The 125,280-nt window shown below is 37.6% G+C and overlaps 2 protein-coding genes and 2 long non-coding RNA genes across 5 annotated transcripts; 3 read left to right on the plus strand and 1 right to left on the minus strand.

The window, feature by feature from the left end:
• Positions 1-3,543: 3,543 nt before the first annotated feature.
• On the plus strand, positions 3,544-75,817 carry LOC134804951 (uncharacterized). The gene is made up of 2 exons (XR_010146210.1): positions 3,544-3,586; positions 75,463-75,817. It is a non-coding gene; the product is annotated as an uncharacterized LOC134804951 (long non-coding RNA).
• On the minus strand, positions 12,795-90,549 carry LOC134804810 (ecdysone-induced protein 78C). Of its 2 annotated transcripts, XM_063778064.1 has the most exons (9): positions 90,464-90,549; positions 73,413-73,456; positions 48,665-48,786; positions 47,814-47,955; positions 19,606-19,882; positions 17,720-17,894; positions 17,163-17,276; positions 14,019-14,198; positions 12,795-13,392 (listed from the first exon to the last, which is right to left on the minus strand). In XM_063778064.1, exons 1-9 carry the CDS (start codon positions 90,523-90,525, stop codon positions 13,111-13,113), a joined length of 1,398 nt encoding a protein of 465 aa, XP_063634134.1. In that variant the 5' UTR covers positions 90,526-90,549; the 3' UTR covers positions 12,795-13,110. The 2 variants fall into 2 exon arrangements, with proteins under 2 accessions (XP_063634134.1, XP_063634132.1); XM_063778062.1 differs by lacking the exons at positions 73,413-73,456; positions 90,464-90,549 and adding an exon at positions 60,306-60,575 and having other exon boundaries at positions 12,796-13,392.
• LOC134804942 (uncharacterized) lies at positions 33,709-35,140 on the plus strand. The gene is made up of 4 exons (XR_010146202.1): positions 33,709-33,805; positions 34,168-34,258; positions 34,497-34,580; positions 35,012-35,140. It is a non-coding gene; the product is annotated as an uncharacterized LOC134804942 (long non-coding RNA).
• Positions 90,550-103,777: 13,228 nt separating the features above from the next.
• On the plus strand, positions 103,778-122,245 carry LOC134805314 (GATOR complex protein NPRL2-like). Its single transcript, XM_063778632.1, has 9 exons — positions 103,778-104,198; positions 104,464-104,555; positions 113,229-113,385; positions 113,888-113,999; positions 114,824-115,074; positions 116,289-116,399; positions 117,084-117,218; positions 117,638-117,798; positions 120,555-122,245. The coding sequence occupies exons 1-9, from the start codon at positions 104,094-104,096 to the stop codon at positions 120,742-120,744; spliced, it is 1,314 nt and encodes a 437-aa protein (XP_063634702.1). The 5' UTR covers positions 103,778-104,093; the 3' UTR covers positions 120,745-122,245.
• The last annotated feature ends 3,035 nt before the right edge of the window (positions 122,246-125,280 follow it).

The following is a 125,280-nucleotide window of genomic DNA, read 5'->3' on the forward strand; positions in this document are numbered from 1 at the left end:
CTACGGCCCGTTTGCCCCACATACACTTTATTGCAATCGTCACAGGTAAGCTTATAAACTCCAGACTTTTTCTCATTCTCGATCTTATCTTTGCCATTGCAAAGCTTTGAGTGCAAAGTATTATTTGTCTTAAAGGCCACAGGAATGTCGTTAGACTTCAAAATTTTGTAAATTGCATCAGACAACTTGCCAACATAAGTTATGCTCGCTTTATATTTTTTAATCGGTTCAGAGGATCGTGCCGCATACAACATAGTGTTGACCATACTATTCCGCTTTTTCCTGATGATACCATCCACAACAGACTTATCGTAACCATTCGAAACTGCTAAGTGATAAATATTATTTAATTCAATCTGATAGTGTTCATCAGAAAGAGGCACAGTCAACATTCTATGCACATAACAATGAAAAGCAGCCAACTTATGCTGCCACGGATGCGTGGAAGAAGCCGGGATAACTGTATCGGTATGTGTAGGCTTACGGTAAATTTTGAACTGATGCCTGTTGTTTACTTTAGTGATTGTTAAATCTAGAAAATTCAAAGAGTTGTCTTGCTCTAGTTCCTTTTTAAACTTAATTTTTGGATGCTTACCATTAATTTCAGCAATAAATGCATCCAGCAGGCCCATACTACCCGTCCAACAAATAATCAAATCATCCACGTATCTAAAATAGTATAATATATTATTGTTGCCCACAATATGCTGGTTCTCAAAATGGTCCATAAAAATATCAGCCATTAAAGGACTTAATGGTGCCAAAAATTAACCAACATGCCAAATAAAGGGGAGTAATGGTTTATAAGTTAAAAAAATATAATTATTTTTAACAAAATTCTATAATTGTTGCAAAATTGTTGTTATTATCGAAATTGACAGCAAATTAACATCGTTAACAAAAATAATCAAACATAACTTAATATTTAAATTTGGAAACAAGTAATGTCATCCACCAATGAATGTGGTCCAAAAAATGGTCAACCCTAGGAGTAGGCGAAATTTGGCAACAAGATGGACGCAAAGTACCCTCACCAATGTTTTATCCAATTGTGACTTCTAAACGTAAGCTAGCCATTAAATAATAGTTTCATATGAAAAAGAAATAGTTATAGGATATAATCATGTAAAAAGTTTATCATTACCGGGTCCAAATCCCCGTTTAAAACTGAAGTTAAAACACTGGTTCCAAAAAACGTGTGGTCAGTGTCACGAAAAACCTCACTAAAGGTCAACTGTGTGAAATTAGCCGCAGATTGTTCGAAGAATGTTGACACCCGTAAGAAATACTTTGTATTTAGCAGTTTTATGTAAGGCTTACATTAGAAACATTTTGTTAATGGCAACTTATGTCAAACTAGACGAAAATAGGTAGCGCAGGCAAAGATACGAAACTCTACGGTAGTTATAGTAAATAATATACTACGCATCTTTCGGCCACACTGGATCACAAACGTTCTTCATATAAAAAGTTAATATTAAATAACAATATAACTTTTGTATGTTTGAAATCTGAGCCAAGCCTTAAACTTAAAATTAAAAGCGTCAACACACGATTAAGTTCGAAGGAAATAAAGAAAGCTGTCCATAAGTTGTTTGGGGTATTACTTAATGGTATTGACCAATATTGTAACTCTATTTTGATATCTTGGTTTGGCCAATGGCACCAATTCAAGGCCTATTGACTTCCTTGGAATGACGTGACCCTTCATAATTGTACATGTGTGCTCCGTTCCTAGAGGAAGATTGCCAGTAATTACCATAAAAATATTTTACTACAGCAACATTGCTAGAACTGGCTTTGTCTATACGATTTCTAGGAACAAATCCAATTATTTTATCAAATATATTTTGATTAGTATTTTATGAAGTAGTCGAAGTCATATGTAAATTATTATCTATTTCAGTTTGTCTTTGTCTATGTTCATAAAATCTATGAAGGGTAGACGTGCCTCTACCCTCCATGATAAAATTAAAAAAAATCTTTGTCAATAGGCCTCTTTGATAGGCCTTGATTTGGGTCTGGCCGGTAAGAACATAGGCAAGACAAAAGTCTGTAATGTCAATGCTGTCATTAAAGTCATTTAACGCAAAAATATCAGTTTTCATATAAAACGATTTATTCACTTGAAATATATTTATTTACCTATTAATTTTAAAATAAAAACTATTCATATGTACGAGCAACATATCTAAATACGTCTTCGCACAGACTTAGTTAAATTTAAACCGCTGTAGTAAACCAGAAACAGCGATAATTTCAAGGTAAGAAATACATATATTAATCTTTAAATAAAAATGAGCGTACTAATTGCCAAATTCAAATATAATAATTTAATCTAATTATCCCCGTAAGTCCCGCGGACGCTATATCGCGTCCGAAATTTTAATCAAAATTCATCATAGATGTAAAACCTCACAATGTTTAAGCTGGTAAATTTAGACCCGGTAGCAATTAGCGACGTTAGTAATTAGGCAGTTAGATTATATTGTTTAATTTGTGACTGTTTTGTTTTAGAGAGGGAATCAGCAGATGGCTTGAGCGTGAGATAACACTATAATCCTGGGCCGTCATATGATTTCTTGGAAAAAGCTCAAAGGGCACGTATCTGCCGCATATCCAGACTAGTACCCCGGTGACCAAGAACGCTGCGCGGAGTTGTGAAGCAGAAAATGTCCGATAACCGGATAGATGTAATAACAACTTGTAACCATTTGCCATATCAATGTATGTATTCATATGTATTGCTCCTAACATATATACAGTAATCCTAATAGGAATGAAAATATTTATATCTTAATATACTTTTTTGTTACCTTTTATATTTGACGAATTTCTAAATATAGTACCTAATCATTACCTTTTAACGTATTTTTTAATTTATTTGTGATATGCTAATTTAAGAGCGCATCAACGTGCACATTAGCGCCGCTGCTAAATAATCGTGATTATTTAAATTTAATTCGTAAAAACTAGTGCCTACGTCAAATCATGGGATTAGTTGTCAAGCGGACCCCAGGCTCCCATGAGCCGTGGCAAAATGCCGGGATAACGCGAGGAAGAAGGAAGAAGGAGGAATGACAGGTATTTAAAAAAGGGGGCCGCTACGGACTGTATTGTGTATTTAAGTATCTTTTGAATACATCAAACTACTTTTTATGTTACTGGATTCGTCAATCTACGCGTCCAAAGTTAAAACGGCCGTTTTTGTTTCGAGCTCATAGATCGGCGAATCCAGCAACATAAAAACTAGTTTGGTGTATTCAAAAGGTACTTAAATACACAATACAGTCAGTAGCGGCCCACTTTTTGAAATACCTGTCGCTAAATTTAAATAATCACGATTATTTAGCAGTGGCGCTAGTGTGCACGTTGATGGGCTCTTAAAAACCTGACCCCAACAAAAAAGAAAAAATACAAAAAGAAATTCCCTCTCCGGGATTCGAACCCAGGACCATTAGCTTCCTGAACAGGCGGGTATTACTGCCAATACCCGCTAGGCTAAACGGGTTGTCAATTCTAATTACAATGGTATCCCACCAGAGCGCTAGTAGTATAAACGAACTTTTGAAAGGGACATTTTTTTGTATGGAGTTATCGTTCTTCTCCTAGTGAGTATTATATTCTTTGCACCAATTTCAAACATCAGTTGCAAGAACATACCTACTTAAATACCCATGGTTTGAGAGCCGGCCGCAAAATTTCGTACCAACTTGATACCGCTATGAAATGCAATGGTTTCCCATAAAAGTGATGTCAGCTCTTCTACCACTTAGAAATAATATTTTATTTTACGAGTATCCTTACCGAACTCGATTTTGTTTTGTTTAAGGTTTAATTTTTCCATATTTAGTTATATTATAAGCCTTGTTATAAGGGGCACAGTATTCCGCAGGACTTCATTCATGCCTGGCCAAAACAATCACGTTACTAAAAAGTAACGCGTTCCGTTCTGGTCTTCATCAGCAGTTCCATTTCATCAAATGACACCTTTTTGAACGCCAATACTTGATGAAAATACGAAAATCGCTATATGTAGCCCTAGGAACCAATATGGAACTATAGACTTGTAAACAAAATAATAATTTTCCAAATCGGTTCTGAAATGACGGAGTTCTTTCTGAGGTAACATACATACAAAATAAACGGTCGAATTGATAATCTCCTTTTCTAGAAGTCTGATAAAAGTTATCATTCGATTGATCATGTCACCACAAACCTATGGACGCCCTAAATTTATTTAAGTAGGATTTGTCGCCATTCCGCGGAGCTAGAGATGGGTGACTGGGGTGGGCCCCAACTACCTAGGACCGGAGGTAGTTTAATATATGCAAAGAGAATAGATAGTATAGAGGGCTATTGCCAAAGTAAATTTATTAGTCACGGTACATTTACTGCCATCTATCGACACACGATTAAAACTTAAAATAAAATTGAAAATGTATAAATTAATCAAAATATGTATATGGATAAATGATTTTTAATTTTTATTGTTCCATACTGACCCATGTTTTTTCACTGATATGTGTTAAAATTGTTAAATATCAAACGGTGTCGTCGACGCCATCTAGCCGAGAATAGGCCAAAAGGTATGACGCCATCTATTCGAGAATGACTTTTTCTTGATTTCCGAGGCACGTTTTTTTCTTAGACTTTATTTATCTTATACGGAGTTACACATATCTTTGATATAAGTAAATAATTTAATTTGTTCCGTAGCCTCACCAGCCCATAACGCATAATATTAAAGCTGTATTTTCGCGCAAAGTCCAAAACCAAACTGGATTTTCGATGGCTGTTACAGCTGTTTTGAGTGGTTGTCTGGTAGAGAAGAGTTGTACAGTCACCTGCAATATGTGCCTCTTCGAAGCCCGCATACATATGTGACACGCTCTTATGGCTCTACAAACAAGATCGTGTCAGATATTTTTGCGGCCTTCGTCGTGTCACATATTATTGCAGGTGACTGTACTCCTGTAAATGTTTGTAAATAGTTGAGTGAAAGTATGAACTCTGGATATTAGAGAATATTATAATCTGGATATAATTTGCAAGACATGCGGCTACATCAAGTTTAATTTAGTATGTACGACATTAACTCCCTCAAGTATATAGGTACTATAACTAACTAAGCAATGTTCTTATCACTATCATTATTAATAAACTCTACATTTCATAATGAGACAAAAAGTATTTGATGCATACAAAATATGTGTCTTATTTTTTTATTCGATCCAGCCGCGCTAGCACATGATTGGCGCGACAGTATCTCGCGGCGAGATATACTACCCGTCTTTTTCTAACTATGTTACTAAAAGAGGGACGGGTAGTCTATCTCGCCGCGAAATACTGTCGCGCCTATCATGTGCTTGGCCTACTGGGTTACTTACTGGGATACATTCTGCTAGTCAATTACATTCTCATAGTACCTATTTTGGCGGAGATTTAAGGCTATTAGATATACACGGTGTTTTTTTTAAACTCCGTTAATTTCGGGGTATGGCTAATAAGTAGGTACAGTCAGCCGCAGAAGTTGCTAAGCGGCCGAGGTGTTCAGAATTACTTTGACACGCTCTAATTCTCTTAACAATAAAGTCGCGTTAAGATCATTTTGAACACCTGGCTCGCTTAGCAACTTCTGCTGCTGACTGTACCATCGCCCACACCACTGTTAACTGTCCATCGGTGGACCTTGTGCCTTTGGTAATAAGGTCCACCGATTACAGTTAACAATGTTGCTGTTTGTACCTACATTTAAAGAAACTGAATGGCATAGTTAAGTTTTTTTTCGTATTATGTAATTAATAGCATTGTTGTAACACGGGCATTATGTTTAAATCCACCAAACAATTGAAAACTATTACATATCAATGACATTTTGGATATCGATCGACCAAGAGTACTTGCGTTTAGTAGCAAAATATGTATAAACTAAACACTAATCAATATTTAAACAGGCTCTACGGCAAGTGTACACGCTCGTAATAGGGGCCTTATCAGATAAAAAAATAATCCTTGATTATCTCCAAAATGGATTTTATTAGAATACCGGTTTCAATGATAAAGTTACTTAATCAGGAATGCACCCTTGAAATTAACGGACTTTAAAAACAAACACCTTGTCTTGTATAGAGTTAAATCAAGCGATTTTGATTGAAGTGTTATTTTAAACTATGAAATTATGACGTATTAAAAATAACACTTGCACAGTCTATAAGTACCTACTACAAAACCGCTGCCAACTTAGCTAGGTGCAACTTTACAACTGCACAAAAAAACGTTTAAAAACAATACATCAAAATCTCAGCAAGTTATGCGAGTGTCCCAGTACCGAGTCTACCTACATAATAAATATATTTATGTTAGTTAAAGTCTATAGATAGTCACCTTATTTTTTATGTAATAAAATTTGTTACTAAAACTAGATTCACAATAATTTATATACAATACATCATGTAGGTACATGCATAATCTATTTGAACAATGTGACCTAATAGGTATTATGATCCAAAAATACATACTTTTTAAAATATTTTTTATTTATGACAACCATATACCAAACATATACAGTATATATGTATAATATTAACCCTACATTTAACGAAACTTTAATAGTAACCATTATACTTATCGATAGAGGCACCACTACGACTACATAATATAAACAACTCGTCATTTCCAGACCCTTATTTCGTGACTTTTTGAATTGATATTACCTCCGAGTACTTAGTTGATTCATTTATTGAGAGAAAATGTACCTGTATGTACTTACTTGTACCTATATCTACCTACGTATGGAGTTTGAACAATTTATTTTATTTCTACTTATTGATATTTACCATAATCTTTGCACCGCTCAGCCGTGATTATAGGTACCTACACTGTTATATATATGATATTCACATCTGCACATGATCATATATATAAAGTATATTGCTTAGGCTGTACAGATAGTGTTTAGTCATTGAGCCTAAAACAAGTCTTTGCCATTTTATAAAGTTCCAATGTACAATTAAATATTTAAGTTTTCTAAGTGTAGAATCTGGACTACATTAACAACACGTGCCAAAAGGACCTGCAATATTGTCAAGCTTGACTTATTGTAGCTATACCTACCTAGCTATAGTAGCTATTAACTATAAATGAAAGGGGTCCAGGTCCAGATACTCATGGCAAGAAGAGATCAGATGACTTGATGAATTTGGCATTCGAAATTATTAAAGTTTAAGTGACTTTCATAACGAAGATCATGCAGCTATAATTTTACCTTGATGGTACTTCGCAATATTTGGCCAATAATGGGCTGTCCATAAATTACGTCATCGATTTTTGACGATTTTTGACCCCCCCCCCTACAATCATCCGAAAATCATGCTTCGAATGACCCCGTTTCCTCCTACGTTATGCTACCATCATCCGATGTCCAGACCCCCCCTCCCCCCCTAATTTGAAATGACGTAATTTATGAATAGCCCCATAGTGAAAACAATTTAAAACTTAGTGTCGGTAAATAGCGGAAAAATTTAAACGTATCTTAGACGGGTTATTACTTAAGCCCCATTTAGACGGATAAAGAACTTGCATGCGATTTTCGTTACATTGCGCTATTTTGTCAATCGACTGAATTCATTGTACTCTGTAGGTAGTTATCAATGTATCAAATAGGTACCTATTGCATGGATGTTCTCGCACCGTGCAAATAAAGCTTTATGCTTTCAGAAAAAAAACGAAATAATAATAGCGAATCAAACAGCTATTATATGTCGGTTATTTGTTTGCGTTTCGGTGTTAGATAATAAGAATGTAAATATTAGACCTCGTAGTGGTATCTCGTAATGGAAAATAACATAGGTGTAGATGTACCTACAGTCAGCAAAGCTATTAGCAAATAGGTTTGCTTGCTGTACATACAGCGTTGATCAGTCTCAAGGTCGAGATCGAATTTGAAATCATACTAATCCTAAAGTATTCTTTCTATTGCACCTCAGGTTTTTAAAGCCAACTAGGCGCCTATTCTAATATATTATTTTTCTTAAAATATCAAGTAGGTAGGTACTTATGTAATTAATTTGTCTACATTTAACTTCTTAAGTCTGGTCAATAAAATCAAAGTAACTACCTATCTACCTAGTTATTTACATTTTTGTGCCTATTGCAAGGTGACTAAACATAAAAAGGTAGATAGGTAGTACGTACTTGACTGTCGCGCCATCACGTAGGTATAATAGTGGTAAGTATGTTACACAGGAAAACCAGTTCTAACATTTACTTCATTGCGCGAAAAGCGGTAGGTATATATAATAAAACGAATTTTCGTAAATAACACACGGTTGGTGTGCGTGTCGTATGTTCCACCTTATGAATTTCGGTTACAAACCAATTATTTATTGACATTTGTGACCAAAGGTTTGTGAGGTATAAAATTATTTCAGCACTAATAATAGGTAGCTTACGTTATATAAGCTTTGTCATAAGGAGCTTGTAAGTTTTACAAGTAGGTACATAACTATATAAGTATCATATGAAGTTCTGTTTTAGATGCCTATATTTTTTTTCTTCAAATTTCTAGTCTTAAAGCCACTCACAACTTTATTCTTATTTTAGTACATACCTACATAGTTAAAAATTAAAGTCAGAGGGTAGGTAATTTATCAAGTATACAGGGTGTGGCCTGTAATAAGAGCAAAAAATCAAACTGGAGATTCCTTGGAGTAGGTACCTACCCAAAGTTACCACCAAGTGGTCCCGATGGTTCAAAATTCTTAATTTAGGAGAAATTTTAATTTAAAGTCAAGTTTAGCAAGCAATGGATTTTCACATTGCGTTACGGTCGCTTATCTGGCGTAACGTAAGATGTCATGGTACCGGGACGTCTTGGTACGCGCCTTTTAGTACAATTAATTTTAAAAATGAATACAGAGAAAAGTAGCTCTTATTATTAGGAAATCAGAACTCATTCAATGTGCAATGACACGTTATGTTTTGTTGACAAACTCAAAAAAACTTTTTTTTCTATGTAATGGAAACAGTTTTTAAAATAATTTAATTTCGTAATAAAAACCTCCATAAAACACTTAACTTCATTACCTACCTATTTGAAAAATGCTTTGAACTTTGTCAATATTGACAACTGTCAAGCGAATGCACAACAATTATTTATGTAATCCAATCTTATTTATGATTGAATTACATGATTGAACGGTGGAGCCAGAAGACGTTCAAACCAAGCTGTTGCACCGCAAACGATTTCCCGATAGGAGGCATACTGACAGTGACATCGTCAACGTTGAACGTAGTGCCACGTTTGCGGGACAACGAGCCTGCCTGTGCCCGGGGCCCGGGACGGCGGTGCAGCCTATCAGCCAGCGTGCAGGCGGTGATATTCGAGTCAGTTGCTGGCGGTATACCAGAGAATACTCCGCAATTTTGGACAACTACCAGTACCAATAAATCAAAACTATGTGTATTCTATTGATCTGACCCAGAAGTCGATTAGAGGAGAAAAAGTACCTCATACATAATGAAGTCATTTGATAAAATAAGGATACTTAATGATACATCACATCGAAAAAAGAAAAAGCACAAAAGCAATCTATCGGGCAAGATTATGAATGGAAACTGAAAAGTGTTATTCTTATAAATTTGTTAGATGTGTTAATGTAAGTACTTGTGTTATGTAGTTGTTTATGATTAATAAACGCAGTAACTATACGTGTTTGTTCATTATTTTTTTCTTGGTGATGTAATTATTTACATGAAGCGAAAGATGTAGAGGGATATGCTTAGTAGGGTGGGTCACTTGTGTATGGAGAAAAAAAAAGTATTAGTTATCCTTCGGGCACAGTTACAAAAAGTTGCGTAATAATGCCAATATACAGTATTTTAAATTATTCTGTAATCGGAATTCATTTTCTGCCTCCGGATCCATTTCAAAGTTTTCGTATAAATATTATTATATTTTGTATGGTCTGCGGAGTATATTTATGTATCGTCTCTTTATTCAAACTTTAGCTAAAAAGCTTATACCATTATTAGCTCGAAATAGCATGGTAAAGGTTTAGAGCCAATAAATAAATAAAAAAATACTCAAAAAGAAACATTTTTTTTTCATAATGTCCATACATTTAACAAAAACTTTGACTACAATCCGGAGGCAGTAAAATTAAAGCTAAAAATAAAATAAAAATACGTGCAATAATTAATTACCAAATGGCACCTTTTTTTAATTGTGCCCCCTATTAAATTAAAAAAAAGGAAAAATGACCCACCCTAATGCTTAGCCCAATTTCCATCGATGGGCAACTAATCACTATGTGCGATCAGTACAAGTATCTGGGTAGTATGATGCACCATTCTGGGAATGTGGATGCAACATTCAACACCGAATAGCCGCAGCTTGGCTAAAATGGCGAGAAGTGACTGGTGTTACGTGTGACAGAAGAGTGCCGGTCAAACTCAAGGAGGGTCTGGTATACAAAAGTATACTAAGGCCGGTTCTTATGTATGGCAGCGAGACGTGGGCATCGACTCAAAGACACGTAAGTCGCCGAGATGAAGATGCTGAGGTGGATGTGCGGCGTTACCAGGCGTGACAGAATCCATAACGAGTACGTACAAGGAAGCGTAGGCGTGCGCGACATCGCCGATAAAATGCAGGAGAGCAGGCTGCGATGGTATGGTCACGTAAAAAGAAGGCCTTCTGACTACGTAGGAAATTTGGCACAACAACAACTTTCCATTACAGGTCGAAGATCTAGTAGGGCAGACCCAGAACAAGATGGAAGGATGTAGTGCTAAAGGACATGAGTGACTGCAAGTTATCCGAGCACGATGTCGTGGACAGGGCGAAGCGGAGAAGCGGTTAAGCAGGAGAGCTGACCCCACCACCATGTGAGAATAAATAGCTAGGAAGAGAGAGATAGACGTAGCTACGACCTGGTCAAAGTGATCTTTGTATGAGAAATAAAGCTTTCCATTTCAAAAACTTCTTGGAAACTTTCACTTTCCACAACTTCCACATCTGTAGGTACTGTACATGGCTCTAAAGCGACCAACTAACCAAATTGGTTGGCCGTTCTTTAGTGTTATCGAAGGTACTTTATCACGGAAAAGAACAGAAGGCCGAGCTAAGATGCCAATCGTTTGCGCTTGTAGCGAACGAAACGGTTATCTCTCTCTATCAGACGTCGATATTAGTGCGACAGCGAGAGAGAGAGAGAGAGAGAGAGACATTAGCGTGTCGTTCACTACGGCGCAAACGATTGGCATCTTGGCTAAGCACCCTGTACATATTTAGTACTTTGCTACAACAAGTACGTTGCGTTTTATTATAAGTAAAGTTCATAATACTTCTTTTCATTACGCACAGACTCTACCACTATTTTCTGGAGTGCGTCGCCTTTCAAAAAGTTCATAATTATTGTATTAAACCTTCACAGTCACAAGACATAAACCACGCATTGCAAATTTTTTAGGGATTGTTTACTCTATTCCTACATACATCACAATGTACGTCAAGTTGCAAAATCAAAATAAAGCAAAATACAAATAATAAAATTTATTAGGAATTAATCAGTTATGCACGTGAAATATGTAACATGATATTAACGAAACAAGAGTAAATGTTAACCGAGCTTTATTTTCAACTCAGAGCTACGAATGTGGGTGCACCAAATTGATTCTGATTGTGACCGTACGCCGTGTACATACAGCCAGATGAATTAGCTGTGAAATTCTTCGTTCGTTTTGAGACTTTTGAGAAGGCCCTACACCTAGTATTGCACATGTCGATGTCGTGTCGGAGCGGAGTCAAACGGAGAACAGGTTGTACCGTCGTTCGTAGTCGTTGTCGTTGAAAGGAAACATTCTCACAAAATTTTAAAAGTGCAAGTTATCTCGTGAATCGTGAAGTTATCCAGTAAGATTGGCATAATTATTATCAGTGATTTTATAAAAGTGCGCATTTTTTGTTGGAACTGCTTAATAAACAGCTCAAGTTACTTTATAGCATCTCATTTCGCCCTTTTGCCCGTAAGGTCCATTTGATAAGAAAACTGTTAAGTAATGTTGAAAGATGTGACTATTTAATTAGAATTGCATATGCTTATAAAGCAATATTGATGTATTTAATAAGTTTTTCAATATTATTGAAAACGATCGTAAACGTCAATGTCAAGTATTCCGACTGGACACATAATGTCTGCAGTACATTGCTGGGTCGATTAATTTTGTTAGAAAATAATCAAAGATTTTTTTTCATTTTAATTAATTGAAACTATTTGGTCTTAATTCCTAACTAGTTAAAGGGTGTGTACTTTAATTTTTTGCTCTTATTACAGGCTACACCCTGTATAAACAATTTAAATGGCCAAATGCGCGCCGGAATATATTTTTAGTTTTTGAACGATCAAATATCAAATGTTCGTGTCGGTGGATAGGACTTGATTATGCTCTTCGTGGCCGGTTTTTAGGGTTCCTTACCCAAAGGGTAAAAATAAACTCAAAAAAAAAATGCTAGAAATAATAGGTACACTATTTTCTTTGGGCAGTCGTGTAAAAACGGACCCTATTACTAAGACACCAATGTCGGTCTGTCTGTCTGTCACCAGGCTATATCTCATGAACCGTGATAGCTAGACAGTTGAAATTTTCACAGATGATGTATTTCTGTTACCGCTATAACAACAAATACTAAAAAGTACGGAACCCTCGGTGGGCGAGTCCGACTCGCACTTGTCCGGTTTTTATTAAATAGTATCTTTAAATGTAGTATGATAATGCTGATTGTAGTCTGTTACAAATTACCTACACACGTTGTGAGCGGAATTTAGACTGAAAGAAAATAAAAGTAGGTAATGCTTGAGTACCTACCTAATTTTAATTTTTCACATATCTTTGCCTCAGGGTGGTATTGACACTGTCCAATTTCTTTGTCCAATATGTATTTTGTCTCACAATTTGCTTAATAAGAGAGTGAATCGTAATAACATTAGACCAAGATATTGGACAGGTGGAATACCACCCTTAGACACTACGCTCACCGTATGCCCCCTCCCCTAAATGCTAATATACTCGTAATGTGAAGTCGTTCATTCGGATGGTGATCGATGTTCAACCCTGTAATTGCGTGACCGAGGCGGTGCCTTGTCCGGCGGGCGGCGAGGCGGCGGCGGCGGGCGCGGCGGCCTCGGCGCGTTCGGCGTCGCCTGCCTCGTCGTCCTCACTCTTGGGGATGTCGAAGATCTCGGAGAAGAGCGCGGGCAGCACGAGGCGCGGCCAGTGCGCGCGGCACCACGCCAGCAGCTCGTGGTGGCGCAGCCCTAGTGCCTGCACGTCGCGCGTGGCCGCGCCCAGCGCCTCGGCTCGCGCGCTGCCCCCGACTGATCCCGTCACCTGCGACAACCATGCGATACATTCAGTGTGTTTACTATACACGTCGCTCGTACACTCTGCAACATATGCTGTGCTGCAGCATAATAAAGCGTTATTATTCTAAGATCCAGATAAGTCATTTATGGTATTTTGTTAAAATACAACAGCCCCGCTTGTAGTATTGACTCCGCGTCGAGCAGGCTAGTTAGAATACCTTTAGAACTTCCTTTGCTCGAGAAAAATTATGAATGGCCACTTAAAGGACCAGCATGTGTTCGAGGAAACTTTATATACCTATAGTTCGTTTTTTTTTAGCATTAGAAAGAACTTCGCAGAAGTAAGCCTGTGGTTCCAAATCCGGCACTTTTAGCGGTAATAATTTGAAGTAAATTATAATTATGTATTGACCATGCTACATTAGATAATTCAATAATTATTAACAATTAAAGAGCCTGATAAAAACTGCACGCTTGCTTCTGTGGAGTTCTTTCTAATGCTAAAAAAAAACGAACTATATATATATATATATATATATATATATATATATATATATATATATATATATACATGGTAAGACGCAGGCGACGCAGTTCACGCAGCGCTGCATGAACTGCGTCGACTGCGTCTCAGCATACGCTTAGCCTTACGGTGTGGTGTAGAGCGTCGGCGAGCGCGCGGTGCAGCGCGCTGACACGCTCGGGCTCGCTGAGGCCGGCGCGCGCGGGGTTGAGCAGCAGCGCGCCCGTGAACAGCGCCAGCTCCTCCTCCGTCAGCTGCACCGCCGACACGTCACGCACGTAGCGCAGCGCCCCCGTCGAGAAGGCCACCTTACAACATTTACATAAAATAAGATAGTCTATACAATTACACTAGTAACCTATACAATTATAATATCACTTTTTATTAGTGATAAGACCGCCTGTTGTTTACCTATGCTTGTATTTCTGTTTTCTTTTTAACCGACTTCCAAATCTAAAAGGAGGAGGTTATCAATTCGGTTGTATGTTTATTTATTTTTTATTTTTTATGTTTGTTACTCCATATCTCCGTCATTACTAGACCGATTTTGAAAATTCTTTTTTTGATTGTATGTATATGCATACAGGTTGGTCCCGTTTTTGTCAAAATCCAGTTCTGATGATGAGATCCATGAGGAATCGAGGGAACTCCTCAAATCTTAAAGGCATACATATAGTGATTTTTGTGTTTTTATCAACAAATCAAGCATATACATTCAAAAACGTGACATTTGATGAAGTGGAACAGCTGATTATGATCATAATGGAACTCTTCAAGGACGCATAGTTCACGCTTGGCGATTTTTCCTCTTCGTTATGTTTGTTAAGCAAGTTAGGTTTTTAAGCCATATTTATGTCAAGCTCAATCAAGTTCTGAATATGGGATCCATGAGGAATCGAGGGAACTCCTCAAATCTTAAAGGCATATATGTACGTATAGAATTTTCTGTATTTTCATCATAAAATAAAGCATTAACATTAAAAACTGTCGCATTTGATGAAGTGGAACTGCTGATGATGATCAGAACAGAACTCTTCAACGACGCATAGAACACGTTTGGTGATTTCGAATTTCGATTTGGACTTGGACTGGGACCCGCACTCGGATCCAGATCCGGACTCGTACCCGGATCCGGTTCGGACCCGGACCCGGACCTGGACTCGGACTCGGACCTGGACTCGGACCCGGACTCGGACTCAGACCCCCGGACCTTGACCCGGAAAACCACTATGATACCTAAAGTAAATAAACCACTATGATTACCTACCATAAAATGTAGGTATAAAGTATGATGATGCCAAACCCCTCCCGCTCAAACCCCCGTACACCGCACCGCATGCGCCGTTAAGTGGGTTAGGTTAGGTTATTTGAACTGCGATCCTCACAGAACCGAACAAAAGTGGGTTAGGTTATGTTAGAACTGCGAGCAGTGGCGTAGCTAGGGGGGGGCGGCCCGCATCCAGGTATCCAGGGTATAAAAAAAAACAAAAATTTGATACAATTCTAGCGATTGACAGGGCAAGCTATGATGGCGCCATCTGCTAAAAACTTCCACCGGCCAATCCCGTTGACAAAAAAAAAGTTAAATTTTATTTTTTGGTGACAGTGTTAAACACGTACAAGAAATCGAAAAGCAAATTTTTTGGGCGAAATTGGCGTAAATTCTTTCACTTTAGTTTTCTTATTTTGGCCTCAGAAATGTTTGGTTAAAATCTCTCGGGTTCCTCGTGGCCCGTGGGTACCTGGTATGTAACAATAATATGTTGGCGCCTCGTAGGTTTTTTTTTATTCAGAAAGGTTTTTTTTATTATGTGATTATTTCTGTAATTGAGAAACTATGTCACTGTTTTTAATTGGGTGACTCCGAACCACTCTAGACTATTTGAAATTCATTGTGAATTGGAATTTTACAGAATCTTTTACAAATCTCGCACTCGGCAAAAAAAGTTTTTAATTTTTTTAAATAAAAAATTTTTTGTATATCTCTCACGGGACAATGATGACTTGGACCTTTAGGAGGCGTGCGCGGAGCCCAGGCCAACACATAGATGCCCTTGTGATACTTATGAAATGTGGGTTACACCGAGCGGATGCTGTCCTTGCCCGTGTCATATTAGAACGCGCGCAGAGGCAGCACCCGCCAGGGGTGGACTATTGAGAGTTCATGGAATCTAAAATGAAAGCAATAGAGTATACTTGTGAGCTATGCAATATTTAACATAAATTACTATTACTTTTTTAAATAATTATATTTAAAAATTTTGATTGAATTTTGGGGTGACACCCACAATTTCCGCCCCGGGTGCCACCCATTCTAGCTACGCCACTGACTGCGAGCCATACAGAAACGAAATGCTACTAGAAAAGTGGGTGGTTTTACCTCATTTTCTACATAGCGCACCATCTACAATAATCGTTCAGCGGGCCCCATAGACGTCGGTTTTTTTTTCTTAAATTATGTATTGTCTTCTTTTGTTGAGGTGTGCAATAAAGACTAGGTATTTGTATTGTATTGTATAATTTTATTGTCAATTATACTAATGGCTCTGTAAGCTGCAGACCTTACTAATCCCCATGGGTAGGTACACAAAAGCTGACTCCATTTATTGGGTTATTCCCACTAGTTACCACCAAGTTCTTACCAGTGGTAACTACTGGGAATTTTTTTCCCACCTTTTACCACTGGTAACTACTGGGAAAAAAAGTGCCACTAATTACCACCAACTCGGCTTGGTGGAATAAAAATTCCCGGTAGGCACCACCAAGCCGAGTTGGTGGTAATTAGTGGGTATTTTTTTTCCCAGTAGTTACCACTGGTAAAAGGTGGGATTTTTTTTTCTTACTAGTTACCACCAAAATATTGTTAGAATTCAATACTAATAAAAACAGTATAGTATAAATGTAGCGTGCTGTAATGAATAATTATGTGTCAGTTAGTTATTCAGTAAACTGCTTTAAAAGTGTTAAAAAATATTAAAACAGTTTTACCGGTATAAGTGTAAAAACTAAAATAGCTCTTCTATTATGTAGTTACCACCAAGCCGAGTTGGTGGTAACTAGTGGGATTTTTTTTCCCAGTAGTTACCAGTGGTAAAAGGTGGGAAAATAATTCCCAGTAGTTACCACTGGTAAGAACTTGGTGGTAATTAGTGGGAATAACCCCATTTATTTTATCGATATTGCTCACAAAATTTCGAAGTTAGATACGTAGGTATACGCCTAACTTCTTATGATTCAACAATTATTTCTTAAAATCAGAATGAATTACATACGTCATATACTATATCCAGTTGGCTCTGAGTAATGGTAGTGCCATCATCGAACACGATACAATCTGGGGTCGACAACCGGGTCACCCTCGACAGCCACACCTCGAAGAACCCCAGCTGAAACATTATACATCTTATTAGGGTCTACTACATGCCTACGCCAGCACAAAACTGAACCTACCTACTGTTAAGTTATAGGTGAGATCTTGCTAATTAAGCATTAAGCATGTGTGGTTTCTTAAATTATTCTTTCTGCTTCCCTACAATAGAACTATAGTTAAGCTGGAAAAAGCTCGGCCCCCCGGATATTTTGGGCTCTTAACCAGGGTTTTCCGAAATCCTAGTCTGATGATATGCAGCTTTTTAGGGTTCCGTACCAAAAGGTACAAAAGGAACCCAGTGGGGGGGGGGGGGGGTGTAAGGTATTTCATCTGTCCAATATCTTTGTGATACGACAGGGGTGAGTGGAATAAACGAGTGGAGGCCTTTGCCCAGCAATGGGACATAAAAAAACATAATAAGGTAACGGCTGAGAGGAAGTAGTACTGAGAGGTAGTTACCTTGATTAGGATGAGCTGGTCGTCCTGTGGCAGCGTATGGAAGCCGGGCAGGCGCTTGGCGAACTCGACGACCTGCTGGACGGCGGGCGTCATGCGCAGCGCCACGTGTTGCCACAGCGCGGCGCGCGCGTCCGTCGCGCGGTCCGTCGTCGACGACGCCGCCTCCTCGCCGCCACTGCCTGCCCCAACATATTCCGACCATCACCCATCATTCAATTGTCAACATCAAGAGTCTCCAAACTTTTTGACCAGAGGGCTCTGCGCGTAAAATGAAAGCTTGGATTTAATGCAACTTTAAATGCAAACTTCTCTTGCGCAGAACCTGGGCTATAACCGCGAAAATCTTTCTCTGTTAAGTTAGGTAAGGTGCTCGACATGCCAATGCCCAATAGATGACACCCTGCTGTCACCTCTATGGGCAATGACTTTTCAGTTTCAAGATGACATGTACTGGGACCACGTCGAGCACCAGTATTACCACCTTACTCTAATTACGCCTTCATTGGAGTAAAAGAGAGGTACCCGCAATTTGCGAATTTCGGATTTCGCGGTAGGCCCCTTGGCCGTACTTTGGAGAAACTTGCCTTAAGGCTAAATCACGATGCTAAATACTTATTCTGTGATTTAGGCGAAATACCAAGTTCCCAATAAAATACCTAGTTTCAAAATGCAGTAATATTGTTTCTTTAGTTTTGTTACTTTTGTTTGATCATTGAATAAACATCATATCAGACATTAAATATCTTGGTCGGGCATTGTGTCAAAATAATACATTTTTTTCGGAGACATTTAATTTACCGTTTATTGTTGGTCTTTGGTAGGTAGGTAGGTTTATTATGCGAGTTATGCTCTTACTCGTACTAGTTCTATTTAGTTATTTAAAAGTGCAATAAGTATTAAAAACAACAATAACTAAATGCACAAGTATTTTAAGCATTGGTAGCAACATTTTGCCAAGTGCACCATACAAACGTTAAATTTTTTGAGTCTTATATGTACACACAATCACAATATAATCAAAAATGTCTACCTACTCTATTCTCTAATGTTATAATACCAGTAGAGTTACGTTTTTGAATGTTAAGCACATAATATAATGATACTTATATCTATTAAGTAGTTTTAACACCCCTTAAGACGAAAGTGGTGGACCCGCGCGAAATCGCTTTTCATACTAAACGTACTTAGTCCTCATTTTACTCACTGCATATTAATATTATAGATAATATTTAGACACAATTTGTTGTATATCAACCACAGCTATGCCCCTTCGTTTGATTTTTATTCGAATTATTAATTATTACAAGAGTTAGTAGTATTTTAAAATTTGTATGAAACCTGTTTTTCGCTCCTAATTTCTACAATAAACAAAAAATCGAAATAAGTCACACTTAGAGGCATAGCTATGGTTGATATAAGTACATCAAATATTATAAAAATATTTTCCATTCTGTCAAAATCCAGAGAGGAAAATGGGGACTACGTTTGTATGAAGAAACAGGCGTCCCCTTTCCTCTTAACCCTTTGTATGCCGTGTCCGGATACCGTCCTTTCCTTTCATCCTCCTCGTTCGTCCTTTGTATCCGTCCAGTCCGTTTGGAATAACAAATCAAGGTTATTCTTTCAATACAGATTTAATGACAAGATATACGAAAGGTTAAGGGGGGTATTTAATTATTACGTTTCCTTCTACTATGGGGAACGGGAACTAAAAGTTATGATCCAACTCAAGTCTCAATTTCAATGCCCTAGTTTATATTCGGAAGGTTCAACATAAATATTATTTATAAATACTAATACGCCTACTGGTTTTGCATACCAATTGAGTTTGTAAGAATGTTTTCTGTAGTATGTAGGTAGGTAGGTAGCACCCTAGTAGTAGGCACTTGCCTTCGTTGTCGGAGTCGTCGACGTGTAGCAAGATGGCCCGTGGGGTGAGCGAGCGGCGCAGCTCCTCGGTGTAGGAGTTGTTGGTGCGGTGCGCGGCCGTCACCATCTTGGCCAGCTCCTTGGCCACGCCGTGCCGCAGGCTGTTCCCGTCCATCTCCTCTAGGCCCGCGATGGGAACGACCCCCGACGCGGGCAGATTTCTGCTCAGGTCGGGCATGCTATCGGTGCTTACCACTTCCCTGGGCCTTTTCGGTACTCTGCCGTACCTCACTGCTGGGGAGTGAGCTCTCATTAGATACGAATAAGCCAGTAGACCTACACAAAATAATTACATATTGGAGTTGGTTTCAACTAATTTTATATATGCAGGTATCAATCACGCGTACCAAAATACTACTCAAGTTACGAAATAAGTAAAGAGCTAATACTTAATTAATATATTTCTCTGAGGGTTTGATTGAGTTGGGAGCGTATGTAGTAACTTCGATTGTAACTAGGTATTAAATAAGATGTATTTAAACACATCATAGCCGTTTTACGTACTTAGGTATAATAATGAGAGACACTAACGATTCGTGTAAATGCGCCTGATAAACTGCGTGATTCAGTTGTATTAGAGCTCTCCTTTTCAATTGGTAAATAGGTGCGAAGATAGGCCGAAGCCCAGTAATTCAAATCGGAAGGGAAGGGAGAGAAAATACGGTGCATGCGAAAGCGAAAACGGGATGCATTTTATTGGCGACACGCCGTAAATAAAAAAGGGACAGTCGCCATCAGATATATCGGAGCGGCCAAGGCGCTCACAAATATCTGAACACGCCTCTATTGTCAAGGCGCTAGAGTGCATGTTTAGATATTTTGAGCACCTCGGCCGCTCCGATATATCTGATGGCGACTGTACCTACTTATTTCAAAATGCGAGGCATGATGTGTGGATAAGCTCTATGAAATGGCGTCATTGCCATTGGGTAAAGGTAGACGGCGTGCAATTCTATGTCTTTAATTTGATTGGATTAGGGGATTATATTATGTTATAGTTAAGTTATATTTAAAATCAATAATAAGGTAAACGGCCCCTAGTTCGTGTTAGTACGTTATTTCGTTAGTTTTGTTTCTGGCACAAATAATAAGGAATTCAAAATTTTTTATTCAAATTATACATATGAAAAAAATCTGTATTATTTAATCTCTTCAATAAAATAATAACCAATAGTTTAGTGATTAAACTGAGAGTAATACGACGGTCGAAACTGTCAGACGGCCGCGAACAGCTGTGTTGTATGCGTGCACTTTTTTTAGGCGTAAGGTGCGCGCTCTCATTTGTTAAGCTTATAGGAAGGAAAAGCTAAACCCATTCGAATAAAAGATTTTGGGAGTGTTTTTGTGGGTTCCTTAGTAATTGATTTGATAAGAAAAAAGATTAAATATATGCATAGAAATACCTTAAAATTATTTTACGTGTGTCTCCTATTTCGTGCCACTATCGAATCAAGGATTTTCTAGATACATTTTGAGTGTTTTTTTTTTTTTGGAAAAGATACGATTATTTAAACAAAAGGTTAATGGCATATAAACAATCATACAAAAATAACTTAAATATATAATAATTAGAAATATTAAAATATTTTAATCTAAAAGACTTCCGCGAATTGTACCGGGTGCAAAGGTGCGCATCACACTTGCCGCATTACCACGTTGGATAGCGATGGCCAGCCTTTGCACCAGGTACGAACCCGCGCGAGCATCAGAGGTCCTCTCCCTAATTCTATGTCCCACCTCCCTTATAAAAGCTATGCTTGTTTTTAAATATAACAACGTTGATAATAAAAAAAAAATTAGAAAACAATTAATGTATTTCATGAAGTTTCGTATGAGCGAAATTCGGTATATGTTTTTTTCACTAGAATTCTCATAAAACGAGTTCCAATGTGACCCGAGTTAAAAAATTTAAGGTATATTCCACGTATATTCTCATATTAACTACTATCACAATTTTATTTATAATTCAATTTATTTGATTTATTTTTGTGTATGTTTATATTTAACGTATAAGATAGTTAATTTTTTTTGTAAATATTTTTTTTTTATATTTATTTTTAATATATTTTTTATTTATATAGTTCGGCTTTTATTCAAGTATTAAAGTACCCATATGGTTTACAAAGTCTTAATTTAACCATTAATTTAATTAATGACGACGAGTAAGTACAAAAAACTTTAAGCTAGCTCTCAATTTAACATTTTTTTTTTATATTATTTTTAATTTGACCTTACAAAAACTCGTAAGTAAGTAAGACCGTTAAATATTACAATGATTATCAGCAAATTATCACCAATTACTCTAAGAAAACTTTATTCCGAAACAGGGGACACGAATTCACGAACTTAGGAGCTGAGCTAAATTTGTATCACGAAATGGGAGCCAAATAAGAGGTTCACGAAAAAATTCATATACAAAAAAAATGACAACTAAAACCCTATAGTTTATACATTAATTTATTAACAAAGAACTAATATAACTTACTCAAGGTATTGATCAAGCTTTCAAGGTATTGATATGCTTAGTAATATTTAAAAAAAATATACAAACTCTCAAGAGCCTTGACCTGCCGAAACAGGGGCCCTTTACCTTATCTAGTTTATATTTCCTTTTCAATTTCCGTGCTTTTACATGTCTATATTGTATTAATGCAGGTATTCAGATTCTTTATTCAGACAAACCCTAGGTATACGTTTACAGCTGCGGGATGCCAAGACACTTATACTGTTAATACATAGTCAGTATCATAAACATGTATACTGCATGTATAAGTGTAAATCTTAGTACTTATAATAGGGCTAATATAACTTATCGGCTAGGACCAATGATATTATAACTAAAGATAGGTTATAGGCGTTCCAAAATAGAAGCGCTTACCTTGTACAAATTGTACAATTTGCCTTTAGTCGCGCCCAGGCGGCTCAGGCAAGCGAGAAATGTGCACGCGCTAACGAGCACACCGAAAGAGAAAGAGACAAGCATATGTTTAACAACGAGTATGACAAGATGAATGGAATGCGAAAATTAATCAAAATTTCACCATATTCACAGAAGTCAGGAATTACCAAATGTGTTCATGTCCAATTAGTTAGTTCCATGATTCTATCCATTCATATTCATTTTCAGGGTTCCGTACCCAAAGGGTAAAACGGGACCCTATTACTAAGACTCTGCTGTCCGTCCGTCCGTCTGTCACCAGGCTGTATCTCACGAACCGTGAAGCTAGACAGTTGAAATTTTCACAGATGATGTATTTCTGTTGCCGCTATAACAACAAATACTAAAAAGTACGGAACCGTCGGTGGGCGAGTCCGACTCGCACTTGTCCGGTTTTATTTAATATACGAGTCGTATAAGTCGTTTATCGCTAGGCATAACATCGTTGGAATATCGCACACTAGGCATGAGAATCGGATTCAAGTTCAAGGTCGCCACTAAGTTTAGAAATTGCCAATATTGCTGTCTGGCCTAGTTAAAGAGTTGTAGTTAGTTGCATGCCATCCATGGTCCCAGAGGTTCGAATCCCGGTACGCATATTCTGTATAATTTTATTAGATTTAATGGGGCATTTTTCGTTCTTGTTCGAGTACTTACTTAATTATAATGTAGCTTGTCTTAACGAACCTCTAGGCGAGTAAAACAGGGGCTGTGTGGAAATAAAATTCGAGCACCTAATGCCACAATGTTACATCTTAAAACCTTACTGTAGGCATATAAAAACGAAGGTGTATCTATTTTATGTCAATTCGTTGCAGAAGTCTGCAAATGTTATTTATTATGTTGCGTGGATAACGAAAAAAGGAGAAAATGAAAACGTAACTTTTAACAAGCCAAACTCTCATCTTCCGCAGTGTAATATTAATATTTTGAAATAAACAACAACCATATCTAGTTTGGTCTAAGAATGATTTCTTCCGTTCAATCATAGACATAAAAACATCAAAGTCAAAGACAAACTAAACATACTCTATATCTCCCTTTTCAACATAAAGTAAAATAATAAAATATAAAGGTTAAAGAATTAAATAGTACACATATAATCGATGAGATGCCTAATAGGAGGTGTAACATCTCTGTCAGATCTTCTGAGAGGCATTGGAAGAGCAGGTACTTCGGGAGCGTAGGTTCATATCCTACCGACTGCGCCATGTAATATTAAGATTTGAAATAAACAACAACCATATCTAGTTTGGTTGGTCTAACAATGATTTATTCTTCCGTTCAATCATAGACATAAAAGTCTAAGACAAACTAAACATACTCTACACGCAGTATCTGTTGCACAATCAATACAATCATGGTTAACAATAAACTAGCTAGGTACAATAGGTAGTCTTGAAAAATAGCACCCTGCCCTCTGCGCTGTGTGGGACGGATACTGTAACTCCCCCCTTTACTTATCTACCTAACCTACCTTAATATAAACACCCCCCTTTAGATTTACCCTTAAAATATGGCCATGTGATCGTCTAGCTAGTGGTTAGGACCCCTTGAAGTGAACCGCGGTAACCTCAAATTCTTTAATGAGTATCAGCTAAATTTTGGACTCTGACTTTATTTATTATTACCTAGATTTTGAGAACAGATATTTATGGTAATAAATATAATTATTTATGGAAGTAAGAAATAACCTAAAGAAAATTATTCAGAGAAATAGAAAATTATTCAGAATTTATTAGTGCAACGTAAATGATGGTGTAAATTTACTATGATGTATTTAAGTATTACAGCATATATGATGATATAAATATATAAAAATGTTGTTGGTAAAATCCTGCCACACCTATTAAGCTTCCGGGATAACATAGAAGCAGCACTCCTGAGATAAGCTCTTTTACACCCTAGCATTTCAAGGTTAATTATAATTAACTATCATCTTCTAAACGATGTGTGATTTAATCACACGCGCTGCTCCGTACGCCCGATGCAGGTCTGGAAGCTCTTAGTCCGATTTGCAAGTATTAATCGGAACACCTACCCTACCAGTTTAGCCAGACGGGCTATGACCAACACTTCGTAACCTAAACGCACCTAGATGATGAAAAGAAGTGTCAAAGTATCCATCAATCATCATAATTACTTATCTTTTTTATATTCAAAAGCTAGGGATGCTAATCCCATAGTCCCATTCCCCAAAGCTGATAATCTAGACAGAATTCCTAGTTCTCTAGATGTATAAACGAAGCACCGAGTTTATTTGTTAACTATTATGTTTAGTAGAGGTTGAAATTGAGTATTCACTCAATAAATCCTTTGTATTGCTCTTGCCTGACAAAGGTTCCCTAAAACAAACCGTTCTTGAATCCCAGAATAGTCTGCGTTCCTAAATCCAGATTGATAATTAAGAGTTTATGTTGTAAATACCTGATTTTATTACTCAGTACCTCGTTCCTACACCAGACAACCAGAAATGAAAAGTAGAAATAAAATTTTATAGAAGCACTAATTCTTTCGCCATATAAATGAGAAATTAGAAAGATTTAGGCAGTTAAACTCTTTACCTTTTAAACACACATATTTTAGGATTAAGAAACCATATTTTAAAACCCTTAAAGATAAATATATATCAACCGTTTCAAATTTATAGACCCTAACTAATAAAGAACGTTAATAGACATCAAACAAGTGTGTGATTCTACCCTAATCCTACCCTTTGTCCCTAATCTAGTATATTCAAAGCATAGTTCGTTCTTACCATCGACCTAATGCTTTGTAATATACGCAAGTGTAGTCCCTACGAGAGGCTGTAAAGTTCGGCAGGCGAGACCGATAAGGCAACCTACAGGCCAGTGTATTTGACTCCCTCCTTATCGCCCGCGGGCATGGTGGATAAGAATAAGTCGCCCTATTCCGTGTATATAAGTGGATCAGTACCCTAGCACACACACGCACTAATCACGAGGGAAACTCTGCCACAACAAAGACTAAGTGTAATATCAGTCACGACAGAAGTCTGTCCCTGCAACCAGCACTAGCATGAACCGGAGCACCGAAATATATAAATAAATTTAATAGGAGACCTAGTCTCAATTACTGTCAACTTCAGTGGGCCCAGATTACTCCGGATGACGCGCACGTGACGTCCCCACATCCATCTAAACAGCTGGGCCTTGAGACTAGTGAGATAATTCGTCTCTTATGTTGATATAAAAGAGACGCCAAGTCCTCTCAAACTTGGAGCAATAGACTCCTAACCATCCAATCCTTTGGCACCGTTAGGCGGAGTGAATGGTTAGCTGGACAAACTGTCAGTCCAAACAATGATCTGGCTTTTAAAATAGCAAAAATACCCCATAGAAAAACACTAAAATAACTAAGTTATCACTAAATTAAACTAGCTCAACAGAAAAGTGAAATTCCCTTAAACACTGTCATCTATATTTAACGTTACGAGAATTTCTTCCCGCAAAACCAAACACAGACACTATTCCTAGCCCCGGCTATGCATTGACATTGTCCCTGCATAACATGACGGCACTTAGAACACACAGCGTAGAGAAAACTTCACAATAACTAAAAACCCACACATGGCAGTAAAGAATCTCCACAACAGTCTAAACTTAGCGTTACGACAATTAAAATCCCCGCAAAACCAAGCACAGACACAAATTCTAAGTTTAAATTCACTAGGATCATTCCAAGTAAAAACAAACACAGAAAAAGTCGCGGAGAAACTTCACCTCCCCGCACTACGTTACACCCGAAAACCAGAGTCACTGCTAGCCCGGTCGAAGAATGAATGCCCCTCCCAACGCTCCGCACCGGCCTTTTATACCTTTTACTATGGCGACTGAATGGCGACATAACGGCGACATAACGGCGACTGAGCGGCGACTGAGCGGCGACTGAGCGGCGACTGAGTGGCGACTGAGTGGCGACTGAATGGCGACTGAGTGGCGACTGAATGGCGACTGAATAGCGACTGAATGGCGACTGAATGGCGACTGAGTGGCGACTGAATGGCGACTGAATGGCGACTGAGTGGCGACTGAATGGCGACATAACGGCGACTGAATGGCGACTGAACGGCGACTGAATGGCGACATAACGGCGACTGAATGGCGACTGAGAGGCGACTGAATCAAAACAAAGATACTGGCGACTGAGTGGCGACTGAATGGCGACTGAGCGGCGACTGAATGGCGACTGAATGGCGACTGAACGGCGACTGAATGGCGACATAACGGCGACTGAATGGCGACTGAACGGCGACTGAATGGCGACATAACGGCGACTGAATGGCGACTGAGTGGCGACTGAATCAAAACAAAGATACTGGCGACTGAGTGGCGACTGAATGGCGACTGAATGGCGACTGAGCGGCGACTGAATGGCGACTGAGCGGCGACTGAGTGGCGACTGAATGGCGACTGAATGGCGACTGAGTGGCGACTGAATGGCGACATAACGGCGACTGAATGGCGACTGAACGGCGACTGAACGGCGACTGAATGGCGACTGAATCAAAACAAAGATACTGGCGACTGAGTGGCGACTGAATGGCGACTGAATGGCGACTGAGCGGCGACTGAATGGCGACTGAGCGGCGACTGAGTGGCGACTGAATGGCGACTGAATGGCGACTGAGTGGCGACTGAATGGCGACATAACGGCGACTGAGTGGCGACTGAATGGCGACTGAATGGCGACTGAGTGGCGACTGAATGGCGACATAACGGCGACTGAATGGCGACTGAATGGCGACATAACGGCGACTGAATGGCGACTGAACGGCTACTGAATGGCGACATAACGGCGACATAACAGCGACATACTGGCGACATAATGGCGACATAACGGTGACATATTGGCGACATATTGGCGACATAACGGCGACATAATAGCGACATAACGGCGACATAATAGCGACATAACGGCGACATAACGGCGACATAACGGCGACATAATGGCATAAACACTATTCCAAAAGTACCAGGATGCCAGAATTGCAGAAGAGGTCGTTTGCCTCGGGCGGGTAACCGACAACTGGTGTCTTATTGAGACAAACGTTTACCAAAAGTACCAGGATACCAGAACTGAGGAAGATGTCATTAACCTCGTGGCGTGTAACAAGGTTCGATTCAAGAAGAAAGATCATAAGTTACAGGTTGTTTACTGAACCATATGTCCTAAATATTAACGTTCATTATTGCTTACTTCAGAGTATAAATCATGTCCTTTTTACTCACGCAGTTTAGAGAAAGACGGAGCTATTTTTAATGACATCTACGCACACATTCATAGGCAGTAGTCGAGTAGTCAGTTGGAGTAGACTAAATTACGATAAAAGGGAACGTTCGAAAACTCATCGCGTACGAATTTGTAAGCATTATTTTACTTTGAGATATTTTTAGTTTACTTCTGAAAAACGTTCCTGTATTGAAGTTTTTTTATGTTTATTAGTATCTAATATATTATTTAAGACATCCAGAATTTAGAGAATTAATTATTTTAATATTTTTATTTATCTTATGAATTTTTAGATTGTATGTTTCGAAATTGTACTAGAGCATCAGCGTAACGGAACGTTGAGCTGTCTTCATCAGTTTTATTGTCAACGTCAATACCAATTTGTTGTTGATTATTTCCTGAGGGTTTATTTTGTTTATTTCTAAGTTAAAATAGAGAATAAAAAAAAAGAAAGACACGTGATAAGTATTATGGATTACCATGGAATTGCTTCAAGTTTCAATTGTTAGAATATTCGATGGAATCATTAATGAAATATGCGACTGAAGAGGTCTTTAGTTTTACAAGGTATTTCCTTTTATTTTCTGTGTTTCAATGAAAAAGGTGGTTAATACTAGGCAATAGGCATACGACTAGTCACAGTTCGCCCCCGATTTAAGTGTTTTATGAATTACTACAGTAATTTGTAAAAGACTTCAATCTACTCTAGATTAGTCGGATATATCCCCCCTTTTCTAAACGTGTAGTGTGTGTCTCAATACTAAGTGACCGCTAATGACTCAGCTCTGAAATTAGTTCATCAGAATTCCGTCAATGAACCATGACAACTTTTTCCCCAGTCACCTCGCTCCACCAAAGATATTAGGTTGTGAATCTAATAGGCTACTAGTTAACCCGTCCTTGCCAGCTCAACCCGGCCGCGTCGAGTATTACTCTTGTCTCTACCCGAATTGCGCCGTACACTTCCGTAGAAGAGCATCTGATGAGACGGCAAAAACTCCCAGGCGAAACGAAGAGACCTTTAATTTTTATAAGTACGAAGCTTTCAAGTTCCATTGCCAAAATTCGAACCAATTTCATTGCCTTATCACCCTCAACCACGTTTTCTTGGCGCGTGTCTCATACTTGAATAAAATATACCGACCTTTAAGTTTGTTTGGGTGTGTATTTTTTTTTATATATAAACAAACTTAAAATTGACATAAGTAAATACCCCAATATGGTATGATAAAGATATTTTTGTTTAAAAAAAAAAATACCAAAATAAACAAAATATTTGCTTATTATTATTATACCTCATATTGAAAGCAACATAAGATATGTAATTGTATCTAATTAACCTCTTGAAAAGAGCCTCGTCCTTTTAGACGCTCACGGCCCTTAAAATATGTCGAGTGTCAGATATATCTCACCCAATATGAGTGTGTGGGTTTCGTAAGGGTCTTATTACCTTGTGTAGTACTAGCCATAAAAACCTACCCTTGTGAATGGGTCGAAATTTTAACCTACCGATAAGATTTTTCTGGCTAGTTGTGTATCCCGTTCCCTCTCCAGTTTGTTCCCCTGCAAATACCGACAAATCTAGTTTGATTACCCTCCAGCCTTTGTCTATCTGTATCAATCCGTTCTTTCCAAAAAGGTACACCAATCAACTTGACATCCGTCATCTCATATCATACATCTCTTTCATAAATCACCACAAAGTCATAACTATAAATACTCAATGCACACACATTTTCATTCCTCCTCTGTTACACTTTCACACTGATTTCTACAGACAGCCAACGCGTCGATTAGTAATCAAAATGAGAATATATAAATTTATATTTATAGCCACATAATCATTTAAAAAAAATTACTCATTTTGACCTAACCCCATACTAGCCCAACATTTCTAGATGATTCCCACATGATTTTAAAATCCCTCAATTTTCCAATTAATATATATTATTTTATGTTTATTTATTTATTTAATAACTACTAGTTAAAAACACTTGACTAGGTATTAAAATCAAATGATACGCACATAAAGGAAAATTTGCACCTTTGTTGTTAGATTTTATGATAACGCTCCGCGATATATTTTTCTATAATTCCTATCTTTCGCTCACATACTGTCGTTCAACGCGCAGCATCGAAAACCTACTATGCAATAAACCACCGCGGAAGTATACAGACAAAGAAGAGTCGAACTTGAAACGCGCTTAACCATTCCGCTGCCAAACCATGGCAGTTCACACGGCTGCTTGTAACGTCTAACTATTGCTCATAACCGTACATTGTATAGCCTTTAAACGACCTTAATCTCACTACCCCAAAACCCAGGCACAGCCACGAATATATAAAAAACTGACCTAAAGCGATTATGCGATTAATACATTTAAAACCATAATGATTGACTCTACTTGTACGTTGTTTTTATATAATTAGCCCATTGGCCAGCCAAAATAATGCAAACATGCTCTCAAATAAATAAAAATAAAATTTATAAGACATTTATAATGATGATGATAAATCAAAAATTATAGTAGTGACGAATCATAAAGTATAGTAACATAAATGCTGCAAAACATATTTATATAGTTTTTTTTAAATTTTATAAAATTATTATCCGTTTTAATGCATTTTTACCAGCCTATTTACACTATAAAACACACACCGTTTGACTTAATGTACCTATAAAAAAAATCCGAATCATAATATTATTAGCCATGATATTCAAATTACTATTGTGAGATGTACTAACTCGTTTATGCACTGTTAGTGTTAGTGCTTAAAAATGGAGGCCTAGGCACCCTAAAACATGCCGCGCGAGTGATTAAAAATACGTGAGTGAACATCTAGGTATTTTAAGAACTAAGTACCCAGGTGCTCCTAATACAAATACAACTGCATTGGAAGGGTTAGGTAGGTAATGAATCCATCTTTGATATAAAGAGTAAGTAGGTAAGTATTTGTCTAAACATTGAGCAACAATTAGTTTGTGTAAATAATTAAAAAAAAAATAGCCTACTGAACATAAGTTTATTCATAACTCCAGTTTATTTTATAACGCTACTCGTAGATACATATCCAAAATAAATTTATTTATGCATAGTTTTTAAGAATTTTGTAAGCAAACAGACCACAGGACTAAAATAAATAAAATAAAATAAAGTTCTAAAGGGATCCTAAATATATTAATAACCTTGCAAACCTGTTTAATAAATTAAAACGAATTATTAAAAAAAAACTAATAAAAAAAAACTTATTTGCTCGCCGGGATTCGAACCCACTCCACGTTCAAGTAATCTTCATACATTTGTCCACCTTGATATCCACTAGACCACGGGAGAGTTTCAAGTGACGACAAATTTAACAATGGCTTTCATAACAAAGTGTTTTATTGTTTTGTTTTATTTTTCATGTGTTTTTCGCACTAAATGACTAACAAAGAATTTTATTTATCACATGAAAACCATGTAATATAATGCAAATACCTATGTATATACCTACGAACACATTATTATGGAATCCATTGAAAACGTGTTACTAACCGAATTCCATTTAGAAAAATCAAGAAAGCATGTGATTATACTCATATTGAAACGCTTGAAAGATCTGAACGTCAATTTAGTATTATTTCATATAATGTAAACAAGCTATAATGCGTTTTATATACTAACATATCCTACAATTGTTCTAGGCTTGCCAAAATTTCTACTCACGTGTTTATTTGTTGAACGCACGTTTCTTGCAGATGAATACTATTTTCACCACTTTATCACGTCACTAATTTCACCCACTACACTATTCTACTAATTCAATATGGATTTACTACAGAAAACTACATGATTTTTGTTATTTGTTTTCAAAATGCACTCGTTACTTGCGTCCGCAAAATGCACGTAAAACTAACCATTTCTCGCTCAAATACACATTTGCACTCAATTATGGACCTTTTCCTGGTTAGTATCTATATTTATTTTTGCTTTAAACACTGTCCATTCTATTTTATCACTTCTTAATAACATAAATATTTCCGTCCAAACCAAAGTTGTTTCGTTTACGAAACCGCAATATTTTATTTTAACACGTTTTGACCAGACAACATGGCCCCGGTTTGTTGATATGCACTTAAACTAAACGTCACAATGATTTTCATTTATCTCACATAAAGATTTCCATTATTAAACCATCTACAGTCTCATTTTACGATTAGAATAGGATCCTATAGAAATGCGAATAAATTTAACTATAACTCTTCAATAATTGTTTTTGTAAGTAGCAACACCATTACGATTGTCATCCATTATCTTCCGATTCTATGATCTTCCGTCATAGATGGTAGAATCCTATAGACGTGCTATACTCGCGCGTCCGTGAGGGACAAATCATACGCAACTACACGAGACCGTAACAAGGACAACCAATAATAGCGCTTTCGCTGCCACTCCTACTGAAAGATACGTAAGACTGTCCCGTTCTGTCACCTAGTGATGGGCTACCATTACCATCGCTATCTATTGATTTTTGCAATTATTATCAATACTAAACGAAATCGTTCGTGTGAACAAGTTTTTACGCATAGACAAAATACTAATAACCAACCAATTTACAATCGCGTACAAGACAAGCGGCGAGACGAGCCGCGAAACAAGACACGGAACGAGAGTGTAAACGGGTGCGCGTGCGTCCATGCAATGCGACAAAATCAAAAACACATTCTAATACTCCCGACAACATACCAAGCACAACCCACTCAATTTGGTCGGGTTCTTAGTACGACTTCTTAAGTAACAATTCCGATAGGTGGCGTGAATAACTAAGTGGTTTTGAATAACTATTCGAGACTGAATTATAAACGTTCAACAGTGAAACATGAGTGAAACGAAATTTTGTCTTTGGCAAATTATAACTGCTGTCATTTTTAGATTATGCTTATTTTTTGAAACGTAATTAATTTATCCTTAATACAAGTAAACTAATCGTGATGTTAATGATTAAAATTACTTCAGTTTCCGGTGACATTTTGATCAAATACCTAAACATCTGACAATCGCTCAAAACATGCTCAGAACAAAATTAAAACGCCATTTTGAATACAAGCTATTGCCTTTGTTTCACAATGATTTCCTACAGTAAAATACCACGACGCAAGCTTTACCCGATGTAGCGAGTAAGGATTGCCTCCAAGAATGCCCTAATGGTTTCCAAAATATAGCCCCTTGAAGAATTTACTATAAAACGAATGAAGTGAAAGTTCTGTTTCGTCGCCGCATGGCTGACCTTTTCTCAGCTTGCGTCTTCTATTTTTCTGTGAACCTAGTGCCCATAACTATGACCTAGTGTTTGAACTATCTAGTACAAAGGATGCGTAATGAGTCTAGCTGTCGATAGTGCGAATGGAATGGACTTAAATGTGGAAACTGTTGCTTTGAGCAAGGTAAGATTTTATTCTTTTTCCTTCATTAAACAAGTTGCTCCTATTTAAAAACTGTTTTGCTTATTAGAATATCAACTAGTGAAAAGTAATTGATCACAAATTGACCTATCTATCAATAAATCTGCGTTCTATTTGGTCTTATCGAATACAGACAAACATTAAGGTTTCCCTAATTTCATATCATTACGCTTGTAATGTTTTTACCTAATGTAGTGAGTTGCCTTATTTTTATTCTTTGTTCAGCAACAAAACACATTTTTTTCTGCAAAACTTGAAAGTGATCAAAGTAAAAATCAGTATTAAAGGAATGACATGTTGATTTTTGATTTTATGCTGTCTGTCTAATGTAGTATCTGTTCTTCACTACATGTTTGTTTTCTGCTGCAATAAGATTTACAAAGTATATTTGATTTTTCAGCAAGCTGACAACTTTATTAGAATGAACCCCGGTATACATATATCGTTATCGAAAGAAAAGAAGTTGAAATTTTGCTGCGAAGACTCCCTTGCTATTTTCGATGAATCAAAACAACTGTGAAACGTAAGTATGATATTTCTACTATTAGACATTTACTCACTGGTTTGACCATACTGCTTTTGGAATTTGAAAAATGTTGTCGCTCTAAAAAGATGACCCGGGTCAATTTCTTTCGGAAATACTAGCTTCCTAAATTTGGAAGTGCAACATATTATAAAAATCATAATTATATGATAATGTCAACTAAAAATAAACAGGATTTCTTGGATGGTAATAAAAATTTGTTAATAAATATGTATTTTCTTTACAAAAGGATCCCGCAGTCTTCTGGTAAATTTAATACAATTTGTGGGCCTAACCCTAGATCTGTCATAAATATTCCTCTTTTTGCAATACATCTTACAATATATGCTGTTATTTTTCAGCAACCGAAACCCAATACCTAGTTGTCAGTGAGCGGAGCAAATTTCCATTGATGCCCTCATGGGTTCTTCCGAGCCTTTCAACAGTCCCCTAGTAAGTATAACACACCCATGCTACTAAAAAGCTACTGTAACATATTCATATGTACCTAGAAAAACAAACTTCAAAATTTTTCATCGCTCTCAAAAATAAAATAAAAATTGATTTTATTTTTATCTTGACTGTAAAGACCCTACTTGTACTAAATAATAAACACTTTTAATGAGACTTATGAATAGGTTCTCTTAAATATACCCTACTTTAGCTAACTTTTATACTTTATCAATTTCAGAGTTCCCGGAGAAATGGCATCGCTCCGCAGTAACAATATGCCTGCCTTCAATGTACATCTATAGACTGTCTCCAGTCATGACAGGTATTTTATTTCATTATATAAATACCAAACTTATCATAAGCTATAAAAACTCTTAACTTATGTCTGACTCTAATATTTCAAAATAATGAGCGCAGAGGTTCCGGATGAAAGATCAGAGATATGAAAACTGCCATTAACCTTACATCCTATTATGATTTTGTTGACTAAGTAACTTAATCTAGCTTATTTGTGACCTCACTTTATGGAAATGTGCCCTATAAGGCAAAGATTCTCAAACTTTTTTGGATTTTGAAGAATTTAAGTACTGTCTAGTCTACTTTTGTGAAACCTAATATTTCCTATGAGTGTATTTGACAATAAAATAATGACGCGCCCCCTCTAATGAATGACTGTTGATATTTTACTACTATTACTGTACTTATTCAACTCTTTTCTCTGAAGTTTCCTAATACTTGCCTAATTTATTCCAGGCTACCAAGAACCTCTGACTTCAATACTTCAACACTCCTGTTTGATGGCCGTATCTCAAGAATTTGCTGCTAAGGTCGCTCTAGTCTTCAATTAATACAAGAAAGAAAATAGCAAACGTGTTGCAGAGCTTAGGTACTAGCGTGCTAGCTTACCGACTAAGTATTACTTGATCGCAATCAGAATACAATAAAAAGTATCATCAGCAGAACTGTACTGTAATCCTAAGTTAACAGGCTACCTTCATACTACAAATATGTCTTTGTATGCACGCTGTTCGTCCAACTAATTGGCGTGTTGCATTTCTCAATTGATTTTCATGAAGTTATTTGAGCGGCTTAAATAATAACAATAAGGTACACAAGGCAGCTCGCAGGAGTCCTTGTAAATAATAGTAATAACTATAACCAGTAAACTATACATATCTCAGCGCTGTTCTCGATAAATGTTGTGACTCTTAGGGTTCCGTACTGAAAAATATGTAGTTAAACTTTCATACAAATGTGTATGTTCTACTTATGCTCCAATAGTGATTGCAGCATGTACTATTACTCTTTTCTTAACCTAAATATCTATAAATTGGTCTAAAAATAGTCTTAACATACGATTTCCTATTCAAATCCAAGCTCATGCATACATATATGCTCATTTTTCTTATCCTACAGTAGCAAATGTATGATGTTTTCGTACATTAATGAAATTTAAGCTTATTACTGGCATGTGTGGTTGTCATTCGGACCCACACGTGAAGCAAATAAAACCTAACAGAATTATCTGTAATATCTGTTTCTTACTCTTACTCTATGATCGACAGGCCTATCCAGGACCGTACATACATATTATGCAATCTGTAACTTAACTAGTTTATTATAGTGACAGCTTATCAGTAAACAAAGCATGTAACAAAGATGGAACTCCAATGTTATCTATCACACACGAGTACCTAGCTATTTATTTTTTATGATATAGAGGGCAAAATAACAGACAAATTACCCGGTGGTGAATGATTACTGTTCCCTCGCATAACCAGAGTGGTTGCAAATGCATTGCCGACATTTAAGATGGGAGAATATGAAAGTTGTGAAATACGCCCCCAGTGGCTTAGTATTCCTGCGTGTAAATGAACAATTACACGCCCCCATAATTTAACAACTAATGTATATATTTGTAATACGCCCCCGGTTCTTTAATATTTCAAGAAAGCCTACGTGAAATGAACAATTTCACGCCCCCATGATTTATCGACTAAAGTACATGTTCTTACACAACTAGATATCTTATCTGACCACATCCTAGGCTAACTTAGGTAAACTAATCTTATCTCTAGACTATGGTAACAGCCTCCTAACCCAAATTATAGTAACCCTGCCTACAAATGCTGCCTGGCAAAGGCCGTCTACCACGAATATGAGTTTCCAAGTCATGGACATTATTTGTTAATCTAAGTATGTATTTATCTATACAAGTATGTACTGCGCCGCCTAGTACCAGCAGTACAAGTTTTGCCTAGCCCCAGGCCAAATTGATATGTGAAAGATTGTCTCTAGAATATTTATTTATTTATTATTGGTACCTGCAATGAAGCTAATTTCTTAATAAATGTATGACAGGAGATAAATAAGACTGATTGTTTTCGCTTAAAATAAGCGTTAATAAGTGCTAATGTTATACTACATAGGGTTTAATTTAGTAACTTTATTTTTCAGATATCAAAGACGCAAGAAGATGGATCATTAGTAGTGATGACAAACATCTTAAGCTGAGGAATATGAAAGTAAATCCCTAATTACGGCGCGCAGAGAACGAGTAAAAAAATGTAGTACCAAACTCGTCAAGAGATGGCGCCACCTCCGAGATAGAACGCGCCAACGATGTGTCAACGTAGAATCTTGATATCCGAGATGCAAATTACTAATCGTTTTTAAATGTTAGGAGAACATTAATGCTTGGTTGGCTGCATAAGTGCATACCCCTGCTGAGGTCTCAGCAGCTACGCACAAGTTATCAGTAATTGTACATAGTTAGTGTTTTAATAAATAAGCCGACTGATATAATTACGTTCTTTTCGTCTGCGGATAGATAACCCTTACTACAGTGGAATAGTAATAATTTTTCTTTGCGTACATAGTAACTATTGAACAATAAACTTAATGTTTCATGACTTTTATTTAAGACCTTTCTACGTGTACATAATAACTATTGAATAATAAAATGAATGCTTTATGACTTTTATTTAAACCATAATAAAAACAGAGTCCAAAATCAAGTGTACCCATTCCATTTCACGCCAGCAAAATGTAGCCTGGAAGGCTACTTTTACATACATATACCTTGAAGAACCGTAGTAACCCAGGTAAACTACATCCTGCGTCACGGTTTCACCAAAATGTAACTCCCCCCTTACTTATCTACCTAACCTACCTTAATATAAACACCCCCCTTTAGATTTACCCTTAAAATATGGCCATGTGATCGTCTAGCTAGTGGTTAGGACCCCTTGAAGTGAACCGCGGTAACCTCAAATTCTTTAATGAGTATCAGCTAAATTTTGGACTCTGACTTTATTTATTATTACCTAGATTTTGAGAACAGATATTTATGGTAATAAATATAATTATTTATGGAAGTAAGAAATAACCTAAAGAAAATTATTCAGAGAAATAGAAAATTATTCAGAATTTATTAGTGCAACGTAAATGATGGTGTAAATTTACTATGATGTATTTAAGTATTACAGCATATATGATGATATAAATATATAAAAATGTTGTTGGTAAAATCCTGCCACACCTATTAAGCTTCCGGGATAACATAGAAGCAGCACTCCTGAGATAAGCTCTTTTACACCCTAGCATTTCAAGGTTAATTATAATTAACTATCATCTTCTAAACGATGTGTGATTTAATCACACGCGCTGCTCCGTACGCCCGATGCAGGTCTGGAAGCTCTTAGTCCGATTTGCAAGTATTAATCGGAACACCTACCCTACCAGTTTAGCCAGACGGGCTATGACCAACACTTCGTAACCTAAACGCACCTAGATGATGAAAAGAAGTGTCAAAGTATCCATCAATCATCATAATTACTTATCTTTTTTATATTCAAAAGCTAGGGATGCTAATCCCATAGTCCCATTCCCCAAAGCTGATAATCTAGACAGAATTCCTAGTTCTCTAGATGTATAAACGAAGCACCGAGTTTATTTGTTAACTATTATGTTTAGTAGAGGTTGAAATTGAGTATTCACTCAATAAATCCTTTGTATTGCTCTTGCCTGACAAAGGTTCCCTAAAACAAACCGTTCTTGAATCCCAGAATAGTCTGCGTTCCTAAATCCAGATTGATAATTAAGAGTTTATGTTGTAAATACCTGATTTTATTACTCAGTACCTCGTTCCTACACCAGACAACCAGAAATGAAAAGTAGAAATAAAATTTTATAGAAGCACTAATTCTTTCGCCATATAAATGAGAAATTAGAAAGATTTAGGCAGTTAAACTCTTTACCTTTTAAACACACATATTTTAGGATTAAGAAACCATATTTTAAAACCCTTAAAGATAAATATATATCAACCGTTTCAAATTTATAGACCCTAACTAATAAAGAACGTTAATAGACATCAAACAAGTGTGTGATTCTACCCTAATCCTACCCTTTGTCCCTAATCTAGTATATTCAAAGCATAGTTCGTTCTTACCATCGACCTAATGCTTTGTAATATACGCAAGTGTAGTCCCTACGAGAGGCTGTAAAGTTCGGCAGGCGAGACCGATAAGGCAACCTACAGGCCAGTGTATTTGACTCCCTCCTTATCGCCCGCGGGCATGGTGGATAAGAATAAGTCGCCCTATTCCGTGTATATAAGTGGATCAGTACCCTAGCACACACACGCACTAATCACGAGGGAAACTCTGCCACAACAAAGACTAAGTGTAATATCAGTCACGACAGAAGTCTGTCCCTGCAACCAGCACTAGCATGAACCGGAGCACCGAAATATATAAATAAATTTAATAGGAGACCTAGTCTCAATTACTGTCAACTTCAGTGGGCCCAGATTACTCCGGATGACGCGCACGTGACGTCCCCACATCCATCTAAACAGCTGGGCCTTGAGACTAGTGAGATAATTCGTCTCTTATGTTGATATAAAAGAGACGCCAAGTCCTCTCAAACTTGGAGCAATAGACTCCTAACCATCCAATCCTTTGGCACCGTTAGGCGGAGTGAATGGTTAGCTGGACAAACTGTCAGTCCAAACAATGATCTGGCTTTTAAAATAGCAAAAATACCCCATAGAAAAACACTAAAATAACTAAGTTATCACTAAATTAAACTAGCTCAACAGAAAAGTGAAATTCCCTTAAACACTGTCATCTATATTTAACGTTACGAGAATTTCTTCCCGCAAAACCAAACACAGACACTATTCCTAGCCCCGGCTATGCATTGACATTGTCCCTGCATAACATGACGGCACTTAGAACACACAGCGTAGAGAAAACTTCACAATAACTAAAAACCCACACATGGCAGTAAAGAATCTCCACAACAGTCTAAACTTAGCGTTACGACAATTAAAATCCCCGCAAAACCAAGCACAGACACAAATTCTAAGTTTAAATTCACTAGGATCATTCCAAGTAAAAACAAACACAGAAAAAGTCGCGGAGAAACTTCACCTCCCCGCACTACGTTACACCCGAAAACCAGAGTCACTGCTAGCCCGGTCGAAGAATGAATGCCCCTCCCAACGCTCCGCACCGGCCTTTTATACCTTTTACTATGGCGACTGAATGGCGACATAACGGCGACATAACGGCGACTGAGCGGCGACTGAGCGGCGACTGAGCGGCGACTGAGTGGCGACTGAGTGGCGACTGAATGGCGACTGAGTGGCGACTGAATGGCGACTGAATAGCGACTGAATGGCGACTGAATGGCGACTGAGTGGCGACTGAATGGCGACTGAATGGCGACTGAGTGGCGACTGAATGGCGACATAACGGCGACTGAATGGCGACTGAACGGCGACTGAATGGCGACATAACGGCGACTGAATGGCGACTGAGAGGCGACTGAATCAAAACAAAGATACTGGCGACTGAGTGGCGACTGAATGGCGACTGAGCGGCGACTGAATGGCGACTGAATGGCGACTGAACGGCGACTGAATGGCGACATAACGGCGACTGAATGGCGACTGAACGGCGACTGAATGGCGACATAACGGCGACTGAATGGCGACTGAGTGGCGACTGAATCAAAACAAAGATACTGGCGACTGAGTGGCGACTGAATGGCGACTGAATGGCGACTGAGCGGCGACTGAATGGCGACTGAGCGGCGACTGAGTGGCGACTGAATGGCGACTGAATGGCGACTGAGTGGCGACATAATGGCGACATAACGGCGACTGAATGGCGACTGAACGGCGACTGAACGGCGACTGAATGGCGACTGAATCAAAACAAAGATACTGGCGACTGAGTGGCGACTGAATGGCGACTGAATGGCGACTGAGCGGCGACTGAATGGCGACTGAGCGGCGACTGAGTGGCGACTGAATGGCGACTGAATGGCGACTGAGTGGCGACTGAATGGCGACATAACGGCGACTGAGTGGCGACTGAATGGCGACTGAATGGCGACTGAGTGGCGACTGAATGGCGACATAACGGCGACTGAATGGCGACTGAATGGCGACATAACGGCGACTGAATGGCGACTGAACGGCTACTGAATGGCGACATAACGGCGACATAACAGCGACATACTGGCGACATAATGGCGACATAACGGTGACATATTGGCGACATATTGGCGACATAACGGCGACATAATAGCGACATAACGGCGACATAATAGCGACATAACGGCGACATAACGGCGACATAACGGCGACATAATGGCATAAACACTATTCCAAAAGTACCAGGATGCCAGAATTGCAGAAGAGGTCGTTTGCCTCGGGCGGGTAACCGACAACTGGTGTCTTATTGAGACAAACGTTTACCAAAAGTACCAGGATACCAGAACTGAGGAAGATGTCATTAACCTCGTGGCGTGTAACAAGGTTCGATTCAAGAAGAAAGATCATAAGTTACAGGTTGTTTACTGAACCATATGTCCTAAATATTAACGTTCATTATTGCTTACTTCAGAGTATAAATCATGTCCTTTTTACTCACGCAGTTTAGAGAAAGACGGAGCTATTTTTAATGACATCTACGCACACATTCATAGGCAGTAGTCGAGTAGTCAGTTGGAGTAGACTAAATTACGATAAAAGGGAACGTTCGAAAACTCATCGCGTACGAATTTGTAAGCATTATTTTACTTTGAGATATTTTTAGTTTACTTCTGAAAAACGTTCCTGTATTGAAGTTTTTTTATGTTTATTAGTATCTAATATATTATTTAAGACATCCAGAATTTAGAGAATTAATTATTTTAATATTTTTATTTATCTTATGAATTTTTAGATTGTATGTTTCGAAATTGTACTAGAGCATCAGCGTAACGGAACGTTGAGCTGTCTTCATCAGTTTTATTGTCAACGTCAATACCAATTTGTTGTTGATTATTTCCTGAGGGTTTATTTTGTTTATTTCTAAGTTAAAATAGAGAATAAAAAAAAAGAAAGACACGTGATAAGTATTATGGATTACCATGGAATTGCTTCAAGTTTCAATTGTTAGAATATTCGATGGAATCATTAATGAAATATGCGACTGAAGAGGTCTTTAGTTTTACAAGGTATTTCCTTTTATTTTCTGTGTTTCAATGAAAAAGGTGGTTAATACTAGGCAATAGGCATACGACTAGTCACAATACTCCCGAGAAAACTTCATTTTTAAAATCGAGGGTCATAAGTAAGTCCGAACATTAATTTAGACAGCGAAATTGGATTACTTTACAGGGGAGAGCGAGGCACCATTGATCACTTTACAGGGGAGAGCGAGGCACCATTGATCACTTTACAGGGGAGAGCGAGGCACCATTGATCATTTTACAGGGGAGAGCGAGGCACCATTGATCACTTTTTCTTGTAAGAGCTGCGGTTCGGCCATTTTAACTTAAGGATGACTCACGCTAGACCGGGCCGTGCCCGGGCCGGGGCGTCCGACATGTCAGTTTCTATGACGGCTGATCGGTAATCACGTGGTTCTTTCCTTAGAAAACGAAGCGCCTGAAGCTCCGGCCCGGCCCCGGCCCGGTCTAGCGTAAGTCATCCTTTATAGCTGTTGTATTTATTGGGGCTAATTTTGAACATATCTGTTGATTGTGGTTTAAAAGAGTGAGCCATGATTTTTAGTGTTCCGTTTTTATCTTATTTTTTGCATACTGGGTACAATTTGAATAGCAAAAGTTTAGCTCCTTGCTTCCAGTAGTTTGGCTTTTTTAAGACACTTTTATTTAGCTTCACTGCGTATACACCTTTGCATATATGTATAGTGCTTCAATTCAAATCTTATAACTAAAATTTAAACCACTTCCCGGTATTTGATTAAGCTGAAATTTGGATTACTATCATAATTTCGGTGACAATGCAATAATTGCTATCATGGAGGTGATCTGATGATGCAGTCGGTCGGTAGCCAAATGAACTCCGCGATCGAAAAACACAAACACATCGAGCTTAGGTTCATAAGAAAGGTTTCAAGAAGTACTCGATAGACATGCAAATGAGAAAAAGTACAGTCAGCAATAAAAGAGTGTTGCTAAAAAAAATTACTTTGTTACTTTTTTCAATAATAAAATCCATTGTGCCTCAATTTCATATGATCTATTTTTCCCTTTTGTTATTATACAGTTATTTATAAAAAAATTTCGTAATAAAGAAGGAAGTTTGAGAAAATTTTGTTTATTAACAATTGCCTAACTTGTTGAAAAAATAACTTTAAGATAAATTTCTACACGTAGTACATTTGTTGACATGTTTTAAATACACCATTTTTTTTTAAATTTTTCAATGAATATTAAATACCTTTAAAATTATATTTCATGTTACGTAATCGCTTTTTCACACCACGCGCGTTTCCCGAAAATGAGGCGCGGAGGGCTGTGTTCAGCGTTGAATAAAAAGTATAAATAATGGAGATACAGTTCTGGAAGTTGGGATTTTTTTATTGGAAATATCCTCCTCTTTAATAGTATTAATTTTCGTTTCTTAAATATTAATACTTTTTGAGATGTTGGGGAAATGAAAAATATCTACTTTTTCCCCCTCTTTTTGCTTATAACTTTTAATACATTTTTCTAGGCATCATGACGAATCTAATGAGGTATCACACGTATTTTTAGGAGTAGTATCTCTATTTTTCACTGTTTTCAGTTTCTCGAACAGACTATTAAACATAGGTAATAAATCGACTTTACAGTTATTAAATAAAAACTTTTTACAAAAAAAAAGAAAACGACTTCAAAAAGGATGAAATAAAATAATATCCTTTTTTATGTCTATGCGTTACCAACTGATATATTTGAAGTCGGTGCCAAGCCAAATTTTGGAAGCATACCATGACTTTGGTGCGATTCGATAAGGATTTACCTACGTTGGATTGCCTTACACGACGACAATGAACGTACTTTCTGTAGGTACAGTCGACGTTAAAAATATGTTTACACTTTTCGCCTTATTACAAAGGAGTAAGGTGCAAAAGTGTAAACATATCATTGACGTCGACTGGACCTAAGAACACACGATCAAACCTTCTTGGCGCAGTCCGTACCATGTTTGTCGGCACATTAGTGTAAATATAAATGCATTTTTTTGCCGTCGTATTTTTTAAAGAGCATTTCTTACTAATGCTCGAACAGTCTATAGCACGCAAGTGTGGGATTGAGACTGAGTTATTTCCCGTCCCTTATCCAGAGCACTACATTTTAAAATATAAAACAATTCATGGAATTTACCTTCTTGCCTAATTTCACCTAATGCGGTTTATTTATTTAGCCATGAAAAGGCGACAAAGAGGCAGACAGAATTCTTTACACATTTATAATAGTTATTAGTACAGTTCTAATGGGATTTATAGCCATAAAGCTGATTATATTTGACTGGTATTGTTACTACTTGGCTTGGCACCGACTTCAAACATATCAGTTGGTAACGCATAGACATAAAAAAGAATAATATTTTATTTCATCCTTTTTGAAGTCGGTTTCATTTTTTTTGTAAAATGTTTTTATTTTACCATTTTTATTTTTAACGCAATGTTAAAGAGCGCGACGCATGAATGAAAAACAAGATCATGTTTAACACTAAATTCGTGTACCTATCACTTTAGTAAATATATAATCAGGAATTTTCTCGAGTCCGTCTGGGAAATTATAATTCCTGTCAACTAAGTCCATCCGCCCGCCCCGCCACTGACCCAATCCCTCAGCCCCCCGAACACTCAACCTCACAGCACATCAACCCCTGATCCAGGAACCCCTCGATCCTGAACCAGCAACCCTTCAACCGCCATTCCCCGACCCCTTAATCCCTGACCCCTTAAGTCCTAACCCTAACCCCCGATCAGTAGCCTTACCAGCTTACCACGAGTTTGACATTGATATATTCGCTAGCATGTGTGTAACTTACTTCCTATGCATCTCGCTCGTACTAACCTTAGTGTGAGCGAGATGCATAAAAAGTTACATTTAGATGCATAAGACGTTAGCGAATATGTCAATGTCAAACTCGTGGTAAGGCTACAGTTGCAGTACATCAAATTGGTGGTTTTCGGAAGCAAATGCTCGAGTTACTTTAGAAAACCCCGAAATCACTTAACACGTGCCTTTAAAAATTGAGGAGTTCCCTCAATTCCTCATGGATTCCATCATCAGATCAGAACCGAAAATAATACGGAAACACCATTGAAGTAACTTCTTCCAAACACAAAAAGAATTACTCAAATCGGATCACAGGTGCCGGAGTAATCGCTGAACATACTTACATTTAAAGAAAGCATCATCATTATCATCAAAATAATCATCATCATCAGGTCTACTTCATCAAATTGGTGGATTTCGGGAGAAAATGCTCGAGTTGCTTAAGAAAACGCCCAAAACACCATGCATGTGCCTTTAAAAATTGAGGAGTTCCCTCGATTCCTCATGGATCCCATCATCAGAACAGAACCAAATTAAAATGGGAACAACTCGAAGGTAGCTCCTTTCAAACAAAAAAAGAATTACTCAAATCGGACTACGGATGTCGGAGTAATCGGTGAACGTACATAGACTAAAAAAAAAATAGCCACAACCGAATACAGAACCTCATCCTTCTATGAAATTGAAGTCGGTTAAAAAATATTTACAATAATGAAGGTCTTTCTAATCATAAGCCATAAAGAAAGAGTAGATTTTGTCACAAGGGAGTGATATTTACGGCGAGGGCGTAGTGAGGGATTCATCAAGTGTTAATAATGCCCAAGGTGGAAATAATTTTTCACCTCAGCAGCTCGAACAAGGGTACTTTGCTTCTTAAAAACAGTGAGCAAAATGCGATTTTGCTCACCGAGTGAAACAAAACGACATTCAAGTGACCTTTATAGTCAAATGTCATTTCAACATGCGGGGTCTACAACAAGTTCGAAATACTTGGGTTCTATTATCTCTGTCCCTTTCACACTGTTAGCAAAAAGAAATAGACAAAAAAAAGTTAAAGCGACATTCAACGGTATATTGACGGTTTATAATAGACGCCCGAAAAACTTCAGACCGCATCGTTCCAAAGTATGAATTCTTAATAATTATAAAAAAAAAGTTTAAGATTAGATAAAAACTGATAAAATACTATATTTTAGGTATTTTATTGTACAATTAAAATAATGAACTCAAAAAATACACAGATTATCACGCAAAATTAATTATTTTACTTTTAAGAATTTCTACCATAGTTGACAAATAGTTGACAAATACGTATCCGCAATTCAGACCGTATCTTACAAAGCTTTTTTTTACAAAAAAAAAGTTGTCGATTGAAGTGTCAGTTGATGTTCGTTATTTCCATATTATTTTACTGAAATTTATTATTACATTTTGTTTTTTTGTTCGATTGCGGTAATTAAACTTAATTTATTGTATATTTTAAGAAAACATGAGTGCAGGTATTAAGTGATGAAGAAGGATTACATTTTTCAAGTTGTCTAATAGGTATGTTCTCACTGCTCAGGTGAAAAATGTTGTGTGCTACACGAGATGAAAGTTATTTACATCTCGTGCGCTTTTGAGTCCCTTACTACGCTCAAGTTTCTAAATTAGATTCACTCGCTACGCTCATGAATTATAGAATCTTTCGCTTGCACGGGACTCAAAATAAGCACTCGAAGAAATATTAAACTCTGATCTCTTGTTGTACAAATAACTATTGCTATCATGTGACACATACGTAGGTATGTGTCACATGATAAACTGTGACACATACCTACGCAGTAGTCAGCCTCATAAGTGATGTGAAAAGCAGTAGTGCTTTTCACATCACTTATGAGGTACCTAATTATGATGTTTGTTTATTCACAAAATGTTATTTAAACTGCAAAAATGAGTATGCAAAAAGTAAAAAAAATAGTGTCCTAGAATAGAAAAGTGGCATTTTGATCCATCCTAGCAGGGAAGAAAAAGCCTTTTTACGAAATGGTGATAGCGAAAACGGTTTTTTTTATATAATGTAAAAAAAATGTTAGCTACTGGGTGACCGATGCTCAGTTGCTCACGCTACTGCGAATTTTTGTTCTGAAGCTGAGTTGGAACTAGTTAGGCACACGGTTGGGGGTTAAGTTAAAGCGGTAAAGTCGTGGGTGCTTACCGCTTTACAATATTAGCAATTTATTACAAAAGGTCCACTGTGGCCTATAAGCTACTGTACCCTACCCCTTCAAGTGGCGACAACCCGTTAATGGTCGGATCGAAAAGCAGTAAACTGGCGGCCCACCACTCATGAGGTGTTGCAGTATTTAGAGGTGAAATTGAACGCATTTAAGTAAAGTTACGCTCTTCTAGCGCCCAAAATTAGTTAGCGGGTTAGACAAGGATAGCATACCGTAAGAAACACAAATACACTTGGTATTAAATTTGTTGGTGAGAACCATTCATTCGGCAGCGACCGCCTAGTCCGAGTTAAGTCTTGATTTTTAAGAGGTTGTTTTGTAAAATAAATTGTATTTTAGGTCCCCTTTTATGATATAATCTTAAAAATAGAAGTCTTAATTTGATAATTAAATAGCAAGCACCTCCAATCCAATCATCCAATCATCAATTTGTTTTATGGTGGTATTCATTTTTAACAAGGAAAATTCTTTTAATCTGCGCTGACCACTCATCGGGGCCCCGCTAAGTTGCGCAAATCCGCGGCGCCACTTGACTACTTTTCGGGTTTTCGCTGGCGCCACTTGAAGGGCTACACTACCGATACTTAGTTAAAAAAACTACTTATAGGTACACCTCTTTTAAATTATGGGTTGGTTATATATTTACCGATCGATTAGACATCTGCTAAATTTTACCTTTTTTTACACACAGAAATGTCAATATGACGGATAGGGACAAACGATTATCAACGGTTTGTTAGATTTGACAAATGTTTATTTAATAACGCCATTGCCCATTACTTTTTACAAATTCACTATCGAGACCGCAGACCTATCCTTGGCCCGGCCAAGAGTTTTAATGTTGTTTATTTATGTATTACGATTTTTAGGGTAAATTATTATTTTTAGGTAAAATGAAGCGTGCTCAAAGCGCGTGATACACAGGGTGCATTGCAAATAATGCTTGTAGCGTGTATTGCAGTCAGGTAGGTACTTACAGTCTCGGCTCATGCCGACGGCTAGGCACTTCTTGAAGCGGCAATACTGGCAGCGGTTGCGGTTGAGCCGGATCACCAGGCACTTGCCGTCCCGCAGGCAGCGGTATTCTATTTGCTTTTGAATACTCCGTCTGAAGAAACCCTGCCCAATAGTAAACATTTCATTTATTCATGTATTGTAATTGTGACGGACCTAATACTTTCATAATACTGATACAACTTCAAATCAATACATATGGAGAGAGCTCGAACGGTTGGGTGATTATTTTTGGAGAGGAGTTTGATATAAATACATTTACCTGCATTGACAATTGTATCTACGACAGAACATTACCTATTCTGGATTTTCAACGCGAGTAATCGCGTTGAAAATCCAGTACCTATATCAGAAAATATTTACTTACAACAAACTTTTTAATACCTCAATGTTTTAAGGACTTATCGAATCATCATGCATGTACATTATGATTTTTTTAAGGATTTTAGTTACTAAACTAAGTAGTGGCTTACAAACTACACCATATATTTACACAAGCTGTTGGCCGCGACTTTGTACGCGTGGATGTTTTAATGTTGATTGTTGTATATTCTACCTGAACATTTAACATTGTCCAGAAAAAGATTGCTTAGGGTTCAGTGCAGTAGGATAGCAATATTTGTACCACCAGGTACAAACTTTTAACCCCTTTCTAACCATTTAGGATACGAATTTTCATAAACGCTGTAATCGCTTTTCTTATCTTCTAATAGGTATTGTGATTTGATTATCTACGAAAAAACAATTTTCTTGTCTCGATTATTCGGCCAATCTCTTTGCATCAAACCGGGAGATAACTTCGGCAAAGAATTACCTTGCAGCCCTCGCAGGAGGTGACGCCGTAGTGGTAGCCCGAGGCCTTGTCGCCGCACACCTTGCACGGCGCTGCCGCCTTCCCGCTGCCCGCGCTGGCGCTGTCGGCGGCGTACCTGCCGACTACATTATGTCGTATTTCAAACACCACTTTACCTCCAAAATGCTTATTGTAAAACATACCTATATAGACTCATGTTAAATGTTTTGTAATAAAAACGCAGGAAAATGTAGCATTCAATTTAGTATGTACGAGGGTCTACTTTGTACAGTATTGAATTTATTGATCAATGTACGTCATATGAGAGAAAAATAATAGACCGCGAGCCAGGCGCAAATTTCGTTAATCATCGCCTCCCGGGCGAAAACTCGTAAATTGGTTAAGGGCGATGTGTAATTAATCCTCGTGAATGCCAGCTGCCGCTCCGTTGGGAGCATTCCATGAAATTGTCTAAGGTTTGTCCCGTACAAACGCGAATTTTCTGAAGATTTGCAGATAAGAGTTTCCTTTTTGGTCAAATGGTCAAAAATATGCACAGAAAAATAATCGCCTGCTTTAAACGCCGAAAAAAAATCGCAAGTGTCGCAACACAGGAAATAAAATGCGTTTGTACGGGACAGCCCGTGGAATGCTCCGTTGGTGGGTTGAGGACGTTGAGGTATGGTAAATATTGTCATCGTCTCCCGATTGATACATGGTCAGATGATAGTATGTACGCTATTGTGAATGAATAATATCATCAGCCGGATGTATAGCGGTGGAAAGACCGTCACCTGACACTCTGAAGGCCGTAACGCAGAAAGTGGTTAACTTTACGAGTTTTCACCCGGGAGGTTATTGGTCATTGAAATCTGTTCCTGGCTCGCGATCTATAAACTCTCCGCGCCAAATATTTCTACGGTGGAGTGCATACTTTCGAAGTTACGCAGTATTTCGCCGACTACGACTGTACGTTACGTGAGCAAATGGTAATATCGTTTTTTCGCGATTTGGGGTTGGTACCATAGTAAAAGTTGCTCAGTATGACCTACATATTCATGCCGTAAATTATTGCAGGTGACTAAATTTACAGTTTTTATGTATTATAAGAATACCTACCGTAAAATGGGGTGAGTAGGCGCAAAACTGGCATTCAAACCTCGATAACATTTTATTTTTACATATGCAAACTGAATGGTGTATATAATAAGTGTTCCGGACGTTTGTATTTTATTAGGGTTCCGTACCCAAAGGGTAAAACGGGACCCTATTACTAAGACTCCGCTGTCCGTCCGTCCGTCCGTCCGTCCGTCCGTCTGTCACCAGGCTGTATCTCACGAACCGTGATAGCTAGACAGTTGAAATTTTCACAGATGATGTATTTCTGTTGCCGCTATAACAACAAATACTAAAAACAGAATAAAATAAAGATTTAAGTGGGGCTCCCATACAACAAACGTGATTTTTGACCGAAGATAAGCAACGTCGGTCGGGATCAGTACTTGGATGGGTGACCGTTTTTTTTTTTGCCGTTTTTTGTATTATGGTACGGAACCCTTCGTGCGGAAGTCCGACTCGCACTTGCCCGGTTTTTTATTTTATTTTGGGTAGTTCCATATCATAACTTTGACGATAAACAGGAAATCCCACCTCACCCCGTAGTCTCTCGTAATTGGGGTGACATGGGTTTTCATACAAAGGTGATTTTGGAAGATTGTTGGATCGATTTTTTTTATTATGAGTATTACTATAGCTCCATTTTAAATTGGAATACATTATTTTTGTAGCAGTAGCCTTAAAATCCCATCTCACCCCCCTTTCATCCCTTCTCTCCCCATTCATAACCCAACTCTCCCCGCGAACCCTACTCACCCCATTTTACGGTACTTAAAAAAACATTTGTAGGTAGCTGAATTGTAATTGGTGAAAAAGCTGTTCAAAATTTTTATGCAGTCCAAAACTACGTTGAGCAGCCTCGTAGGCAACAAGAGAAAACTTCTGTGGTTTATGTGTCTGTATAACCAAGTGGTCGAGTGAAGAAAGTCATGATAAACTATGTGTGATATCTTCTTTTTCTTGGATGAGTCCATAGGTGATAGGATAATCATTTACCCGATTTTACCGCGTGAACGTATACCTACATAAGCTAGGTAAGATTTCGTTATTTCTTTAAATATAATTTTATTCAGGATAAAAGATGTTTAATCTATCTCCAAAACTACACATACTATTTGACCCGGCTGCTAACTAATACCAATCAGGAGGGATCACCACCCTGTCAGAACGAGTCGAGTACTTGTTATTATTTGGAACTTGATCGGACACTGGAGTCGTGTTGATAACAAATAAATAATATCTATAAATTAATATAAAATCAATGTTTTATCAGCATCAAAATTTGCATATCAGACTATGGGGTCAAAATATAAATCTACCATTCTCTGATTGCTTAACTAAAAGAGATATGTCTGTTTGAGAGATACTTTTGATCACGAACTCTATCTATTTGAAAAAGTATTCGAGGGCGGCAGATACTTTTGGCGCCTTGTTTCATAGGTACGCTCTACTGATGATATTGATATTAATGCTGACTGTACTAACTTTAACTAAGGATGAAGATGACGTTCCGTTTACTTTCTGAAACTAAAATACGCAAAGTAACATAGAGTTACTTACATTATAAAGCAAAAAAAATAATATATATATTTGAATAAGCATTTAAATAAATAGTTCTGGTGCTTCAAGTGATATGATATTGAATTCAACAGAAATGTGCAAAAGTAGCCACTCGATTAAAATGTTTCCCTATTACGTATTGACTAATAGAAAAAAAGTCTGGCTACTGAAATATTACACAACTGTTTGGCGGGAAATTCAAAAAATCTTGGGCTGGTCACACTTTGTGTAGTAGGAATTATAGTTTTGATACTAGAAAATATTTTTGATTTTCTGTGCACACATAAGGTACCTAAGGATATAAGTTAAATATACGTTGACGTGCACTCAAAGTCAGCTCACATAATTTCTACCACTATGTAAAGTACAGTCAACGATAAAAACACATATGTTAACACTTTCTCACCATATACCATTGTAACAAGGCGAAAAATGAAATGTAGTTTAAATAAGACCTAGCTCGATAATACCGTAATATTACTCCATCACCAAAAAAATACATAAGTACTATGCCAAATATGCTAAATGCTAAGTATCAAAATATTTATAGAGCACCAACCTCCTAATTTGTTTACATTTGTTTAGGAGTTGTAAACATTGCAGTTTTTCGTTATACAACGCTACACGTCGATTTCGCACATTGTCGTAATTATTTAAGAGCTTAAATAATAGTTTGCGAACCTCACTCAGTATAGAAATTATTAATATTATTTAAAATAAACCCCTTATAAACCGCAAACAATTTGAATGAATGACAAATTGACAATTGACATTAGGCTTTTTTTTTAATCATAGACAATTAGTGATACAACAACGAAATATCTGTCAACAATTTTTGGCTAGCCAGACTCTAGTTAGGTAATGATTTGCGGAGCTTTCTGTCGTAGATGTTTGTCCTGCTCTAGTGGATCCGCGGAAGCGCGCCCCGTGCGGCCCGTGCCTGACACTTTCTTACAACACAGGGCTGCCTGTGGCCGAACAGTAGGCTCGCTTCATCCTTATTAAACTGATATTCGAGAAATCTCATTTCTGACAAAATCAATTTGGATATAATTATCAAAAGAAGTATACTGCTGCTCTTATTAAGTTATCGTAGTTTCACTACAGTAATTGTTAAAATATTTAAAAAAATGGCTTAGGTATGTATTACTCTAGTTAATGTTTAATAAATGTTTTAAAATAGGTAGCCTAATTAAATATAAAATTGTTATATGTAACGTATACCTAGTTATAAATAGTAATACCGGGTTTGGTCTGTATTACTATAACTATACTGTACGAAATATCATATGATATTTACCAGTCGCTTTTCGGTGAAGGAAAACATCGTGAGGAAACCGGACTAATCCTAATAAGGTCTAGTTTCCCCTCTGGGTTGTAAGGTCAGATGACAGTCGTTTTAGCAAAAAACTAGTGCCTACGTCAATTCTTGGGATTAGTTGTCAAGTGGACCCCCGGCTCCCATGAGCCGTGGCAAAATGCCGGGATAAGATAACGCAAGGAAGATATGTAGTTAAATATTCCTTTCTACTTATGTACAATACAAAATAAAAGATATAAGGCAGCAACACCAACATCGGCAACAACCCTAACTTTTTCCCAAAGCAATGATTGCAGTTCAACAAACTGCGCGTGAGTCGATCATTGAACCTGCACTAACAGTTATTTCTATCTCTTTCTCGCAACTTCAATAAAAGCTTTCTTGTCTTTTACTAACGTAACTATCTTAACTTCTTAATATAGTTCCACTGAAGGTATGGTTCTCTGAGAAAATTGTAACCTGCATAACGACGCGTCAGTGGACGGTGCCAAAGCCGTGGCGGTCGAGTAGGTACCGAGGTAAACTGCTTAACGTAGGTACCTACCTACTCACTGACAAAGCGATACCAGGGAAAATGTTACGTAAGAATTTCATCGGACCATTTGTGTTTTGATAAAAACTGTATACTTTCACGCTTTGAAGCCACAGTTACCTACCCATTAGATATGTATGGTGGTTTCGTGAGTTGAATTTTCATGATAACTAATTAATTACAGTGGTAGTTTTTATAGGTATATAATTAAACTATTCCTTTGGTATCTAGTGCCTAATGTAAATACCTAACCATAACGGAGAGACTTTGAACCTTGCAAAGAGTAAATAAGTATAGTATGTTATAAACCGGCGGTCAGCAACCTGCGGCCCGCGGGCCGCATGCGGCTCGTGAAACTGTCACTTGCGGCCTGCGAGCCTCTCTGGCTATGTAATATTGGGAAACGACAATGTCTGATAAAGTCATAAATATTAACAAAGTAGTTAAGTAAGGTATAAAGACTCGATGCAAGGAGACCCTGGCTCCGACTGTCTCACGATGCTCTCCGAAAATGTCTAGCTTCAAATATCATCATCAATTTTGAGAGCATATTATGACTCTACGTAAACATGGATCGCCTGTCCGTCCATCATCAGTTATTGTTAATAACGATCGATGGGATTTTGGTCAAACTAGTCAAAATACGTACTTATATCATAATACTTTTTAATTATGGATATTTCTATGATACGGCTAACTAAAAATTTATTACGCTACGATTAATTAGAGAACGATAAAAAATTTTTAAGGCATTAAGCTAATACTTACCCATCGTAGAGAACAAATAACATCAACGCGCCTCTGATTAGCATTTCGGTTCTGTGGGATTTCAATTATCAATTGATACCTAGTTTGATTTATAATCTGAAATCATTTCCATCATTGGATTTCATTTAAATTAGAACATATTTTATAAAGTTATCGTATAAAGGGGCCCACTGATTAACAGTTCACCGGACGATATCATGGAGCCTGTCAGTTGTTCGGGGCTCTCAAATTTTGCGTTTAACTGACAGGCTGTTATAGTCCGACGGATAGTTCAGTCAAAAAACATCGAAATGCCGGGAAGAGCCCCTAGCCAGCCGTGTCTTCCAAGTTGAATGTAAGAACTTCGCAGTGTGCTTCGCTGGCTCGTTCGAATATGCTACTCATGCCAAGCTTCAGCGACAATCACTAAGATACGCCGCAAACGGACGGATCTTGGGTGACAACGGACCCTAGACGATAGAATAGGTCTTAATCGGATTGGTAAATAGATAAAAATGTATGTAACAAAAAATATTTACGTAAAAAATTGTTTGTAAGAATTGTCAAGTCCATAAAGTTGATAATGCCAAATTCAAGTATGTGAAAGTTTCTTGGTCTGTTGTTTGCATGTTGTTTGAGAGATATATTACGTTTATCAATAATCATTAATCAATTAATGTGAGGGAAGGACTGCAATGGCGGGTCCGGCATACAACGCGAATTTGCCACGGAAAACCCGACCACCATGTGAGTGGATCTGATGATGTATGTTGGTGCAGAGTTAGCTCCGATCCGACATACGACATCCGACTACAGGAAAATAAATACATAACTATATGTAAATACTAGTTATTTTAACCTAAAGAAGTACACCTCGGGGCAAGACCTACCTCCATCTAACGGTTTCCTGCAATTTTAACTATAAGTACTTCATTAATGGTACAAAATCGTTGTTCCAGGTACCTATTTTACGCTGGAGTATGACAAAGACGTGAACAATAAAAAACAGGCTATGTACGGAACATTAACAGGTTAAACAATAAAGGTGCAATATCACGGACGTCTTTATCGGAGGCTTACAGGCATTGCATAACGTTAGCGGTCAACGACACCCTCCCCCCCAACTCCCTGCCGGAGCAGTGATCTCCCAGCATGTCTGTGCAAGACCCGTTCACAACTTACTGTGCGCATCGCCGCAGCAGGCGCATGCACCAGCATAACATAGATCTCTGATTACGTATGTCGTGTCGTATCTCAGGACGAAGTTAGGTATAGGTACTAGGGAAGGGTCGAGATCACAGGTGAGCACAACATTTGTGAATATGTAGGCAGCACGAAAGCGTTCGTGCGGATTTGCACTGCTTCCGCGTGATAAATCTAATGGTATATATATACTATTACGTGGAAAATTCTACTATTGCCGTGATGGACCATGATTAGAACACTTAAAAAACTAAAAGGGTAATGTAATTGGCTAACTGGTAACTAACATGCTATTATTAGTGCATACATATTTATGTAACACCTGTTTACATAATAAATGTAGTAAATTGCAGGTATATGAGAGACAACATTGTGAATCCTTTTTGTTGCATCGAATACTTACTTATGCACCGAAACTAAATCATAGCCTAGTCCCAGCACATTACTTACTTACATATATATCGACTTAGCCCCAGAATACTTAAGCTCAATAGGCTTGCGTAGTGGATACTAGCTAGCTAGACGATGATATAATATTAGGTCATTACCTATGAAATTGGCGTTTTGTTCGGAGAATTTCAACGAAACACGAATTTCCATACAATTAATTTTGCGGATATTTTTTTGATGGCTAATTCAAACCAAACAAAATTTTTCCAGTAATTTTTGACACCTTTAAGGTATGTTTTCAATATCTCCATTTCTTGAAAATTGGTACCATTAGAAAAATATAAGTAATTTTAATACTCGAACCGACAGCACATGAAAAGACCTATTCTCAAGGCTTAATTCTGAACACTTAACAATAAAAAATAACAATAATTGTATGTAAAATCGTTGTTTATTGAGTGCACTGTAGTTTTATTGTAATTGTGTATGTACTTATGTAAAAAAAAAAAACTAGGATCAGACTTATATCTATGAACAAAAACGCCAATTTCATAGGTAAGGACCTAATATAATAATAGGTATTTTAAACATTCATCTATACCTCCACACGTTCTCGAGATAAAGGGTCTTGACAGACAGACGGACGGACGGAAATGCCAAAATCTGACACAATTCTTCTATAAGTATATAAAACCGTTTAAAATAATAAAATAGAGGTAGAAATTATTTAGTACTGATTGATATACTTAGTTATCAAAGATTCGGTCCCCGTTGCCTTGCAAATTGTATTTACTTATAGTCGGTCCAAAAAAAGTCTGCAGCGGATTTGATAGCCCACGCAGTGAAAGTGTTATTTTAAACGTCAAACTTCTATGTTATACATTTTAATAAATGGCTACAAATATAATGACCACCAAAAAATACTTTGGTACTTACCCTAAATAAAAAAATCATGCTTACCAAAAAAAATTACTGAACACCAAAATAATAAGGCCTAAAATTACAAAAGTACCACCGTTTTAATTACGACTGCACTTCAAATTGTATTCGAATACCAAATATATTGAATGATCACCAAAAATCATTAATGATCACCAAATCTTGAAGACCAAATTAATGCGATATTTTCACCTAAATAAACCACTATGATTACCAAAAAATGTATACATATTACCAAATAAAGTAAAATGATGCCAAAATTACTAGACGCTCCCGCTCAACCCCCCGTACCCCGCACCGCATACCTACCTAACCTAACCTACTCTTCTAGTAGCATACTGAAATGCTACTAGAATAGTAGGTTAGGTTAGGTTTGAACTGCGACCCTTACAGAAAAGAAATGCTACTAGAAAAGTGAGTTAGGTTAGGTTTGAACTGCGACCCTTACAGAAAATAAATACTACTAGAAAAGTGGGTTAGGTTAGGTTTGAACTGCGACCCTTACAGAAAAGAAATGCTACTAGAAAAGTGGGTTAGGTCAGGTTTAAACTGCGACCCTTACAGAAACGAAATGCTACTAGAAAAGTGGGTTAGGTTAGGTTTGAACTGCGACCCATACAGAAAAGAAATGCTACTAGAAAAGTGGGTTAGGTCAGGTTTAAACTGCGACCCTTACAGAAACGAAATGCTACTAGAAAAGTGGGTTAGGTTAGGTTTGAACTGCGACCCATACAGAAACGAAATTCTACTAGAAAAGTGGGTTAGGTTAGGTTTGAACTGCGACCCATACAGAAACGAAATGCTACTAGAAAAGTGGGTTAGGTTAGGTTTGAACTGCAACCCATACAGAAACGAAATGCTACTAGAAAAGTGAGTTAGGTTAGGTTTGAACTGCGACCCTTACAGAAACGAAATGCTACTAGAAAAGTGGGTTAGGTTAGGTTTGAACTGCGACCCATACAGAAAAGAAATGCTACTAGAAAAGTGGGTTAGGTTAGGTTTGAACTGCGACCCTTACAGAAACGAAATGCTACTAGAAAAGTGGGTTAGGTTAGGTTTGAACTGCAACCCATACAGAAACGAAATGCTACTAGAAAAGTGGGTTGGGTTAGGTTAGAAAAAGATGACGAAGTGGATTAATTAATTTAATAGGATAACGATATATTAAATATTTGCACATTTTTAATTAAAATGTGGTTACAATTTTGGTGGTCATTTACTATTTTTGGGTTTACAATGATTATTTTGGAGTCATTTGCTTTAATACGATAGCAAGATTTAAAAATTTGGTTAGAATTTTACATTAAAATGGAGTTCTAATTTTGGTGGTCATTTACTATTTTTGGGTTTACAATGATTCTTTTGGTGTCATTTTATTTAATAGGATAGCAAGATGTAAAAATTTGGTTATCATTTCACATTAAAATGGGGTTTGAAATTTGGTAATCATTTACAATTTTTGGGTTAATAATGATTAATTTGGTGTCATTTCCTTTAATAGGATAGTAAAATGTGATAAAATTGGTAATCATTTCACATTAAAATGGTGTTATAATTTTGGTGATCGTTTATTATTTTAGGGTGGTAAAGTAGATTTTTTTGGTATTAAATTTTATTAAATCTGGTGATCAGTTAAATAGCAGCCTTAATAAATCAAACACATTTACTCAAAAATTCAAAATTTGAACGATCTCACGTGAGATTAGGGGGGGGGGGGGAGAGACAAATCTCACGACATCTCACTAATAAGGGGTGGTCAAAAATCCTCAATAACCCCTCACGTACCTAATTAATTGTTAATCGCAAAAGTTCACACACTAAAAGTTCCATTTCAGGTTTCGGCCTGACGACTATTTACTACGAACCGAGAGTGTGTGGCCGCTTGACGATCTTGGAGATCAGCGTCGACAGATATTGGCCGGACAGTCCGTGGTCGTTTGGCGAAAACTGACGACTCAACCTGCTAGTGTGTTGTCGACTAGTCGCAGAGGTGGCAGCAGGCCAGCCGGCAGACAATAATCGCATAAGTATGTTATTTATGTGTGTAGGTAGTCGTTATTAGCCTGGACGGCAGCGGCAGCCCGCCCGATAAAACCTGAGATTGCAGGCAGACTGGTATTGGGTAATAGGACTAATAGGTATTTAAATGACATTAAGAGTATCAGTTCAACGGTACATAGGTCTGTCAGGTCTGGTAGGTTTCGACACAAATGATTAACACTTTTAGAAAACCACTTGACTTTGATCCATATTTTTACACTGATATATGTGTTAAATTTGTTAAATGTCAAAAAGTATCACCATCTACTCGAGAGTAGGCCAAAGGTATGGCGCCAGCGCTCGAAAAGACATTCCTCTAGTCTAAATTATCTTTGCTAGTAGGTAGGTAGAAACATACTCACATACATTTTTAAACATTAGGGGCGTAGTATGAGTCTTTTAATGAGGGAGATTTATTAAGACCGCGGCAAATAACCGTACGGGCCTCTTCATGATAAGAGGACACCGTCTTGCAACTCCAAAAGTGTCAGAGCGCAAGCGCGGTGACGACCTATTGCAGACAGTCGCCATCAGATACAAACATATCTGAACACGCCTCTATTGTCAAGGGGTTAGTGTGCGTGTTCAGATATTTTTGAGCAGCTAGGCCGCTCCGATATATGATGGCGACTGTACCTATTATACATGAATTTATTGCGTTAACAGGCACATATCCAGCTTCAACTCTTGAACCACTAACAAACAGTGCATCTTAGGGATCTCTGGTAACCTTATACAGTACTATCCATCAGGAACATATTATTATGGCTTCGGTTTTCTCCTCTCTAGGTGGAGTGAGGTAGGTACCTACTTCCCGAGTTGAGCTACCTGCTACCTACTCCAGATTCAAGCGAGATGATATTTCGCTGTGCCCTGCCTATTTACACATAAGTATAGACTATTTTTTGCGAGTAACATATTGTTTATTTTTTACAGCTAATCAAGGGGCCCGTAGCGCGTTTCTATACTTTCTATTCACTTTGCTGTTTCTTATGCGAAGGCTTAATTGTTTTGATACCTATTAGTTCGTGTTTAGTGCGAGTTCATACATTTGCTACTAAACGCAAGTAACAAAAGTATAAACTCGCACTAAAGACTAATCAATATGTAAACAGACCCTAAGCGTATGGGGTGTTTGTTACAGGGACTAAGCAAAGATAACGCAATAACAATAATATAGCACAAGATAAACGAAAACTAGCAGAGGAGGCCAATTTTTGAATTTCGAGCGTTCGATTAAATCGGTGGAAAACAGCGAAATGCTAATTTTTGAAATACGAGCGATAGAAATTGGGAATCGAGTGGTATTGACCACTCGTTTTCAATTCTATTAGTAGAATTTCAATGCCGGGTACTGGAGATATTAATACACGAAATCGAGCGGTCGAAATTCTAAAATCGGCACCCAGAGGATCCAAATGTTCAATTTACATATATTATTATTTAAAAGTAGTGTGGTCAATTCGCTGAAGCCAAAATAATTTTAGATGATATTTAAGATGTGATGCGAATGCAGGTTGCAATATAGGTATTAAAGATTTTAAAGACTAAATATTGTAACAAAAAATAGATCAAGTGTTAACTTTAAGCGCAGAGTATTTTATTCCTCTTACAATAGGCTGTAATATGTATATACCTAACTAAAAATAAGCTGTATGACGTGAACTTGAATGAATGTGTTATCCATCCGTAATTTAACTTTCCTTCTTAACATTAAATTACTACACCAAAATAACCGATGTAATTGTATTGACCAACCCGAAACCGAAAAAATAACAATTACAACATATTACAATTAAATATGTACAACCCACCTTGTTTCGGTGGCGGAGGGGGGGTGGCGCCGTCCTTATCAAAGAAAGTGAGAGCGAACCCTTCGCCCTCGATCGTCAAGGGCGGGGATGCGGCGCAAGCGGGCGGGCGGCCGCTCCACAAGTCCATAGTCGGCACATGTCACGATGCGGGGCGTGAGCTGCGCGAGCGCCGTGCGCCGGCCCGAGTCACTACCCGCGCACTGAGCTTTCCTCAAGCTCGCCAACTCGCCACCACCGCACCGCGCCAAACCAAACCGCTCAAGCGAATTATCTACAGCCAACCAAGGGACCCGTAGCGCGTTTCTCCTCAAAACATTTTTAAGCCTCCACCCGGGGCAGCCATATTATTTATCTTAATCATTCGATTTACCAAAAGTAGATTTGGTATAAAAATGAATAGGCCAGTTTACACGAAATGTTTATATTACGGGTATGCTACATTTTTAGGGTTCCGTACTCAAAGGGTAAAAACGGGACCCTATTTCTAAGACTCCATTGTCTGTCTATCTGTCTGTTACCAGGCTTCTCATGAACCGTGATAAGCTAGTTCTGTTGTGTTGCCGCTATAACAACATATACTAAAAAGTACGGAACCCTCGGTGGGCGAGTCCGACTCGCACTTGTCTGGGTTTTTTTTACTCTAAATATAGGTAGGTAGATACATTTACACGTTCCTGTTAGGTGCCGATTTTATATTTTAATGAAATTAATAATGGCTGAAAAAATTTATCCACTTTTATTTCCCCTACCTTATTTTAAAGCAGCAGTGGTGTCTAGAATTGATTGTTAAATAAAAGTATTTGTTTAATAATAGAGCAAAGTACTTACGCCCTTGTGACGTATTCTGCTGCTCTACTATTGTAAAGGTTTATATAGGTTTTATAGGTATTTGAATATTATTTATTTTCTTTTGGAATTAACCTTGTTACTGTAAATAATTGAATACTTTGCTATAACAGTCTGAAAAACATCCTCGAGCAATTCTTGTTTATTTATATATATATATATATAGAATAAGTTTCAAACAACCATTAAATTACATTTGGCGAATCGCGAGTTCTCAGTTCGGGGCGAACTAGTAGTAATAATATCAAATTCGTAGCAAATAAGTAACGGATATATCATTCAATAATAAATTCTTTGAATTTAATGGCTGTTGGCAAGTCCAACAGAAGAGTAACTCCTTTTTATATTAATCTATGGTATTGTTCTATACTTGAATTATATTACCATGGAAACGAGAATAATTTATACTTCACATCATTACTATGTACCTAAATATGTAACTTGTGCTTTTATCTTTAATACAATTATTGTGACTATCCAAGACGGTTTTAGTTATCTTCGCCTCAACTGAACCAGCATTATCCACCTCACCGCTGATCAATGGCTATAACCGTATTAAAATGACATCGGGTGAACATTGAAAATATGGTCTGAATTTTAAGTTTGTAGTCGATTTGCAATTCTTATAGGCCAGTATTGTGGGCATGACGTTAGCGGCCCGCGCTCGGCGTCAAAACACCAACTCGCATAGTTATTATGTTAACACACCTCATGTTAAATTTCTTTATTTAAACGAGCCTCGAGAGATATTCTCGGTTCAGCGTCGCTGATTGTAAGTACGTATGTTTCCAATTGTTAAAGTATGGATTATTTTATGAACGCCAACCGCCTACATAACAACGTTTACGTACTTCACAACAGCTAGTGTTTAAGTAGGTACAGTACAGTCAGCAGCAGAAGTTGCTGCGGGCGAGGTGTTCACAATTACCTTGACACGCTCTTATCCCTTTAACAATAACGTCGCGTCAAGATCATTTTGAACACTTCGCCCGCTTAGCAACTTCTACAGCTGACTGTACTTCCTAACATCATAAAGGACAAAACCTCGATAGGTATTTCTTCGATATATGTAATTTATGTATCTAACAGACTGAAACCGAATAGCACAAAAAACTAGGCATCGAAAAAACGGAAACCATTGAATTTCAAATGATTATATAATGTTGACCGATTTGAAAATGTGCTGGAAATCGGTCAAGAACAACCGAGTTTCGGTGTTGTTTCCAGGGAAACAGGAGAAAAATATTATTTATAAAATGTTTTTGCAACGACTTCTTTTGTTGTATTTATAATTATATTGTTGTGGCCAATGCTGCCAATGATGAAGTACAACATCATAATTATTTGGGAGACATAAAAACTCAAAACTGCGCGTTTTCTCAGACATAAGACCTAGCTAGATCGATTTATCGCCCCCGTAAACCCGCATATAGCAAATTTCATCGAAATCGTTAGAGCCGTTACCGAGATCCCCGAAATATATACAGTGTGTCACCGGCATGCGGGCATTTATTAAAACTGATAATAATATGATCCATTAGCAGTTGTTTGCGTGTATTAGCAAATCATAAATATGTGAATTAACTGCTCAATTAAATTTCCAAAATCCGCACTCGCAATATAGTGGGTGTACTGCGTAATTGTCGTTACTCATATCGCTAACGCACGTGGTACAAGTTATGTCGTGGTACGGGGGTAAAAAACTGAGATTATTGTCGTCCTTATCATTTTATTCAAGTATGGAGGTTTTAATACATTAATTAAAGAGCTTTTTTAAGCTTTGACATGACAATTTCAAAAGTTGTCAACACGTTGGGTTGTCAAAACAAACCAAAAACATTGCAATACTGTGTATTAGATTTTCTTTAAAATGGGTTACTATGCTCGAGAGTTTTTAATACACGTGGAACTGCAGCTCAAGGCTTAAAGCTTTATCGGAAACACTTCCCAAATTGACAACATCCACACAATGCTCGATTGATAACAGCGGCTTTTCAGCGAGTTCGTGAGAATAGGCCAATCGCCCCTGGTCAGCCTGAAAGGGCCATGCACGGGACCGTGCCAGTGCAAGATGAGGAAAGGATTCTCGAGCTCTTCAGACAGGTACCAAACTAACGTCAAGTACTCGTATTATGGTATTATGTGGGGTTAATGTATTATTTTATTAAAATGTGGGGTTTGTATTTAAGTTTAATTTAGTTGGTAATAAAGTGTATAGCAATGAGACTAGTGCCTTTAATTTGGTGTAGGTAGTTATCTTATGTGCTGTTGGTATCGCTAACTCTTGAAATAATCGTCCTCATAAACATAGTATTGATAGTATGAAGTACTTGTCAATTTACTGTGCTGTACATTGCTGGCAATTAAAATTTTGTTAGAAAGTTAATAAAGTCTGAATTTTAGTTTATTCATTAAATTAAAGTCATGGTTAAGTTAAAGAACTATGTTACTTTACCAGTTTACCCTATTTAAAAAAGCCCACTTGCCGGTAATAACAGACTGTATATAAACAAGAATTGCCTACACTGCTAAAAAATTTCAATATGGCGGACGAATGTTTGAAATATCACCGTATTTAAGAATGATTTCGTTTAAAATTTAGTTTTTTCTTCGCAAGTGTGTTGAAAAACATTGTGTGTAACTCCGGGGGAAATTGTTTGAATTTGTTACTCGAGTCTTTAATGCACTCCAGCCTACGGCTGTCGTGAATATAATAGACTCTCGTACAATATTCCACTTACACAATGTACTATTATTTCAGCTAATGGTAATGCCAGGCAAATGCCTGTAAAGAGAAGAAGCAATCCTATTTTCTTAACTAATATTGTTGTTTTTAGGGTTCCATACCCAAAGGGTTAAAACGGGACCTATTACATAGTAAGACTCCGCTGTCCGTCTGTTCGTCTGTTCGTCTGTCCGTCTGTCCGTCTGTCCGTCCGTCTGTCTGTCACCAGGCTGTATCTCATGAACCGTGGTAGCTAGGCAGTTGACATTTTCACAGACTATGTATTTCTGTTGCCACTATAATAGACGGAGAGCTAGCTACGGCAATAGGTTTACAATTTATAGAGCAACGAAATCCCTCTAGTTAGTGTACCATACTATTGTTAATTAATTCATGCGCCTGGCAGGCAACACTAAACATAAGAACAAACATGTTTATAAGTACCTAGCTAGCTAGTTTAAAAGGTAAAATTTTAAACAGAAATTATTTTCAGAGTAATTGAGATGAAAGGTATACCCGCGCGATGGTCAAATCTTGCGTCAACTCATAACATGCAGCCGCACATGAGCCGCACACACGCGTGCGTGAGTGCAGCTTCACGCTGGCTGCGCGCTGCGCGCTGCGCGGCCCGCGGTGACCGCTCACGTAAAAAGTAGTGTCCGACCGAAGGTTCGGTTTCGGTTTCGGTTTCGGCCAGTTTCGGCCAAAAAATCATGTTTCGGCTGTAGTTTCGGTTTCGGCCAAAAAACGGCCGAACCTTTCGGCCGGGCCGAAACTTACGAAATGGTACTTCGTACTATGAAACTAAACTATGTGACAAAGACCAACAGTTGGGGAATAAGTAGGACAACAATATTTATTAATATGTACCTACATATACTGATTCATGTATAGGTACAGAAATTAATTGGTTTATTATAAAACACAATTCCACTAATGAGGGCGCCACTAGACGGTTGACGCAGTCTTAAGAGGCTGTTAATACCTAATATAACGCGCACACTGTCTAATTGTATCGGAGTAAATGAGATTAGCACTGTCGCGTGTTACTGGGCCCGGGCAAAGGAATAATAAGAAAACTCATCATCTTCCTCGCGTAATCCCGGAATTTTTGCCACGGCTCATGGGAGCCTGGGGTCCAATTGACAACTAATCCCAAGATTTGTCGTAGGCACTAGGTTTTACGAAAGCGACCGCCATCAGACTGATTTTCGAACCCAGAGAGTAAACTAGGCCTTATCGGGACTAGTCCGGCTTCCTCACGATGTTTTTCCTTCACCGAAACGCAAATAGTAGGTAAATATCAAAATGATATTTCGTATATAAGTTCCGAAAAACGCATTGGTACGAGTACGTCAAGAGTACGTGGCCGGGGTTTGTACCTTGCGATCTTCGGATTGAAAGTCGCACCAGCGCTCAAGGAAATATCTCGCTTTTTAATACAATGGTCATTGCTTGGAGTCTGTGCTCAACTACTTATCCTGAAGCCTGAAGCACGGCTTTGACTTAGCATGAAAGTTCGCCTGACGGGGGCACTTCGGACGTTTAGGCCCAGGTGAAGATCGGTACCCGGCCTTGCGATATTTTCAACAAAAAATTTGCGCTCGCTGCGCTCGCGTTTTTGTTTCAACCTGTATCTACAATCATGTTGGCTTGACTGGTGAATAAATAGAGTTAGACCAAGAAAAATCTGGAATTATTTTGATAGCATACGCAGTGCAACTAGTGCAAATGTTATTTATACGTCATAATTTCATAGAAGTTTAGACGTTTAAAATAACACTTGCACTGCGTGTGTTATCAAAATCGCTACAGAATTATCTTGGTCTAACTCTAGTAATTTTCTTAAAAAACTGCTTAAGTAACAACAATTTCAAGGGCATTGGGTGTTGACAGCCCCATAATATGTGTGTAAAAGCGGTTTTATGACATTTTTTTAACGATTTTAACAAGTCTACAAAAGGTTCGGTTTCGGTTTCGGTTTCGGCCGAAACTAAAGCCAAAGCCGAACATTCGGTTTCGGTTTCGGTTTCGGCAAAAAAACATGTTTCGGTCGGACACTAGTAAAAAGCCGTGCTGCTTCTATGGCGATGGCATTAGCGCAGGAAGCAAACCTTTACGCAGGTCACTGAACTGAATATAGCTGTTAGATGTCCGGCGCTATGCTAAAACACACCTTAAGAGCTGTACACTAAGGAACGTAATCAAGTAACAGGTTTGCAATATCTAATCAAACGTGTTTTGAGAAGAGGACTTTACAAATCGATTCGTGTTGGAAAGCGAATAAAGCTCTATTTATTTTGCAGGGAACAAGGAAGTATTGCAAAGGTACCATTAGTGGATTGGTTAACCTGTCTCATAAGATATGCCGATAGCCGAGATTATGTTAGAATTTAATACTAGATGGAAGCTCTTCCTTTTGTAGTAATAAATACGGCCTTTAATTAAGATTTTTATTGACTATTTCAGAGTAGTAGTCGAACGCTTTCTGACTCTGAGTGATTTGCAATAAAATTGTAAGTACCTACATAAGTAAGTGTAGTTAAGATTAGTGATTAGTCTTAATTTAATTGATTCAATTTTTTGTGTTACGAGAATTAACCGTGTAAATTGTATTGTATTTATTGTACTTAATTCATACACATATACTTACTCGTAAGTCTATACCTATATGTGTAGGTACCTAATGGCCAAAGTCAAATATTAAACATGTTCAAAAAAACACTGCATTGGGCATTTTAAACATATGAATACTATGCTTTAATCTTTTCCATGCGTTTTTGCCCTTTTTTGGCACAAATGTGACGGTTTTTTCCTGTTTTTTTTTTCATAGAAACTTTTAAAATCGCAAATATTATAAGGAGAAATTAAGTAGGTACCTACTTATTTAATTACTAAGACTCCGCTGTCCGTCCGTCCGTCCGTCCGTCCGTCCGTCCGTCCGTCCGTCCGTCCGTCCGTCCGTCTGTCACCAGGCTGTATCTCGTGATCTGTGATAGCTAGACAGCTGAAATTTTCACAGATGATGTATTTCTGTTGCCGCTATAACAACAAATACTAAAAACAGAATAAAATAAAGATTTAAGTAGGGCTCCCATACAACAAACGTGATTTTTGACCGAAGTTAAGCGGGTGCGTACCTAACGGTCCATATAACAACTTTTGATATATTTTTAGTCGATATAAGGATTGAGGGACATAATGCACTTTTGCTATAACAATATGTACATGGTATATTCTTAGAGAGTCTAACTATCGTCAAGTATAATGAACTTGTAATATAACAACTTCTAATCTAACATTAACAGCGTATAACGTATATGTGATATAATTATGTTCGATATAACGCTCAGTTGGCATAATGTAGTACTGGTATAATTTGTAATATTTACTACTATTATAACAACCTACGTATTCGAACTTAAGGCAGGTCCCAGTTAGGTACGACGACGAGCGAAGCTAGGAGGAGTGTTAGGTAGAACTGCGACCCTACAGCGCGCGAGCCGAGCGAGCGAAGAGAGCGTGCCGCGGTAGCGGCCGGCGAAGCGCTAGAACCGACTTTTTTTATAACTTTACTTTTTTTAGGAATAATTAATGGAAATCCTCGACACGTTTCGCTTCTCTCTGCAATAAGAGATAGATAAATGTTTTTTAAGTACTGACAAACCTCAACTTATTTTTATACATTTGAATACGTTATACCATAAATACTTATAACAAATATTCATTATATCCAGTAAACGTTATATCGAATAGCTTTTATATCGATTAAACATTATACAGTTATTTTGTTGTTATATGAAAAGTTCATTATACCGCTTAAATGATTATACACCATGAAATTATATCAAAAGTTGTTATATCTTTTGAAAATATATCAAAAATTGTTATACGGATCATTACACACCCAAGTTAAGCAACGTCGGGCGGGGTCAGTACTTGGATGGGTGACCGTTTTTATAGATAACTAGACGGGCCCGCAGCTCCGCTCGCGTAAATGAAATAAAGAGTCAGGGATGCCAACTTAGTGGTTTTACCACTAGATTTAGGGGGAAATAAACCAGCTAGGGGTTTTTTTAGGGGCTAAATATTTTTAGTGGTTTTTTTAGGGATTTTTTTATACCATGTTTGTGTGATATGGAAAAAGTGTTCACGATGTGAAAAGCTACATACTATACTGGGAATGAAACGTTATCGATACCATAGGGCATAGTGTATACCACTCTGTGTTGCTTGAACTCGCAAGTTCGACTGAGAAGGAAATACACGGCTGAACGTTCGGATTTACGATACACAGTGATTTGTAACGTGGTTGTAATATGATCTTTCGTCGCTTTAAAGGCGGTTTAGACCATACTTTTGGTCGGGCCCCCTTGTCGGGTCGGGAGGTGTTAGGCCGGCCACATACATACGGAATTTTTACCCGGTTTCCTTACGAAATGACCTGTGTTAACGGGATGTGGGACGTCGCTATACACATTCGTAGAGCTGTCTCGTTTGCACATGTCATTTCATATGGAAGACGAATGGAAACTCCGTATGTATCATAATCATAATCTTTATTGTATAAGCATATGTATAAACAATAATTAAAAGCAAGCAAGTACGGCGGAGCAGGGAGAGGCAGGGTACTTCTATACGTGCGGTAGTCTATTACGGCTATAAGTTTGATCTAGGTGTTGGGCTCCTCCAAAAGTGTCGTGTAATTCGTGTAATCTTGCGTGATATTGACTACAACAAATAAAATGTCATAGTTAATAGTAGATTGTTAACCAAGGGATGAAAGCACTCATTTTTGCCGAGGTAGTTTGGCCGAGCCTGAAATGATGCCTTTCACCCGAGTTAAACACTCTACTTTTCATTTCGAATACGAGGAAAATAAAATGCATGTGTTTTTTTTTTAAACATGACTAAGTATACATTTTTATAAGTAGTAGTTTTTCAGGGTACTTTCAATTAATTGTTTAGGCAAAAGTATCGTTATTTATGGAATGGGGAGTCAAATATCAGAATGGAAATTGTATAACAAATCCCAAATTGTATACCCAAATTTCAATTGCTTATCGTTAAAAAAATGTTATAAAATCTCACTTGGATTGGAATCTAAAATGCTCTAGTGCAGAAACGTATCATTTTCTGCACACCTTTTAGAACAATAATGATCCTCTTTCAGAGAATGAGAAATGAAAAAACTATTTTCACTTCTCATGCTCAAAAAGTGCACCTTTATGTCGTGCGTAGACGACATAAAATCGCATTTTATGCTCTAGAGCATAAAGTAAAATCATCTATTACGACCCTTATTGACTTAGCAATAAAGTCCAAATTCTGCCATACAAACTGCCAGCCCTGCCGGCGCGCCCCCGACCGGCGCTCTCCCGATCGGCGTGCCCCGCGCCTCCGACCGGCCCAAGAACAATTTTCTTTAGTCTTGAATAAGTAAATACTTACGTTAAAATAACCTAAAATATTTGATTTTTTGTATATTTTCCTCGCAATCGAAGTGAAAAGCAGAGTGTACAACAAGGGCATAAATGTCCATTTTTACCCTCGTTTACTATTTTGGTATTCGCTTCGCTCAGACCAAAAAATTGCCTCAGGTAAAAATGGGTCACTTTATGCCCTTGTTGTACAATCTACTATTAACGTTGATATGTATGATCATAAAAATGTCGAACCGGTTGAAAATCATAATGTACAAAATTCTGGAAAATGTTTTTTTTTATGATATAAGTAGGAGGCAAACGAGCAGACGGATCACCTGATGGTAAGCGATTACCGCCGCCCATGGACACCCGCAACACCAGAGGGGTTGCAAGCGCGTTGCCGGTATTTAAGATGGAAGTACGCGGGATGGGAGTATGGCGGATGGGATTCATGGGATAAATAAAGAATTAATTAAACGTGTAATTTCTTTTATTTTTTATTTAGTGGATTTTCCAAAATAATAGTACAGTTTTAGGCATGGACCTAGAATACTACGGACGTAGTTTTGCTAAGACAAAAACTGTGATTCCATCATCCACCAATTTCCTAGTATTTACGCGTGACACACACACATTGACAGTTATCTCAATGCCCTCAGCCACCAATTTGCCGTCAGACGGATCGAAACGACAGTGAAGTAAATTTGTCCAAGAAAAATGTAAAATATGCCGGCATGCGTAGTTAAATCCTGCAAGAATTGTACCGATCGAAAGAAAAAAAGTGACGGAATAACTACGTACATAAAATCTCCATATTTCATTGTTTATAAATGCGAAACAGGAGTGTGACCAGTAAGTTGAATAGGGTAATTTCCCGAAAGTAGGGTAATTTCCCGAAAGTAGGGTAATTGATGCCCTTCTTATTAAATCATTATGTATGTATATGTCGCAGTCAAAAGTGTGAACTGGTCAAAAGAACTTTTAACCGACAAAAACAGGCAAAACTGCTTTTGACTGAGCATGTTGGTCAAAAGTAGTTTTACCTGAAAATCATTGGTTAATAGTAATTGTGACTGTTACTATCAGTCAAAAGTACTCGTAGAGATGGGTAGGTTAGGGTTATATTTTTTTGCTACGCCCTAAAAACGAAACTGCTGCCAGAAATAGGTATGATTTTCAGGTAAAACTACTTTATTTTTTGTTTAAAACCAGATATGTTACAAGTTAAATATCATTAGGTATTGAAAATAAGGTATCGTCTTGGGTCGTCCCATTCGTTTTTTGCCAAGTTCTTAAATTAGTCTTATTCTGCTTTCGTCACCCATTCTACAGTCGTCACGTTCGTCGGTGGGCTTTCTCATCTTTGGTCATATTTGTTGTTCGCCTTTTTCATATTCCGACCCATTCCGGTATTCGTCATTATCTTGTTTGGGCATGTTCGATGTTAGTCTATCTCGTTTTCAGTCTCATTCATTATTCGTCATTTTTTCTTCGACACGTTCGGTATTGGTCCCATTCGGTTATTGACAAGTTCTTAATTTGTCTTATTCTGTATTCTGTCATATTCTTCATTCGTCACTTTCGCTGGTAGTCTTTGTCATCTTTGGCCATATTTGTTGATTGTCTTTTTGCCAGTGTGGTTATCAATTACATCATCCCTTCGCTCCCGTGGGTGTGATAGAAGTCGCCCTGAAGAAGGTTGACAGCAGTTACCAAAGCTTTAATCAGCCTGAAACTATCTAATTAGCCATACTACTGTGTCCTGGTCTAAGACCAGGCACGGCACGACGGAGTAAGCCTTGTGTCTCCGTTTTGGACTAATCTCCCCTACATGTGTATTGTTTAGGATACATTTAATTAATATTTAAGTATAAGGATTATTGTTTATGGAATCAAAACAAAAAACAAGACAAATAGTGAATGGGACGAATATCAAATGGGTCAAATATCGAACGGGACGAATATTTAACGGGACAAATAGAGAATGTGTCCATATTTCAAAAGAGCCTAAATAAGAAAAATTCGAAATTACAATAAGACCAAAGACGATAGGACGAATATCGAATGAGACTAAAAAAAGAAATTGACTAACATCGAACATGCCCAAAGAAGATGATGACGAATACCGGAATAAACTGAAATAAGAAAAAGGCAAACAACCAAATATAACCAAATATGAAAAAGACCACCGATGAACTTGACGAATGTAGAATGGGTGACGAAAGCAGAATGGGACTAATTTAAGAACTTGACAAAAAACTAATGGGACGACCCAAGAGTATACCGAACATAATTGTGCAACAATGCGCATTTTCAAGACCTATAAAATCAGTTAGATACACACTTTTTTTATAGTCTAACGTAAAACTGTCCTATTTTAATATTTGAAAAGAAGGACGATATTGAAAATAATTGTTTCACCATTAGGGGAGAATTTGTGTTACATCGTATCACTCGTCTACACGCAGACTTTCAAACCGTCCGCCATTGCAGTGTCACAGTTTGTCTTAAGTGACATTCCCTCTGTCAAATATATAACTCTATGGTTTTAGGGGTTTTTAAGTTGAGCTCTAGGAGTAAAAAAAAATGGAGTTGGCAACCCTGTAAAGAGTTCGTCTTATGTTTAGTTAAATACCGACATTATTATGTATTCAACCCTGCCATGGTTTAAAACTGTGATAGGGATTTCTTATTTGTAGCCGTTATTTGGATAACTCAATTCGCAAATTTGACAAAAAATGATGTGATTTGATAAAAGGCAAGATTGTATTTTTTCATCTACACGTATTTATTTAAAACTTGTTTCAAGATAAAATTATTATTTGTTCTTATAAGCCTAGTTGCAAAAACGTTCATTAGATTAATTTTCGCCTTAAGACGAATATGGACGACCACCGCCCTTAAATCGCCTTTTCATACAAACATAGGTAGTCTAGTTCTCTCGGTCTTGCGATAGCTCTCGCCAGTCGCCATGGCCGAGGTTGAGTAGGTCTTGAGCAACTACGTCGTTTCAGCGGTACCTAGGACGTCCACTCGGGCGTCTCCCATTTTGTTGTCCCAAGTACCTGCGCTCTCTTCACGGCACGATCCTCTCCCATTCTCTCTAAGTGTCCGAGCCACCACTGAATTTAGCCGCTTTTGTCTCTCACTATTTCGGACCACATCCTTATTTCTATGGCAACAAAATTATATTACGATATTTGGCTCACTGCTGACTGTATATTTGCTTATTTTTATCAGGTCGCTCAATAATATCTGAACATGCACTTTAATCTACCTACATAACTTACTATCAACTTTGTATTTTTGGCCCATCTCAGCATTCTTAGCCCGTTCCCCGGACGAATGGCAATGTTTGTCGAAGCCGTGAAAGTCAATCTGAATAATATAACTCAAAAATAAATTTAAAACAACAAAATACAAATTGATAATAATAATATAGTAATTACTTTGATTGATAAGAATGATAAGTCATATATGACATAAATCACTCGTATGGGCTCTATAGACTAAGGTTGAGGTTGGCAGCACTTTTTATTTTACTTCGTGTAAAAAAACTCAGAAATACCTGTATACCAACATGACAAACATAATTTAGTTTACTTTAACTTACGGATTATTTGGTCTAATCTGTAGCACCGCCAAACGAAAGCAACCGAGAGTTGCCGAGAAATGGCCGATGTCGTAAAATGAAGATTGTTATGAAAATTTCTTTTCCTTATTGTAAATTAAATACGCATCGGAAGCGATAGTTTTTATGCTCTAGTTCTATTCCCATATGTAGATAATTGATTTGAACAGGTTTTTCTTATCATACGTGTGTCGTATTCGAGAAACGTGTCAAAAACTTTTTTAGAAATTTATAAGGCGCCATCTCGCTTCTTCCCTCGTTTTTTATCCCGTTCTGGTTTTTCAATTTTATATATATGATGATGATGATGGTACGGAACCCTTCGTTTGCGAGTCTGACTCGCACTTGGCCAGTTTTTATTTTTCTTCATACAAAGTTGGACCACTCTAATGTATAGTAGGTATAGGCAGAGAATAAAGCGTAGAAAGCTTGCACGCAACATTAATTCATTGAACATTTTGCATACATTAAATACTAACCTGTCAAATTCTCTGACTCTGGTGAAAGAGGTTCTTCTTTGAACCTGTAACAAGCGAAATTTATTCTAATCAATACCTACATTACAGGGCACACTAGAATACAATATAAGTAATCATTTATTGCATATCACAGACCAGTTATAAAGGGCATTTCGATGTTTTTAAGCTGAACTATCAGAGGATAGTTTGATACTCAAGAACATAAGTAAATTTATTCTAATTTAAATGAAATTGGGTAAACGTTAGTGTCCGACCGAAACATGTTTTTTTGCCGAAACCGAAACCGAAACCGAATGTTCGGCTTTGGCTCTAGTTTCGGGCGAAACCGAAATTGAAACTTTTGTAGACTTGTTAAAATCGTTGAAAAAATGTCATAAAACCGCTTTAACACACATAGTATGGGGCTGTCAACACCCAATGTCCTTGAAATTGATGTTACTTAAGCCGTTTTTTAAGAAAATTAGGTACTAGAGTTAGACTAGAGTTAGTGCAGTGCAAGTGTTACTTTAAACGTCAAAACTTCTATGAAATTATGATGTATAAATAACATTTGCACTAGTAGCACTGCGTATGCTATCAAAATCATTGCAGAATTTTCTTGGTCTAATTCTATTCATTCACCAGTCAAGCTAACATGTAGATACAGGGTCAACCAAAAACGCGAGCGCAGCGAGCGCGAAATTTTTTGTTAACAATATCGCAAGGCCGGGTACCGATCTACACCTGGGCCTAAAAGTCCGAAGTGCCCCAGTGAGGCGAACTTTCATGCGAAGTCAAAGCCGTGCTTCTGGCTTCAGGATAAGTAGTTAAGCACAGACTCCAACCAATGTCCATTGTATTAAAAAGCGACACCGCAGGCCGAGCATGGCGCAGCGAGGCCAAAGGCTAAGCTGAAGTAGAGGACATGTGGAACACAAACCAATGGTAAATTGAGGTAAAAAGTGAGGCTAAGGTCGAGCATTCGTATGAAAAACTGTACTGGGGACAATTTTAAGGGTTTTTTCTTCGTTTTAATCAATAGTCAGCTGTTCAGCTTCGCAAAATATTAACTATTGAGAAAATCAACTTTGCGGCCCTAGTTGAGCGTAGCCTTTAGCCTCGCTTAAAATTTGCCATTAGAGGTAGATAGAAAAATGACTGAATAAGAGCGAAAAGAACATCGTTCGACTCGGGCCGAGCTGATACTCGGCCGACGGCTACGTACGACAGTGCTATCTCATTCACTCCGATATCGATACAATTAGACAGTGTGCGCGTTATAGGTATTGACATCAGCCTCTTAAGACTGCGTCGACCGTCCAGTGGCGCTCTCATTAGTGGAATTGTGTTTTATAATAAACCAATTAATTTCTCTACCTATACATGAATCAGTATATGTAGATATGTATTAATATTGTTGTCCTACTTATTCCCCAACTTTTGGTCTTTGTCCGAAGTACCATTTCGTAAGTTTCGGCCTGGCCGAAAGGTTCGGCCGTTTTTTGGCCGAAACCGAAACTACAGCCGAAACATGATTTTTTGGCCGAAACTGGCCGAAACCGAAACCGAAACCGAACCTTCGGTCGGACACTAGTAAACGTGTAGTTGAAGGCATTGTATTTTAGTCATTAAATTATGAGCAGGCTCGATCAAGGGGTTATTGAGCTAGAAGAGCTTAGAAGGCTAAAAAGCTATTTGTGAGGGGTCTTGCTATTCTGGTCATCTTTTTGCAAGAAAGTATGGTCTAGTTTGGTATCAAATGAAAGTGCTCGGCTTGCACTTTTATAATATCGTTTTTAAATTTACCATTTTGAAATAATTAGCAAGATAAAAATAATACAGTATCAGTTAAGGGCTCCACATACCTTGTAATATATCCACGCGTCCACGCGTATTTTGATCCATTGCCGCCTATAGTGGCACATAAAATAGCAAAAATAAAATAAAATAGAACTCTAAAATTTCCATACCATAGTCGGTCAAACAAGTATGTCAGTAGAAAAAGGCGCGATATTAAAATTTTCTATGGGACGATAACCCTTCGCGCCTACATTTTTTAGACACTTTTTAGGGTTCCGTAGGCAAATGGCAAAAAACGGAACCCTTATGGGTCTGTCATGTCTGTCTCTGTCTGTCCGTCCGTATGTCACAGCCACTTTTTTCCGAAACTATAAGAACTATACTGTTGAAACTTGGTAAGTAGATGTATTCTGTGAACCGCATTAAGATTTTCACACAAAAATAGAAAAAATAATAAAAAATTTTAGGGGTTCCCCATACTTAGAACTGAAACTCAAAAATCTTTTTTTCATCAAACCCATACGTGTGGGGTATCTATGGATAGGTGTTCAAAAATGATATTGAGGTTTCTAATATATTTTTTTTTTCTAAACTGAATAGTTTGCGCGAGAGACACTTCCAAAATGGTAAAAATCAAAATAAATAGTATTAAGTAGTTTTAGGTATTTATTATTTTACATATTGTACACTACCATACCATGCCAATGTTGTGGCCATCCCAGTCTCTGTTGGGAACTCGGTACTCGAAGTTGTTGACTCGTACATCTACCTAGGACAAGTAGTCCAATTAGGTAGGTCCAACTTCGAGAAAGAGGTCAACCGCCGAATCCAACTCGGTTGGGCAGCGTTCGGGAAACTACGTAATGTCTTTTCGTCCGACATACCTCAGTGCCTCAAGACGAAAGTCTTTAATCAATGTGTGTTACCAGTGATGACTTACGGCTCCGAAACGTGGTCTTTCACTATCGGCCTCATCTCAAAACTTAAAGTCGCTCAACGAGCTATGGAGAGGGCTATGCTCGGAGTTTCTCTACGTGATCGAATCAGAAATGAGGAGATCCGTAGACGAACTAAAGTCACCGACATAGCCCACCGGATTAGCAAGCTGAAGTGGCAATGGGCAGGCCACATTGCACGCAGAGAAGATGGCCGATGGGGTCGAAAAGTGCTCGAGTGGAGACCACGGACTAGCAAGCGCAGCGTAGGACGTCCACCCACAAGATGGACAGACGATCTTGTTAAGGTCGCCGGAAGACGCTGGATGCGGGTCGCTTCCAACCGGCACGTATGGAGGTCCAAGGGGGAGGCCTATGTTCAGCAGTGGACGTCTTATGGCTGAGATGATGATGATGATGACACTACCATAGATATAGGTAGTTAAATTATATATTTTGTACTAACACTATGGGTTCTATGCCTGAAATAAATAATTTCAATTTCAATTTCAAAAATGTGTGTGAATGTGTGTGTCCCCCTGTAACTTCTAAAATAAGAGAATGATAAAACTAAAAAAAATATATGATGTACATTGTATGTTGGGTATGTTGGGCCAAATAGTAAGGTATGTTGGGGTAATACCGGACGAATTTGGGACTAATTGGGCAACTTCGCGAAATATTTCTTTTTCTCGATCTCAGTACGTGTCAGCTTCTAGAAATATGGTGCAAATAGTTAGATAATAACCGTAGTTTAGGCCTGATTATTGGCAACCTTTAATGTTCAACGGTTTCAGATTTATACGAGTGTAAAGATGAGACATACTTTTTTCGAGGGTAACGATGAATTTGTCATCATGGGGTAACATCGGATGGTGACAAAAAACCGCTTCTAATGCTCAGATAATAAGGTATCCAAAAGAGTATATCAGATGTTTAACCTCCTCCATCGTATATAAATTTCAGCCACGAATAACTAGAAACTAAAAAGTTCTCATCAAATGTTTGAATTTTTGTATTTTTGCATCCGATTTTGACCCATATACGAAAATTTGGTAAATCTGTGGCTCTCAAAGTGTGATATGTCAATAGAAACAATCTCCTAAGTAATACAATTCATACATATACAGCTACGTACACTACTAAAATTATGACGCCTAAACGCCGTGTAAAAATCAAAGTTTGACAATCACTGCTGTATTTTAAATGGGTAAAGGTCGGATTGTTGCTATCCGATCTTTACCTGCAAGGGTCAAGATCGGAAATCGGTCTACAGCAGTCCTAGGTCTGTTTTGATTGGATTGATTTAAAGATAAACCTTCAAAACGAAATTTAACATCAACTGAATCACAAAAACAACCACAGTTTTATCACAATACACGACATAAATTACAGGGCGAAGACCGGATGGCCAGAAAAATGACCAAAATTACCTTGCTCTCTTTAAAGGCGCGTGCGCACACCTGACATCATGCACTGAGCGGCGGAGGGACATTGGTGGCCGAAGAGCAATGAAATAGCGTCTTGCACATTGTTGTCAAAATTATGAAATAAAGCCTATTTTGGCGGAAATGAATTTCCTACGTTCTTCTCCCGCATCCGGTATTATCCCAACATACCTTAACATGCAAACTTCCACCAAAAATTGGTTTGAACGAGATTTAGTAAGTAGTTTTTTTTTAATACGTCATAAATCGTAAACCGTAATTTTATTATGTTACTTGCTGCTACGGAACCCTTCATGGGCGAGTCCGACTCGCACTTGGCTGCTTTTTTTTCTACTGACGGAAATGGCTTGACAGACTATAAATTGTTGCCATGTGTAAGCATTTTACGTCAAAAATGTGACAGCTACGTAGAAAGTGGCGCCCTAATTTATTAACCGACTTCCAAATCTCAAAAGGAGGAATTTCGATTGTGATTTTTTTTAATGTTTGTTACTCCATATCTCCGTCATTACTGGACCGATTTTGAATTTTTTTTTGATTGTATGTATATGCATACAGATTGATCTCGTTTTTTTGTCAAAACCCAGTTCTGATGATGGGATCCATGAGAAATCGAGGGAACTCCTCAAATCTTAAAGGCATACATATAGTGATTTATGTGTTTTATCAACAAATCAAGCATATACATTTAAAAAAGTGACATTTGATGAAGTGGATCTGCTGATGATGATCAGAACGGAACTCTTCAACGACGCATAGTTCACGTTTTGCGATTTGTCCTCTTCGTTATGTTTGTTAAGCAAGTTAAGTTTTTAAGCCACATTTTTGTCAAACTCGAGTTCTGATGATGGGATCCACGAGGAATCGAGGGAACTCCTCAAATCTTAAAGGCATGCGTATAGAGATTTTTGTATTTTCATCAGACAATCAAGCATTTTCATTAAAAACTGTCGCATTTGATGAAGTGGAACTGCTGATGATGATCAGAACGGAACTCTTCAACGACGCATAGTTCACGTTTGGCGATTTGTCCTCTTCGTTATGTTTGTTAAGCAAGTTAAGTTTTTAAGCCACAATTTTGACAAACTCGAGGTCTAATGATGGTATCTATGAGGAATCGAGGGAACTCCTCAAATCTTAAAGGCATGCGTATAGAGATTTGTGTATTTTCATCAGAAAATCAAGAATTTACATTAAAAACTGTCGCATTTGATGAAGTGGAACTGCTGATGATGATCAGAACAGAACTCTTCAATTACTACACGTTTGGCGATTTCTAATTTCGATTTTGACGGAGCTGGCCCTGGAGCCAGACCTGACCCGGATCCGGGCTCTTATCTGGACCTGAACCCGGACCTGGACCCGGACTTGGACCTGGACTTGGACCTGGACCAAGACCTAGACCTGGACCTCGACCTGGACCTCGACCTGGACCTCGACCTGGACCTGATCCTGGACCCGGAACTGGCCCCGGACCCGGACTCGGACCCGGACTCGGACCTTGACCCGGAAAACCAAACCTGATACCTAAGCTAAATAAACCACTATGATTACCTACCATAAAATGTAGGTATAAAGTATAATGATGCCAAACTGACTAGCCCCTCCCGCTCAACCCCCCGTACACCGCACCGCACGCGCCGTTAAGTGGGTTAGGTTAGGTTTGAACTGCGATCCTCACAGAACCGAAAAAAACTGGGTTAGGTTAGGTTAGAACTGCGAGCCTTACAGAACCGATATGCTACTAGAAAAATGGTTTTGGTTAGGTTCGAACTGCAATCCTCGCAGAACTAAACTGTTATCAGAGAAGTGGGTTCGTGAGCCTAAAACTGCGACCCTTACAGAAACGAAATGCTACCTACTAGGAAAGTGGGTGGTTTTACTTCCTTTTCTACATAGTGCACCATCTATGTACAATAATCTTTCACCGGCCCCCATAGAAGTCATTTTTTTTTCCTTGTAAATTAATTTCTACTATTTTATGTCGAACTATACGAGTAAGTGGTGCAACAAAATCGCTCTATATAATTTTTGCCAAACCGCGAGTTCTCAGTTCGGGGCGAACTACTAGTTTAATACAATACCTATAAGTACCTACTTTAAGTGAATGCATGCCGAATACGAGGCATTCTGACTCCGCTGTTTAAGATTGTTTATGACGTGGCTAAGTAGGTAGGTATTATAAGATTTATAAGTCTACCATTTTAACTGATTTGTAAATTTTAAAATTACAAAAAAATATATTTGAGATTCTGAAAATAAGCTCTTTCATTTGATATGTAAGGAATGGTCCAGTAAAAAAGTAGCAGTGAATTATATGGTTTTTTTTTTTGCTAATTATGAAGCAGTGTTTTTTTTTGTAATTTAGTTAATTATACTATAAAGTAAAAATATAAAATAAAATAATATCGATAAATATGAAATTATTTGACTTTTCACATTTTTATTGCAACTTTGTAACTTTTTTAACAGTACAATTTGATAATACTTGTTGACCGTTTTCTACAACGCCACAAATGAAGTTCCAGTTTCATAACTTTTTTTATGCTTTTAAGAACATCATCTAACGAATAAGCTATTCCAATAAACTGGATTTTATTTTGGGTAGTTAGGAAGTCTCTCCAATCTAACCTCTGACAGAGGTTTTTCTATGGAAGACAAATCTCTGTAAAAATGGCGAATATACAAAAGTAGAAATTCCATGAAACTACCACAATAATACAGTAAAATTATACATTTAGCGTTTGCGTCAAATCCGGTAGTTCTGATTTTTTGCAGACTTATTTATGATGTTAGTCCAATGAATAATCCAAGTTGGTGACCTCGAGCGCCGAACGCAACTTTGTCAAAAATCGAAAAACCTGCGAAAATTTCGGTTTTTGTTTAGTCTTGGGCGATTCTAACCCTAAAGGACTAGTTTTTGATAGTACCTTCCTTAGACGTCTTAGAAGACTAAATTTTCTATAATACGAGATTAGAACTGTCTCTGTAGATTGAATAGTTTCCGAGGTAAAGGCTTTCAAAATTTAGATTGTTTTGAAATTGAGCTCGTAAGCTAAGTGAGTGCAGTGAGTATGCACTTTTGACTCAGGCGATGCCGCTTGGCACGATTGTTCCTAAGGTCAAACAAAGCTGATTTAGCGCGGTAGCCACGATCATGGTATAATAATATACTCCGCCTGGTATTCCATTCCCGTCTTTTCTAGGTCACCTAACTGACACGGGCCTACGTCATCATGCGACAGCGCTATATGATAATATGCGATAGCGCTATATATACAGGGCCGGATTAACCCTAAGTCAAAGTGGGCAACTGCCTAGGGGCCCCGCCTCGGCTAGGGCGCCCCGGCGGCTCAGCGCGCACCAAATAAAATTTTGTTCCATAGGGTCAAAATTCATGAGTACACTTTTCATTCTTATAATAATTATTATACTTTGTTATTGTTTTTTTTTTCGATCCATTCTTTAAATTAATGAAATACTGTAATAAAATTGAAGCAATACGTTCCAGTTTACGGGGCGAATTCTGAGTTGTAAAGTTGTAAAATGGTTCACTTTTTTTCGAACAACCAACAACTTTTGGGTTATTTCGACTCAGAATCACGAGGACTATTGATTAAAACAAAGAAAAAGAAAGAAGACGAACGTGTCCCCAGTTTTTCATAGGAATGCTCGACCTTCAGCTTCACATTTTACCTCAATTTACCATTGGTTTGTGTTCCACATCTCCTCTACTTCAGCTTAGCCTTTGGCCTCGCTGCGCCAAGCTCGGCCTGCGGTCTCGCTTTTTTATACAATGGGCATTGGTTCGTGCCTGTGCTCAACTATTTATCCTGAAGCCTGATGAAGCACGGCTTTGACTTCGCATGAAAGCTCGCCTCATTGGGGCACTTCGGACTTTTAGGCCCAAATGAAGATCGATACTCGGCCTTTTACCGCGCTTTCACAATTTGCGATATTGTTAACAAAAAATTTCGCGCTCGCTGCGTTTATTTTTGCTTCTTTACGATAGCATACGCAGTGCAAGTGTTATTTATACGTTATAATTTCATAGAAGGTTTGTCGTTTAAAATAACACTTGCACTGCGAGTGCTATCAAAATTGTTGCAGGCTAATCTTGGTCTAGTAATTTAAGTAATTTTAACATATGGAAAATCTTTATTATTAGGTTGATTCGAATCATGTGGCTCGGCGTTTGGTCTTATGGTCGGCCAATCGCTGTTCAGCCTCGCAAAATATTAACTATTGAGAAAATCAACTTTGCGGCACTAGTTGAGCTTAGCCTTTAGCCTCGCTTAAAAGTTGCCATTAGAGGTAGATAGGAAAGTGACGCTGAAGCTCACATTTTTGGTATTCCACTGGGAATTGACCTTTAGCCTAAAGGGCTATCCCCACACTTGACGCGACGCGGAATCGGCAAAAACCGATAGAATAAAGCTTTATGTCCACGCAGTAAGAGCGAAAAAGACATCGTTCGATTTGGAACGGCTCGGCCGACGCCTGAAGATTGAAATTAAAAACGCAAACTTAGTTCCCTTTACTGAATATGCTGTGTGCAGAAATGACTGTAGGGGGCCCCGAGCCTCGCACTGCCTAGGGGCCCCGACATGCTTAATCCGGCCCTGTATATATAGCGGCCATGTTGTTGTGACGTAGGCCCGTGTCACTCTGGGAATGGAAGACCATGTTTTATTAGACTATGGCCACGATATCGTACCGTACCTACCCCCCAAAAAGGGAGGGGAAAGGGTCGGATCCCCAGGTCCAATCTAAGCTATATTTCTTCCTGCTCTGAAAAAATCAGAACTACCGGATTTGACGCAGAAGAGCCACGTTACAAAATTCTACAATTTCACTGGATTACAAAGTGATGTCAAATAAAAAAAGTTTTATATAGAACGAAAAATAATTTGATAATGCATTAATTCGCTTATCAAACTTTTAGAAAAAATTTCCTTCAAAAGACACTGTTCAAAAAGTGTCATGAGTATAAAACGCGGAAACTTTAATTCACCCTTTTGTATTAAATACGAGTGTATTTAATTGTAAAGAATAGTATCTACAGATCACTATAGAAATGAACTGCTTACAAATTATTACAAAATAAAATGAAAAATCCACATAATTTGCTGCTACTTTTTTTCCGGACCACTCCTTAACACAGCGGTCGGCAACCTTTTAGCAGCCAAGGGCCAAATAGTAAAAGGTATGTTGGGTTAATACCGGACGGATTTGGGACTAATTGGGAGACCTCGCAAAATATTTTTTTTCTCGATCTCAGTACGTGTCAGCTTCTAGAAATATGATGCAAATCGTTAAATAATAACCGTAGTTTAGACCTGAATATTGGCAACGTTCAATGTTCAACGGTTTCAGTTTTATACGAGTGTAAAGATGAGACATATTTTTATTCGAGGGTAACGATGAATTTGTCACCACGGGGTAACATCGGATGGCGAAAAAAAACGCTTCTAATGCTCAGATAATAAGGTATCTAAAAGAGTATATCAGATGTTTAACCTCCTCCAAAGTATATGAATTTCAGCCACGAATAACTAGAAACTTAATAGCATTGAATAGGTATGAATCGCTTAAAAAATTATAGTTTTATTAAAAAGGGGAATTAAAAAATCACATTTTTAGTCTAACAACCCACCAGCTAACTTTTTTTCTAATTTCCGCCTAAATTAGTTTGCCATACTACAGTTCCTTGTTCCTTGCTCTTTCCTTTAAATATTTTGATAAAATTTTAAGAACTAACTATATTAATCTCACTGTCAGGATTCATCCACCACCAACCACCAAATATTTATCTGGGGTTCAGGCAACGATCTTATTTCAATAATAAAATAAGGGACAGATGCAAGGTAGATGCGTCTGACGTGTAGTAAGCTTCTTTTAGGGAATTCAAATCGGTTATAACCGTAACCGAAATAATCTGTTATAACCGAATATTTTGACAAAATTTCATAACCGAATATTGGAAACTCGAATAACCGGTTACGGTTATTTTCGGTTATTTATTTATGACTTTAATTCTATGTTTTTATCTAATGACTACAAAATCCTGACTTTTTTGGCTGTGACGCCTGTGACTATATTTTTTGTCATTCGTGTACTTTAATAATGAAAATATACCAATTTTACTTCCCTTATTTATTAATTATTATTATTGAATATTGTATCACGTCCAAGGTCATATTTTACTTTTACTGTATTTTGTGTGTTTTATTAAAAAACGAAGACTTATACTCACATTCCCTAATCATCATCATCATCATCATTACAGCCTATATACGTCCCACTGCTGGGCACAGGCCTACTCTCATGGGCGAGAGGGCTTGGGCTATAGTCCCCGCGCTAGCCCAAATCGGATTGGGGACTTCACATACACCTTTGAATTTCTTCGCAGATGTATGCAGGTTTCCTCACGATGTTTTCCTTCACCGAAAAGCTAGTGATAAATATCAAATGATATTTCGTACATAAGTTCCGAAAAACTCATTGGTACGAGCCATGATTTGAACCCGCGACCTCCGGATTGAAAGTCGGACGTCATATCCACTCGGCTACCACCGCTCGCATTCCCTAATACTGTACCTTTATTTTCGTAATTTTTTAATGACTTCATTGTAAATTTATCATTTTTTGTTGAAAATAACCGTAACCGATTATAACCGATATTCGGTTATTTTTCGGGCATAACCGTAACCGAAACCGGTTATGAAGTTCGGCCGGTTATTGCATTCCCTATTCTTAATACAGCCGAATATGACCATTCTAATGGATATAAATGGTTTATACTGCAAATTTTCCTTGTTTTTGAAAATACCGTATTTAAAAATACCGGTATTGAAAAATACGTTTAATAAGACGGGATCCCGGTGTTTCGGAATCCCGGGATCCCGGTATTGGGAGCCCTAATAGCTACGTACACTGCTAAATCTCTCCCTTCTCTTTGTTCTCTTCTCTTCCTTTTGAATTACCGTCCTCAAATAAAAATAAAGGAACGAAATCATTACGATAAAAACAGAGTTATTGCAGTTATAAAAATTCAAAGTTTGAGAATCACTGCTGTTTTTTAAATGGGTAAAGGTCGGATTGTTGCTATCCGATCTTTACCTGCAAGGGTAAAGATCGGAAATCGGTCTACAGCAGTCCTCTCTATAAAGTGCAAGCAGTGCTCTCTATAAAGGCGCATAGCACCCATTCGACATCACTGCGCGGCGGAATGACACTGTTGGCCGAAGCGCAATGAAATAGCGTCTTGCACATTCTTGTCAAAATTAAGAAATAAAGCCTATTTTTGCGGAAATGAATTTCGTACCTTCTTCTCCCGCATCCGATATTACCCCAAAATACCTTAATTACCGAAGTAGACGCGGGCCGCACTTTGTTAAAATTTTTGACTTTATCAGACATTGTCGTTTGTCAATATTACCGACCGCTGCCTTAACACAATATAGTTTGAAAAACTTTTATATATTTTTTAATTTTCTCATTTACCCCCCAAAAGTCAAAAGTGGCCCCCATGTTTAAAATTCATTTGTTTACATTACATGTCCGTCTTTGGGTCACAAATTTACATATGTGTACCAAATTTCATTTTAATTGGGCCAGTAGTTTTGGAGAAAATGGGCTGTGACAGACAGACAGACGCACGAGTGATCCTATAAGGATTCCGTTTTTTTCATTTTGTGGTACGGAACCCTAAAAACATCCGATACATAATCTGATAAGGACCTTATTTTAGGGCATTCATTCATTAGCATTAGATGAAGTGGAAATCTTCACAAAATGTTGGTTTAAGTACAAGAGCAAAAGCACAAATTACTATAAAAATCACTAAAAGGCGTGCCTAAATAATATTTGAACGGTTCCCGCTATTGTTCCAGGATCCCAGAAGAAATCATAAATGTTATATAATGATCTGAGGAAGTTTGACCCTTCTGATCTGGTTTTTACTCTTTCAAACAATAAAAACACGTCTTTAAACAGTCAAATTTAATTGATGTAATTGTCCGGGAGGCGAATTTACAAAAGCTATACTATTTCAGTCACGACTCAGATTTTAATAGGTGAGCTTTTGTTTATGCATATTACTTGACAATATCTATACCGTTTCGGTAAAAAGTAGTCACTGAAATGGATTAGCTTTTTGCATACATATTTTCAAATATTATTCACGCCAAAACCTAGTCGAGTTTAGTAAGTTCAGGCACGTTTGAATGTGATATCTAAATTTTAATAATACTCATTTACTCAAATGATTTAGATTTTCTCGCGATATATTTAAACATTAATGCTCTCACAATACCTAGTCGAGCGGAGTCTCGCCGTTATTATTCAATATTATTCATCGAGTATTATTTGTACGACACTAAAGTTCACTGAATATTGATTTCAACAATTATTTTTTTACCAAATTACTTTTCACCTAGTATTCATGTAAATTGCCAAAAAAGTAGTTTAGGTTAGTTTGATCTGCAACCTCCAAGAAAACGAAATGTTGCTGGAAAAGTGGGTTAGGTTAGGTTAGAACTGCGACCCCCAAGAAAACGAACTGTTACCAAAAATGTGGGTTAGGTTAAGTTAGAACTGCGACCCTCAAGAAAATAAACTGTTGCCAGAAAAGTGGCTTAGGTTAGGTTAGAACTGCAACCCCCAGGAAAATGAACTGTTGCCAGAAAAGTCGTTCTATGTAAAAAAAAGTCGGTTCGCTGTTTGGTCGTAGTTCACCTAACACGCTCTTCCTCGCTTCGCTCGTCGTCGCACCTATCTTGACTCAGTGAACTCTGTCAAATGACTAGACGATATCGTATTAATAAATATCTAGCAAGTTGAATGTTTTGACCAAAGAAATGTACTCCAAACGTTGTACACATAGTAATAATCTACTTAACAATAATTCTATAAAGTCAAACGTTGTCATGATGAAAATTTGGCGAATGTTGGTTGCCAAAGTAAATCATCTGCGAAAAGTTGTCTGGCAAGTGAAATTCGGACAATAAAACTTCGGAGAAAAGGCAGAACACCGTAGTAAATCTTGGTCCTTAAATAAATCATCTACTTCGTTATGTACCAATGTATTATAAAATACAGTCGACTTATAATTGTATTACGATTTCACATTAAACATGTCCCAATAAGAAATCTCAACTGATATAGTTCTTAAATGAAAAAAAAAATATTAGGCATTTTTAAGTAATTAGCACGAACGGTAATTAATACAATACAATCGGAGTTATTACTAAAATATTATTCAAGTTTAGATCGCAACAAACTAGCATTTGTAGCAACAATATCCATATTAATTTAGCCAACAAAGTCTATACGATTTCAGTAAATTTCTGTACTGTAATGGATTAGGGTTTGATCAAGTTTTGTCCAAACAAAAGCTAATCCAGTTCAGTTCGCATCGGGACCTTATCAGTATAGGCTTTGTAAATTCGCGTCCGGGAGCCGGTTCCCTGCCACTTGAAGGGGCATATTTAAGTAAAAACAAATATTCTGACGAATTGTGAAATCGCTGTTCGTGGAGTTGCTTCTATTGAACAACAGCAGTCAAAAATTGGAATGATTACCTATTGACCACTAGGTTATTGGGGAGCCAGACTCTCAAGGACAAAAACTAGTATTTATACTTATTTTATGTCCGACACGACATCGAATTCGAGGGGTATCGCGCGGAGACTGGGACTCCTGATTTGAATTGTAAACGAAAGTGACGAAAATCTCTTTATGCATTTATGTGACTCGCTATCCTTCGTGTTGGCGATACAGATTATATTTACAAAATTTTCACCAAAAAACTCAATTGAATATATGTATCTGTATCAAAAAAAAAGTATATTTAGTTTTAATGTTCTTGAAAACCATCGAATTGACGTAGATATGTTGAATCGCTAATGTAGGTAGCTATTGTATTTCCTGAAACAAGCCTGTGCAAAGTGTACCTACCTAAAGATAGGGACTCGTTCGAAATACATTTGTTTTTGCAGTAAAACTTTCCGAGTTAGTAACGAAAGCATTTTCATTTAAAATGAGCATTACGCATTAGCTTCTATTAAAGGCATGGTAATTACTTGAACATAAAATGCAGGCAGGCTCTCTGAGATTGTACAGTAGGTAGGTATGGAATTTGGAGTCTCGTCGCGTGAAGCGTTGAAAACCTGAATGATTCCTCAATTGTAGACTGTCACAGAATAAATAATAGTACTAGGTACAGAAGACTCACTCTCTAACAAAACGCGTCTGTTACGATCAGGACAGATATGGCCGCTAGGTGGCGACAGCGCCACGCGCGGCTTATGGCTAGGCACCAAAACTGGTGTGGAACGGATGTACTTTTAGCTACCTGTAGCAAAGCGACGAAATCGCGGAGTGAGCCACGCCTGACTGTAGTTACTAGACGGTGCCAGGCGTGGCTCACTCCGCGATTTCGTCGCTTTGCTACAGGTAGCTAAAAGTACATCCGTTCGGCCCCAATTTTGGGGTTTGCCATAAGCCGCGCGTGGCGCTGTCGCCACCTAGCGGCCATATCTGTGCTGATCGTAACAGACGCGTTTAGTTAGAGAGTGAGTCTTCTGTACCTAGTACTATTATTTATTCTGTGACGGTGCTTAAACAACTAATTGGTTGATTTGATATTGTGTACCTAGATATAAAAACATCTAAGTTTTTGTACTCCTAGGTTTGAATAGTCTTCGGCTCCAAACTTTCATCTGGTCTCGAAACCTCTATGTACTTATACCAATAGACGGCAAGCTAACCCAGGAAAAAGGTAGGTATACACATATATATATATATATATATATATATATATATATATATATATATATATGTGTGTATACCTACCTTTTTATATATATATATATAGCAGTAATTATTTTTTATGTAATGTTTTATATTTTTTTTACGATTATTCCATTTAATTAAGATATAGATTTGATATAGATGGTCAAGCAAATCTTGTCAGTAGAAAAAGGCACGAAGTTCAAATTTTCTATGAGACGCTATCCTATCGCGCCTACATTTTTCAAATTTGCCGCCTTTTTCTACTGACAAGATCTTATATATATAATATAGTTGCCTTTTAAGAAAAAATTTTTTTGTGCATTTTTAATTCCATTTAGAAATTATTTACACCATAAAATAATTTTCAGAATCAGAATGCTTTATTTGTAAAACATACTCGTAGGTATAAATTTATAGGTGTATACAGTGGCGGATTTGTAGTCTAGTTTCGTTTAGTTTTTTTAGTTAGTCTAGTTTGCCGCCCTAGGCCCCGGGCCCTGTAGCCGCCCCTTTCTCAGCACCCATCATATTGACTACATTTTGAGTTATTTCTTGTTATCATCAGCGAATTATTTGTCACAATTTGCCGCCCCTAATATCTTGCCGCCCTAGGCCCGGGCCTACTTGGCCTTAGGGCAAATCTGCTACTGGGTGTATAGGTAGGTTTGGTAGGTTTATAGGTATAGGTATTTATTTATAGGTATATTTTGGCCGCATAAATAGGACACATCTACGTCTGTGCGATAGTGGGTGCCTCTCATGGTGTGAAGGACGACGACATCGATCACGTGACGTCACGGCTCTCGCGACTCGCGGTCGCAGCCTCGCTCATGGCTAATACACCCATAACGTCCCATCGAATTACTCACTCCAGACTCGAGCTGAAGCATCTCAATCATTACACCTGAATAATTATACCTAACTAGTACATAACTGCGAGCTAAAAAGTTAAATCTATGCCGGTACACCTATCATTTGATATAGATGGGTTCCTAATACTAGTAATTATTTTTTCACATCATCTATTCGGAAAAGGGTTTTTTCTTCCTCGCTAGGAGGGATCAAAGTGGCACTTTTCCTCCCTGCTAGGGGGGATCAAAGTGGCACTTTTCTGTTCTAGGACACTGTTTTTGTTATTTTTTGCATTCTTTTTTTTAGCTTGATTAATATTTTGAAACATAATAATTTGTGTCAACACTAAGATTTTTTTATTTTCCTCATAGTTGATGTGAAAAGCAATAAGTATGTGTCACACGGTATCAAAATTATTTCGTTTTGGACGTTAACACTTGAATCCCTCATTACGCTCAGGATTCTTCAGGATTGTAGAATCCATCGCTTCATTCAGGATTCAATGTACGCCCTTGACGGAAATATATCATTTTAATCCCTTGTAACACAAACTACTATTCATTACATTATGCTAATACAGGAGCAGTTAAGGTACACACAGGGTCATTGTATCAATTTTCTTATTATTATTGCCAAAAAATGTCACAAAAATGTGCACAAGCAATTCCCATCTGCTGTTACTGCCGTAGTGCATCATTATACCGACAAAATACAATTTTTGGATAGCAAGGTACAACCAACATTACTGAAAACCACACGAGGCCGACCGAGGCCACGGGCTAATACAATTACAGGTACCAAGTCTCCGTAGCCGAAACTGGCTATGGTCTCGAAAGTAGGTACCGAGAATGTTCGCCGACAATGCAGTTTATACAGTGGCCAATGTATTTCAGTTGTATACATTATATTCATATCTATCACCTATCTGTAATACCCTATACTCAATGTACCGTTGACCTCTTAGTTTTTTTTTAAATTATGCGTGAGATTGTTGACTTTAGGTCCCACATACTTAATTCGTTAACCAAGTCGTGAATGCTCGTTAAGTTTATTTACATAAACCTGTAGATCACTCAGATCACTGACACTTTATTTACCCAAGGCCTCTCTCAAGGCCATGAAAAAGTCCAGCTGATGTTGAGTAATCGATCGGGACCATTACCTACGTCACTATACATATTTCTTGTAAAACAATTCAATTTATTTACTCAGAGACAATTACTGATTCAATGGTACTTACGTGTAGAGATCGTCTTCTATACTCGAAGAGCTCGTAGCCTCCACCAACACAGAGCAGCTCATCACTATTTTTTTTAAATAATACGATGAACAATCTGTTTTTGTTTACATTACACAAAATGCGAAGTCATGGTGTGTTAAATTTCACAGGATCCTTCCACCTGACCAGCGCCATCAGACAGTACAGGCATCATATAATATATTACTGTAAGTTCCAGGCAATTCCGGCGTTTGATAACAGCGTTTCGGAACTAAAATCTGTGTAGGCTACTGAGGAAGGCACTGGCGTCCTGTGTTAACTTTGTAAGGGGGTAGGTATATGCGTCAACCCTCAAAATGTTGGTATATGGGTATATATTATTTTGCATTCTTCACATCTTTGAAATCATTCATCATTGACATCTACCTATTTCAGTTTATAATGTATATACTTAGTAGCGTTTGTACTAGAAATAACACATATAAAAATATTTTCATAAATCATTTGCTTTCTTTCTTAGTACCTAGGTAATCGTATAACGTGTTACCTGCGTTATTTTAGGAAGTATTTTTGTGTAGGTACTCAGCAATCTACGAGTATATCTACTGCAGACCACGTAGGCATTTGGACAAGTTTGTAGACGAATGTTAATTGTTCAATTATGATTAAGTAATATAATTATATTAAACCGGCACATAATATACTCCTATAGGTACTTAAAGTGCCTAAGCAAAGAAATAGCCAACAACGCAATCAAATCCTCTAACGAAGTATAGTAGATTGTTAACCAATAAGGGATGAAATGATGCCTTTCACCCGAGTTAAACACTCTACTTTTCATTTCGAATACGAGGAAAGTAAAATGCATGTGTTTTTTTCTAAAACATTCATGAGCATGACTAAGTATACATATTTATAGTACTTTTTTAGGGTACTTTCAATTAACAATTTAGACAAAAGTATCGTTATTTATGGAATGGGGAGTCAAATATCAAAATGGAAATTGTATAACAAATCCATTTATACCCAAATTTCAATTGCTTATCGTAAAAAAAATGCAGAAACGTATCATTTTTTGCACACCTTTTAGAACAACAACAATGACCCTCTTTCAGAGAATGAGAAATGAAAAATATATTTCCCACTGAATACGTTTTATCCAGAACCCATTCAGCCCACATCACAGCATACTATCTTTTCCTACAAAGTGAATATTCGATACATACAGAAAGGACCTTAGCTCAGCAGTGAATGAGATAAGCTTAAGTTATATTGATAAAAAAACAACGGGTTGCACTCCGGGAGTGCCGGCAGAAGTGAAAACTCAATGACTCACTATGTATAATTGAGGTTAACGCGATCTAGCGTTATTTCGTCGCATTACTTGAAACCCCTAAGCACATCACTGTTAGTACTCGAGTTATATTAGTACCAGTTAGAGGGAAACTCACTAGATGGCATTTAAATCAATAAAGAATAACTCATTGTAACAGTTTTTCGATCAGGTCACGTGTCCGTCTTACGTCTTACGGTCACGTGACACCTGTTAAAATATTTTCCCCATCACAAAAAGTGCACAGCGCCGCTAAAGAAGTTTTCACTTCAAAAAACCGTCTCACCGATATTTCCAAAGTCACATCGGACGGAAGAGGGTGCAGAGAGCGCATGCCCGGTTTTAACCTTGAGCACATTTCCCGGTTCACGGGCAAAGCGCTGTCACTTGCCTACTATAGTGTAAACAACGTTATTTACGGTATTTGACGTCTGTCACTCACTACAGCAACACTACGTAAAATGTTTTGCACATCGAAATCACAAAGGAAAACAACTGCACTGCGAACGTTTACGTTCTACGTCTTTTTTTTTTTAATTTTAGGGTTGGCCGAACACCATCGTTATGAATCGGTAGTCGTCTAAGTAAATCGATATGAATTTTTCATTTTTCTTTTAATAAAAATAAGGAAAAGGTGGATAATTAACTGTAAATATGGATATATTTATCGTCACTTAACAGACAACAAATTTGACACAGAAATAACATAAATAAACTTTAAAATAGATCCCCAGTTAGTTTCAATTTTGACAATGGGTGCGACCTATTCGGTCGGTGTATTAAATACACCGACCGACCGGTAGCTTGCGGGAAAACCATATAATTCTAGCTTTATTTAAATCTCAAATAAAAATTCATTATACGTCACAATTCGATACCTCAGTCTACGTGCCATCCAATCGTAATCGCTTGCTGTGACAATCGATTTGCGTTAGTTACATCTCTATATACGTCAGTCATAATGTGTCAAATACCGTAAATAAAGTTGTTTACACTATAGGTCAATGTGTTTATAGTACAAATAGCAAATAGGTAGGTACTTCGGAGGTAATATTCTATACTTATCTATTTCGAAAAGATGTACCTATCCGTAGGTGACGGTTATATTACTTAGTAGTTGAGTAGGTACCTACATATGTATAAAATATCTTCGCAAGTAGGGCAAGACATCATACCTACTTACCATCATGAAGTATTATTAAGTTTCTATAGGTAACGACATTCATTTTTGAGTTCTTGTAAAATGTTAAGTTGCAGCAAAAGGTGACTGGTGCCATTTGTGGCCCCAAAATGCCGGTCACCAGTCATGCTAAAAGGACAGGTCTTAATAAAACTATCATCAGGCTCCAATTTCACCACGGTGACAGGTGCGACAATTGTAAAACATCACTGTTACTGACGTCACAGGCATCCATGGGCTACGGTTACCGCTTACCATCGGGCGGGCCGTATTCCTGTTTGCCACCATCATTGTTTTATTAAAAAAAACTTTATTATATCCAAAAAAAAACAGATATTTCTCTTGCTAAGTTTATGACAATTGTCACGAAATTCCGACATATAACTCATTACCTGTCAAGAATTACCTACAATTCTTCTAAATCTTGACAATTGTCAGAAACTTCGCAAAGGAAATATCTGTTTTTTCCGATATAATAAAGTTTTTTTAAATAATACAATGATGGTGGCAAACAGGAATACGGCCCGCCCGATGGTAATTGGTAACCGTAGCCCATGGATGCCTGTGACGTCGGCAACAGTGATTTTACAATTGTCGCACCTGTCACCGTGGTGAAATTGGGGCCAGAACCACGGAATACCTATCTTATCAATATTTACTGTGACCCGGCGGCAGCCTCCAGCGGCTAGTTATGTGGGTCGTGGGTAACAAATATATATGGCTAATTTTTCGCCTCCACCAGAGCCCGGACCGCGGTAAAAGAAGAAAAGAATAAAGCTGGTGGTGTTGGCTTGACCAATGGCCCCACTAAAGAAGATGCCAATGACTGTTCGTTATTGAGCCCCGAAGGATTCAGGATTCGGCTCCAGCAGCAGGTGTGAATGCTACTGGCTAAAACAGGAGAAGAGAGAGAGAGCTTCTTTGTCCGCTAAAACTTATTTTGATGCACTGGTAACTACGGAACCCCACACTGAGCATGTCCCGACATGTTCTCGGTCGATATTTTTATGTACCGTGTCCCGATTTTTCGAAAATGGCTAGAACGCTGTCATTACGACACGATGATGATAAGATACGGAACTCTTCAAACACAATACTGATTTGAGTATTTTTTGTCATAGGTACTAGGTAACTGTTCTCATGCATGTAGAATAAGTAGTAGTTAGCTACTCGTGCTGTGCGTCATCACGATCACGAAACCGAAAATAAGATTTAATAATTGTACAAATTCATCATTTTTAAGTGCTATTTATTTAGTTGCTCATGGGGTCCCATATAACCATTCCAGTCGCAGAATCACAAAGTGGTAACTAAATGTCAGATGTGTCGTAACAGAGTCCACACAATGTGTCTAGAATTGTTTCGAAACAAAGTGTCGTCGCCGTGTCTACACTTTTCCGTAACAAGGTGTCGACACATTTGTGTGCACTTTGCGTGCGGTTTGCGACTAAATCTGACAGCAAATTTGTGACAGCAAATGTCAATATAAAATACCTCTTGAAAACCAAGGTTTGTCAAACTACTATTAGTGTCTCGTGTGCTCGTAATTCTAGTAAGTCATCATGGGCAATGCAAATGATAATAATCGACCGAAACCATATAAACACCCAACACCCGTCAACCTTTTACAGAAAAGTTTTTAAAGAAATTCAATAAGCTACTTAGGTCAGGCAACGAATGCTCCAAAAGTTGTAGAGGGAAATGCTCGGAACACAATTTTTGACTCCGTAACTCTGTTTGACAAGTTAGGAGGTGAACATATCAAAAGTCCCCGGCCGTAACCCTTGAGCGGGGGGGGAGAGAAGGGGCTTTGAAGGTCCCATTTTCCCGTTTTTCGATTATATCTCGGAAACTATGCATCTCAGCGACATGGCCACTTATACAAAATGAAAGTTAATTTAATTTGTTACAAGTTTATTCAATCAATTTTTTCGATATGTTGAATAGTTTTTGAGATATCCGCTCTTGAAAGTTTATTTAGGGCTCTCAATTTTATCTTGATATATCTATATCAGTGAAGGTGCTAGGCCGTGTTTGGTATCGTTTTCGTATAAATCTGGGGTGCTGAATCCATTTAAGATATCACATTGACACCATTCCACAAAATAAAAATAAATCTTTTTAGGGTTCCGTACGGTCCGTACCTCAAAAGGAAAAAACGGAACCCTTATAGGATCACTCGTGCGTCTGTATGTATGTCCGTCTGAATACACAAAATAGTTCTTTACCTATAGATGACAGGAAAACCTATTAGAAATGTGCAGTCAAACGCGAGTCGGACTTAATGTACGGAACCCTTAATACGCGAGTCCGACTCGCACTTGGCCGGTTTTTTTGAAACTCTTCTTGACGCTTAACCGCTGAACCGATTTCGTTGAAATTTGGTATAGAAATAGTTTGCGTCCCGGAACAGGACATAGGATAGATCTTATAACCAAAATCATCTTTTGAAGGTGTGAAAAGTGGCGTGGAAATTTGTACGGGAAATCAATAACCGCTGAACCGATTTATATGAAATTTGGGATGGTCTACATCTTTGATTTAGTTAAAAATGATGAAAAAACATGACTTCAAACCTAAACTTAAACAGTATTAATTTCAAGAAGTCAATTCTGAATTCCCCCCTACACCTCATTTCACACCTTTAAAGGATGATTTTTGAGATAACTTATTATATCCTGTCTCGGGACTCAAAATATATGTGTACCAAATTTAAATTAAAACTGTTCAGCAGTTTAAGCGTGAAGAGGAGTTTAAAAGAAAGTATTTTAATAAGTTTATATGTTTTTACTTCGGAATGGTGTCAATGTGATACCTTAACTAAATTTGGTACTGCGAATTTATACGAAAACGATACCAAACATGGCCTCGTAGCTTTACTGTTGTAGAAGTCAAAATAAAATTGAGAGCCCTAAATTCTTATTACTTGGCCACACTTGTGTAGAAGGAAAAGGTAAAATAAAAGTCTTCGGCAGGAATATAAGACACAAATATATTTTTTTTTGCGTTACTATTTCATTCATCAAATATAAACATACCTTGATTATACTATTCTAGTGAGATCCTCATAGATAAACAAAAACATTTACTTAAAAAATTACAAGGTCGAAATGTCACGGAACTTGTGAGAGTAATATGTAAAAAATAAAAACTTTTATGACAAAAAAAATCTGGACACAATTTAAGAATCACCCAATTGCGTCGAGGAATCATCTGTATTTTTGCTTGTTTCATTACCTCCTCGCTTCTTTTTTGTCCTTTGTAATCTGTAGCAATTTGTTAGATCTGAAAATAAAGATAACTTGCGTCGTCACGGATGTCGATTTATAGGTTTTAGGGAGTGCAGAATTCGAAAACGATGATCATTTTATAATCCAAGATGGCGGCTACGTATTTTGTCATAAAAGTGGAATCCAAAATAGTCATCATTTTCGAAATCTGCGTCCCCTAAAACCTATAAAACGATATCCATGACGACTTTTATGACATAGGCATTGCCGCCATTTTGAAATTGAAAATGTTATCATTTTCGAAATCTGCGCCCCCTAAAACCTATAAAACGACATCCATGACGACTTTTATGACATAGTGCATGGCCGCCATCTTGGAATCCAAAATAGTCATCATTTTCGAAATCTGCGCCCCCTAAAACCTATAAATCGATATCCATGACGACTTTTATGACATAGTGCATTGCCGCCATTTTTAAATTGAAAATGTTATCATTTTCGAAATCTGCGCCCCCCAAAACCTATAAAACGACACCCATGACGACTTTTATGACATAGTGCATGGCCGCCATTTTGGATTCCAAAATGGTCATCATTTTCGAAAGCGCGGCCCCCTAAAACCTATAAAACGACATACATGACGACTTTTATGACATAGTGCATGGCCGCCATCTTGGAATCCAAAATGGTCATCATTTTCGAAATCTGCGCCCCCTAAAACCTATAAAACGACACCCATGACGACTTTTATGACATAGTGCATGGCCGCCATTTTGGAATCCAAAATGGTTATCATTTTCTAAATCTGCGCCCCCCAAAACCTATAAAACGACACCCATGACGACTTTTATGACATAGTGCATGGCCGCCATTTTGGATTTCAAAATGGTTATCATTTTCTAAATCGGGGCCCCCTAAAACCTATAAAACGACATCCATGACGACTTTTATGACATAGTGCATGGCCGCCATCTTGGAATCCAAAATGGTCATCATTTTCGAAATCTGCGCCCCCTAAAACCTATAAAACGACACCCATGACGACTTTTATGGCATAGTGCATGGCCGCCATTTTGGATTCCAAAATGGTCATCATTTTCAAAATTGGGGCCCCCTAAAACGTATAAAACGACATCCATGACGACTTTTATGACACAGTGCATGGCCGCCATTTCGGATTCCAAAATGGTCATTATTTTCGAAATCGGCACTCCCTAAAACCTATATATCGACACCCATCTCGACTTTTATGACAAAATGTTTTGCTACCATCTGCATGCAAGACATTTCTATTATTTTTACGTACAAAAATGGCCCCCTGTCAACTTTCAATCGAGATTTAGGGTCGGTTGCACCAAACTGTTCGTATCGTTAAAGAGTTCGCTAAATTTTTATGTATGGAAAGTTTCATAATAAAGCGCCGGGGCGCGCCGGCTGATGTTGATCAGTCTGTCAAATGTGGTTGGTGCAACTGGCACTTAATCGATAATTTATTCGATTAATATTCAGATTAATTCAATTTCAATCTATGTTAGGTCGACTAAACTAATCGCGATGAAAATTTGAGAATTAACTTTTTTTATTCCATTAATTAGTCGAATAAACAGTTAATCGATTAATGCCCATCTCTGACCACGGCATTTTTACACTTTGAGAATATCTGAAAACAAATCAACACAAGGAGCCATTTTGCAAATCCAGTAACATACCAGTAACTTTGTTATTACTTTTGACAGCGCGTGTCATGTGTCAACACAGAGTCGACACAAAGTCGAAACATTGCAACTACTTTGTGACTGCAATATTTCTCAGCCTTAAACCATATTTATACATCATAATTAACAAGTTTCGTAGTATGTAAAGCGTTATTTCTGTTATTTAAGTATAGTATACGCATCGAAGTACTAAAAATGCTTCAAATAATATAGTTATGAACACAGGCACTGAGAAGTAAACAATTTCATTTCCGGCTAAACTAAAACAATGTGGTGGCGCGTTGATTATATTACACTTAGTTTATCAAATCACTCGAGCAGTTTAATTCCCCATAATAATTTAAGTCCTATTGTAATATAAATGCAAACAATATATAATTACGTCTTGTAATCCGTTTTAGAGATGGCGTATTAATGTCACTTATTTTTATTTAAGTATTTTTCCATCTGACAGTTTCCATTTGACAGGAACAAAATGAACGAATGAACGAATGATTTTGGCATAAAGTAGTCGCAAACCCGAAACAATGTGTGCACACGGCGACCACACTTTATGTCACTTTGTGTCATGTGTCGACCCTTCCCCATTTCTGGTAACTGTGTCGACACGGCGACGACTCTGCGACTGGAATTGTGACCGAAACAGACGGTGTCGACACAAGATGTGTCAACACCGCGTCGTAACGGCGACTGGAAATGGTTGTATGGGGTTGGTCGAGGGATGGTCATGGGGTTGTTCATGAGGTGTTCATTGGTTGTTCATGGGGTTGATCTTGGGGTGGTCATATGGTTGGTAATTGGGTTATTCATGGGAGTGGTCATTGGTTGGTCATGAAATTGGTCATGGGGTGGTCATTGGGTTGGTCAAGGAATGTTTTTGGGGTTGGTTATGGGGCGGTCATGGGGCAATTAGCCCCTTGACCAAGCATGATTATAGACATGGGGTGTGGTCATGACTAGTCATGAGGGTGATCATGGAGGTTGTCATGGGGTTGGCCATGGTTTGCTCACATTGCTCTTGTCTGAGGCTGAGACCAAATATCAGCTCAAATACCCAGTGTTAAATTAAATTTTTGCTAATTTCTTGTCTTGACAGACTAACAATCTCGTACCCAATAAGGCCACTTAGCAAGCTTCGTGGCCTTAACACGGTACTCGACTATACATATCATAAAACGACTTTAATTTTTAGGGTTCCGTACCCAAAGGGTAAAACGGGACCCTATTACTAAGACTTCGCTGTCCGTCCGTCCGTCCGTCCGTCCGTCCGTCCGTCCGTCCGTCCGTCCGTCCGTCCGTCCGTCCGTCCGTCCGTCCGTCCGTCTGTCACCAGGCTGTATCTCACGAACCGTGATAGCTAGACAGTTGAAATTTTCACAGATGATGTATTTCTGTTGCCGCTATAACAACAAACACTAAAAACAGAATAAAATAAAGATTTAAATGGGGCTCCCATACAACAAACGTGATTTTTGACCAAAGTTAAGCAACGTCGGGAGTGGTCAGTACTTGGATGGGTGACCGTTTTTTTTTTGCTTTTTTTTTGTTTTTTTTTTTGCATTATGGTACGGAACCCTTCGTGCGCGAGTCCGACTCGCACTTGCCCGGTTTTTTTTTACAAAGTACAGACTTCACAATACTTTGTTTTTGAACATACCCCACTCCACTGCTCTCCACTACTACTCTGAGCAACACCGGAAAGGGAGACGGCATTCGTACTATTTCCCCTCTGCCGAAACATAGTTGTACAACTGTACTTGAACTGTACCTATGGCGATGCGTGTAGTGCAAATAATATAATACGTGTAGTGCAAGTGTAGTGACTCATCCGTACACAAAAAGAGATCGAGGTTTGCAAGATTTGTCTTTGACGTGTGTCATTTTCTGTTTTGTGTCGTCATTACAGATTGGATTTTGTATGTAAAAAGCCTGACAACAGTTTATTTAACCCTGAGATAGTGTCGCTGCAAACAGCTTACGTATGGCAATAATGTGCGTACGTCATGTATAGTCGGGGTAGTGGGCATTGGCTTCATGTTGATACTCGTATAATGTCAGAAACATTGCTTACAGAAAATTCGGTTCATTCAGTTTACCTATTCGTCAAAATCTGATTCTAAATATTCAATATTATTATATTCTTCGTTTTCTGACTCTGACGAAGTCTGATTTTCATCAGATGTTGTGTCGCTTTCAACCACCAACCTCGATTATAAAACGTTCAGATTCCAATTCGATTATAGGATTTTTATCGTCGATCTACATAAACCTTAAATGAAATATTAAAGTTTAAACCAAACAACTAACCAGTTCAATAAAACCGCACTATAAAATGTCAATACCGTTCATGTCAACAACCAACTTCAAAACATTGTTTATTGGAATTTGTAAGTAAAGTATTTGATTGCATTCACTACAATTTTTTCGCATCTTTGGTTTTTTTTTGGCATTTTTGTAATAAAACCGTTTATATTTGAATATATTCGTAGATATTTTCCGTTTGTTTACATCGGTGACATTCGATGACATCCAACGTTAGTTGTCAAAGAGTACTTGTTGCCAGTAAAAGAAATTAGTACCATTGAAAATCCGCAAAATGGCGAGGGTCAAATAAACTGTTGTCAGGCTTTAGTGAGTGAAAAGTGCGACTGTGTGCACGTTTCCCCCAAGGCCTGTTCACTTCCTAAGAAAGTTATGTCCCCAAATAATTGCGCATGTGTGCGCCTTAATCTTCTATGTGTGCGTTGGCCTCCGGGAAAAAGTTGCGAGTAATAAAAATAAAAACATTTTTCTACAGCAACATTGCTCCCAACTCTGATTTAAATTATCACGAATTTTATACAATATTAATCATAAAACGGGACTTAAAACGCTTAAAACTTAATTATATGCGATTAAGTTTTATAATGAATATTTGCTTCCAACTGTCTTTATCAATGTTCATAAAATATATGGAGGGTAGGTACGTCTACCCACCATAATAAAAAATATATTTGTCAATGACTCTGTCCAACTGCTGTGGTTAAAGTTCATAACGAAAATTTTATTTATTAACTCTTTAAATAATACATACAACGTGTACCGCTACGTACCACTTAAGACTGTAAGTCTGTACCTACATGGATTACAGCAATGCACATAGAAAATGTGCTAAATGCGGAGCAACGGCTGTTGAAGCAGCCAGAGTGAAATTTACAACTTTAGTGGGTTCAGAAGGAACCGAGTCATAACGCATCTGGAAAGCGTATTAATTAACCGTGAAGAAATGTATGAATACAAGTTGGAAATCTGTGTAAAATGCCGTATGTAAAGTGTAGTGTATCTGTGTGTAAAGTGTAATAGGTAGGCATGCCTAATGTTATTTGTATAAAAGGTACTGAAAACTTTGTGAATGCGCTTTATTAATGTCTATTTTTTTATTAAGTTGCCAGTTGCCAGTTTTCAGTGTATATTTTTATATGTAAAACATTTTTTAATAAATAATATATATAATGTTATAAACATAAACATGCCTTTTATTTAAATCAATTGATAATACCACAAACAAGGGGTAATATTTGCATCTTGCATATATTTCGTGATATGAAGATAACAAATATGTTTATCAACAGAATTACTACCTACCAATACCCGCCAGGCTAAACCGGTTGTCAACTTTAGTTCCATTGGTACACAAAGACGGCGCCACTAGTATAAACGTATAAACGGTTGGGGACATTTTTTTGTATGGAGTTACCGTTCTTCTCCTAGTGAGTATTATATTCTTTGGTTTCCCCCCTCAAAAAATGACAGAATGATTTGTACGGTAAGATATCGCTTGGGCTCCTCCTTTCCGACATGTCAGAAGCCGGCGTTGCTCGAAGACTACGAGACATGGCATGGCAGTATGGCTTAAGCCCCCTCCAGACTATGTGCGTGAATCGCGGCGCGAAGCCGCGAACGCGAGTGTGGATCCGATTTCGCTGTTTGCGAAAATCGATTCCACACTCGCGTTCGCGGCTTCGCGCCGCGATTTGCGCACGAGTGTGGAGGGGGCTTTAGAGCTTTAGCCTATCCAATCATAGATATAATAATATAAGTACTTACATTACGTCTCAGCGAGCTGTCACTGTTACCACTTTTGTTTAGTGTACGATTAACAATGTGGCCCACCTTGCTGTAGCCATGTCGATAAAGTCATATCGATAAACTATCGACATTTCTTGCAATTTTAATTTTACTTCAAAGGTTTAACGATACCTAAAATGAACAAAAACGCTTTTATTCTTTATTGTGGTTATCAGGTCACAATTTTATCATCACGCCCCAGCAGGGAACGAAGGGAAAGTTCAGATATTTAATTAAAATACATAAATACTGTCGCGGACTTCCGCGATGCATATATTACGAACGGCAGATGATCTTGTTAACGAGAATAATGAAAGGCAAAAAAGGACGGCGGCGATCCAGGCAATGAAGAGAATTCAGGAATGGACTCGCCATTTAATGTCGACACTTACTACGTCGCAATAGCTCGCCTCGGTTGGTGTGTCGCGGACTTCCGCGATGTATTATATATTACACCTGGCAACAGCTTCTATATTGTCTATGGTAAGAAAACCACACTTCCTTTTTTTCGCTCGTATGAAAGTTGCGAGTTAGTTTGTAAACTTATGATTGATTCATTAAATAAAAGTCCTTAATATAAAGTGGTTTGTATAAAGTGGTACGTGTGCTGGACGCCAGCTTCGTACAGCGAGACCATCGTCTTTCAAAGCTAAGTATATGTATTTAAAAGAGGACTGGTTAGTCCCATGGACATATTTTCATATATTTATTTATATAGCTGTGTTACTGGCAGAGGGTGTGCTTGCATATGTTCAGGACAGGTCGGAGATGCGTCTGCCGGCTTGTGCCTAGCCTTATATAGAAAATGGTCTAGAAGCACCCCAAGCCTATTGGTGCTTCTAGACCATTGTGTGGTTTTCTTACCATAGACAATATAGAAGCTGTTGCCAGGTGTAATATATAATACATCGCGGAAGTCCGCGACAAATACCTACTAAAATATGTGTCCCGCAATAATTGAATTATTTTATTATATTCTAATATATTCATTGTCCATCAGCATTTCAATTAATGTTTATGTTTAATGAAGATATTGACGCTTCAATTAATCGCTATTTCGTTCCGCTGTGTAGCGTTTATCGATATATAACATGATTAAAATCGACTTTTCACATCCCTAAAAGAGCACACATATACGCTTTTACGCACACATCCACAACCTGGTTCTACCTAAAACGATAACACCTTGATTTGAAGTCCATCTTGTCAACAGTATGGTTGTCCTTTTTTGACAAACTGCATTTTTAAAAGAGCGAGGAGAGAGACACATATTTTAGTAGCTATTTATATATTTTAATTAAATATCTGAACTTTCCCTTGGTTCCCTGCTGGGGCGTGACGATAAAATGGTGATCTGATAACCACAATAAAGAATAAAAGCGTTTTTGTTCATTTTAGGTATCGTTAAACCTTTTAAGTAAAATTACAATTGCAAGAAATGTCGATAGTTTATCGATCTGACTTTATCGACATGGCTACAGCAAGTGGCCTATTTTATAAAGCTACAAGTTACAATTTACAAGCGGAAGTCTCGTTCTAACACATAGGGTTAGAAAGAGACTTCCGCTTGTAAATTGTAACTTGTAGCTTTATAAAATAGCCCAAAGGTGGTTCCACATTGTTAATCGTAAGTTCCACATTGTTTAAATGGTAACAGTGACAGCTCACTTAGACGTAATCTTTAGGTATATTATATCTATGGTAACATTTCTACTTGACATTTGGCACATGTGACATTCGCGGACATTCGTGATTGTGACACTACTGTCAGACTGTCACTATTTTTTGTGTTATAGAAATTATAGAATAGATATGTTTGTTAGTAATAAGCACGGTACGGAAGTACAATTTCTAGGAATTGTGTTATAACCAAGGTGCCTTTTTCTTGAAACAAGCTGAGGACGGTTGTGTTCTCATAAGTGGTCGTGTGGCTCCCAGTGATAATAGTGGGGAAAAAAGACTATAACGCTGTCATTGCATTACACATGTTCACTATTAAGCAATTTAATGAACAAATTGCAAGTTTAAATGTACTTGCTTTGTACGGCCGACCGTAAAAGCCGCTACTACAATTAACTTATCGAAAATGATGGAGACTCGGTATTACGAAGGTTGCGGGCGCGAAGGCCCCATACGATGTATCTTTTTGAGCGAGTTTCATCCCGTAGCTGGACCTAAAATTGCTTGTCAGGTTAGTCTTGATATTGAGACGTGTAAGAGTAACTATTACTGTACAGAAGGACACTGCCAAACTGTATCACTATATTACTCACAAAATAATTTATCTTATAACTTCAATGATAATTAATGCATTTGAAATGTTTTGTTCATGTATTTTTTTAGGTATCTACAACATTGTATTGAATTCTAACTTAGCAGAAACAGTAATTCAAACTGTTAGTTATCAGTATATAACTTTAAGTTGCCATTGAATAAGTTTTGTGTTGTAATTTCAGTTTCCAGAAGATTATATATCCAAAGAAGTATTTGATTCTATAAGTGCCTTTATCATCCCCAAGCCTCAGATACAAAGATGCACAATGACAATGTAAGTGATATTTTGTTTTGTTACAAGCTTGCTATTTTTATTAACATCTTTGTTGCTGCAATTATTAGTCTAACTCGTAATTAACCAAATACTGCAGTGAATCTGTTAACTGATATTAAATTATAAATTACAAGGACAAGCAAGGTCTTCAAGTTTAACCATGATGAATGAAAAAGTGTGTTCCATGATAATGTTCTCAAGGTCCCTGCATCTGCTGTGTTACAATTAAATGTTTAAAAATTAAGCTATTAATAATAATTAATTAACCTATGCCAGGGTTGTACATTATTTACCTGATTTTTTTAACATTAGATAAAGATAATTTATTTTTAAATTAGGATATTACAATATGCTTAGGTTGATATTCTATGTGTCCAATGTGCATTGCGTCTCACTAAGCAAAATGTGAGGTGAAATACTACCCTTATGAAAGTTATGAACGTCAAATAAAGCTGCACTGGCTCCAACCCTATACCTCCCCATACAACCATTTCCAGTCGCCGTTACGACGCGGTGTTGACACATCTTGTGTCGACACCGTCTGTTTCGGTCACAATTCCAGTCGCAGAGTCGTCGCCGTGTCGACACAGTTACCAGAAATGGGGAAGGGTCGACACATGACACAAAGTGACATAAAGTGTGGTCGCCGTGTGCACACATTGTTTCGAGTTTGCGACTACTTTATGCCAAAATCATTCGTTCATTCGTTCATTTTGTTCCTGTCAAATGGAAACTGTCAGATGGAAAAATACTTAAATAAAAATAAGTGACATTAATACGCCATCTCTAAAACGGATTACAAGACGTAATTATATATTGTTTGCATTTATATTACAATAGGACTTAAATTATTATGGGGAATTAAACTGCTCGAGTGATTTGATAAACTAAGTGTAATATAATCAACGCGCCACCACATTGTTTTAGTTTAGCCGGAAATGAAATTGTTTACTTCTCAGTGCCTGTGTTCATAACTATATTATTTGAAGCATTTTTAGTACTTCGATGCGTATACTATACTTAAATAACAGAAATAACGCTTTACATACTACGAAACTTGTTAATTATGATGTATAAATATGGTTTAAGGCTGAGAAATATTGCAGTCACAAAGTAGTTGCAATGTTTCGACTTTGTGTCGACTCTGTGTTGACACATGACACGCGCTGTCAAAAGTAATAACAAAGTTACTGGTATGTTACTGGATTTGCAAAATGGCTCCTTGTTTTGATTTGTTTTCAGATATTCTCAAAGTGTAAAAATGCCGTGGTCAGAGATGGGCATTAATCGATTAACTGTTTATTCGACTAATTCTATCTATATCTATCTATATAGCCTTTTGTTTCCGATCCTTGGGTTTAAAAGCTTTTTTGAAATGTTATCGTGTTTTCTACAAAATGTCCCGCAGTTCGGTGTGCCTCTTGGCATAGGCCTCCTCCAACCTTCTCCACTGTACTCTGTCTTCTGCAACTCTGGACCAGTAAGGCCCCAAGGTTAAGCGGATTTCATCTACCCATCTTGTTTTTGGATGTTTTTGTTTTCTTCTTCCGTCTCTTGGGTACCATAGGGTAACTTGTTTGCTCCATTTGTCTAATTTGCATCTCAGCATGTGTCCTGTCCACCCCCACTTTAGATGGTCTATCCGACTTAGTATGTCTATAACCTTGGTTTTACTTCTTATCGCTGAATTTGAGATTTTGTCCTTTAGCTTGACTCCTAGGATACTTCTCTCGATTGCCCTTTGACATTTTGCCAATTTTTCTCTATCCTTGGCTGTAAGTGACCATGTCTCACATCCATAGGTTATGCATGGTAGAATACAGGTGTTGAAAGTCTTTCTCTTAATGTGCATACTGATATCTTTGTTTTTCATTATTTCTTTTAAAGACCAGTACTTTTTCCATCCACAAGCTATTCTTTTGTTAACTTCCTTGGCCATTGAGTCTTTAGGGGAAATAATTTAATTTCGACTAATTAATGGAATAAAAAAAGTTAATTCTCAAATTTTAATCGCGATTAGTTTAGTCGACCTAACATAGATTGAAATTGAATTAATCTGAATATTAATCGAATAAATTATCGATTAAATCTCGATTGAAAGTTGACAGGGGGCCATTTTTGTACGTAAAAATAATAGAAATGTCTTGCATGCAGATGGTAGCAAAACACTTTGTCATAAAAGTCGAGATGGGTGTCGATATATAGGTTTTAGGGAGTGCCGATTTCGAAAATAATGACCATATTGGAATCCGAAATGGCGGCCATGCACTGTGTCATAAAAGTCGTCATGGATGTCGTTTTATACGTTTTAGGGGGCCCCAATTTTGAAAATAATGACCATTTTGGAATCCAAAATGGCGGCCATGCACTATGCCATAAAAGTCGTCATGGGTGTCGTTTTATAGGTTTTAGGGGGCGCAGATTTCGAAAATGATGACCATTTTGGATTCCAAGATGGCGGCCATGCACTATGTCATAAAAGTCGTCATGGATGTCGTTTTATAGGTTTTAGGGGGCCCCGATTTAGAAAATGATGAACATTTTGAAATCCAAAATGGCGGCCATGCACTATGTCATAAAAGTCGTCATGGGTGTCGTTTTATAGGTTTTGGGGGGCGCCATTGATAACCATTTTGGATTCCAAAATGGCGGCCATGCGCTATGTCATAAAAGTCGTCATGGGTGTCGTTTTATAGGTTTTAGGGGGCGCAGATTTCGAAAATGATGACCATTTTGGATTCCAAGATGGCGGCCATGCACTATGTCATAAAAGTCGTCATGGATGTCGTTTTATAGGTTTTAGGGGGCCCCGATTTAGAAAATGATGACCATTTTGAAATCCAAAATGGCGGCCATACACTATGTCATAAAAGTCTTCATGGGTGTCGTTTTATAGGTTTTGGGGGGCGCAGATTTAGAAAATGATGACCATTTTGGATTCCAAAATGGCGGCCATGCATTATGACATAAAAGTCGTCGTGGGTGTCGTTTTATAGGTTTTAGGGGGCGCAGATTTCGAAAATGATGACCATTTTGGATTCCCAGATGGCGGCCATGCACTATGTCATAAAAGTCGTCATGGATGTCGTTTTATAGGTTTTAGGGGGCCCCGCTTTCGAAAATGATGACCATTTTGGAATCCAAAATGGCGGCCATGTACTATGTCATAAAAGTCGTCATGGGTGTCGTTTTATAGGTTTTGGGGGGCGCAGATTTCGAAAATGATAACATTTTCAATTTCAAAATGGCGGCAATGCACCATGTCATAAAAGTCGTCATGGATATCGTTTTATAGGTTTTAGGGGGCACAGATTTCGAAAATGATGACTATTTTGGATTCCAAGATGGCGGCCATGCACTATGTCATAAAAGTCGTCATGGATGTCGTTTAATAGGTTTTAGGGGGCGCAGATTTCGAAAATGATGACCATTTTGGAATCCAAAATGGCGGCCATGCAGTATGTCATAAAAGTCGTCATGGCTGTCGTTTTATAGGTTTTAGGGAGCGCAGATTTCGAAAATAATAACTATTTTGGAATCCAAGATGGCCGCCATGCACTATGTTAAAAGTCGTCATGGATGTCGTTTTATTGGTCATGGTCATCAATTTCGAAATCTGCACACCTGTTTCAAATAAGGTATCGGTAGATGCATCCTAGTAAGTCAACAACATCTATATCTACTATCGAAATGTACTTTTGATAGTACTTATGTAGTAGTAATAAAATAAAATAAAATAAAAATAAAAAAGCCTTTAATTCCACACAATACGAACAATACTTAAAAAATAATAATATTATAGCTAACATATCTAATTATTGATATTATAATAAAAAAAAACTTAATTACTATCTATCGCTATGATTGGTGGACCTCTTCGCGAGTAAAGGCCTCCCCCAGCCTCCGCCATTCTGAGCGGTCCTGCGCTACCTCTTGCCATTTGTGCGGTATGGTGTCGGTGACGTCATCGACCCATCTTGTGGTTGGTCTGCCAGGTTTTCTTTTTCCTTGTGGCCCTTTCCAAAGTGTCACACGTTTGGTCCATTTTTGGTCGCTCATCCTCGCTATATGGCCTGCCCATTGCCATTTCATTTTCAGACAGTGTTCTAATGCGTCGATGACTCTCGTTCTCTCTCTTATTTTTGTGTTCCGCACTCTGTCTAGTCTTTTTAAGTTTAGTATGCTTCTTTCTTGGGCTCTTTGGCAGATTTGAATCTTGTGTCTTATGTCTTTGGTGTAAGTCCAAGTCTGACAGCCGTAGGTCAAGCACGGCAATAAACTAGAATCTAGAACTTTTTTCTTTAGACTTATTGGAAGATTGCTTTTTAGGACCTCTTTTAGGCTCCAAAATTTGCTCCATGTTTTTGTTATTCTTCTGCCCAGTTCTTTAACTCCTCTGTTCTTATCGAATGAGATTTGCTTGCCTAAATATATATAGCTCTCTACATATTCTATTTCTTCTGTATCGATATATATTTTGTCTCTTCTTCCGTTAGTCATTATTTTTGTTTTATTGATATTCATTTCGAGGCCGATACATTTACTCGTCGTTTGTAGTGATTGCATCATATCCTGTATTTCTTCCGACTTGTTCGAAAATATTGCGATATCATCTGCAAAGCAGAGATGGTTTAAGCTTTTCCCGTCGATTTGGATGCCTTTATTTCTCCAGTTAAGCGATTTAGTGATGTTATGTAAGACGGCAATGAATAGAGACTTATGTAGTAGTACGAAATGTAATCTGAAAGGAATCAAGTAATATATATTCCTGTACCTAATGAAGAATCGACATTGATTTCTATTACTAGTAATTGTAGTATTCGAAAAATTGATTCCTGATTCCTCAAATGGAATTGTACTTAGCAATTCGGTATTGTTAGATTACAAAGTAATCTAGGAATCGGTAATCAGATTACAAAGTAATTTCAAGTAATCGTGGAATCAGGAATCAATTACGAAATGCCCATCTCAGACTAAGTAGCACTGCATTCAATTGATCTGTTTGGCGAACCGCGAGTTCACAGTTCGGGGCGAACTACTATATGTATAGGTTTTAGGGTGTGCAGAATTCGAAAATGATGACCATTTTGGAAACCAAGATGTCTACCGTACACTTTGTCATAAAAGTCGTCATGGATTTCGATTTATAGGTATTAGGGAGTGGAGAATTCGAAAATTATGACCGTTTTAGAATCTAAGATGTCTGCCGTGCACGTTGGTCATGGTCATCATTTTTGAATTCTACTCTTCCTAACACCTATAAATCAACATCCATGACGGGTCATATGACAAAGTGCACGGCAGACATCTTGGAATCCAAAATGGTCATCATTTTCGAATTCTGCACTCCCTTAAACCTATAAAACGATATCCATGACGACTTTTATGACAAAGTGCACGGCAGTTATATTGGATTCCAAACTGGTCATCATTTTCGAAATCGGCACTTCCTAAAACCTATAAAACGATATTCATGACGACTTTTATGACAAAATACGTAGCCGCCATCTTGGATTATAAAATGATCATCGTTTTCGAATTCTGCACTCCCTTAAACCTATAAATCGACATCCGTGACGACGCAAGTTATCTTTATTTTCAGACCTAACAAATTGCTACAGAATACAAAGGACAAAAAAGAAGCGAGGAGGTAATGAAACAAGCAAAAATACAGACGATTCCTCGACGCAATTGGGTGATTCTTAAATTGTGTCCAGATTTTTTTGTCATAAAAGTTTTTATTTTTCACATACATATTACTCTCACAAGTTCCGTGACATTTCGACCTTGTAATTTTTTAAGTAAATGTTTTTGTTTATCTATGAGGATCTCACTAGAATAATATAATCAAGGTATGTTTATATTTGATGATTGAAATAGTAACGCAAAAAAAAAATATATTTGTCTTATATTCCTGCCGAAGACTTTTATTTTACCTTTTCCTTCTACACAAGTTTGGCCAAGTAATAAGAATTTAGGGCTCTCAATTTTATTTTGACTTCTACAACAGTAAAGCTACGAGGCCATGTTTGGTATCGTTTTCGTATAAATTCGCAGTACCAAATTTAGTTAAGGTATCACATTGACACCATTCCGAAGTAAAAACATATAAACTTATTAAAATACTTTCTTTTAAACTCCTCTTCACGCTTAAACTGCTGAACAGTTTTAATTTAAATTTGGTACACATATATTTTGAGTCCCGAGACAGGACATAATAAGTTATCTCAAAAATCATCCTTTAAAGGTGTGAAATGAGGTGTAGGGGGGAATTCAGAATTGACTTCTTGAAGTTAATACTGTTTAAGTTTAGGTTTGAAGTCATGTTTTTTTATCATTTTTAACTAAATCAAAGATGTAGACCATCCCAAATTTCATATAAATCGGTTCAGCGGTTATTGATTTCCCGTACAAATTTCCACGCCACTTTTCACACCTTCAAAAGATGATTTTGGTTATAAGACCTATACTATGTCCTGTTCCGGGACGCAAACTATTTCTATACCAAATTTCAACGAAATCGGTTCAGCGGTTAAGCGTCAAGAGGAGTTTCAAAAAAACCGGCCAAGTGCGAGTCGGACTCGCGTATTTAGGGTTCAGTACATTAAGTCCGACTCGCGCTTGACTGCACATTTCTAATAGGTTTTCCTGTCATATATAGGTAAAGAACTATTTTGTGTATTCAGACGGACATACATACAGACGCACGAGTGATCCTATAAGGGTTCCGTTTTTTCCTTTTGAGGTACGGAACCCTAAAAAGATTTTTTTTTATTTTGTGGAATGGTGTCAATGTGATACCTTAAATGGATTCAGCACCCCAGATTTATACGAAAACGATACCAAAAACGGCCTAGCACCTTCACTGATATAGATATATCAAGATAAAATTGAGTGCCCTAAATAAACTTTCAAGAGCGGATATCTCAAAAACTATTTAACATATCGAAAAAATTGACTGAATAAACTTGTCACAAATTAAATTAACTTTCATTTTGTATAAGTGGCCATGTCGCTGAGATGCATAGTTTCCGAGATATAATCGAAAAACCGGAAAATGGGACCTTCAAAGCCCCCTCTCTCCCTCCCGCTCAAGGGCTACGGCCGGGGACTTTTGATATGTTCACCTCCTAACTTGTCAAACCGAGTTACGGAGTCAAAAAATGTGTTCCGAGCATTTCCCTCTACAACTTTTGGAGCATTCGTTGCCTGACCTAAGTAGCTTATTGCATTTCTTTAAAAACTTTTCTGTAAAAGGTTGACGGGTGGTGGGTGTTTATATGGTTTCGGTCGATTATTATCATTTGCATTGCCCATGATGACTTACTAGAATTACGAGCACACGAGACACTAATAGTAGTTTGACAAACCTTGGTTTTCAAGAGGTATTTTATATTGACATTTGCTGTCACAAATTTGCTGTCAGATTTAGTCGCAAACCGCACGCAAAGTGCACACAAATGTGTCGACACCTTGTTACGGAAAAGTGTAGACACGGCGACGACACTTTGTTTCGAAACAATTCTAGACACATTGTGTGGACTCTGTTACGACACATCTGACATTTAGTTACCACTTTGTGATTCTGCGACTGGAATGGTTATATGGGTCTGCTCATGAAGATTTAAACCTAGTTTCTTGCCGGTTCCAACATGAGACGATTTTCAATACATTACATCTTATAATAAACATGTATTAATTTTAAAAAATACAATTAAAGCTTCTATGGAATTCATAAAATAACACATACAGTAAATACTTTCCTTCATAGATATTTGATGCACTGGATTGCTTTAAGCATGACATTATTATTGCGAAATAAGTTTTTGCTTAACAACAGTTTTGAATTCAGAGTCTGAAAACTTTATACCTAACATAAAATTTTAGGTAGCTTATTGTACAATTTTATACAATTTCCCAAGAATGATAAGATCTTTCTAAACATTCTTGATGTGAATTTTTATTGGAATAACCTTTTGAAAAATAAGTTACAGCAAATACATATGTAACAATTATAGAGAGGACATGAATTTACATCCTTTCAGTTTCATAAGTAATAGCTACTATTTTTTTCAAAGCTCAATTAATTTGTGTAAAAGTAAACAAAAGTAATCTAATATGTATTCCTTATATTATTTATAGAGCCAAGCGAATATTAAGTTGGAATTAATTTATTAGTGAAATATATTTTACCATTTAGAAATGCAATGCGAAATTTGCAAATATAACTTTAACAGATGTAGTATTTACTCGTAGTGTTGCATGTTGTTGTCTTTTTTATTAGAGTTATTATTATATATTATCACTTAAATAGGTTTGCTGTGCAACCTATGGTATCTCTATGTACTATGAGTAGACCAGTTTGTACAAAACTGTTTGGTCGCTATGCACAAGAAACTGTATACATATTAATTTGCTACAGTGTTCAGGTATATTTAATTAAAATGTTTAAGTTAAGGTATTTCAACATGCTATTGCATTTTTCATGTTGGACCTTTGAAAATCGTCTATTCAATGTTGATTATCCATCATTACATTACCTGTTTTAATTCAATACCTTATAATTCTTACGTCATTACGTCATATTATAAGGCAAATAGCTCACCCTGTCCGACCTCTGGAAACGACTTAAGCATAAATTGATACTGACATATCAATTGCAATTAATTCTAGAAATGCTTTGGGCCACAAAATAGTGGGCTACCCCATCCGGATAGACAGCTCGCGCTACGAACGGAACGCGTACCTGTTCAACCTCTGCTTCGTGTGTGACAGCTGGTCCAAAACTGTGCAGTACGAACCGGTCGTCAAGAAACTTGGAGAACATTTGGTGAGGATGTTTACTTGCTACCTGTTTGTATTAGACTGGGAAAGGTTATTCGTCTTATATGTGGACATCATAAAATAAATGGAATATAATTTTCTCGCTGCACCCCTTCAGGTATTGTATATGATGAAAGCCTCTGCCTCATGTGCCAAACTCGTTAACAATTATATTGTTCACAAAAAAGAAACCCATTTTTTTAAATGTTTTGGACCCATTTTAGTGTTATATTATGTCTGTCTGTCTGTGGCATCGCAACTGTTCAACAGATAGATCGATTTTTTTTACTAGAAAGCGAGTTTCCTTGCGGTGGTCCTTAGCTATGTTTGATAGAAATCGATCCAGCAGTTTCAAGAGTATCAGCTTTTTCCAAAATGCTGTACGGCATTTTTGGCATTAAATGGATGTTTTGGCACATAGCGTAAGGGGTTTTATATATTTTTTTCTTTAATAGTTAGGTATTTATGTTTTGGGTAGCGTTGTTTTAAGAAGTGATTTATATTGGTAGACTATAATGGAGGAAGAGACGCGTTTCGTGTCGAGCGGGGCCACGCGGCTGCCCACGCTGCTGGCGCACCTGCTGCACGATCTCAACACGCATCGCAAATCAACGCTCGTCGGTATGTATCATTATTAAACAACGTGAAATTAATAGGTACTACATGTTGATGTGCAATAAAGTGAAATACCATATGTTACATACATTACATACTATACAGGCTGGCTAAAAAATAACTGCATTCCCGTTGCCAGGGAGGTTTTGGGATTATACTGAGCAACTTTTATTATAAGACTAACCCCCAAATTGCGTAAAAAAATTTGGCTGTTTCATACATTTTGGCTGGTCCATTTTCTATGGGAGGGAATTTTTTTTTTCGCGATTTCGTGGTTGGTCCCATAGTAAAAGTTGCTCAGTATAATCCCAAAACCTCCCTGGCAACAGGAATGCAGTTATTAAATAATCCCCGTGTATATGTATATGCTTATGGTCTATAGTTGTCTGTCTTATGGTATCAGCAACGGACGAATAAAACGAAAAGACTGACAGTGTCTATACCTATAATACTATGTAGGTACACAATTGCGACCCTTCGACATTCTGCTAATGAACGAAAGTTGAGTTATTTTGACCAGAGGAAGCGCCGCACAAAGTATGTAGACAGAACTGAGAACTTTTTTAAAATACAGGTGCTTTCGTTCAATTGATGGCGCTTTGGAAACCAGGAGTCCAAGCGCCGAACAAAATGTGCCGGCATGTGGCAATAACTGAATATTGGAAGAACGCGATTTTTATAGATGATGTCGGTCTTATCGTTTTATTCGTCCATGATCAGGAAAGAACGTAACTGTTCGAATGAATATATGAGTTTTTTTAAAACAAAAAGGAACACGTAGGTAATTAGAATACACCATGTACCTAAAATGAGGTGATGTTGTATTATAGAAGGCGACACGGTGATGCACCTGAAGGTGGTGGAGGTCCGCGCGGACCCGGCCCCGGTGCACGATCACGACGTGCCCGTGCTGGTGGCGAGCGTGGGCACGCCGCGGCCGGGCGCGCCGGGCCGCCGGGCACCGGGCCGCAGCGTACCTGCGCGCGCCTCGCCCGCGCGCCGCGCGCAGGAGCAGCACCTCGACAGCGACGTGCCCGTCGACGTCGACATCAACGACGACTGGGATCTCACTACCCGACAGGTTATTTTAATACCTTTTTTACAGTTTCGATATAACATGCTGTTATATGACTTATATGTGTATTCAAAGAGGTAAAGAAAGCATTGGTCATAATACTTTAATTCAATCTGTTTTTGTTCTATATCTAGAATACAAAAATATATCTACCGGGTGTGGCCTGTAACACGAGCAAATAATTTAAGCATAGATTATACTCCTCACATAAACTTTTGTTCCATAAGTCATCAATAACGCTTAAAAATTATGAAGTCTAGACTTCCTATTTTTCATACAAATTCAATATGTATATGTACGCTGTCATCAATGTTATTGACATTGCTTGTCGCGCTTTAAACATAACAAAATTCGCAATATATTGCGTCTTAAAATAAACTTTAAAGTGTGCTGAAAAGCAAAATACAAGTTATTTATGATAGTCGTTGAACAAATGTTGGTCAGTTTTAGGACTGTTTAATTTTAATTTTACCTAGAGTTTAATTTCTTGCTCATGTTACAGGCCAAGCGCCTTTCCTGATATTAGGTAGGTTATTGACGATATTGTACTTGGCGATTTCTTGCAACTATAAATGCTTAAAAAAATATAAAGCTTATCTTAGGGATGATTCACCAAAAATTTGCGTATAATGTGAATTGCTTTTATGACAATACAAAAGTGTGATACCCATGCGTTGGATTTTTATAATACTCATTGACAATTAGAAAACAAAATAGTAAAAATGATAATAGAACATTATAAAAGTAAATATCTCTAATTCTAGTTACGATAATTGCCAATTCAACATTTTGTAAGCGTACCCTTTTCCTAATTTATATTTTATATCTTTTCCACAATATTTATTGGGATGTTTTAATTAATTATTTATTTAGGGCGGTGTTTTCAAACTGTGGGTCGCGATCCCCAGGGCGTCGCGAAGCCTCTGCCAGCCTTAAAACAATACATAAGCTAAACATTTTGTTCATACTAAGGGGGTCGCGTCATGAAAAAGTTTGAAAAACACTGACTTAGGGTGTAATTTAATATTAAGGAGTTACGTAACATAAGTTTTTGACTTTCAATATACAATAATATAAATAGAAATATGAGATATTAAAGAAAAAAAAACGTCGTTTCCATTCTTTTGGTCTGGACTGGAGTGTATATCAAAATATGGAGGTGATCAGAAAGCAAATAAATAAATATTGTTTAAAATAATGTGTGTGTATTTGTTTAACAGATCTTACCCCACATCACGGGTTACAACCACGTGTCTAAGATCGCGGCCGACACTAACGTCGAGAAGACTTTGGTTAAGTCTTGTATTCAAAACCTTGTCTACTATGGAGTGGTAAGATTATTATATTATCGGATATCAGCCCCGCGTCACTTATATTTTGAGCCAATTCTTATAATTGAAACGAGTATTAGTTATAAAGTAACTAATTATAATACATTGTGCAATGATAGGGGGTAAGTGAAATTTTGGAAACGAGGGTGGTAATATAAGACCTGAGTTTGCAATATTCTTACCCCCGGAGTACACACAATGTTTTACATCACACTTGCGAAGAAAATACTAAATTTTAAGCGAAATAATACTTAAAATCAAAATCAAAAATATACTTTATTCATGTAGGCCTAGCAACAAGCTCTTAAAATACGGTGATATATCAAACAGCATTCTTCCGCAATATTGTCATTTCTGGACAGGTTAGGCATCAAAGGCACAGACCTATTCGGCAATCACGAATCACGGCACGATTGACAATTATGTAAAAATATTTTAAATGGCTATTGAATTAATCAAATTAAATATTTTTAAACATAAACAAAAATATTAAATTATAAATGTCAGTATTTTAAAAGTAAAACTCATTTACATTTACTTGGTGTGTATGAATTTGTGACATTAATTAAAAAATATATATAATTTCCTAGGGAGTTATTATTATATCTCCCGCGATTTGTAATTAATTCGTACCTAGCTGACATAAACTGTCTACTTAAATTAACTTGCGGTTTGTGATTACAGGTGACATTAATACCAGTGATTAAATTTACAAATATGTACCGAGCTACTCCGAACCTTAGCCGCCTGTTCAGTGATAAGGAATTACAGAAGTCATGTTTGGCTTTCATCACCAAAGGATCAGATAGCAAGGAAAAGGTTGGTATTATGTATGTTGGTAGGTACCAACCTCTTTTTTTTCATTCATTCATTACAAATATTCTTAATGTTGTCGGAGAGTTTATTATTTAATATTATACAGATGCCTGAGTTTACAATATGTTTTGTTGGATTTCGCAAGTCGGTTACATGTTGAGTCCAACATTCGAATATATACGATTTTTTTTAGTGCAGTTCGTGAACTTTTAAATGACTATTGGAAACTGTTGTATGGTCCTATTCAATGAGTTAAAACCCAAAGATTGTCTGGAAGAGATCCTTGTTTTGCTATAAGACCGCCTGTTGTTTACCTCTGCTTGTGTTTCTGTTTTCTTTAGTATTGTTTTCTTTTATTGATGTGTGCAATATAAAGAGTATTTGTATTTTATTGTAAATAAGTATACGTTATGTTTTAACAGCCGTCGATATCTGACGTACTGGAGATGCTGTGCGCGCTGCAGCAGGGCACGACGCTGCGCGCCGTGTGCGAGCGGCACGCGGCCGGCGCGCGCGCCGCGTTCGACGTGCGCCGTCTCGTGCTGTACGCGCAGCTGCACGGCCTCATCAAGTGTCTGAAAAGGTACCCTCTATACCCGAAGTGTGCTGCAGTACAGTGGGATGTAGAAGAGGTATCACACACTGTAGTGTGCTGTGACTGTCGGCTTTATATCTAGAAATTTAATAATTTTCCTTTTGCCTAGTTTATTTCAATAAAAAACTGCCGTGAGTCACGGACGTTTTAAAATATACACGCTGACGCGATCAGTAAAGTCACAGAGTCATATATTGTAATAGAGAGCTGATCGTGGCACACTATATTTATTTTGTAAAGAGTTACTCACGTAATTTAGGTCGAATTACACTTAAAAATTTGAATCAGGATTTCACCTTTGGCTCTGGTGGAGGTCGGTGGCCCTTCAGATCACCTAATTTTACATCATAAACTAGTCTAGTACTAATGCAACTACAACAAACAGCGTGTGTGTGACTTTTAGGTACACGTAGTTCATCTCTACATTTGGGTAATAGGGAATATTAGGCAAAGCTCTGCGTAGGTGGCACCTTTGTGGCACATACAGTAAACAAACCACATTGACACATCACACGTCACGTCAAGCACATGGCCTACCGCGAAACAAGAAAATCGAAATTTCGTTATCTAATCTCTCTATCACTCTTGAATATTCGAGCGATAAAGAGGTAGATAACTAAATTTCGATTTTCGCGTTTACCGGTAGGCCCTTGTTAACAAACCGCCTTGATGCATCAATTTCATATTTTATTGTCTGTGAAAACTTGTCAAAAAACAGTTTAAGCCGTAGAGATGGGTAACTCAGGAGTGATAGATAAAAAAAATATATATCTTTCTCTTTTCATGAATCACTCTTCTTGTCTTTACGAATCCGAATGTGTCAGTATATCCGTACAGCTCTCACTCCCTCAGCAACAATTTACTAAAACGACAAGTGATGTTGGTCTCGCGTCGACCGAAGTAACACGAAAGAGCGACAGCGGTCGTTCGGGCGGGTTCGGATTCGGACGCGTCATTCGCTAAATATTCCGCGAGAAGTAGATACAGTAAGTATAGTATTTCTCGCTCGCTACTACCACTACTCTCTCTCTCTCTCTCACACACACTCATAAGATGACGCATAGTCAGCAAGCGCCGATACAGTTGCGAGCGGGACAACTGATATATACGGATAAAGATATAAAAGAGTGATACATATCCCATTGATAGAAAGATATATATCACTCTTTTCTTTCTACTGACACATTTCGCCCATCCCTAGTTTAAGGCACAGTATGTACAGTGGAAACTGGATAAGTGGAACCTGGGTTAGTGGAAAACCTCTTTAAGTGGACCCAAGTTCTCGGTTCCAGTCCCTGGGCAACGAATTACCTCTATAAGTGGAATTTTGGGACCTCTATAAGGGAAATCCATTTTTTCGAAAATTTCTTATTTTTACCTCTGTAACTGGAAGCAGCCGTCTCCGAAACCTCTATGAGTGGAATAGCTCGGCGTTATAAAATTTGTATTTTTAATAAACCGTCACAAGGAGGGTAGTTTGTTTCGTTAACATTATGGTTCGTGTTTTAACTACGTATTTTGTATGAGATCACACATCGTTCAGTTTTTTTGCATTAAAGTACAATCGGTACATTGATTTATTTAACCATACTGGTTTCTCTTGCATAAATAAATATTAGGAGTGATTTTGTTTTTGTAATTTTGAAAATTGTATACGAGTAGGTACTGTGGATTATTTACAGTATTGCTTTTTTTAAAGTCAGGATTACATACCTACTTTTGTTAATACATACATATCTACATACATATTTAATAAAAGATGCTTATTTAAGTCTTGATCATACCATACGTGACCTCTATAAGCGACATTACTAGCATCCACAACCTCTGTTAGCGAGAGCCTCTGTAAGTGAGAAAACGTTTTATTTGAACCTGGCGACTTAGCACGGTCGCGTTTTTATCCCTTGTCACCATGCCTGTCACGTTCTTACAAGTATGTAAGTGTGAAAGGGACGCGCATAGTGATAGTCGATAAAAATGGAACCGTGCTGAGCCCGCTGGTTAAGTGGAAAACTGGATAAATGGAAAACGGAATAATAAGGATAAGCGGAACTAAACAGCCGGTCCCTAGCGATTCCACTTATCCAGTTTCCACTGTATAAGTTAGTCTATGAATTTACTGAGTCGGTAGTGCTGCACTCTGGCGGCAGAACATTGCAGTAATACCCCCTATTGTGAAATTTTTTTTCGCTAGATATATTTATGGTTTCATGCACCAAATAAAAATTTTGGAATGAATAGTAAATAACTTTTATATTTAAAAAGTGGACTACTCGTATCACTATTTAGTGATACGAGTCTGATCTAGCAGCAAAATCCCAGTAAAGAATGAGTACCGTCAACCGGGGTGAATAGGGACAAAACTTAAAATGTGATTTAATTGACAATTTCTTAATAACTACCCATAAAATTGTATGAATTGTATCATAAAAAACCTACTATTATTTTCATTCGAATGATACATTTTGTGTAGGTATTTTTAAGAAATTGTCAGGTAAATCACAATTTAAGCTTGGTCCCTTTTCTCCCCAGCCATCCCTATTCAACGGTACATAATTCTGCCCTCCTAAGCTAAAAAGCGGTATTTGCATTCAATTTTTATTGAAAATACGTCCTTTTAGCTTAGGAGGGAAGGACGTATTTTCAATGAAAATTGAATGCAAATACCGCTTTTTAGCTTAGGAGGGCAGATATTTACTTATACAGTTTTTTATAATATGATATAATATATGTTAAAATGTTAGGTTCCCGGTGTACATCCGGACGCCGAGCCGCGGCGCGGGGTTCGTGCGCGGCGGGGAGGTGCCGGGCATCCGGCGGCTGTTCACCGGGCGGCACTGCGCCGACGAGATCTGCTGCCTCGCGCGCATCGACCTGCCCACGCTCGACCAGATCATCGAGGACGACCCCAACGTCGCTGTCATTTGGAGATAAACTACTATCTTATCACGTCAACGCCTTGGTCCCCCGCTGAGGCCCACGGTACGTGCAGTGTCTATGGGTCAAACACTCTTTCATACAGTACATTGTATCACTTTTCAGAACCGATTTTGAGGTTAAGATCAAGCTAACTAGATTGCGACTTCTTTTACTTTTCCTTGGAGGGAACGGAAAGAAACACATAGTTAAATCTCAATCAGAAGTATTTATAGGTAAATATTAGCAAAGAAAATAAAGTCTATAGAGACGGATTGTCAAAGAAAATTATGTAGCCACTGTACATTTACTGCCATCTTTCGACAGAACATAAAACTGTTAGAACGCCATTTGACTTTGATCCTTATTCTTTCACTGATATGTGTTAACTTATTAAATATTAATATTCACGCCATCTACTCGACTATAGGCCAAAGGTATGGTTCCATGTTTTCGAGCGATGGCGCCACAACCTTCAGCCTATGCTCGAGTAGATGGCGTGAATATTAATATTTAAAAAGTTAACACATATCAGTCAAAGAATAAGGATCATAGTCAAATGGCGTTCAAACAGTGTTAATCTTCTGTCGAAAGATGGCAGTAAATGAACTGTAGCTACGTAATTTACCATGACAGTAATTCTCTTCTTCAAATCCTCTTTGATATTAGTAAACATTTCTATGATGGACGTGGTACCAGTAATGGGATAATATAGACAAATCCTGTAAAATTAGTATTTATCATCAGTTTTAAATACTGGCAATATTTTATCATAAACAATAGCCATAGAGCTGCTTTAGTTTGATATTTCTATGTTTTAAAATTAATGGCTCCATACTGGCATTGCATCATTTAAGGAGGTAGGCGACAGTCAGGCAAGCTACTTACTACTACGAATAAGAGCCATATAATTCCATCTATAGGCACCATTCGTTTTAAAGTGATTTAAAAAACTTGACTCCTACACCGTGTCGGGTTACACTATTTAATATTTTACGAAATGTATCAACTAAACAGTGCTGGTCACTATTAGCGGTTGGCAACAACTGCTAAAATGGGTCATAAATGGAATCTGCACTTCATTAAAAAGTTAAAATTATATATATGTGTAGCCTAATTGGATATTGTTGAATGACATTTTTGTCACGTCTTTATCGACTAGTATTATTAATAACCGCCTGGATGTGGATGGCTGTAACTACAAAAAAACGAGTTAGGCTACTTTTAAGAGGAGGGCGTAAAGCCACAGAATAAATAATAGTACTAAGTACAGAAGACTCACTCTCTAACAAAACGCGTCTGTTACGATCAGCACAGATATGGCCGCTAGGTGGCGACAGCGCCACGCGCGGCTTATGGCAAACCCCAAAATTGGGGCCGAACGGATGTACTTTTAGCTACCTGTAGCAAAGCGACGAAATCGCGGAGTGAGACACGCCTGGTAAAGCCAAGAAATTAGAAGGAAACGAAAGATATGGCGCGCCGCGTGAAACTTGCGACAAAATATATGCTTAAGCTTAGAATAAATTTAAAAGTGGAAAAATTACTATCTTGTTTGAGACTTGAACTCACGGCCTCTGGATGGAGTTCAAGCCTCACCCAAGACAGTAATTTTTTCCACTTTTAAATTTATTCTGCTTAATAACATCGTTCGCAGACGTTTCTGCTTGTTAATAATTAAAATATATGCCTGTTGCGCAATTTTAATTCCTCTAAAAATGTACTTCTGTTTAAAATTTTGCTCAGATCCCTCAGCTATTTCACTAACTATTTTATTCTAAAGTTATACTGCTATGGTATGCAAAGTAACTCAAAATAAATGAACATTACACATGTTTTAGTATTTTTTCTATCAACACAACTTTAACTTTCTATGGTTTTGGTCGGTGTCTGCCATGTGTCTGCCCTTGCAAATATAATCTAGTTACAGAGTTTTTTTTCATTTGGCCTTGATTAAAACGTAAAAATTCAAAATATATTAGTAAAAGTATAATTTTGTGTTAGCCCCTCTTAATAAACAGTTAGCGGCAAGCATGGTACCTTTTCGGTGTGTACCTACACAATTTCACTGAATGAATTACACAACTTCGCTTTTACACGCGTATTTTAACTTAATAATTTTGTTAAACTATGAGTGTAAATCAGATAGTTTCGACAATTTATTAGTTCATTTTGACCGAGATAGATGTAAGGTAAATCCACAAAAGAGGTGATTAGTCTCGAATTTTAAGCGAAATATTGGGCGCGTGATTGACGTGCGTCGTTTTGAGTATTATAGATTTTAAGGGAGGCTCTTTGTACTTTAGTATTTTCAAAATGGGTTACGGTTTTTCATTTATGTTATAATTTTATTTTTAAGTCGTAATATATAGAACATGTATTTTTATGAACAAGAAATGTGTCTTAGGGATTTTCGACTGAAAACGTATTACATGTAATATTGCAGTTATAATATAACACTGTAGCATTAAGTTCCTTATAGCTGGTAATTGGAGGATGGCTATTTATTATTACATTAAACATTAAACCTAACGTCCGTAGTCCAGTGAATAAATAAGACAGAAAAATAATTATATGGTAACTGTTTTCCAGGCAGAGATTCAAATTAGATTGGACATTCGGGAAATATGTGTTTTCAAATCAAATGCATCATCATAGCTGGATTAATTTGAATATAATTGGATTTTTTGGGAAAACTTTGTAGATTGGTGCGGCCTGGAAAAGGGTTATTCTATTTATCTTCAAAAATATTTGTAATTCATAAGGAATGTTCCCTTATTCTTTATAAAGTGGTTAAATTCCACTTGTCTGTCGATACTGTATTATACTACGGTGTAAACTACCCAAAAAAGTATGATTGAAGATGATTACTAGTAACTTTGATTGACGGGGCTAGAACTTCTAGTGCCGCTGTTGTAAAATAGACGTCCATCGGCACCATAAGTTATGGCTTTGTTGATGTGTAATAGGTATAGTTAGCCAAGAAAGTGGTTTACCACTTTTCGACTCTATCACCGGGAGACTATTTATATTGAATAATTTAATATAGGTAAATAAAAACGCACGTGAGAGGTGAAGTGTGTGGATTTTGTTAGGAATATTAATCGCTGATCACTACATAAGTAATTTAAATTTAACTTGCATAAGGTTAAAGTATAGTAGGTATTGTTCGGTGGTTGGTGGTGTAGGTGTATGGCCTCTGCAGGAAAGATGAGTTGTCGCAGGACGTGTTTTAACAAACCTAATTTATTATGTTAGTGATACGTAAGTTTTATTTAATTTAAATAAGATATTAACTAGGTACTTATATTACCTATAAAATGTTAGTTCCTTATGTTTATCGTGACTTTGGTGATTTTCATACACCCCTATCACTTTCTGAGAATTTAAGAATTTCCTTGTATACGAACAGTTAAAAAATCTTAAAGTTGGCTATGCGGTCGATGGAGGGAGGCGCGGGCGTGACAACTAAATTGTGCAGCATTTAGATAATATTTTCGTGATTTTTTACCAAACCATTGGTATGTGGCCGGATATGGATCTACCAATTCGTTAAAAACATCGTACCACGTCGAATGAATCCTTATTTGCAACGCAGCTTTGTTCTAAATATTGACTTATTTGTTACGCAGTGATAATTGTATTCGGAACTGACGGTGACGCACTATGTTTGATTGTAACATTTCATTTGTTCAGTCCCGTGTTAGCCAAGGGACACGATCACAACATTTAACAAGCATAAGACCAAGAAAAGGAGGCTTTAATAGTTCATACAGAAATTTAGGTTTTAATGTGTCTTTTCTATTTCTGAAAGAAAGCACGATACATTTTTTTGGAAATTTTAGAGTAACATACTAAGTTACTAGAAATTTGCGTTTACTTAGCATCCTATAAGTACTTTTGGGAAAACAAGAGACCAAAATAGTGTTTCTATATCTGCCTAACCGTTATTAATAGATACCTACTTAGAAGAGCCACGATCTATCAATCCTATAATTAATACCTACATGTAAATTTTGAGTCTCCTTTTGATTAATTCACGCCTGCTCCCCATCGGAATTAATTTAATAGTGACGTGTGAAAGGAAAATCCTCGGGATTTTCAAACATGCTACAGAAACAAACAAGACGTCATACAATTGGTAATGAAAGTCATGCTTTCAAGGTAACATATTGATCATAAAAAGTAAGAACAACGAAGACAATGAACGATTCATTAACACCATTACACTAATGTAATATGTAATGGTTACCTTGTAATGAAATTGCGAACCTTGATTAATTGTGATATGCCACTTGTATTTATGTCAAGTATGCAATGTAAGGACTACGAAGGACTCCCTTCAAAATCATGTAAGTACCTAATTTAATTATTAATAGTGCAAAATATGCAATAATAAATTTTTTGTTATGTATGACTTTTTAGAGAGGATTTTGCCCTTAACTTAAGGCATGGTAAACCTGAAAAATCCCAGGATTATTTCAATTTTATTGATTTGAGAAATAATTGTTAAGTTAGTGCGACAGTATCAAAAGTAGGTACTGGAGTGTTTTG

Source organism: Cydia splendana, chromosome Z (genome assembly GCF_910591565.1).
Source record: "Cydia splendana chromosome Z, ilCydSple1.2, whole genome shotgun sequence".
In the NCBI taxonomy this organism is placed as follows: Eukaryota; Metazoa; Arthropoda; class Insecta; order Lepidoptera; family Tortricidae; genus Cydia; species Cydia splendana.

Excerpts from the sequence above, each read along its gene's own strand:
- LOC134805314 (XM_063778632.1), top strand. The coding sequence starts at position 104,094 with ATGATGGAGACTCGGTATTACGAAGGTTGCGGGCGCGAAGGCCCCATA. Across the intron at positions 104,556-113,228 it reads CAAAGATGCACAATGACAAT|AAATGCTTTGGGCCACAAAA; the intron begins GTAAGTGATATT and ends AATTAATTCTAG. Across the intron at positions 113,386-113,887 it reads AGAAACTTGGAGAACATTTG|ACTATAATGGAGGAAGAGAC; the intron begins GTGAGGATGTTT and ends TTATATTGGTAG.
- LOC134804810 (XM_063778062.1), bottom strand. The coding sequence starts at position 60,432 with ATGGACTTGTGGAGCGGCCGCCCGCCCGCTTGCGCCGCATCCCCGCCC. Across the intron at positions 48,787-60,305 it reads CCCTCCGCCACCGAAACAAG|TCGGCAGGTACGCCGCCGAC; the intron begins GTGGGTTGTACA and ends GACATAATGTAG. Across the intron at positions 47,956-48,664 it reads CCTCCTGCGAGGGCTGCAAG|GGTTTCTTCAGACGGAGTAT; the intron begins GTAATTCTTTGC and ends ACTATTGGGCAG.